The following is a 144179-nucleotide window of genomic DNA, read 5'->3' on the forward strand; positions in this document are numbered from 1 at the left end:
GGGAACTCCGAGCCTCATCATCTCCTCTTGTAACTGAAAATACATGAGCTTTATGACAGTCATGCACTGATGTGATATGTCATATTGTTTAAGTATCAAATTGATTTATTTTATTTATTCAAATTTAAAAGTACTTATTGTACTGTTGCCTAGTTGCCTCCATTCTTTTGAAATGAAATGATTATATAGAAAATTATATGTAAACTAAATAAAGTATAAAATACAATGTTTATGTAAAAACATGGTACATATTCATTACCGTAGGTAAATGAGTCATATTGTCTTTGACTTACCTGTATAATCACAAGCTCTTTAATCTGAGACTCTGATAAATTTTCTAGGCTTGTAACTTCTACTCGCATTCCCATCACTGATCAATTATTTAAAAAATGAAGAAAGAAAAGACGGAACAGGTCAGGTGTTAAAATGAACAATTATTATACCCACACTGTAAAAGGTTTTAGAGGTCAAAACTGATTTAGTCTCAGTTAAATCATGTAAACATAAAACTTCCTAAATCCAAGACTTCCAAAATCTTTTACAATGCATTAATGTACTGAAAACAGAAGAAACAAATAGAACACATATATACTAAAACATACCATACTCATCTGAATAGATTGATGTGATGGTCATCAGGTTCAGCAAAAAACAAACAGAAGTCTTACATTAGCAAAACTTTAAAAGTTACATTCATTATACAGACTTTTGTTTCTTTTTATTTTACAGAATCCACATTTACATCCACAATTTTTGTGTGTAACAGCCTGATGTTTATTATTTTATGCCATTATAGTACTGTGGGTATATTTCCTCACCACTGTAACAGAAGAACGGCAAACTGGCAAAGCAGCTCTCATCTGTCCACTGACCAAAGTGTTGTAAAGACACAGCTGTGCAGTGTTGAGATCCAGACAGTCCTGGGACATTTGCACCATTATCTGGTTGTGCAGCAACATTTTGAGTCGATGGCAGCCAATATGTGAAGCTAGAGCTGCTCTGATCTGACCACAGTCTTTTTCTGTGCAGACCAATCCATATAGTATATCCATAATAATATCCATAACTACGTGCAATGCTCAGTATCTGTTGACGCTCTGTCTCATTCCTCACACTGGCCAGGCCTGTGTGTTTCTCTCTGCAGTAGCTTTGAGCTCCAGTCCAGGTCCTTCCCTGAGATACCCAGACATATTTCTGAGTGGCGTTTTCTCTACCTAAAATAAAAACATAAAATTAATAAGTCTGTTCATTGCTTAATTCATCTGGTTATACATCTTTTATATGCATACATTTATATCTACAATACACTGACATTTATAATTATTTTTAAGTTTACAATTTGAACATTAAACATCTTTATTTTGCTACAGGTGTCTTTTGGGTAGTACATCAGGTTTTTGATTCAGGCCAACTAAACCAAGACACGTTCCAGAGATTTTAATAAAATGTCAACAAATACAACTAGTGTTTTACCAAAAGGAAACTCAAAATGCACACACACACACACACACACACACACACACACATATATATATATATACATTTTCAAATTGAATGTCTTACCATCATAGCAGACAAATGAGAAATAATTGTCACATGAATAATCAAACCAGTTTCCGTCATAATTCATGTAAACACAAAGTTCATTCCCAGCATTGTTGTCTGGTTCATGATACCAGTTCCTGAACTCTCTCTCTCCTTCCTGATAGAAATCATTGTCTTCCAGTGACCATCTCCAGCTGTTCACATCATCATACAGTCCAATCCAGGCTGAACCATTGTAACTCCCATTAACTGTGTTAATCAGTCTGTTCATTTCCTCCATGTTATCAATGGTGACCAGATCAGTGTAATTCTGTCTGCAGTATCTCTGAGCTTCAGTCCAGCTCTTAGACTCATTCACAAAGTGATACTGACGGGATGATGCTGATGCTATCAGGGTGGTGAAAAATGTAATTATACAAAACGTTTAATCACATCACACTTTTATTTCATCAGTCCCTTTATTTTATGATGTTATAATACATCTTATTCTTATTTGTTACTTTGTCTCACTGTTCAAAAATGGCACAGTTTTTTTTTTCTTTTCTTTCATTCTAAAGATCTACTCACCACTGTAGCAAATGAAAGGTAATGCAGTGTTGCAGTTTTCATCTGTCCAGCTTCCAGAGTCACTGAATGACGCTGCAGTGCAGTATTCACTGTTTCCAGCATTATCTGGCTGTCCTGTCCTCCAGTTACTGAATGAAGAGTTGCTCTGATCGGACCAAGATCTGGTTCTGTACAGTCCAATCCAAGCAACTGAATAATATGCAATTAATGACTGAACCCTGTAGTTTTCAATCTCATTCCTGATACTGACGAGGTCTGTGTGATGTTCTCTGCAGTAACTCTGAGCTTCAGTCCAGGTTTTGGACTGGTAAACATACACATAACTTGTACTAGCATTCACTCTTCCTGTGTGGAAACAATTCAAATATGTCATATATCATGTAATCATAAATATTTTATTCTAATTCTTTAAGAGTCCAACAGCATGTCTCACCATCATAGCAAACAAAGGGATATCTATAGGAGCAAAAGGCTTCACTCCATGTTCCCTGATAATATGACATGTACACACACAGACTCTGTCCACCTGAATTCACTTGTTGCTGAACAAACCAGCTTTTAAAATCTCCCCCTAATGCTGTATTATCCAGAGACCATCTCCAGCTGCTCATATCATTATACAGACCAATCCAAGTTGATCCATAGTAAGTGACACGGACTGTTTTAATCAGCCTTTTCATTTCCTCCATGTTATCAATGGTGGCCAGATCAGTGTAATTCTGTCTGCAGTATCTCTGAGCTTCAGTCCAGGTTTTAGACTCAGACACAAAGTGATACTGACGAGTGCATGAAGATTGTGTGCAGGTTCCTGTGAATTGTTTTACAGCACAGAAAAAAAAAAAATTGTTGCCATGAGCTGGTCACTGATGTACCAATAAATCATAATATTGTGAACAATTTGACATTATACAAATTAGTAGTTAATTATTTTCCTGTCACGACTGCATACCAAATACAATGGATTCTAAAACAGATTAAATTTGTTTTATATCTGCATGGACAAATTAAATGTTTCATGTTGGAGAAAAGTGATTAAAGTCTTTCTCATTCTTGCCATATAATGGCAACTGAACTTACTGCTGTAGCAGAAGAAAGGCATGCTGGATACACAGATCTCATCTGTCCATCGGCCTGAATATCTGAATGATACTGCAGTGCAGTGCTGATATCCATGTTCATAAGCATGGTTAACGCCGTTATCTGGTTGTGCCTGTAACCCAGGAATTTGTGGCCTCCAGTTTTGATATGTAGTATTCTGACTGTTTGACCAAATTCTGTTTCTGTACAGTCCGATCCAGACTCCTCCACCTGCTGTCTCAAGGATCCTCTGGTTCTCAGTCTGATTTCTCACATTGACAAGATCTGTGTAATGATCTCTGCAGTATCTACGAGCCTCTGACCAGGTTTTCCAGTTATAGATAAAGATGTAACTCTGTGTAGCAGTCTCTCTACCTGAGATATAAAATATGACAAATGTATATGCGCATTAGCTCTCACTGAAAAAAAATCTAATTTATAAAAAAATTAAATGTCCTTACCATCATAGCAAACAAATGGCAGTGTGTTGTCACATGAAAGATCATACCATTTTCCATCATAATTCATGTACACACACAGCTGGTTCCCCCCATTATTGTCCGGTTCATGATACCACTTCCTGAAATCTCTCTCTCCTTCCTGATAGAAATCATTGTCTTCCAGTGACCATCTCCAGCTGTTCACATCATCATACAGTCCAATCCAGGCTGAACCATAGTAACTCCCATTAACTGTGTTAATCAGTCTGTTCATTTCCTCCATGTTATCAATGGTGGCCAGATCAGTGTAATTCTGTCTGCAGAATCTCTGAGCTTCAGTCCAGCTCTTAGACTCATTCACAAAGTGATACTGACGGGATGATACTGATGCTGCCAATAGAGGAAACAAATTAAGTTTCATGTGTGTGTGTGTGTGTGTGTGTTTTTAACATATCAAAGTATCCTAAATATTTCTGTTGAATTCAGTGGTGTACAAATGTCTGAGACTGCAACCAAAAATGTAGAATTTTTTACATTTAATGAAATCTTTACTATTTTAAGTTATGTGATCAGCACCGAGTGAAAAGTTGGATTAAAAATGCAAATATCAAAATACATATATATATTTTTTTACTTTTACTTTAATGACATCAGCCCTCAAACTGTATGAACTTATGTTTGTGTCAAACCTTATGATAATGTTCTCAAACATGATTTGAGATCCAATAAGCATGAAGCATAGAAGACAGAAATGCATACAGATTTGGAATGACGTGAGGGTGAATAAATGATGAATTTAGGGCCGTTCACACCAAGAATGATAACTATGGTAACTACATTAGTGTCCACGCCAATGCACAATACAATTCTGTTTTTAAGCATACTGCAGTTATGTTGTCTGCCACTTTAAATGCTCAAGTGAATTCTGATTGGCTATAATTGTAAAAGTTTTATCACCCATAAGCTGGGAAAATCATTGTAAAAGAGATTCCGAGAGTGATATCATTCCTTATCATTATTATAGGTGTGCAGTGTATTTTTATTGCTATTGTTAGTTATTGTCTTTGGTCTGAGCGACCTTTGAGATCTACTCACCATTGTGGCAAAAGAAAGGAAATGCATAATTGCAGTTTTCATCAGTCCATTTCCCAGAGTCACTAAATGACACTGCAGTGCAGGATCCTGCAGTATCTGGTTGCCATGTGCTCCAGTAAGTAAATGAAGAGTTGCTCTGATCTGACCAAGATCTGGTTTTGTACAGTCCAATCCAAACAGTTTGATAATAATAATAATTAGTTCGTAATAAATACTGGATCTTCTGGTTTTCAACCTCATTTCTGATACTGATGAGGTCTGTGTGATGTTCTCTGCAGTAACTCTGAGCTTCACTCCAGGTCTTGTACTGGTAAATGAAAACATAAGTAGCACTGGCATTCTGTCTTCCTGAAAAAAAAATATGAATATCAAATTTAGTTTAGAGAAAGGATGCTTTAATTGTTTTCAATTTTGTTCACCATCTTATTCATTTAAAAGGAACAGCTCACCATCATAGCAGACCGTAAGATAAAATGTATTGGAGCAGCTTGCTGCATACCATATCCCATTGTATATATAAACACACAGGCTTTGTCCTCCAGAATTTCCTGGTCCTTGGTTATACCAGTTCCTGAATTTTTTCTCTTCATCCTTGAAGAAATCACTGTCCTCTAGAGTCCATTTCCAACTGTTCAGATCATCGTAGAGTCCAATCCAGGCCAAATCATTGGAATAATCATTCACTTTGTCAATCAACTGGATCGTCTGTTGTTCATTTTCAGTGGTGGCCAGATCAGTGTATTTATCTCTACAGTATCTCTGAGCTTCTGCCCAAGTCTTGGATTCATTCACAAAGACATACTGAGGGGCACACAGTGTGAGGGTAAAGAAACCTGTTGAAAATACAAAAGCTGTCTTATGTTGAGATCACATGATACTATCTCAGTTACGTATGTGCATTATCAGATACTAGAGGCCCTGTCCCACTTTCATGATGCAATGGCACTTTGACTGTCAGATAGAAGTCTGCTGTGGAGCTCGCCTTAGTGTGGGCTCGGCAGAAGTGCACATCGAGGGCGCATAGTGGCCGGGGTCTTTGCGTGCACCCTTCTGAAAGCTAACATGACGAATGGGACACCGACCTACGGTCTTGTGGACTTAATGGTCATGCGCACACAGCAGCCACTGGAAGTCTCCAAGAAAATCCATTTCTATAATGGCAGTGAAAATTGGCCATTAATTATCCTGATAGGTGTCAGTATAAGGTCCAAACCACAAACCCCCATAAACCAAAAATATTTATCTATAAGATACACACTGTAACTCTCAAAATGACCTGTACGTTCAAAAGAAGACAAGAAAGAAAAATATCTTTCTATAATGTGAAAAGGTATCCAAATATGAGGTCAAAACTCCCCACTTGTTTTCATTCCTTCCTTGGCCGTAAGAAGTGTTTTTGTTTAGATCTACAACCACACATTAACATTTTATGTCATAATAGATAATATTTTTCATAAGAAAGCTTGACAGCCCTAACATGAAAGTTTCATGTCTTTTAGTTCATGTGTTATCTTTGATCCCATTTATGTGCTAATGTCTCCAAATGTTGACAAAATTAACTTTTAGAAAAAAACAAAAAACAAAAAAAACATTTAACATATACAGACCAGTGGTGTATTGTAACGAAGTAATAATACTTCGTTACAGTACTTAAGTATTTTTTGGGAGCAAACATGTGCACGCACAACCACGGATGATTAATTTTCCACTCAAGTCGAGTCTGGCCTGGGGTGTGCGGTATACAGTGTATCTTCTGCGATAATAATATGTTAAGTGTTGTTGTAATAGGGTGACCATACGTGCCATTTTTCCCGGACGCATCCTGGCCAGGATTTCTATATTGCCTAAAATATCTATAGGATTTGGCTTTGTTTGCGTGTGCAGACCAATCGGTGTATGACATCGGTTCCTTATGTTTTCGAAATGCTCTCGAGGTACTTTGAATCAAAGCAATATAGAAATCCAGGCCAGGACGCGTCCCGGAAAAATGGCACGTATGGTTGTAATGATATGCGATCTGACATTATCAAGTAGGCTAGGCTATATCACCAAACCACACACAGAGTGCACGCACGTTGATTTATTAGTCTATTAAAACTCAACATTCCAGGCATTTTAAATTGTAGACCGCAAAAATGCTTCTGTATGCTTTTTATATTTATATAATTTAATATAGTTAACTTAATCTATATCACACAAAGAGTACCGTTTTTCTGCAGATATAAGCATGATAACACATTTAATAATCATTTTATTCAAGTTCAGTAAAGTAATAAGTGACTTACATTTTAGACATAATATTACTTGTTTATGCTCAATTTTGCCAATGAAAATAGTTCCAAACAAAGATCACAGCACTGTTTTGGTCTCTGAGCAATGGACGGTGTTTACTCATTGAATGAATTAGCTTTTTGAACAAATCGGTTGAATAAATGATTCATTGATTCACTCATTAACACAGTCAAATCAATGCTTTGTTCCTGAATGAATCAGTCGTTTGAATGAATCGGTTGAATCTCAATGACTCACTCATTAACAGTCACTTGCTGCCACCTACTGGCGGTTTTCATTTCCCATTTCGACTATTTTTTTTTTCATGTCTAAATATTTCAAATATCAGTATTCAACGTTTTATGTTAAAAACAAAACATTAGGCCTATTTATGCATCTGTAACTGCACTTTAAAAGCATCCATGTCCCCTCTGAGCTACATTGAACTGTGTAAATACATCTAAATGCTATTTCAGATGCAGATTCCAGAAATGTTTTCTTATGTTGGAATGAAAGACACTAAGTACCAGGTGAAGTGCTTCATATTCATACCCAAAAATACAAACTGGAAGAAAGAGTTAAAACTAAACACAAGCTGTGTATGAACATTTTTTATATATATTTATTTGCTTCTTTTCCATTTTGCATTCACTTGTACTTTTACTTTCAATATTTAAGTACGTTTAAGATTTAAAAAATACTTTTCATACTTAAGTACAATAAATATCACGTACTTTAAGACTTTTACTCAAGTAATATTCTAAACGGTGACTTCAACTTCTACCAAAGTCATTTTCTGGTAAGATATCTGTACTTTTACTTGAGTATGGCTTTCAGGTACTTTATACACCACTGATACAGACACTCTTAAAAGAAATACTGAAAATATCATTGACTCCCAGTGGTTGCTTTTACACTAAATTGTAGCAGAGATTTTTTTTTACATTAAACAAGCCAAATGGTTGTAACACATTAACAAGGAAGAGCAGAGTAGTTCCGATGAAAGATTTACAATGGTGAAATTACAAACAAGAAATGCACATTCTGAAGACAATAAATTAATGACTGGGAATTTTATAAAGCTGACTCATCTCAAACCGCACTGATTTTTATTCAACAAAATGCTCTCTAGAATGAGAATGTACCTTCCTTAATACCTCCTGCCACCAACTAGTAAATCATGTTTATGGCTGACTTAAGCTATTTGTTTTTTTTAAGAGATGATATGATATGTCCAATTCCAACTTGTGTTTCAGTATGTCACAGAAAAGAAAACTGCGCTCATCAAGCCAAGAATAACCTGCACATTCTTGACCATCTTTTCCCTGAACAACCGATGGGTGCCACCATGATTGCTGGCTACTGTTTTCCATGTCCAGGTATAAATTAAGCTGGTAAAATGTGAAACAATGATCACTATCTAAAAATTGTTACCTGTTTTTTTCAAGCACCAATGCATGCTAGGAACTTGTTGTTCAACATAAAGTTGGAACATTTGGACACATTTTCAAAAGGTCGACAAAACAACTTTTGCTTTCGCATGACTAGAATATTCTTGCTCAGTTTAGTCAAAACAACAAACTGACTATTATTATTGAGGCACAAATAAATAAATTATTGTAAAAAAAAAAAAAAAATCATCAACAAATTAGTGGTCAATGTTTGTACAATCAAACCCCCACCTTCCCCAAATAATATTTGAAATAACCAAGATTAGACTAAAATAACAAAAAAAATTTCCATACCTGAGAACAGTAGAAGTGAAAACATGGCTGTGGAGAAAAACTACGCCTGTTCTAATGTTAAAAAAAAAAAAATTAAATAATAACAATTATTCATTAATTAAGTATTTTTGTCAAAATTGTTTGTTAAAACTGTTACTTACTGTTAGGATTCAATACTTCAAGTCGCCTGTCTCACTAGCCCATTTTGTTGCCCAAGCTCTCTTTATAGCAAAATTCATAATGTGGGTGTGACTCATTTCTTTAACATCACAAAACCTGTTGGGTGGCCTAATCAACTTACCAACTTTTTTTTAAGCAGAACTTAACATTAACAAACTTGTCAAGATTACTTTATTATAAGCATAAAGTGAAAGTCTTGCTGTATACGGAAGAATATATGAATGATTTTTTTTTTTTCAGCAGCTTTCCATTCAAATTCAACACTAGATTTTTATTAAAAAGCATCATTTTTTATCATTGTTGATGGTGATTTAAATTATGACTTATACATTTTACATTTCAACAGCTTCATTCTCCAATACAAGAAACTAAAACAGAAGTATTTTGCAGTGGTCAACTGCCAGACACCCTCCCCCCACATACATTTTTAAATAATCAAGATAAGGATTCGACATAAGTAAAAAGGTTCCATACTTGAGAATAATACCAGTGAAAACATGACTCTGGAGGAAAATTATGCCCGTTTTATTGTAATAGATAATTTGTACATGAGTTAAAAAGTAATTAAGCACCAGTTCTGTCAAAATTGTTGTTGACTTCAAGTCCCCTGTCTTGCTCATCAGTTTATGTTTTAGGTTGTATTTATATTCATTTCAAAATGTGGGTAGAATCTTCTTTAAAATCACAAAACCTATTGGGTTGCCTAAGCTACCAGCATGAGTTTGTTCAGCAGAAATGTACAAAATATAGATGTGATCTGTATGTTAGCACGATATCAACAAACCTGTTAGACCTTAGTAAAAGCATAAAGTAAGAGACATGCAGTAAATTAAAGAATACATGAATGAATTTCTGTTCATCAGCTTTCCATTCAATTTCTACAGTAGCTTTTCATACAAAAAAGGCATTGGATCTTCAAGAAATATGAATCCAGAACTTGATATCATGAAAAAAGGGAATTGTGTACCAAAGTCAAGACCTGACAAAGCACAAGACAAACCACAATTTGAGGTAGGCTACTGAAAAAAAAAAAATCAAGTAAACAGAAATGATAAATCAAAGCAAATCAATGTAACACACCCACATGAAAACTTGCAAGATACAATAGACCGGTACAACAGGAACTAAATTTCTTTTCAAAAGATTTTTTGGTCACACTTTATATTAGGTGGCCTTAACTACTATGTACTTACATAAAAAAAATAAGTACAATGTACTTGTGTGTAACTGTGTTCATACTGTACTGCAAAACACTATTGCTGCTACTGAGGTGGGATACGGATAAGGTTAGGGACAGGTTTGGTGGTATGGGTAGGTTTAAGGGTGGGTTAAGGTGTAAGGGATGGGTCAACAGTGTATTTATAAATGTAATTACAGAAATTAATTACAGATGTAATTAAATATAGGTATTTTTAAAAATATAAGTACAATGTAAAAACATGTATGTACACAATAAGTGCATTGTACCAAATTATTAATTTAAATTTAAGTGCATAGTAGTTAAGGCCACCTAATATAAAGTGGGACCCAATAATAATAATACTGTTTATGTCCAAGAAGGAATTTAAGTATCAGATGTCTGTGTGTCATGGTTATGTCTCTAAACAAATAAAGAAATATGATATACCGGTTTGAATGTAGACTATAGTTTGCACAGTTTCAGTGAAAGAAACCATAGAAACATATTATGCACAGATTGTTTCAGAATGTGAACTGTTTACCTGAATTTATTGGCAACATTTATCTAACCTACACTACTAAAATGGACCAGCATTTATATTTATTTTTTTATCATAAATCATTATTTTTTTGCCAGACCCATTCATATTTTTTTGTAATTATTTATTTATTTTTGCTTAAATCAACAACATTGCTGTGTAATTCATCACTATCCTTTACATTGTTTTCACAGCTGTTTTTGACTGGTCTGTAAATTCTTATTGCATTAATGCTGATTGTACTAAATAGACATGATCGGGCTGAATGTGTTTTAAAAGAGAAAGCAACTGTCTGTACTTGTATAATGCAAAGCCAGACAAACAAGTTGCTAGAGAGTTAAAACAAACCCTGTACGTTCACATTTTACTGGCTATATGAAAACTGAAAGTGAGAAACCATATAGAAAACCTTTGATTATCTCAGTCCTTAATCAAAAACACCAGTATATGCATGACATTTCCTTCATCCACCTGAAATTTTTTTGTTTGTTTTTGTCCTGCTTGTATGGCAGAACTAGAGACAAAATTGTCCCAGCTAGAGATCCAGGTTTTAACATTATGTGAACCAATAAAACATATTGTGCTATATGATCTTGCAGGTAAGCAAGTTTGCAGGTTTCGTGTCTGCTGAGATAATAGACTCAAAGATCATGCTTTTAAAGTAATGTTGTGGTTTCAGATCAAGTAAAGCTCTACTAACAGCATTTGTGACATGCTTTTGATTGCCACAGACATATCGGACAAATCTTGACCTATCTCTGTTTTAAAAACAAACAGAAGTCAAGCACTAACATTGTAAGTTATGCATTATGGCAGGTTAAAAAAACGTAAAAAATTGTAAAGTTGTGCAAACCATCCTTTATAAAATGTTTCCTGAATAAAGTTAGACTGTTGTTTACAACATGCAAGGACACTGTAACAAGACAAAGAGTAATCCTAGGGCAAGTGTGGGTCTACGATCAGCGAACAATATCCAATGGGGCAAGGCAGAGAGATAATCCAGGTACACAAGCTATATTTCAAGATTGGTGAGTGAATGGAAGTTCACAGACCGGATTCGTGACAGACACACTAGATTTTTTTTTCATTAACTAACACGATTAAAAACATTTATATTCATTAGAATCAAAGCTGAAATACAAACCTCAGATTAATATTAAATAATTATAGTTATATTATATAGCTATAATTGGAATTTAATTAGATTATAAACAGGTTTAAATCTAAAGAGCTTGCTTAGGTCATCTTATAATCAACAGTTCTCTTTTGTATGAAAAACAGTAATTACATCTTTGTTTCACACTGCCTGTTTCTTAAAGTGCCTCTATTATGGGATATGAAAGGTTAATATTTTGGTTTTGGAAGTCCCCAACAAGGTTGACATGCATGCAAGGTCAAAAAACACTTTTATTGTCTTATATGCATTTATTTTTACCTTATTTGCTCAACGACTCCCAAACGATTCGCTCAACGATTCATTTTTTCCAAATCCCTCCTTTGCGTGACGCTAATCTGCGGTGATTGGTCGATTTGTCTGTGTTTGTGAGCGCAGTGCTGCTTTGTGTACAGCGTTACCGGGAAACCGCGCTTTACCGCTTCAAAAGCGACACCTAGTGGCAAATAATGAATTTGCATTTTCATTCAGACCAACGCAAAAATCGACTGATGGTTTTATGCCACGATTGTTTCAGGATGCCAATCTTTTCTCTGGGACAGCCGAAAATCGTGCAGTGTGTCTTGGGCTTAAGTCTGTGGGAAACACTGTAGCAGTCTTAAGTAAAATGAAGGGGACACAACACAATGTTGTGGCTATACTGCTGTGGTATAGGGGTTATGCGCAACACACTTCCGTATTCTGCTAACCAGGTCTCCTTGCTTCCGGTTCACGCGTTTTGCAAATGCCCGTTAAATATGAAGCTGTTTTACTCAAGATGCCTTCAAAGTAGACACTAAAGATAATCATTACCAATGTCCATCACATATGTGGATTGATATATAAAAGTTTTTTATTTTTATTATTTTCAGTAACATTTATATATGAAAGTCGAATAAAATGTCAACAATAAAAACATCTAGCTAATTTAACTGATTACCTTAAAAGTCCATTGATATTGCCATTATTTAATACTGCTATTAATATGTTCTCCGACAAGCGGAAGCGATGAGACCTGTTTTCCGGGTTTGGTCAGGTGACATTCAACATATACCCTATTGCTGTAAAAATGAACTTTAATAATTGATTCTTCACAGCCTCGTCCTTTGGCTGTAAAAAATAAATAAATAAATAAAAACGGATCCAACCCCAGCATAATTTTGGACAAATGTGCAAAGTAACCCATCCCAGCCGGCACATGACCGACCTTCAACGTTGAAATATGGTTGAAATAAGGTCAGTTCTTATTTCAATGTTGAAACAATGTTTAATGCTTAACAGTTGAAAACCAACCGGTACATGACCAACCTTCAACGTTGAAATATGGTTGAAATAATGACAGTTGTTGTTTCAATGTTGAAACTACGTTGAAATAATGTTTAATGCTAAATGGTTGAAAAAGGGTAATAAAAACACTTATAAATCAACTTTGTTTTTTATTGGTTTTTTTAAAGATCTGTATGTTGAATCACTTAATGTATGTACAGAATAAATAATTTCTGCCTTTTAAATTATTATTAAGATCGTTATTATTATTCTATTATCATTTTACATTTTTATCATGAAACCTTCTGGTACAACTATTATCAACAACAATAAAACTAAACAAATTGCGCTGTCTTACCACGCTGAAACAATTCCTATTGGTTATTTAACCTTATTTGCTTTGATCATGATTGGTTAATCTGGCTGTCATTCATGAAACTGGCCAATGAAACTGTGCGCGCCATTTTCAATTTGAAAATATGACCGTTATCCTGACCGTCTTTCTGAGTGAGGTCGCTGTGAGTGAGAGAGCTGCTGCGCAATAAAACTGCTAGGTCCCGAATTATTGTATAATTATTGTATAAAAAACGTTTACCATTAAAGCTATTATTATATTATAGATCCTATATTCTCATTCAATTTAGGTCTACTATCCACTTAAACAATATGTCAGTTTCTAATTTTATGTACCGGTACTATTTATGTAAACGCTGCGTTACTTTATAGCTTTGTAAATGTTTTGCTGGCAATTTGTTAATGGATGAATTGAAATAAGCTAATTAATTTAACCTAAAATGATGCACTGTACTGTTAATCAACTTAAAGTTACATGAACTAAAATGGGCTGAAGCTAACGTTATTTCAAACACATTTTTAACTTTCATTGTAGACAAATATTGATAAAAATTGTACTGTGATTTTAGGAGTGTCAGAAAAATCCCTCGAATGCTGCTGATAGAGATATTGGAAACATAGGCGATCTGAGAAAGCATATTAAATAACTTCATATGCATTTTCCCCAATATATTTCACCTATATCATCATGCATCTTTAAAACCTAAAAACGTAAATCTTTGTTTCTTAAGATTTTTTTGTATGTTCTGTACATTATTCTCTCTCATTTCTGCATTTCACCCCTGCCGTAGTTTATTTATAATAAACCTGACATTGTATAGCTTACTATTGTTGGCTCTGTGACAGATTGTTTATGTTCCTATAGTCTTCCATGCTGATGGCCGTGCAGCAGAGTTGGAGGGGACCTCTTGTCGAAGAACATCTCCAAGACACTATGAGCATCTGACTAGTAAGTAAAACCTCAAACATTCAAAAGTTTATCAGATATTAAAATAAAATATCAAATAAATATAAAATATTTTTGGAGTCCTGTATGTCTTCAGGGCTTGCAAAATGTCAAAATCCCTGGTAGCCCTTCGGGCAGGTACTCTTCAGATTTTGGTAGCCCGAAAATTAATTTAACTAGCCCAAATTAAAAAAAATACCTTTTTTTTTTTTTTTTTTTTTTTTAAATATAGAAAATCAGATAGGAGTTTAAATGTCAAATCAAAAATATTTTCAATACACAAATATGAAGGAAGGAATTTTATTTCACTATTTACAGGGTATCTGCAGAATTTTAAAAAATAAATTTAAGGCAATTTATGACCCATTTTTAAAAGCTGCACGAGGAAAATGAACACAGAATGAGCGGGGTTGGACAGTGTCTATGGTAACATACAGTATTGAGCCATAAAATTACATGATTTACAGTTCAGATACAGGTTTTCACAAAAACAAAAATCTTATACAACAGCATTTCAGGCTATAGACCATTTTTATGAAAAGGGATAAATCAAGCATATAAATTATGTTAATTTAAAATGTATAAATATTACTGTCTTAATTGTTTACATTTTTTGAAGGCATATTAACTTCTTTCTCATTTACAACTCTATGTGTTTGCTGTGTAAAAAGTTGATATTTGCATTGATCTGACCATAAACAATAAGAAAGGCTTATTGGAAATGCAAATTCATTCTCTGCCACGAGGTGGCGCTTTAGGAGCGCTGAAATATTGCGGTTTCCCCGGAAACGCTGTACACAAAGCAGCTCTGCGCTCATAAACGCTGCTTTATCAGGAATTATAGTTTAGATGAAATTAAAATGCCAATGACACATTTCTGAGGACAGTCGGTTCCCTTCAGATACATTCACATAAAGACATCCGCGCCGCGTTTTGACTTGAAACGTGCCGCGCTCATATTTATTCAATGACATCATTGCCTTTTGCAGTTTAATCCTGCCTTATCACGACTCATGTCTTTCCGTCCCCAACTGTAAGACCTCTTGAAATTATAATTAAGACATTTCTTATACCATTTAACGTATTTAAAACTTTTTATGGCCTTAAGTTTGATACAACTCACTTTAAGAGTTTATAAGGACCCGCGAGAGATCTGTATTTAAGGAGCCCGACGGGCAGGCAGTGATACATTTTGGCAACCTGACTGGAAAACACAATAGCCCCGGGACTTCGGGCTAGCGATTTTGCGAGCCCTGGTCTTACAAGGCCATCTCGTTCAACACTGCATGAAGACACTACAACCAGAGAGGTACAACATAATTCAAAACGAGACACAGATGATAATAAAAAAAGTGCTTTGAAATTAAAATTCATAATGGTAAGACAGAACGAAGTACCGTGACTGTGCCTCACTTCAAAGTGAAACAGTCTGTAATGGTCATCTGGAATGATAAGTTTGATTTTCTAAACTAAAAGTGTTTGTTCAAGTAGACTTTGTTGCTTGTGGAAACCTCACACAAGCCTGAAAGGTACTTAACTCTAGAACCGCCAGAGGTCGCTGTATACCTAAAAGCGCCAGCGGGTAAATTTTACCCACACACATGGCAACTGTTTTTATATGGCTCAAGAACATATTATTTCACTGTATTATGCCACTGTCTTCACAAAGAAGTGTCTAGAGTCATGAAATGATTATGTCTAGTCGTCAGCTATATTTTTACCCTGTTGTTTTATGTTCAAGACTTTTTAATGCAGCCTACACTAATCCATAATGGTCAGTAAGCTAAAAAAAAAAAGCCTGCACTGACAACGAAAATTGGAAGGTAGTAAATATTTGGGTGGTGTAATATTATAATACATTGTCATTAATCAATATATTAGGATAACCCACGTTATTTAAATTACTAAATTAGCCAATAGACAATAATGAGCAATAATAATTCACCACACTGCATAGGATGATGCTATGACAAATTCAAGTGCACAGCTTCACCTAGGCCCAATTATTAATTTGTTTAGTTATATCATTCATAATTTGAATAATAGAACACCGCCAATAAACTTTGGGTAATCAAAAAAAATGTTTTATTCATTACATCATAGATGTAATAGATTTTTTTGATTTTTTTTCTTCAGGAAACAGCCAGACTAGAATTATAGCAACACAGTAGCGGACAATAAACGATATGGCAAGACAAAAATTAAATAATAAAACCAAAGTTTGACCAATTATGAGTAAAGTTAGGCTAAAACATCTAAATGTGATGTCTGGATCACTGTCAGATGAGCCGTCAGATGCTGAGCCGACCCAGGACGCATAACTTACCATCAGACTCTCCATCACTCACGGCATTTAGTGTTTCTAATACCTACCTTCCATAAATCACCTTCTTTTAGTCATTTTGACATTATTTTTTAAACTGATAACCAGTAAATCGGTGAGTGAAAGGCATTGCCTAGAAATGTACGATGTTAAAACACAAGCGTCAAGAAAATGACAGCGTGAAAATACATGCATTATACAGTATAGAGGGTAAATTTGATCCGTGCAGCGCTTATAGGTCTAAAAGCTCTGTTTTTTTTAAATCTGGTTTTATCTAAATAATTTTTAACAACATTGGATTGTAAATTACATAATTTTAGTAAAAGCCAATGACTGGGAGACTTGAATGTTTTGTTGAAAATCTGTTATGTACATTTGAAAAACAGCCACAGGTCAAATTTACCCCGTGGCGGTTCTAGTGTTAAAACTTAAAATCTTAATTGCACTCTTGAAAACTGTTCACCAAAGACTAAATTTCAGTCCAGCAGAATTTTCTGCACACTTCACCACCAAGATCAAAATGAGCGTTGTGAATGTAAAAGCTTCACATTACATTTATAACAATCATTGTTAATGTTTGACTTGTGTTTCAGGGCTGTTTGTGAAGACAGAAAATCAAGAGATGTTGTGACAACCTGGACAGAATTCAGCTCCAGATCCACCCTCCACACCAGACTTCTCACGCACAAGGACTGCTGTCTACTAGCATATTATGTGTTCTCTTCAGAGTTAGGTGCATGCAGATATTACCTGATTTTTAGATGTAATGAAAACTATATTATATATATATACAGCATATGAAGAGTTCAGATGCAAAAGCCTCTAAATGCCATCTGAAATTTTCTTCTAAAATGAGCATTTTTCTCAAGCTCCTATATTTATGTTCAGCTATTTCATTTTAATTGCATAGAAAAGGACCTATATATTGCCATTAGAGTAAAATAACTGAACCTAAACATAGCAGCCTGATAAAAATGCTAATTTTAGATGGCACTTAGAGGCTTTTGCATCTGAACTCTTCATATATATATATATATATATATATATATATATATACACTATATTGCCAAAAGTATTGGGTCACCCCCTTCTAATGAACAGGTTTGACTACTTTAGTAATTTCCATGAGTACAAATCTTAATGTTTAAGCATATAATGATTGAGCATGATAATGATCATTTTAAAGCAACAGTTTGGACAGGACCCTTTTCTATTCTAACATGACGATGCCTCTGTGTATAAGGCAAGGTTCAAAAAGAAATGATTGATTTAGTCAGTGTTGAAGAACTTGACTGGTCTGCAGAAAGCCAAGTCCTAATCTCAGCTGAACACCTCTGGTGTGACTTTAAATGCAGACTTTGAGCCAAAAACTCTTTACCAAACACCAATTTGATTGGTTGAATAGAGGAGAATGTGATTAGTTGAGAAATTGTACAGTTAATGATGGATCTTAAATATTTAAATATTTCAGTGTGCCTACTAAGACTTAAATATTTGTGCATAATATTTTGACCCTGGATGCTTACAGAAGGATGATCTTTCATTTATGTGCCAGAAACATCATTCATAATTTTGTTGGTTCATGCTGAACTGGTGTTGATAAATGTACTCTTTATATTAATAAGTCAGTTTATATTGTCGCTGTTTTTAAGTTACATTGTCTGGAGAGTTTTCCAGTTTTTCAGTGTCCAAATGTTGTTTGTATTCTATTTATTATGAAGGGGCAAATTATAATCTCGATAATGAAAACATTTACATGTGTGGAGATTTAATTTATTTACATAAAGTTTGAGTAAACGGGAATATATTCTATGAAACATGTTTAAGTTTATTTAGCTGAATATTTTAATGCTTTAAAATATATTTGCATTTATAGAAATCTAATATATTTACATGTAAAGAAATGTAATATGTTAACAAATATTAGAAATTAATATATGGACAAATATTGCAAATTAATATATTTACATAGTCTGATATCTAAATGTATTTACATATAAAGGAAATAAATATATGTAAATATTTCCGATAAAAATTTTTATTGAATATATGTGAAAAATATTAAAAGCGGCGAAATCAAATATTTAAATATATTTTTAATATATATTTCAAAATATATTTACATATATTGTATAAAATATATTTTCTTCTATTTGAATTTAAGAAACACTGTAGCAGTCTTAAGTAAAATGAAGGGGACACAACACAATGTTGTGGCTATACTGCTGTGGTATTGCTGTAAAAATGAACTTTAATCATTGATTCTTCACAGCCTCGTCCTTTAGCAGTAAAAAATAAATAAATAAATAAAAACGGATCCAACCCCAGCATAGTTTTGGACAAATGTGCAAAGTAACCCATTTTATGTTTAAATGTTGACATCAACATGAAATGGCTTGGGATTTTTTTTAATCCTTAAAAAGTCTTAAAATGTATTAAATAAAGTTTTGCTTAAAAAAGGCCTTAAAATGTCTTAAATTCAGATTCAGTGGGTCTTAAATATCTTCGGTCTCATTACCGCAAAAGTTTCACCAGTCTGACGGACCCAGGCAGTGGCGGTTTTAGGCATGGGCGAACGGGGCAGCCGCCCGGGGCGGCATTTTTTCATGACACGTGGGGGGCGGCACAAGCACTTGGAAAAAAAAAATCATCTGCGACGCTAAGCGGTTTTCTATTATCTATCATATTATCTATCATATAACTGTGCGGGGAATTGGCAAATTGGCGCCCCTGCTTGTTGAGAAGCTACCGAGCACAGAAGCTGTGTGAGAAGTGGAAAGGGGAGGGGGGTGCGGCCGCGGGGGACAGTTGACCTCTCCCAAATTAGCAGTAGCCCCTCACTGCAGAACAAAAGATCCAGGGGGCGGAGTTGGATCCACATCCAGGGGGTGGAGATTGGTAGGTTTAGGGGTGGAGATGGGTAGGTTTAGGGGTGGGGATGGGTGGGTTTATGGATCAGGGGGTGGAGACGGGTAGGTTTAGGTCTATGTAAGGTGGGAGGAGTTGGATCTAGATCCAACTCCACCCCCTGGACCTTGTGTTCTGCAGTGAGGACCATCTCCAAATTAGTGGGACAAGTGGGCTAAAGTCAGTCACACCCAGGGGCGCGGGAAGTGTTTTTTTTATGTGGGCAACTGTTTAATTGTTGGGAATATTAAAAAAAAAAAAATTGGAGTGTCTATTTAAGTGCAAATAGCTATGTTGCTGGCAGAGGCTATTTACATTAACTCCACCCACAAATGTATGATTGAGATAGTCAAATATGCAAAAGACGGTTACTAGCTGTCAGATTCAGTGGTGCAGATGGTAAAATTTACGTTACACTTCTTTCGACACGATCGACCAGGGTTTGAATCTGGCTTTTGGCTAACTTTTTTTCTCCCTTTTTAAATTTCAAATCACATCACATCAGAAAAGCATTTATTTTTTAATAAAAATGAAGGAAATAATCAAAGAGTTGAACATAAAGTATCGGGTAGGGTTAGGGTAGGTGTAGAGAGGGCTTTTGTCCCAATAAGGTGGCATCCATTTAATAATTAGAAATAAAATTTAAAAATTACACTCAATAAGTTATTGCATACTATTTTAGAATGTATTACAATGCAGAAGTGCAGATAATTACCACTATTTTTGCAATAAGTAATGTTTTTCGCCATGTTTTTATTTTATTTTAACATAGAATAAATAGAATCTAAAGCTATTTGCACTGTGTAAATAACATATCACTAAAGAATACTGCTATTTTCACTTTGTGGTTTAGTCTTGACTTCTGGTCGTGAGTGACAGTGCTGGGGGATGGGAAATCTGTTGATTGTCGAGTGCCAAATAAACACAGAGTGTTTATTATGTATATAGAGTATATTTATTTAAGTTCTGATAACTTATACTGTTTTGTGCAGAATTGTGTTTTTCACGTTGAAGGATTTGTGCAATTGAGAAATGTAAGCTTGTCTTACACTTATATTTTTATAGTAAAACTGTTTGTGCAAAATTTTTTAGCAAAAAAACCTAAAAAAAAAATTTCTGGAATGGGGGCTGTGGATGGGCGCTCAGAGGGGGTCTCGCCCGGGGAGTAATTCAATGTAGAACCGCCACTGGACCCAGGGACTGTTTACAATCATTAGACAGACGGAAAATTCTCAGCGCTGTAGTTACTGCGAATACCACCAGCTCGCTGACAAGCCTCCTAGCTGCTTTAAATGGGTTAATGCAAGTTTACTGAAAAATTGCTCGAGGATTTTACTTGCCCGACGGGACAAATAGCTTGATTAAAACTTAAGTGACATTTTATTACATTCAGCGTAAACAGCGATTGATAATGGATCGTGTATTTCTGGTATCAATGTTGCGCTGTTGAGGCTAATGCTGCCTGTCTCTGTGAGAGACTTGTATGGAGAAATCAAATCAAATGAGCATAACGGCAAACATAAAGAAACTCACAGAACAAACATACTGAGGTAAAAATTCAAAATGTTTAGTTTATTTATAACATGATGATGATGATAACGTACCATGATAAGGGGACTATTTTGCTAAATATGTTACATTGATTTTGGCTCAAGAAACAAGTAGTTAAGTAGTTACTTACATTTCAGACAGAATATTGACTGTTTTGTTCTATTTCACCAACGAAAATAGTTCCAAACAAAGATCAGAAGTATTGCACATTCTCCAAGCATTTTTGTTCCTGAATGATTCAGTGTTTTGAATGAATCGGTTGAATGAATAAGTGATTACCGCCACCTACTGGTGGTTTAGTTAGTTTAAAAGTATGCATTTTTCCACCAACATTTCTTATTTGTATATTCAAAAAAAATTATTTAAAACTATTAATCTCATAACATTATTTATTGCGGTTGTAAATTTGTAGTGCAAATTATTTAATTTGATTGCTAACAGCCCTGTTGTGTATATTAAATTTCCTCATCAGTTGTAAGAATTTGACATGAAAGATGACGCATACATTTAATAAGGTTAAAAAATATTGGACTTTATGGAGGCAAATAACAACCTGGGGTAAATATTAAAAACATGCAGATTTAAATATGTAAATGCTGAATAGAAAACTGATGAAAATATTGCTTCATTTACACCACCAAAAATATTGCTGATGTGGAGCTTTTGAGGGATATTTTATATGGGATATTGTCTTCAGATATGAAAAGTTCTCTGTATATCGTAATGATAAATATCATTTTTGACAGCGATGATATTTTGTTTTCTTTTTAAATTTAAAAACACATTAAATATTACATTTACATATGTAATATAATGTGTAGTTCCTTCACAGGTTTGGTCTTAAATTTTACATATGGTGGTATTAAAAAGGTCTTAAAAAGTCTTAAATCTAACTTGTTCATATCTGTAGACACCCTGTTAATGACTCGTTTAAATGATTCAGAGTCGACTCTTTCATTTGAGAGACAATAACTTTATATACGGTGCACTTTCAGATTTAAAACTTTGCAGGATGTTTTCATTTCATTAAACACTGCATGAAAGGTGATTTTCAAAAATCCATAATAGGGCAGTTTAATTTAGCTGTAGATTAAAATAGAGATTAATGATAACTAAACCGTGTGTGTGCGTTTGTGTGTGTGTGATTTCTCTTTTGCCTTTTCTTTGGGCAAATATCCACCCCTAGCATAATTTTGAACAAATGTGCAAACCTATAACCCATTCTAGTATAGTTTTATGTTTAAATTATATATTTATTATTGATGTTTATTTCCTGAAAATTGTTTATTGCTAGAAATAGCGCACATCAGGGTTTAAGCTGTATTTCAGTGTGTCCCACATTGGCTACTGGTAACAGTATTGCAAAAATGGCAAACCCCACTAAAAATTAATAGAAAATAAAACATCTCATATAAAATTTAGTTTGAGATGCTGCTTCTTTTTTGATGAATGTTAACTGATTCTCTGACTTTGTTTCTGTGTTCAGTCAAGTTTACAGCGTGGGTCAAATCTGCGCTATCATTTTCATTTTCACTTTGAGGTTTTCGTCTCGAATATGACTGGTGTATATCTTTCCTATGTATATGCATACCTAAACTGTTTAAATATTGTAAAAGCTCACATATTATATTCAAATATATTGTTTACGAATTAAAACAGCAGCACCGCGTTCAGTTTCACGAAACACAGTGCAACGAATCTGCGACTCCGAAACGCAACATTCTTCAACACGCCATATTTGTTTCAGTGTGTGTTGCTATGTGTTGGAGCAATTGTTAGCAGACATATTTTATCCCACTTTTCCCAACTTTAAAGAAATGGTTATACATTTCTAGCAGTTTATCGCATATTTCTCGTGTCTTGCCGATATTATCAGGAATGTATCGACGCGGGGGAAGCAAGACGGACCATAATAAAGCGACTAAGGAGCAGAGCGACAGCAGCAAGTATGCGGAGCTGCTGGTGTTCGGCTACGCCTGCAAGATGTTCCGGGACGATGAGAGGGCCATCTACCACGATCAGGGCAAACACCTTATCCCATGGATGGGGGACAAGAACATCATGATCGATAGGTCGGTTAAACAAACCTAATGGGAATTATTACTTAACCAACTTAATGTCTTCCAAAGGGACCTTGGATGTATTTGTTGTTTTGCAGCACGGGAGGAGCTGATGGCATTGTGTGATGTTTACATGGCCAAACGTGAATAAAAGAAACTTTAAATTGACAGATCTAAGATAACTTGCTTGGGTTGTGATTATTTGTAAGCTCAATGCACTGACAAAGCTGACAAATGTTTCAACAGAAAGATCAGCCTAAGACGGTTTGCTGGTCTTAGCTGGTTTAAGTTAGTCTCCCAGGCTGACAGGCTGAAAAAGTGCCCAGACCCCTCTAAAACCATCCAGGAGACCAGCAAACCAGCATAGGCCGGTTTAAGAGTTTTATTTTTATTTTTTTTGCGCAGGGTTAGGGGATGTTTTAAATCCAAAGCAGAGTCCTTGCTCACTTGGTCCTCACTTATATAATTTAAAATATAGGTAAAAAAAATAAATAAATATGAATGACAAATTTATTGAATGATAAGTGAATATGAATCCACGGTCATGTGAGGCCTCTGCTTCTTAGCACTTTAGGAATTTGCTTTGGTCCCATGCATTTATTTGATTGAATGTGACCACAAAACCAGTCATAAGGGTCATTTCTTTTTAATTGAGTATTTCCTGGTTTGTTAGGATAGGACAATATTGGGACGAGATCATCAAAATATTAAAATGTTGAGAAAATCGCCTTTAAAGTTGAAATGAAGTTCAATTTGCAATGCATATTGCAAAAAAAAAAAAAAAAAATGATATTTATGATAGGAAATTCACTAAATATCTAAATGTAACATGATCTTTACTTAATATCCTAATGACTTTTGGCATAAAAGAAAAATCTATCATTTTGACCCATACAATGTATTGCAACAAATATACCCATGCTACTTATGACTGGTTTTGTGGTCCAGGGTCACAAATGCAAACCATGGCAAATTCACGTTAGATTAACCTGCTACTGTAAATTAGTCCGTGCATTAAGGTGGTTCTCATATATGAAGTAATATATGATTCAAATCCCATTATATGAATTCTGTCTTTGTGCATAGATCCGAAGTCTAACATTGTTCTTTTGCAGGAAGTACTTTTAACACATAGTCAGTCGAATATTGCATTCTTTATCTGTTTTGTCTTTTCCTCCACACTTTTTCCAGTTCAGCTGCAGTCCTTTTAAAAAATGTGAAAATTGGGGTGTGTTGAAAAGCAGCGGGTTGCATTGAGCCACCTTAATCTGCATGGATCTGTTTTCTTGTTTCCAATGTGTATGTGTGTGTCTCTCTATCACGTAATACAGAACTTATTTCCTCAGCAATTAAGGCTAAGGGGTCCCGCCAGGCCCCGATTGCCACCTCATCGCCCACTTCTCTCTTTTGCCGAAGAAACTGGAACTGAGAAGTGGAGTACAGGAGCGAGCGCAGGAAAATTTCCTCCATATGGGTTCTTACGGATAGGTATTTATGTGCTCGGGCTTGTGTGGATGTACTTCTTTTACAGTATATTTAGGAATGATGATGGCAGTTGTCTCAAAAAGTTGGAATGGTTTGTTGAACCATGTAAGGTAAGAGGAGAGTTGTTTGCGTTTTTTTTGTTTTTTGTTTTTATTCGTTCTTTACTCAGGCCTGTTGCGTCTTTTTATGGTTTTAGTGAAGAATTAGATGGATTTAGTAAGTTTATCACGCAAGTGCACTCATCTGTTGACCCGTATACCATCTGGAGTGCATCACATAGGCCGTCTTTTTTTGCATCTCCTCATGCAAACCTTGTAAGTGAAGTAGCATTTCGAAAGAAAGCTTATACGTGAATATAAAAACGGCTTTACTTTTAGGGTTCTTCATTGTGGTGAGTATTTCTTGTATGTAATCCAATGTTAATTTCCCCTCGCCTTTAACCACGTGATTCATATTGCAGGTACGATGGCCGCGGTCATTTACACGATCTTTCGGAATATGACGCAGGCTCGTGGAATCACGATTACCAGCTGTCTGAGGAGGAGGCGAGGATAGAGGCTCTGTGTGATGAGGAGAGGTACCTGGCCATGCACACTGATCTTCTGGAGGAGGAGGCCAGGCAAGGTGAATGAACATTGATCTATCAGCTCAGTCAATTTTCATACATTATTCTAGCGGTTTTCAATCCTGTTCCTCGGGACCCACTGCTCTGCACGTTTTGCATGTCTCCCTTATCTGACACACTCATTTGAGTTCATGGAGCTCTTTCCTAACAAGCTGATGATCTGAATCAGATGTGGGTCCCCAGGAACAAGTTTGAAAACCACTGCATTATTCAAATGTGTGAAGTTAATGTCAGCTCGGGTGCAGCGTTCATTTTTACATTTTATCTTTAGTCCAAGTTTTTTACTTTTTTTTTTTTTTTTGTTATTTTTACTCTTGACTCAAGCAGCGTTTTTTTCTGGTTTAGGATACATTTGGGTGCAGCATTATTTATTTACTATGCTTTGTTTGAAACAATCACCTTTTTTGTATTTTTCAAATTTTTCAGAAATATTTTCATAAAAATAGTTTTTATATATATTAAATATTTTTTTGTTAACTGATTTTTACATTTTAATTTATAATTATTTTTTTTTTGTCATGACGCACATTTTTCATTTTGTTTTTGTTGACAAAAGCATTTTTTGGCATTAATATCTGTGCACATGCAAATTAATATCTAAAGTGCACATTGTCATTAGGCAAATACTTTACCTAGCCTATTGCTAAGAGATTTCGAAATCTTCTGTATATGTAATTTCTTCATAATTAAAAAAAAATATATATTCTAAAAATATATATAAAATTAACTAAAATACTGATAACATGATGTCAAAAAAAACTAAATGCAAAAATAGAATCTTTTTCACCTGCAGTTTCAGACTTTTGGACTTAACCCATTTAAAGTTCAAATGGTTTTTTTGTTTTTGTTTTTTTTACGTTTTCTATAAATTCATGAACTATGAACATTTTTCTGTTAATGTTCTGTTAACATCTGCTAACCTATTCAATTAGAAAAATGCAAAATAGAAGCATTTTCATTAGCCAATTCAGACTTTTGTACCCCACTTAACTCAAGGTTTACTTTTTTGTTTATTTATATAAACTCATGAACTAGTATTAACTTTTCTCTTAACTTTCTGTTAAGTTAATCAATTCGAAAAATGCAAAGTAGAAGCATTTTCACTAGCCGTTTCAGACTTTTGAAACCCCCTGAACCCATTCCAAAATACCAATTTTCTATACACTCATAAACTATAAACTTCTTTTATTAATCATGGAAAACGTTCTGAAACCACAACATGTCTTTCTTGTCCCTGTGTGAGATTCTTTCATTGGGAGGTGTATATATATATATTTATAAAAGTAGAAATGCATGAAGAGAACCCTTTCATAGTGGCAGTGGGAGAAAAAACTGACCTTTTCAATCTGAAATAATGAATCTAGCTTGTTTTGCTTAGGTGGACAACCAGAGCTCTTCAGTGCAGTTTTTCATGGTTATAGACTTTAGACTGGTGCGGTCAGGCTTTAAGTGCTTTCCTCTAATATCTTTTTGATTGTATTATATTTCCAGAATAGTGAAAGGTACTTGTGCTTGTTTTGTATACTGTGAAGAGCGTAAAACTGACATGGCTGTTTGTTTTGAAATAAATCAAATAAGTTTAGTCCATTGAATGTGAAAGTGTTGTTGCTGTTGGTTACCATGTTAGATGTTGTTATTGATGTAGATGTGACGGTTAAAACTTGTTCTGAAATGTTTGTTCAAGAATGCGGTTCAGAATGAAGTTTGTCCCTTGACTACACCCAGCAATTTAACTGTTTAATTCATTGAGGCATGACGCTTGGCCTGATTAACACAAGATATTATCAAATATGTATTCTAAGAAAGCAATAAGTGATGTATTGTTTTGGATGCACTGAAATATCATTCAAAAATATTGTTTGTGTGTATGAAATATTTCATACACACATAAGGGCATCAATCATGGCTCATCCAAATCACTTTTTAGAGCCGGGAACTATTGGGTTTTAACTTTTGTTGCAATGTTTTTAAACATTTTCAGAATGTTGTTTCGCGACTTCTTAATCTTAGAACTATTCTGATTTATCAAATTGAGATAAATCAGTATGGCACATTCTTATAACTCCGTAGATGCATCAACAGGTTAAAAAGTCCAAAATTACGCTCATCGGCTCAATTTGCAGGTTAACAATCTTTAAACAGAGGTGCGCAGTGAGTGGTAATGAATTATGATGTCCTCTGCTGATAGTGTCAGTACGCCATAGTCATTATCTCTGTAGTCATCATGTGGATTCGCCCTTCGGGGGAGACCTAACCTCATTAAACTTTTATCAATCTGTCTACATTAACATCCTATAAACTGTAATAAAGCATTGTGATTGTTTAATATTGGACTGTCCTTGTGCTCTATTGCAGTTTTAGTAGTTTTGATTTTGTAGTGAGATCATTAAATATGAGAACTCACTGTGGCTGCTTGGATGTGTGGATTGGTGTGAATATATGAGGTTTTAAGTTTTAGTGTGGAATTAATACAGCTTTTGTGCAGCATTTTTGCTATAAGTGGAGAGAAAGAAAAATCTAAATATTATAGTTACTAAAGATGTCTATTTCAAACAAATGCTGTTCTTCTGAACACTGTAAACATCAAAGAATCCTGAAAAAACTGTTATGAGAAAAATGTTACTTGACCACCAAATCAACATATGTGACCCTGGACCACAAAACAAGTAGCAGCACTGGTATATTTGTAGCAATAGCCAACAATTATATTGTATGGGTCAAAATTATGATTTTTCTTTTATGCCAAAAATCATTAGGATATTAAGTACAGATCATGTTCCATGAAGATATTTTTACAATTTTTAGATTTTTTTTTTTTGCACCCTCAGATTCCAGATTTTCATATAGTTGTATCTTGGCCAGATATTGTCCTAACAAACTATACATCAATGGAAAGCTTTAAGCTTATTTATTCAGCTTTCAGATGATGTATACATTTCAATAATAATAATAAAAAAAGACCCTTATGAATGGTTTTGTGGTCCAGGGTGACATATTAGAATGATTTCTGAAGAATCATGTGACACTGAAGACTGGAGTAATGGCTGCTGAAAATTCAGCTTTGTCATCACAGGAATAAATTGCTTTTTAAAATATGCTTAAATAGAAAACATTTATTTTCAATTTTAATAATTTTTCACAATATTACAGTTTTTTTAATGTGTTTTTGATCAAATAAATGCAGCCTTGCTGAATGTAAGAGACTTTCAAATACATAAAAAATCTGAGCAAATATTTGAATGGTGTATGCAATACGAAAATAGAAACCTCACCTAACGATAGAAAATCTGGTAACACTTTAGTATAGGGACCAATTCTCACTGTTAATTAGTTGCTTATTAGCATGTCTATTATTAACACATTGGCTGTTTATTAGTACTTATAAAGCACATATTTTGCATTACCAAATTCTACATTCCTAATACCTAAACTTAACTACCTTACTAACTATTAATAAGCAGCAAACTAGGAGTTTTCTGAGGCAACAGTAATAGTTAATGGTTTGTTAATAGCAAGAATTGGACCTTAAAATAAAGTGTGACCGAAAAGCTTCTTTTTTTTTTTTTGTGTAGCATTTCTATTTGAATTAAACTGGTTCAGTAATGATTTGTTTAATCCAACTTTACAGTGTTTGAAACTTGTGAATCAGCTGTGGATAAGAATAGAAAGAGAATGTTTGAGGATGATGAGCACTGTAGTTAATTCAGAAGTGAATTTTTTTTCATGTGAATTTTTCCAGTGAATCTTTCTTTCTGTTTTCAGAGGAGGAGTATAAAAGGCTGAGCGAAGCCTTGGCTGATGAAGGCACCTACAACGCAGTGGCCTTCCGTTACAGCGCTGACTACTATGACCCCTCCCAGCCCACTGAGGAAGAAGAGGCCAGCAAAGAAGCAGGTGGGATCCGTACAAGTCTAGAAAACACACAACTTCAAAAACCACATGCTTGCTTTGAAATGCTGCTTGTAAGTCTGAGCCTGAGGAGATTCAGTTTCTGAGACAGGTTTCTCTGCATACTTTAGCCTACGAACTTCAAAATGCTCCGGGATGAAAAGAGACCATTTCCCTTAGGTCAAATAAGTATCGTTTTTGAGCCTCAAGGCACTGAAAAGCTCAAAGTTTTTTAAAGACTGAGCAAGGTAGGCTGTGGATATGCAGGGACTGTTAATGACAAGCAAGGTCCAGCGGTTAACCACTACAGGGTTTTAGCAAAAACATCACACTCCATGGCTGATTGCTTTATAAATACAGGAGCCTGGAATAAGTTTGAGTCCTCAGAGCTCGTCTCAAGCAGAAATTCGGTGACAAATGAGTTTCTAAAACAAACAGTAATCACCCTCAATGCTTTTGTGCTCCTCATTCACACCTGCTCGCACCAGCACTCTACAGAGAACAAGACTTGGCCCATGGCGCATAGTCTTTATCCACCCACTCACCGCACACACACACACACACATTCAACTAGTGGCATTGATGTCTTTTTCTTACAGTGACTGTGATGAAGTCATAAATTTTGTAGCTGCTGAACTGGAATCCAGACACCAGACACCTCAGCATTTGCAATCATCAGCCTCGGACGTCATGCCCCAAAGTTCTTTCACTTGCCATCTGATATTGCCCACAAAATTGGAAAGCACTTTCTGGATGTGGCGAGCTCTGAGCTGATTGGCTGGCTTTAGATGACTTTCAAGAATAAGGGCACACAGGTTCTTTTTTTTTTCTTTTCTTTTTTTAATCATTCCACCTGGAAATAAAGTCATGATGACAAGGTACCAGTGCCTAGTTGCAAGAAACCCCTAAAGTTAAGAAAACCCATAGTTGTAAGTGTAATATTACTAAACAATTTCTTAACTTAAGGGATTTTATGAAATTGGGTGTGAGTTTGTAGAACGAGATCTTTTGAAGATGCAATAATTACCTGATTTGCTGGTTTAATGCCGTTTAAGATATTAGGAGTTCACTGTGTTTTCAGTAGGGAGGGATATGCTGATACTGGGCTCCTGTACTCTTTAAAATGCTCCTGTACCAAAAGCTGATACCACACAGCATGTAAACAGTGCACCAGACAAAGAAACACTGACAAGAGAAAGCAGAATGTAGTTATTCGAGATTAAGGATGTCTATGAAGTACTTGTATGTGTAGTACTCTCTTAATAATAAATGAGAGAGACAGAGACAAGAGTTAGTGGTTGGCCAAGCGGTCCTCTTTGTTGTCTTTAATATACATTGTATTTCATTAAGACACTTTGAATCACAGTAGTCATCAACACATATAAATACTTAAATCAAATCACAGTAAACAAATAAATAGATAATAATATATACAGAAATGTTGCAGATCTTCCACACATCTGGATTTACTCATAAATATCTCAGATCAACTACTCCGGTAAGTATTAAAGGTAGTATGCAAACGACTCATATAAACTTCTCTATGAAACGGGTATGAAAATTACACAATTACACAAATGATCAATTTAAACAAATTATTAACACATTAAATCATGTAAACTGTAGTTTGGCATTACATTTTAATAACTTTAACTAACCTTAATAATAAATGAGAGAGACAGAGACAAGAGTTAGTGGTTGGCCAAGCGGTCCTCTTTGTTGTCTGAGGATGCGCTGCAGTTGTCACGGTAACTCTACTCTCTCTCAACTGCCACCAGGAATTCGGAAAATGCAGCTGGACTGTCCAGTGCAAACTCATTATAACACATTAAAGTAATTTTAATTTAACTTATATACACATGTAAATAGAAATAGACATACCTAAATACATAACAAAATATATACAAATAATTTAATATTGTTATGACACAAACTCCATGCAGCAGGGTGGTCACATATGTAATCAATATAATGTTAAACATTCAGTATTCATGTCTGTATAGCTGATGTACACGAGTTGATAAGAAAATAGTGTGAGAGCTTGTCAAGAGAATATCCCTTTCTCACAAACATCACTGGAAAGTATGTAGTTCGGTCGGATATGTCAAAAAGTAAAACAATGCAGAAGTCACTAAAGTTACTTGAGGGTAAAGAGAGGGAGAGAATCAAGCAAGAGAGAGAGTGAACGCACTTCTGTTGTATGATCTTTATTGATGTTCAATCTATTAGCAGATGCATCATTTGGATTAAAACTAAATTGCAAATATAAAACAAACAAAAATTATAGGGGCATTCACTGTAAACAACATTTATTTTAAACGTCAAGCATACACAACTTTGTTTAAAGCGAAAGTGAAACTAGAAACTTAATTGCATTATGTGAGTTGCTTTGGAATATAAGTGGCAGCAGGTTTCAGATGATCAAAAGCCAACTTATATTTCAAAAAATGTTAATCGCTGTTACAAGATTTACATATAACGAGTGGTTCGCCACATTATTACAGGATAACGTCTTGTGATTACACTACTGAGCTGCTGCAATGGAGCAGCTCTAATGCTCTATTAAATTAAAGATGAAATACCATAATGTAATAAAATGAACAGTGAAAGTAACAAAGACTTGTACAATAAATTTTAACGGGCATAATTAAAGCTGCGGTTTGTAACTTTTGGCGCTTTAGTGGTTAATAAACAGAACTGTGTGCGTCTTGGGGAAGAATATTGTAGCCGGAGCTACTTCTCTCTGTTTATGTCTTTGACGAATCACTGGGCTACTCTGTAGCGGTACCTACCCGAACCAGTCTAAAATTGTCCGAATATAAACACTTATTATAGGTGTACTGTAGTGATTCAGGACAAGCCAAAAACACGGTTTGGAAAATGGATTCATGGTGTACTCGCTTATTATGTAAATTTTGAACACAAAAAAAGTTACGAACTGCAGCTTTAAATGTGTGAAATTAACTCAAGGAAATATCTGTTTGGTAAATAAAGCCAGCTAATATGATTTATTTAATTTATTTTTTTTATTACAAATGCAATGAAAATACAGGTATCTGTATTGGCAAGTACCAAGAATAAAAGTATCGTATCTGACTCGTTCTGGGAAAAGTGGTATCGGTGTATCCCTAGTTTTCAGCATCTGCCATCTCAATATATGAGGACACGAGCACGCTTTTCACCATTCCATAAAAAAATAAAGACATTCAAATACACATTGAAACTCAAAAATCTTCAAGACAGACCGTAAAATTTTAGTTTAACTTGAAGAAATTATAACAGAAATATATTACTGTTGTTTACTAAATTGTACTTCTCAGAGCAGTAATATTAATAGTAATATTTTAAGGAATGTCATGCAACAAAGATATTTCTAATTCATGTAGTATTTACACAGTTCTGTTTTGCAGCATCTTATTTACAAAAAAACTGTTTTGTTGTAAATTGTTATATTTTCAAATTATTACATTTTAAAATATCAATTAAATTGTTAAAGTTAATTGTGAACAAGTTGTTTACATTCATTCTCAAGGTCTAATAAATGTGGAAAGCATTTCCATCCCCCTTAATCATAAAGGATTATGATGTTCAAGGGACATTCTTGAACAAACATTTCTATTTTATAATGGGAAAAAAGCATTGTGATAATTATTTTTGCCCATATTGCCCAGCCCTATTTCTGTGAAATATTCTATGCTTGTTACTTTTGAAAATAACTGAATGATATTTTTAATGCCAGTCTATTATTGTGGTATGATCTAAACGTAGAAAAACAAAACAAACAGTGCTCAGTCATTTTCATGTCATTCTGATGGTGTGTTTCTAAGTGGCTGGCTCTTGGCCAAAATAATCTGCAGTGTAGACCAGACCTTATGCCATTTACACAAAGCTTTGTGAGATGATTTGATTGTGACCAAAAATGTTGAGCGAGATTATTTGATTGTAACCATCAGCGTAAAAAAAAAATTGATCATGTGACATCTTACTATTTGTTGGATGGGTTTAGAAGAGCTGTTTGATTTATTAGAGCAACTAATGTGGCACTTTGGAACTACTGGATTTGATTATTTTCTCCATTAATGCACCAGCAGTGTGTTTCCATCTTCTGGCCCCATTTCCCTTCACACTGTATTCAGCATCAAATTTTAATTTGGTTTTTACCTGTCTTGGCCAATTCGTGGAGGCAGAGGGTAGAAGAGTGCATAGAGGCAGCAGCAGTAAACCGAGCTGACGGGGCTTGTGGTCTCTCAGAAAGTTGTAGTAACTCAAAATGAAACTTAAAGTGCCTCCGGTTCTTTTAAAGTGGCCTTGGTTAACGAAAGCTTCATAGTTGCATAGTGTGTGTGTGTGTGTTTCTCATCCTGCTCCTGAAACTCTGATTCTTTGTGATTCTTTTGCCTTGCCAATCTAATTTTGTCTCTTCGTTCTGTTTTTCCCACCTTTTGCCCTTCTCTCAGATCAAGAGCAGCAAGAGGAAGAGAGTGAGGAGCCGTTTGTGGCGCCCCCTGGCCTCCTCATCCCTCCGGATGTAGAGCTGGTGAGCAGATAATGAAGTATACCCATTTTACACAGTTTCACTTAAGGATGCACCAGTAGTAAAATTCTGGTCGATTCCCATAAGACAGTAATTATTTTCATGTTACGGCCTTTAAAAGATTCAATACTATTTTGTCTAAATAAATTAAAATAATGCACTAAACTAAAATCAATCATTTTTAAATTCTGCAAGTGAATTAGGCATCACAACATATAACGTAATGTATAGCATACAAATTGATATTAATTTGGAGATTTACTGAAGATTATATATAACCGTTTTTAAAGCTAAATCATTCATTATAAATACTACAAGTGAATTTAGGCTTCACAGCATTATATTGAACAGCACGAAAATGGATATTTATTTGGAGATTTGCTAAAGATTGCATATAACACTAATTAGTGAGTTAGATGGCGATTCAAAATCTGGGAAATGAACACACACTATTGAATATGCAGATCAATTAAAGGGGTGGTTCACTCAAAAATGAAAATGTTGTCGTCATTTACCCTCCCTCAAGTTCTTTTTTTCCCCAACATTCTTCAAAATATCATCTTCTGTGTTCAGCAGAAGAAAGAAATCTAAAGAGATTTGAAACAGCTTGAGGATAAGTAAATGATGACAGATTTTTCGTTTTTAGGTGAACCTCTAATAAGTGAAATGAAAGTCTCTAATATTTGCAGATTAATATGGAACAAATATATTGTGCATCCCTACTTGTAATCACCATTACCTACATATTTTAATTAAATAATATGTGCTTGATTTGCATTTCTGTTGTTGGATGTCTGATAACTATACCGAAAGACTGTTGATTTGGACTCTGCAAGAGGCCATTTATGACTCCGTGGAAAGTAAAGACTCTATTCTCTGTTCTTTTCTGTTCAGAAGTTTCAGATTTTGATTGAGCTATAAAGATCTTCCTTTGTATAACCAGCATACACACGGTGGGATGCAAACGTCAATCTGCACAAACCAGACATGGGCTTTTATCGCCGCAGGATCCCTCGTTTGGGAGCCACACAATCACAGATTTTTTTTTTTTTTTTTTACTGTGCCTGTAGCTGAAAGCAGGTTGATCCCACCAAATTATACTTTTCTAAAAGCTCAGGAGTCTCGATGCCCCTCCTTTATCTTCTTAAACCGGGGATTTGTCAGCGCTTTTCCACAAAAGCCTACTGGAAACATAGAAACATAAATACTTCACCATCCAGTGAGACACTTGCAACAGCATACCCCAACCAGCACTTTTTTTGCTGGAGGGAGTGATATTCGTCACAAGGTTGGAGGATTAGTCGAAACCTTCAGTTTCTAAGGCTTGAAAACCCCAATTAGTTTCAAATTTGTGAGGTTCTTTGAAAGTGCCTTTTGAATTATTAATCTTCAGCTGCTCTGATTACCTTGCTTATTGTACAGCACATAGCTTGAAGCAACAAAAGAATCCGATTTTAAAGACAAACGTTGGGTTGTTTATCTTCAAATTAGCAAGTCATTATTTGACTCTCTGGGGCTTCGAATACAATAGATTCTCTGTTTACCTGGACATTGGAGCTAAAGTGCAGCCCTTCGAAAAGTTCTTCTCATGCAATATTCATGCTTCCTTCTAATGAAGGATATGTGTCATTTGGAGCACTATTGGTGCCATTTGTCATTTAAAATATAGCATCGCCATAAATCAGCTCAGCACATGAATATGATTTTGTCTGCAGCTTGAAAGATGTGTGACTATTTTAAATCTGCATGTGTAGCTGGAAATGAATTAATGATGTCCCTGGTTAGATTTATGGAATGCATAAATTGTTTGTGTGTGAACTGCAGTAGCTAGAAAGTCCTGCGCCCGAAGTCATTGATGATAAATGTTCTATACGCATTTTTCCCTATACAAATTTTCTAATGAATCTTTATTTTTTTTTAAATGGCATATTCTCTTATAAGCTTAATCAGAATTTCAGTCTTGTTTACCCCATTTCTTTGGCATCTATTTCAGCCTGCGACCACCAAGACGCACGCTATTATTGAGCGCACCGCCAACTTTGTATGCAAGCAGGGGGCCCAATTTGAAATTGTGCTGAAGGCGAAGCAGTCTGGGAACTCCCAGTTTGATTTCCTGCGGTTCGACCACTACCTGAACCCTTACTACAAACACATTTTACGAGCTATGAAGGAGGGGAGGTACACACCGGCATCAGAGGGCAAACAGGACCAGCAACAGGGTAAGTTTTTCATGTGTACAGTTTATTAGGTTGACATGAAATTGAAACCTCCTTTATTTCCCCATACTTCTATGCACTTTATTTCAAACAAAAAAAGTTGGTTTTGGGGCAAAGGCTATTCTAGAAAAGATTTAAAGATTCTAAAAATTCTAGAAAAGATGACGTAATATATATTTGTAATATTTCGTCAAATATATAGTGATTTGCTCTGGTATTGAACACCCGCTTTTCATAATTCAGTTCACTAGATAAAATGAAATGTCCATTTTTGCTTCAAAATACACTATCTTCCAAAAGTTTTGGGTCTGTAAGATTTTTTAAGAAGTAAAGACCTAAAACTAATTCAAATAAGTATTATATATAAACTAAATATTAAACAGCTCAATTGTTTTTAAAACTGTAATAATAAGACATGTTGTTGAGCACCAAATCAGCATATTAGAATGATTTCTGCAGGATCATATGACACTGGAGTACTGATGCTGAATATTCAGCTTTGCATGACAGGAATAAATGACATTTTAAAATAGAAAACAGTCATTTTAAATTGTAATATTATTTCAAATTGTTAGTGGTTTTACTGCATTTTTGATCAAATAAATGCAACTTTTGGGACTTCTCAAAAAAAAAAAAGTAAAATATATTATCAACCTCAAACATTTTAATGGTTGTATATATTGTATCACTTTGTCAGTCATTTTGTAGTATATATTGTACATTTAAGAAGTTGAATTGAGTCAATTGTTTTTGGAATAATGAACAAATGTGACATTTCTGAAGTCAGTTAACAATCCAATCGATTGGCTCTTTTGAAACAGAATCAAAGTCAGACGATTCTGACAATGACGATGATGATGACGATGGAGATGGAAACTACCTGCACCCGAGTTTGTTTGCATCCAAGAAGAGCTCTCGTCTGGAGGAAATAATGAAGGTACAGCTTCAAACATACCCCATGCTGTTTAGGAATATTAATGCACTCTTTTGACGGTTTTCAGACTGTGATTATGTACCGTGTAGCCTGGATCTCATTTTTTACACGTGTCCATAACTAAAACAGCAATGACATGTAATTTACCCCACTGCTATACACACAAAACCCAACTTAATGGACTGTTGCTATTATTTTCTAATTCGATGGATAAGTGTTCAAAGCAGTGCATTTCAAAATGAATGTCAAATTGCTCTTAAGTTGTTATATTTCTTGGCAGAACTGGGCCTGAAATGAAAGCATCTGACATCAAAGTGTTCCCTTTTTATGTATTTGTTCAAATAAGGATATGAAGTTCTCATCAGATGCTTATATCTTTGATTTCTTCATCTAATATTCTGTATGTTTAATCTGAGTTGCTCTGTCATTTTTTTGGAGACTGGCACAGAGAGACATTAGAGATAAAAGCCTGTAAAATAAACTAATGTTATCTGATTTGGTTTCCTAATAGATGTCTTCTGCTCTCGCCTTGACAGTATAAAGTTTGCGTTTCAATCATGAACTTTATAGAAACTATTTTTTTTCTCTCTTTTTCAAGACTCATCTAATTTATTTAAAGGAGCTAACTCCTGGTTATTACAGTCAAGTACTGCCAGAATTGTCAGAAATTATTAAACTAAGTTTTGTGATGCTAAAGGAAGAGTGACTGTTGAACATTCATCTCAGGTCTTACGCTTGAGATCCCTCTGCGTGTCATGTTTTTCTGTGGATTAGTCAACCTGTGTGTTCTGGTTCTTCCAGAAAACGGGATTTATGCCACCCACATGTTATGCTTGATTGATAACTTAATAGCAGCTCAAGTAACCAGTCATGCATTCATAATGACACAAGCAGCTTTATCAAGTTTGCAGTTTGCAGGGCATGTGAATGTAATTTGAATCAATGTAAAAACATAAAAGATAAGATTGGTCTAGTCAGGGAAGTATTTTAGATTTTAACTTACCCTGCTAAATATAATTTAAATATAATTTTCAGAAAAAAAAAACAATGATTCAATGCCATATATATGAATGTTTTTCATAACATTGTCAGATTTATGTAGCATTGATTTTTTTTTTTTTTTCTCAGAAAAGTATATATTTTTTTTTAATTAAATGTGAAATAAAGTAATATAAACACATGTAATGAAATTACATTTATAATATAGAAGTTGTATCATAATGTTATATAATGCAATTACAGGATCTACATTTATTAGGTTTATTAGGGTTTAAATTACCAAGAAATTATGCAGTTCTAATGAAATTCCTGGACAGCTATAAATTCATAAACAGACTTGCTGGAAAAATAATGGCTTATGGTGGTTTGTTTATCATTTTCAACCCATTTTAAATTATGCTTCGAGGACTATCACAAATCATTTTTGCAATTTCCACAAGACCTCATTTATGTCAGCCAGCTAAATGACTTCCTTGACATATTTAAATCATCAGAGATCACAATGTGTATGTTTAATATATCACAGAAAACCAGATGTTTAGGTATGTAAAGCACAAAAACTTTGCTCTTTTTTTTTTTTTAGTGATTTCTAGCTTGTTCCTATAGACATTTTCTTTTGCATACTTCTGTCGTTTCTCATACATTTTCTTTAGTCTGAATGGAAATGTAAAGAATGAAGACAATTTCATACCCATAGGGTAGAACCTTTTTCCCAAAGAGTTCATTCATTTATAAGCTTGAAATATGAGCCTTTGAGGAATGATTTCTGCTGATGTGATGAATATTAAAAGCTCATACTTGTAATATTGCACCTCTGGTGGTGAAAAACAGTACTTCAGCTTCAGCTGCATAAGCTTGTCACCTAAAAATGAAAATTCTGTCATTATTTCCTCACTCCTATGTTGTATCTTAAAATATAAGTTTGTTATTCAGTGAGCAACAGGCCAGAAAATTGGATTTTGAAGGCATAGTGTCATAGTAGCATGTAGACATTTGTAGAGAGTAGACAGAAAATGCACTGGAAGACAGAAAAAGCTGCATCTGGTGAACGGTACTTAAAAGGTCACCTCCTTAGGAGACAGAAGGGAATCCAGTAAAGTGCGTGTTCAGCACGTCGTCTAAAAAGAAGTGGTCTCACTGGGTTGAGAAAGAAACCGTTCGACTGCAACAAGCAGAAGTGATGACAGCATGCAAAAGTCTATAAAGCATGGAGTGACATCCAGTGGCAGAAAGTACTGAGGAGAGTTGAGTGCAGACTTCAAATCTTTGGTTCATAGTGACGTCCCAATATGTCTTATTCTTATACAATGTTATACTGGCTACCTTATACATAATTGGAGCTCTGTCTGATCACATGGACAGGGAAAATCCTAAAGTGCAGCCAAACTCTGTGAGAAACCTGGAAGGCGCTGCCACAAAGCCACCTGAGAAAACTACAAACCAATGTGCTATTGTGAATTGCTTCCAAGGGGCCTCACAAAACACTAGCTAGATTTAAAACCTGATTTATTCCATTCATGTGGTGTTTTTACATTTCTGTTATGTTTAAACAGCTTTACACACATTTTGTGGGTGGGATATATATACTGTATATGCTGAGGGAAATGTTGCACACCCTGTTGACCTTATGTTTTCATGTGTTCTAGCCTCTGCACGTCATTGATCCAGATCACCCGTTGGCTGCGCTTGTTCGAAGAGCCCAACAGGAGAATAATGGCGCTGCAGCGATGGCAACCAAAGCAGAGGAAGAGCATCAGTCGTCGGCAGTAGCCACACAGGCAGAATACACATCTGAGCGTGAGTATAATGGCAAATCAACATGTGATCTATATGATTGACAAAAGGTCCTCAAACAGCTTTTTAGAAGTTAAAAGACCTTAGGTCTGCACAATTAATAAGAACTAAAATCAAAAATTGTCTTTAACGCCCCTTATGACGTTTAAAATTTTATTTTTTAATTAACAGATTGAACTCAAACAAAACACAAACGAATATTTAAACATAATAATATAAAATAAAAACACATTTTCTTAAATGGATACAACAATTATTATTATTATTATTATTATTGTAGTTTTGTATCAATAATAATAATGCAGTTTAATAATGCCAATTGCATGCATATCATGATTTTTATTTTATTTCCAGTAATTACAGCTCTATGCAAATTCTTATTCTTATTCATTAATAATAATAATGATCACATTAATAAAGCAGTTCTAAAATTCCAAAAGCGTGCATATCATATGATTGTGCAGCCCTGTGCATAATAATAGTAGTAGTAGTAATTATTATTATTAATTAATTAATTATTTAGTAGCATGCATATTATGGGTTCGATTTGGATGGATGGATGGATGGATGGATGGATGGATGGATAGATAGACAGACAGACAGACAGACAGACAGACAGACAGTAATGATAATAACACATATTTTACGAGTGTAATTAACAAGACTGTGCCCCAAAAAGAAAGAACATTTTTTTTTTTCAAGTTCATATTCAATGTGCATGCTAAGACAACTTTTTTTTAAATTCAGCTAACTTATTCATGAAAATTTCTGTATGCATTTTTTATGACATGCTTTAAAATATTTGCCGGCATTGCATATACACAACCATTTTGGTTGCTCTACTGAAAGAACAGATTTGTTTTTACACATGGTGACCATAAATGGGCTTGACATTTGCAGTGTGCTGAGACTTAAATTGCACCATAAAGCTTGACACAAACTGAAACTGCAGCATGATAGAGTTATGTTCTTTTTTTCTTTTTTTTTTGGATGAGGTTGGTTGTTCTTGTCTCTTGCTGATGAACAAAGACAAACGTCCTGTTAAAAAGAGCCTTTTAATGGAAGTGGGTGAGGACTACAATGCCAGCTCTTTAAAGACTGTGGCAAATCATTAACATCTTGAATTATTTTTAGGATGATTGATTGTAAGGGCGTCCTTGAGTGAACATGGCAATGAAGCTGACCCTTCAATGCGAGCAAAGTTCATTAAATTAAGTACTAAAATGGGCAGACTGCCCATCGTGACCTCCTTATCTTCAATCAGTTCTAATTCAACAACTTTACGATGTTAAAGGCAGTTTTTCTTTCACCACTTGAATTGATTCTCACTACACCCTCTGAGTTTTGCAGCTGTTGAGTACCATAGCCAATCACAGACATGTTCGATGTGTTCGTGAATTCAATGGCGAATTGGAGGTGCTCAAAATAGTCCATAAGTCTTATAAGTAACAACATCTGCTCCTAAAGAGTGAGTTTCAAGCAGTCTGATCCACAGATGTTTTGCTTACTGTCGTTGGTGCCAAAATGAGTGCACCTGATTCTCAAAAAGCAGCTTTAGAATCAAAGCAAAAAGTTATCTGTGGTAATTTGGAATAATATTGAATTTGCTTGATATTGCAGCACTTGCTTGCAGTGTAGTACCCGATATACACTGCAACTAGAACAGTCCTATTATAATCAACAGCGCAAATAAGAGATTCCTGCAATAACAGATTTGCTGATTATAATGGGAAGGGAAAATTCTGCTTTTGTGTAGATCTATAAAAAAAATTGTTTTTGCTGCTGCTAAAAGGACAGATGTGAAGTTGAAGTTTTGATTTACTGGTAAAATGGCAATGAATTAATTTAGGAACGTTCTCAGCTTGTTTTGAACGTGTAGCTATAGATGTAAAAAAGTATATTAATGTAAATTCGAAAAATCAGCATTGTAAAAACAGTTAGTGTTTTATCACTTTAAAATAGCTTTTTTATTCTTTATTTTCAGTTTTAAATTTAGCTTACATTTTATTAAGGTTATGATGTACTTTGTTTATTATTTGCTCTATTTACTATTTGGCTTTAATATATTTTTAGCTTTAGAGTAATTGCTGTGCTTCAAAATATGTTTTATTTCAGGATATATAAAAATACTTAATACTTGACTTAAAACCATTTTTTTATCTGGTCAAAATACTAATGTTCTAATAATTTTGGCCACCACTCTGTGTTTGTAAATAACTAAATAAATATATATATATATATATATATATATATATATATAAAATATTAGGGCTGTCAGAGTTAGCAAATTCGCAAAAACATAAATTCATTTTAACGGCACTAATTTTATTAACGCATGATTAATGCAGCGCTCATTTTCTGTTTGACCCGTGGCTTAGCCCGTAGTTGGAGAAATGGAGATGCACAGTGTTGCCAACTTAGCTATTTTGCAGACCCCTTTAGCGAAACCTTATTTAGTTTCTGAGACTCGCTGGTACTGCCGTGCGAGTGCGATGTCTTGCTGTCCCAGCGCGCGCACACATCATTCTCTCTCTGCGTCTGCATTGTTCAGCGAGTGGCGGACAGGAGTAGCGCTTTCATTTAAAAACAGATATTATGTTGCTTCTCTAATTTTACATGCGAGTATAGCCGAAATCACAGCACAGCTATTGTCATTATCTTGTGTATTTGATTTCATCAGACGACGGCTTGATTATCAGGATTTTTGTTCAGATTAACATATTGGAAGGGAGAGCTGGTTATGTAGTCTTAATGGGTCGCGTTTCAATCACTATTTCATATTCATTCCCTTGTCTGACATCTGAAACAGTAAAATATATAAATGAAAACAGTAGGGATGCACCGAAATTAAAATTCTTGCCCGAAGCCGAAGCCGAACAAAATGGAACACTGGGCCGAAGGCCGAAGGCCGAATACCGAACACGGTTTTTCACATTCTTTTTCCCCAGGCCTGTTTTTCCATTTTTTTTATTTATTTTTTTTGTCACCACTGCATAAATTAAATATCCAAAATGTGCTTTTTACTGTTTTGTCCTGCTTTTAAAAAAAAATAAAAATAAATAAATTACAAAACAACAATTTAAAAATATTTACTTAACACTGAACATTTTTTTTAACATTCTATCAGACATTATACCAACAAAGCAAAATTTAACTAAAAATTAATAAGTTACTAAAATAATATTTTTGGGCCATTTTTGAGACCTCCTTCTTGAATCAGGCATGTATTTTTTTTACTGTACAAATAAATGCAGCCTTGCTGAGCAGAAGAGAATTCTTTTAAAACATACTACAGATCCCAATTTGAACACTATTGTGAATGTTATAATAAATGTATAGAGCTGTTGTAGGGTAATTATTATTATTTTTATTTTACTTTACAGAACAACAGTAAAATTACAATACTAACATTTATGAATGTTGATGGAGTTGTTGCTTTTTCTTAGACTTTATTTTGGCAGAAACCCGCAGGAAGATTTTAGTGCTTCTTTTTGTTGACAACAGCATGCAGATATTTAAATGATTCTCATTACGAATTTGGGAAGATGTTTGTAGCACTTATCACATTGTCATGTGTCTTAAAAAAAATGTTACTGAGCAAAAGACGAGTAGGCTACAGTGTTTTAACGCAGATGTTCCTCGCGCTTTGGACTTTGAACCCTGGCACCGCGAGCTCGTGCAGCGCTGTTTGAATACATGCAATCCCTTGCTTGTATTAGAAAACATAACATTCTGCAGTTTATTTACTAATCAGTTGAGGCTATTTCGCGATTTCAATCATCATAGTAACCAGCATCAACCACCTCTTCCTCTTCTCATCGGAGACATGAGATGCAGCGCTAAGCATCTAACTGTCGGTGCTTCGTGCTTGGAATTATTTCTGCGTCTTTCTCTGACAGTTTTAAATACTTTCACACTGCAGACGTGTTTGCTGCATTAGTGCGCGCCTCTATTTGATCGCGTCACGTCATTGTTCGGTACAATTTATTCGGTCTTTTCGCTTATTCGGCCGAACACCGAAAGAGATTTTTTTGCTATTTTCGGCCGAACAATTTCGGTTGCTGAACATTCGGTGCATCCCTAGAAAACAGTTTTATTGTGAATTTAGCTGCATCGAAATACAGTATGTGGGCACAGAGAGGCAAACAAATCTAATAATAAATAAGAAATGTACATTTTGCATGTTCAGAAGAAGTGAGCTGCCCTGTCCTGCAAAAATGTAAACAGGTTTGTGTAAGGAAATTGGTCGGTGCAAAGAAAGAGAAGTAATGGGAACCTGGTATTTCTTTTTTCATGTGTCTAATAGACATGTGTCTAATAGTTCTTTGAAAAACATCTATGACCTTTGAAACAATGTCTAGTCTTCATGCTCTATGTTGACTATGGTTTCAATAATAATAAACATACATTTGCATAAAACATCCATATTTATCCATGCCCATGTTGATTAGAGTATTAAAACATGTAAAAGTATTAATTTAATTAATTTAAAGGTCCCCTGCTCGGGCCAGAGCCGTTGAGCTCAGTAAAGCTGCATTTGACAGCCACGGTCTAATAGATTACGCCCTATAAGCCCTATTCGGACGGGACTAGTTTTCTAAACTACGTTTGAGTTTCGATTCTTATCACCTGATGTCTGCGATTTTCATGTACCAATTCGGACGGGACTAACATCTCTGTGTTTATTACAGAGGTGGGAGGGGCTGTTTTGTACATCTGGGCGTTTCAGAGGTCACATGCTCTGTATGCGTGTCATTCGGATTGATTACCATTAGTATAACAGTTTTACTACAAATACCATGGTGAAGCATATCAAAACCATGTTAATGTGTGGTTGCTTTAGTTATTTATTTGTAGTAAACCCGTGTTTAATTTTCATAAAGGTGCATATGTAATTAAAACATTATGTAATTGAGTGCAGAAATGAACGCGAGTAATTTTACCTGACGCTGATATTACAATAGCCAGTCTGAATGGTTTACGTGATCTGACTCTTGATTTTATTATTGTTTTTAATGTATTTACTTATTTTTTCTTTGCCGGGAGGCAAATATATCAAACATGAGCGCGGTAAGAGCGTCTACGGTAATTCACGTTGGCCAAAACACACAAGGAAACGCATTGTGAAAAGAAATCTCACCGGCAATCACAGACATCGCATTCGGACGGGATTAGTTTTCTCAGAGGATCACTGAGTTTGCTGAAAAACAGTAGGTAATTTGCTCTGGAATTATTACAGAGGTTGTGTGAGAAAAACACAGACATGGCAGATTCAGACGGGATTAAAATCACCAAGAACGTCTGTGAAACACACATTTCTCTAACGACCCCCTGTAAAACTAGTCCCGTCCGAATAGGGCTTTAGTAAAACAAAATAGTGATCATAATCATGCTGAGGCTGTGTAGTTTTAAAAGTGTTATGCCGAATTGCGCATATGATTCGCTCCGTGCGATCGTGTCTCTGGACTGGAGCCAAAGTCCGGATCAGACAGTGCGCGCTGCCGCGGTTCGCATGAAACCAGACCTCATTTGCCCCAATCGAAAGCATATTTACACTGTCTGAATCGTTCCCTGTCGCCTACATTGAGCACTACGTGCCATTCACTGTACAGGAAATACTACACTGTGAACAAGTGACTGATCTCAGCAGCAGCTTCAGCATCTATTTATAGTTTAGGGGGCGGGCGCTTTGGATGCTAGAGAGCATTTGATTGGACAGAAACTTTGATGAGAAGCTGAAGTGCAGGGTGATGTCATAAAAATCGTTGATCCATTTTGGCGGAAGTGACGAACTGTAAGCTTTGAATGCTTATATCTTCTAAAAGTGAATTGTGTTATTGTTTTGGAGTAGACTAGCTTATAGGTAAACTTCAGGCTAACATATTCAAACTACAAAACAAAAAAACTTCAATATTGATTTCGTTGGGACTTTAAGGTTTATTTAGAACAAATAAAAATGTGCGATTAAGTTGCGATTAATCACGAGTTAACTCATGACAACCATGCGATTAATCACGATTAAATATTTTAATTGATTGACATCCCTATGTAATATACATGCATACATACACACACACACACACACACACATATACATACATGTATGTATATGTATATGTGTGTGTGAATGTATGTATTTATTTAGAGAAAAACTATTTTTAATGCAATACAACTGTCTTTTTAGTAAAATAAATCTGCTGGTGCTTGCCATCATTTAGCTTGCCAGTTCCAAATGTTAAACTTATCATTGGTAATAGAACTGTAGGTCGATTATGACAAAATTATTTATGACATAATTATTGTTATATCGATTGCCCTACTACATACTCAGAGCTTTATCCTTGAACCTGAAACAGAAGTTTTTTTTCCTTTAGTATCCCATGGTTTTAAAACTTTTTTAAACCATTTGCCGTTAGCTGGTCGTCTTACTTTAATTCACAAGGATTTAAGGTACTGTGGGGAACGAACAATTCGCCTTTTCAGCTGGTGAAACACTCAAGCTGGGACCGCTGATTTGTCTCAATTAGCCTGACTGAAGGAGCTCTACTGGTTTCTTGAGGGAAGTGCCACAGGATTACAGTGCCCGAAGGCGCTTGAGTGGGCCAGTTTCTCAAAAGAAAAGCTACTTTGACTGCAAATGTGTATTTTCTAGGATTAACAGCATGACAAAGAGGTTCTGTAGGCTTAACCACAGTCATCCTATAATCTCTGTCCAAATGTGAGGGTTATTTTTCCAAGGCTTTGGCCTGTATCTGAGGTTTGCTGTGTATTTGTCTTTGAGGGACGCCTGGCACTAAATTCGAAGTTCGGTTAAACATTGTTCGCTCTCTGCCCAAATCAAGTTTGAATTAGTTCCACTTCTTGATATATTTAAAATGGTTGCTATCAACTCCAGCCCAAGTTCCAGCCATGTGGTGCGACGAAAGCACAGAAATGCTTTATGAAAACAGATTCCTTTGGTTAACTGGCAGCAGGATGTCATGGGGCTCATGTAAGTGCACACTCAGCAGGCTTGAGAGACTCGCATGGCTCAAGCCTTCTTGGATATCCTCGTTTAAGCAGACTGCAGATTTATTACGTCACACACACTGTTCTGCTCATTCATCCCAGAATGCTCTGCTCATTGCCCGTGAGTCACCCTGGCGCCACACGCCATGCCAACCTCGCCCTCCCCATAAAACATCGCTCTTCTGCGGAAAAGAGTGGGCCGTTTTGTCCGTTTCACATCAGGACAATTGCTCTATCATTTCATCAGGGTTCAGTAGACCTTGGTGATCCGCGTTCATTCAGCACACATGATTAATGCAGTTTATTAAATATGTTGACAGTGGGGAGGTGTGACCTTTGAACCGCTCAGTTACTGGACTAAGCTGCTGCCAAAACTGCAAGCCCAGTAGAACAAGTTGTCTGTTTTTATTTAATGAGTCATGATGGTGGTTAGAACAGTGTCTGTAGGAACTGCATAATTGGGTTAATGTGTTATTGTTATAGAAGACCATACTGAACTACTCTGACAGTGTTTACTGTACGGCAAAGAAATTGTTTTGGCTGGGTTGTGATCTTACAGTTGAATGACTCTTCTGAGCCAGTTCTTTTAAATGAATCAAACCACTCACGAATGAGTCACAGATGAACTCTCTGGTCCAAAACGGATTACTCTCTCATTGAATTAGTTGAAATAGGTTTTGAATGAACTTACTCACTGCCATACTGTTTGTATACACTACTGTCTAAAACGTTTGGAGTCTGTAAGATTTGTTTTTGAAGGGAATGTTGGTAAGAAGTGTCTTCTACTCAACAAGGCTGCATTTATTTGATCAAAAACAGTAATCTTGTGAAATAATAATATGTGACCCTGGACCACAAAACCAGTCTTAAGTGTCAATTTTTCAAAATTGAGTTTTATAAATCATCTGAAAGCTGAATAAATAAGCTTTCCATTGATGCATGGTTTGTTAGGATCGGACAATATTTGGCCGAGATACAACTATTTGAAAGTCCGTAATCCGAGTGTGCAAAAAAATCTAAATATTGAGAAAATTGCCTTTAAAGTTGTCCAAATGAATTTTTAGCAATGCATATTACTAATCAAAAACGACGTTTTGATATATTTACAGTAGTAAATTTACAAAATATCTTCATGGAACATGATCTTTACTTAATATCCTAATGATTTGTGGCATAAAAGAAAAATCTATAATTTTGACCCATACAGTGTATTTTTGGCTATTGCTACAAATATACCCCAGCGACTTAAGACTGGTTTTGTGGTCCAGGGTCACATATTACAATTTTATTTAAATTGTTACTGTTTCTTATTTAAATATGTTTCAAATGTAATTTATTCCTGTGACTGCAAAGCGACTCTTCAGTCTTCAGTGTCACATGATCCTTCAGAAATCATTCTAATATGCTGATTTAATGCTCAAGAACATTTATTATTATTATCAATAATATTTGAATAGACGTTCAGAATAACATTTATTTCAGACATAACTTTTTACTGTCACTTTTGATCAATTCAATTTATTCAAGAACCAAAATTGGTTCATTTCTTGTGATTTCCATTCCATCCTATTAGGACTTGTCCATTAACCTCTGAATGGCATTTCACGCTCAGTTCCGGTCTCCGTATTATTTTGGGTTACAGCCAGCTGAGGTGTCTTGTGAGTTTCAAGAGAAGTAACTCACAGACTTGTTTGCCAGAGTAAGCATAAATTTGTTTGCGTTTGAGGCATGCTCCCTCAGGCATCGAGGATTGTCTGTTGATTCTTCAGGCTAATCTTTCTCAAATAGCGCTCGACTCAAATCCAGCAGCACACGCTCGACTCCACAGCTCTCTGCCTCTTTATCTCCACAGGGAGACGTCATAAACGATTAGATCCCATCATTGAAAATGAAGCCTGCTAAGCTGGAGGTGGAGTAAGGACCCATTTGTTATGAGATACGTGAATTCTGCTGTGGTTTTTAATGGAGCTGGGATGTCATTCAGTAATATGGTTATGATGGAAGCAGACCTGTCAAAATGATTTCATAATCATCCGTTTGTGATTATTAGATCTAATTGCAGGTATCTGATGAAACGGCGACTTCCACTTACAAACATAAATTGCAATAAAAAAAATTTTTTATTTGAATTTCTTAAATATATTTGATGTACTATTATATTTAAATAAACATTGTAGTTAAATGTTAATATGTTTTAATATTTTTTTCTAATATTATTTTTATTTATAATTTGTTTATATTCATATTTACCATATTGTGTGCTCAAGGGGTTTATTTTGCAATAATGATTATCTGTGCTTCATCCCACTTATTACAGTCTGCCATATAAATAAATAAATAGAGGTGAAATATTGTTGCATAATATTATTCTGTATGTAGTTTATTCAAAATGTCATAATTGTGAGTCACAGCCCTAGTTCTGCCACATCTTTCATAAAATGTGGAGATACACATGCCACACACGTCTCTCGCTCTCTCCTTCTTTCCATTCCTTTTCTCCCAGAATCTCTTTGTGTCTCTCTCTATTTTTCTTTCCCTTTTCTCATTTCTTTTTGGCTCTTGCCCTCTTGTGCTTAGTTCCACTCTCTCTCTCTCTTTTCTCCCCACACTCACATGTGCGTTCACACATCCCAGTCAGTCATGAAGTAAATGTATCCAGATCCCTGCCGCCCCTCTCCTCCCTCTCCTCTTCCTCTTTCAGCTCTCTTTGATGTGTGGCTGGAGTCAGACAGAATGCTAAACTCGCTTAAATGAGCAGGACTATTGGTCTCTTCTAGGTCTTGAACAGCCCTGACTTCAGGAGTACCCGGGAGATGGCGTTGCTTTAATCCCTCTAGCTTTTAAATTTCTTTATTGTTTCTTTTGTAGTGTTTCGTCATTGTCAGAGTGCTGCAGGTTCATCTGTTTACCTTTGTGAAATCTAAACACCTTTATGCTCACTTAAAGGGACAGTTCATCTGAAAATGTACATTTTGTCATTTACTCACCCTCATGTTGTTCTAAAATGATGACAATTTTATTCTTGAGTGAACTAAACCCTAACGACTTTGCACGTAACAGATATTTTCTGTATTTGCCTAATAGCACAGATTTGGTTGTGTTGGTCTTAATAGAGCTCGAACTCACAGCTCTGTTTTCTTTGGGTTCTTATTAAACTGCTTTGTTTAATGGTTCTTTTTGCTGTTGTAACAGTTGACTGAAGGGAAGGAGCAGCGCTTGACTATAATTAGGCTTTATTAAGTGTTTTTCAAGAACTGTATGTCTTTACATGCCTGCCATCTCAACATGAGGACAGTTTGATCCTAATTATTTGTGGTAGAGCAGAACAAACAAATGCGATTTTTCTCTTCCGCTAGCTTTTTATCTTCTACTTGAAAAGGAAATTTAATTATGCGGACAGTGATCCAAACGTAGATTATTTTAATTCTTAATTTGCATCAACAGTTCCCTCAGTGTACTTTCCTGGGTATGTAAAAAAAAGCAGAAGTGCTATTGATGACTAATGTTTAATGCAGGGCTCGACAAATATCACCAAAAAATATTCAGACAAGTAGAACTTCGAATGAAGCTCTGCCTTTACATTTCAAGTGAGGCAGGAAAAAAATGGGTTTGATTCAGAATTATTAAATGAGACAGGCATACAATAATTATATGTAAAAATTTGTTATATAAATTCGCTACCATTCTGTATTTTTTTTGTTTGTTTGTTTAAAGAAATTAATACTTTTTATTAAGCAAAAATGCATTAATCAGAAGTAACAGTGAAAATATACCGTAATGTTACAAAAGACTTCTACTTCAAATAAATTCAGCTCTTTTCAACTTTTTATTCATGAACGAACCCAGAAAAAAGTCATGTTTTCCTCAAAAATATTAAGCAGCACAACTGTTTTCAACTTTGAAATGTTTGTTAGAATGATTTCTAAAGAATCATGTGACACTGAAGACTGGAGTAATGGCTGCTGAAAATTCTGCTTTGCCATTGCAAAAATAAATTACATTTTAAAATATATTAAAATAGAAACCAGTTATTTTAAATTGTAATAACATTTCACAATATTATTGGGTTTTTTTTCTTTATTTTTAAATAAATAAGAGCAGCCTTGGTGACCATGAGTTCTTTCAAAAAAATCGTACTGAAAAAGTTATATTATTATACAGTTTGCGTTGGATGTGCATCTGATTTAGTGTGCGTGTGTGTGTTTGTTTGTGTGTGTTTGTGTGTGTGTATTTCGCACAGCTAATGTGGCAGCAATGTACTATGGGTACTGTATTCTGCCTGATGGAACATACTGCCTTGCCCCGCCGCCTCCTGGGGTTGATGCCAGCCCTTATTACACCTCGCTGCCCACTGGCATGATGCCGGCTCCTCCTGCATCTGGTCCTCCTCCTCCCCCTGGCACTACACCTTTGTTGGATCCTGTGGTTCCAATCCCATCAGCCCCTGCTGCAGGTCCAGTCACGGTGTCAGCTCCTGCGTCTGCTCCGCTCTCACACTCTGCTCCGGCCGCCCCTCCAGCTTCCAGGTGTGCACCCTACTTGCTTTTCTTACCTTGCTTTCTACAGAGCTTGACATATTTCAAAAATCCTAAATTTGGCTTTATTTTTCTTTTCATCCATCAGTTCTCGACCTCCTCAAACCACCGTTGTACCCACGGTGCCTGCGGCTGCCGCCCCTGTCGCAGCAATCATCCCTCCTCCTCCCGACATCCAGCCTGTCATTGACAAACTAGCTGAGTATGTGGCCAGAAACGGGGTGAAATTTGAGAGCAGCGTGCGTGCCAAGAATGACCCGCGGTAAGCAATTATGCTCCTGCTCGTTACAGCCAGCCTTTAGATACGAAGGTCTCACTGCTCCTATTAGATTACTGTAATATGTAATAACTATAAACCTCTCTCTGTGTGTATGTGTGCATCTTCTACACCCTAAAGGTTTGACTTCCTGCAGTCCTGGCACCAGTACAACTCCTATTATGAGTTCAAAAAGCACTACTTCATGCAGAAAGAAGGCCTGAGCATGCAGGAGGTAGTGTATGCTTTGTTGTCTTTCTTTTTACTTTCTCCTTTCTTTCCTCTCTCACACACTGGTTTTTGTTTCTTTTAAATTCACTACTAATTACAATTAACAGGGCTCTAGAGTGCGACCTAATTTCTCAATGGTGCGACTAAAAAAAATCTGAGGTCGCACCGGTCGTTCGAGCGAAAAAAAAAAAAGTCTCCTTGACTCTGAAAGTCTCCCTGTCGTTCAACGCAACAACAGACACACATTAGTCCCATATCGTGGTCTTCTAAACCAATCAGAGATAGTGAAGGGCGGACCCCCCCTCTGATTGGCCAAGGTCCAGATATTCCTGTACGTGTGTGTATGTTTGAAAATGCGTATGCTGCAGTCAGACAGAGAGAGGTGAGTAGCCTAGGCCCGACAGATAAACAGAGTGGATGTAGCCGCGGATGATGAGAGAAGATGAAAAAAACAATTGACAGCTTTTTCGTTAAGAATGTTAAGTTAAGGCCTGATACGTCCGAAAATCATAACCAATGCTCTGACACGGAGCCATCAACCTCCCAGGTTATGTCAAGCCCTGGTCCGGAGATAAAGAACTTTGTTGACCAGATTGTTAGTTAATCATTTACAAGTCAATATTGCCTATATGGACAGCGATTAAAAAAAAAAAAAAAAGAGTGAACTTGTAAAACTGCAGTGTTAAATGCGATGCGGTCGAAAATTTGGGTGCACCTAACTTTTGTGCTGGTGCACCTAAGAAAAAAAGTTATGCGCACCAGTGCAAAACGTTAGTCTAAAGCCCTGATTAAGTATATTTATTGAGCAAATGCTGTTATCTAAGGTGACTTAAGGGAATAGTTCACCCAAAAACAAAATTTAGCTCAAATGTACTCATAATCAGGTAATCCAAGGTGTATATGAGTTTGTTTCTTTATCTGAACAGATTTGGAGAAATTTAGCATTACATCACTTGATCACCAATGCAGTGAATGGGTGCCGTCAGAATGAGAGACCAGACAGCTGATAAAAACATCACAAGAAATCCACACGACTCCAGTCCATCAATTAATTTCTTGTGAAGTGAAAAGCTGCATGTTTGTTTTAAAAAAATATATATATATTCACAAAGGTGTTTCTAACTTCAAACTACTACTTCAGGCTAAAATACAAGTCTTCTATCCATAATATTACTTTCTGCAGTGAAAAAGCCATCTCATCAGGAGAGAAATATGCACAGATGAAACACTGTTTAAAGGTAAAAAGATTCCAAAACGTGTCAAAACACACATCACATACTGGAGGAAGCGTTGTTATGGATTATGCTGTCAGATTTTGGCCAGAAGCAATGGTTTAAATTTGAAATGCCTCACTGATGGAGTTGCTTCCTACAAACACACAGCTTTTCACTTTACAAGATGTTAATCGATGAACTGGAGTCACTTGTGGATTACTTGTGAATTACTGTGATGTGTTTAACAGCTGTTTGAACTCTCATTCTGACGGCACCCATTCACAGTAGAGGATCCAATGGTGAGCAAGTGATGTAATGCTAAATTTCTCCAAATCTGTTCAGATAAAGAAAATGCTCATCTACATTTTGGCTGAGTCAAATTTCAGCAAAATTAAATTTTTAGACAAACTGTTCTTTTAAAGTACAATTATTACTGGAACAGCTCCTCAGTGTGCATAGGACCATGTCTTTTTGATACCGACAAACAGTTTTGCATGTTTATAGGATGCTAATAAAACAATATGGCATTGATAAACATATCTAGCATCTCATTAACTACTCATTTGGTTTGAGAAATTGATGTTTACCAACTTAAATAATCATGTTTCATAACCTTCAAGGTTTTTAATACTTGGTGGCTCTTCTCCAAGGCCACTACTGCTGGTTCTGCATTACTGATTCTGCCCTGTATATTTCTGTTTATTAATTTCACACATTTTCAGTGAGAGAGCCTTGATTTGACATTGCTGAATGACTTGCATCAGTAGAAATATTCAAAATCATCTGTATTTAAAATTCAGTATATGGATTTTGAGAGAAATGTAGTGTTTTACCAACCGCTCAAGATGGTAACTTCTGTGACTGATGGCTTCTGGTGTATAAAACAATTGTAATATACATGCAAAGCCCAAAATATCATTTTTCAAGACAAAAACCTAGCTTAATGTAGACAAATTATAAGTCAGTGCAGTAGGCAGATAAGTGCCTTATGGTCCTCTTTAGTAATGTAGAAACAGTGCAATACAATACAGGAATGCCATTCAGTGTAATGGTAATTCAATAAGGCAATTCAGGACAGTTTAAAGAGTGTAATATAAGGGCAATTAGTAAACAGTAGAGGTAGTCTTTGTGTAGTCAATACAAAATAGTTTATGCTGATTCTTGCTCTAGTTTAACACTGATGTACTATAGAGAGAGATTCGGCTGCTGTTTTCAGCAGATGTAAAATAGGATGATTCTCATCAGTTAAAGAAAATTTGTTTGCTGAATTTGAATTTTGAAGAATTTTAATTAGTCAGCTTTTTTATGTTTTGTATGATCTTAATTATTAATTCTAATAAAATTAGTAGGGATCCACGATATTGGATTTTTGCCAATATTTTTCAACTCATTTTGGCCAATAACCGATGCCAATACTGATATATTTCCTTTTGTTTTTTTTTGTTTTTTTGTTTTTTTCAGAAAGATGCAGTGGTAACCTTAACATTTTATTTTAAGTATTTATACTGAAAGCCTTTTAAAGCTCATAATTTGTTTAAAATATAACAAAGTACACATTAATGAATAAATCAGTATATATAAAATTATTTAATTTAAGTGGCATGTTTTTTTTTTTCTTCATGTAAGCTAGCTTCTGAACTTTAAATCAAAACATACTCATGATTTTATAGCATCAATTACTGCATTGTTTAATCAGAAACACAGTATAAATATTATTTGTGTATTTTGCTTTCATTTTTATTAGAAGTAGGCCAACAGTGCCCCCTACGGAATTAAAACTCCTTACTGAACGAGAGCATTAGGACCCGTGGGACGCTGCTGCTGCACATGCTATTACTGTTTAACGGCTCATTCCGTTCGTGCATTCTCAGTTTAAATGTAGCGACCCAAAACACTAAATCGAATCACCATTCAGGCAAAATTTTGCTTCAAGAATGAGCCACACTGTTGACATGATCTAATCGCTAGCACACCCTGAGCACATGTGAGTTAATGTATTCCTCTTATCGGCATAATTTTTCATATCGGGCCGATGCCGATATTTACATTTAAAGCCATCATCGGCCAATTCCGATATTGGTCCGATAATATCGTGTATCCCTAAAAATTTGTATTAAATTAAGCTTATGTTTAAAAAATAAATAAATAAAATAATTCTTTCAATTAAATAATTAACATTGAATCAATCAATGGTTAATCATTAAAAGACATATATAAAAAATTAAAAAAAGATACCAAAAGAGATATCAGTGATAGCGATATCAGTTAAAGTAATTATTTCAATATTAAAACTCTCTCCTCTACCTGTATCTGTTTAATTTGACTGGATTTTCAGGATTTTGACTAAATGATTAGTTGATAATTCTTAATAATTATTTGTTAATTTATCACTAGTATTTGAATAGAAATGTTAAATAATTTATTAGTATTCTCCTCATAACATGTCATGTTTTCAGACAGTGTGTTTGTGTTATTAAAAATGTTTATTTAATATTGATTTTATTACCATTAATACTTACGTGGTTACACTTTATTTTAAGGTCTCCTTGTTACGGTGTGATTATACATTTAAGTACTGAGTAATATTAATTAACTACATGTACTTACTATATGGTTAGGGTTAGGATTAGGGTTCAGTTTAGGGATATGTAATGTTATGCATGTAATTGTGCATAATTAATTTATTTAATTAATAGTAAGTACATGTAACGTGTAACAGGGACACCTTAAAATAAAGTGTTACCAATTATGTTCACAGAAAATAAGTATCTTTCTCCAGTAAAAACTTTATAAACTTAATCAATTCAATTAACATTGATGAATAAGTCATTGATTAATTGGTCAAACTGAAGTATGTAATTATTAAAATTTTTAATTAGTCTCTCCTATCCCTATTTCATGTGCAACCTGCTAAATTGTACACTCAGCCAGTTGTATTAGTTTGGGGCAGGATTGTTTGTTTTTTGACTAGTAGAAACTTATTTACCAGGTTATTTTTGGAAACCCATTTGGTAAAGCCAATAGCACAATTCAGCTTTAACATCACTGTGTGTACTCAGGCTAATCCAAGTTTATTAGCAACTGATCTCAGACTGTGAACAGCAAATGTCTTGACCGCTGTCTGCCAGAAAATGACATCTTGATATATTTACCAGTCAATTAGTCATGTTGACTTGAAAAAGATGTCAAGAATAACAGGAATAATTATAGCTGTTAATTCCCATCTTGATTTTTTTTTTTTTGGCATTTATTTATTTATTTATTTTTAAGTTTATTTGTTGTCATGCGTATTCTGCCTCTAATGGTGTGTGTGATGCTGTAAATCCATTATGCTAAAACTACTTGTTGTTTTCCCTGTCATTACTGCTTATTAACTCACTGGTCATCCTTAATGGATTGAGAGGCAAGATCGACTAACTGTGCAGCTGTGCATTATTGAATATAAGGAACGTTCCAGTGAATTGAATTAGAGTAAGAGGGTTTTTATGGATGCATCTGCCTGTAAGTGCTCAGAGTGGCCTTTCTGTATTTCTCCCACGCATAGCACTAGCTAATACAAATTTTGTAAGCAAGTGATAGACTGATATTATGTTTATAGTAGAAAGGAGGTGGGATTCATCATAATATCTGTATGGTAGAACACATACATGCTTTAAGCGATCATTGACCTGTGATCTGCGTAAATCAATCTTATGCTAATGGACCCATTCTCAGCTTTAAATTGATATTGCATGCAGTTCAACGTTTAAGTGATCTAAATTCAGAGTTGCCATAATCAGACTGTTTTCAGGTTTAGTAATGTGGCTTTATTTTTAAGGAGCACATTTAGCCTGTAAATCAAACTGTAGAGCACGGCGCTTGCAACACTGAGGTCATGGGTTGGATTCCCAGGGAATGCATGAACTAATAAAATGTAGACCTTGAATGTAATCCAAGCCTCTTTAGATAAAAGCATCTGCCAAATGCATAAATGTAAATGTAAAGACCATAACAGTAATATGTGCTTCTGAATATTAATTATGCTTGCCTAGGGGAATTACCTGACTGGCTATTAGGAAGACATTAAGTATGTGCTAATCAACTGGTGAATTAAAAATACCCTATTATTGTAAAGGTGTCTTTCATGAATATTTATTAAGTTACTTGACTGGACGCTCATTGGAATGTTGCCAAGTAACTTATGCATGGTCTAATTAATATTCACTGTACCTTAAATTCACTGGGTGCACATACATAACAAGGTTACATGTTCAGAAACAGTTAGATGAAGCATGACATAATGAAATAGGAAAAAGTAGATGGAACTAAAGACGTACCTGCATATATTAGGTAGAAAGTAACAAAAAGCAGCCAATCACAGTGTGAAATGTAATTTGCATAGGTTAACGAGTTTTTATGATGGTATTATAAGATTTGGTATCAGATGTCACTTGCACAAGTTTACATACATTGAGTTGAGTCTGTAGCTGCTGTTTTTCCACAGTGTGTGATTATGATCAACAGTTTGTCTGAAGATCCTCCTTTCCTTAATGAGACCGCCGGCTGCGAGCTTTGGCTGTGTGCCTCTGTTGGTGTGTGTTTAGGTCAGAAATGTGAGGATCAGGCTCTGATGTGCGGTTTTGTGTGCGCTGCACTGCTTTCATCCAGGGCTAAGAAGAGACTTTGGGAGCTCAGATGATATTGATTCCTTTTCCGGTTGCCATGGCGTAGTCATCCCTGCAAACTCTGGCTCTTTGATACCTCAGTGTGTTTTTGAGGGTAGAGTTTCTGGTTTGGTCAGTTCACTCATTCATACCTTTAATGTTCTTGGATATCAGTTGAATGTGTTAATTTAGTGATGAATTATTTAAAAAGTAACATGTTTAAAAAATTTAAGCAATTAATCATGCCCCCTGATCTATATTTATTTATATTTAAATGTATTTTTCACAATTCAAGCCTGATTTCATTTGATTAATTAATCCGGCATATGTAATTAATTACATTTTAAACATTTAGGTATTGGCAGCCCTTGTTCTGAACGAACTTCAAATTAGGAATGTGTGATATTTATCATCTACAATAATTTCATAATTGTTGTTTTAATGATGTGGGAGCTGACATCATCGTGTCACTCACTTTGAACGAATCATTTGAATGAATGATTCAGTGAACCTCTCATTAAGACAGGGCCTTGCTGACACCTTCTGATGGTTTTACTGTCATACATATTTATACTTGACAGGCCCAAACCAGCCAAGGTACCTGCAGAACACACTCAAAATTTTGTTAAAAAATAAAAATGTCCAAAAATTAATTATTTTATGGTCAGACATATTTACTTGCATGGGTTGTTTTACATGTAGTTGCAGAAAGAAAAATATGAAATAAGAATATACACACTTTTTTATGCCATAAAAGAACCATTTTTGCTTGAAACATATTTTTTCTTAGTGTGAAGAACATCTTAAAAATCTAAAGAACTTTTTGTGGAATGGAAAGGTTCCATGGATGTCAAAGTTTTTTTCGTGAAACTGTAGATGCCAATAAAGAACCTATTTTTAAGACTGTTCTATCATCACTGTGTGAGAAGAGATGCTAGATCTTCTGCCTACATTTGTCTAAATATGGAGCTCGGAACTAATAAGGAATGAAAGGAAATAAGAGCTTAGAAAATTGAGGAAAAAGAGGAAGGAAAGTGTTTTAGTGGGAAAATTAGATGAAATGTTCCATTGTTGCAATCAACGCAACAACGCTGTGCTCACAGCAGGATCTTATGTTATTTGCTTGCCCTGCCAATAATATTGTCTCCAGAGACTGAGCTGGGCTACGGCTTTAGCTAATTTCCTTGCTTCTTCAGAACTTTTTGCATTATAAGCTGTGCAATTTTTTGTTGTTTATTCATTTTGAATGTCTTCCACTCTTATTTGTACTTCCAACTGGGTGGCAATCATTCCAGCTGCCTGATATGCTGAATGCTTCCCAACCTCTTAAAGCTTTGGCTTTACTTTGGGTGCACAAAATTCGACATGCATTCCCCAAATTAACTGGGTAGAGAGTTCTGGAGATCCCTTGAGCTCATTTTTGGACCGCTGCTAAGCATTGTCTGAAAGAGCGATCAAGTTATATACAGTGGTCCCAAGAAGTATTTGGACTCTCTTGGAAGCTTAAAGGAGTAGTTCATCCAAAAATGAAAGTTTTGTCATCATTTACTCACCCCATGTTCCTTCCAAATGTCTATGACTTTGTTTCTTTCATGGAACACAAAGGAAGGTATTTATTTATTTTAAATGTCTTTTGCAGTCAAAGTAATCAAGGTTCAATATTGTTTGAACCCCAGTTTTCTTCACAGTCTGTTTGTAACAGCTTTAGGGTGACTAAAATTTCATTTTTAGATATAACTGACCCTTTAAATCACTCTTAAAACATCTGAATATCATTACATAAGACCAAGCAATGTATCAAATCAAGTGGCAAATGCAAACAAATAATGTTGAGACTACTACACTTTTCTTTAAAGTTTTTTTTTCTTTTCTCCCCATTTTATATGTATGTGGCTTAAGGCTGTAGTTTCTTTTATGCGAAAAACAAGATTATGCAAAATACCGTTTCATGGCCAGTAAATTTTCTTAGTTCAAGGCTGGCATCGTAAAAAAAATTTAAATTATGCCTTTCCTGCATGAGTATTTTGTTTAATATCTTCTTAAATTGCGCGTTTTATCACATCATTAGAGTGAATAAGTGAACTGATAGAAAAACTGAACCATGTCTAAGCACTGTCAGATGAAGCGAGTTTGCAGTGCATCTGCATTCATGCACACTTCAGTGCTTTTTCATTTAAGTAATTTTGGAGGGGTTTTATTTGCGCGGTCAGGGTAGAAATCCGGAGGTTCAGAGGAAGGACAGAGGAAGCCCCAAGCCTGTGAAAATCAATTTATTCTTGTAACTTGTGTGCATACCTCAAGGACACCATCCCACAACCTAGTTCTTTGAGTATCATACTACGCGATGGAAGTTTATGTGGTTAGTCATATTTCACCAACACCCGCTGCCTCATTAAAACCAGTGTCCCACCAAGTGCCTGAAAGCCCTTTTTCTGCTTATGGCTGAATAAAAGTTGTATCAAATTAATAATAAGTGCAGAATATCCCAAACGCACACGCAGAAGAACCACAATCTAATATCTCAACATGAATGTTTTTTTGCATTGCATGATGTTCCTTTGTTCCTCCTCACTTATTCAGGATCCACCGAAAATGCTTGGCTTGATTCGCAAAGTTCAGCATCCCTGTAAATTCGTCGGTCTCAGCCAGCATTTATACTCGATGTTCTGGGATCTTCTTCAAAGCGAGTGACATTTGGTTCAGATTTCTCCATCTCCGCAACGTCTGACTGCTTTAAGTCAGCTATATTTAACCACATTTCATATGTTTTCACCCCCTTAGTATAATTTTTTTTGGAAGTATGTGAGGGAACTTGTGCTGTAAAAAGCTTTTACAAGGCAGAATTGTGTCAGGAGACTCTCAGGGACTGCTGTGGCTTGACTTTTAGAGGAAAATGTATTGTCCTCTATGGTTCAAGCTCTTTGAATTATTTTTAAGGTCAGGTGAGGAGTTTGACCTTAAAGCTGGCAGGTTCTTAAAGTCACGATTCTTGTAATTGCGATCCAGTCTCGCATTAAAAACCATCTGCTTCAGCCATCATCACAGTTCTTGAGGTGTTCTCTTTGAAGAACATGTACTTATGTTTAATAAGGTCTTTTTAAACATGGTAATGGTTGTTCCGGATCCCATTGCCCTGTTTTATTTCTCCTTAGCAGACCTTTCTCAGACAAAGTTATAGTCTAGTATGGCACTTAATGTGTTTATCAAAGAAAAACAGGGTCTGGTGAGTATGTAAGATGATAGCATAATGTTGTTTTTTCTGTGCTCTCGTTAATGGTCTAATTATTTGATATTTCAGTCTTTTAAAACTGCAAAGATCCTCCAAGTTAATTTGAATGAAATCGACTAAGTTTTGTTCTTGTTTGGCATTCTAGAAACCTGAATGGGGAGTATATTTTTGCTTGATTTGGTGAGGTCCTTGTTAATATTTTCTTGTGTAATAATGAAGGCTTTTGGCTAGTCCCTCAACTTCATAAATCATCAATATTGTTTTTGTGCTGCAGCTTTTCAGCTTCTCCATAAGATATAAATTCTGCACCGCTGACGTTTCCAGCTCTGAGGTTTTGGCACGCACTCATGTTTAAATGAAAAAGTCGGCCTTTTAGCTGCTTTTAATGAAAAGTGGAAACATTTCTCTGCTGTTCCAGACCTCTGTGTAACTGAGCTTTTCATTTGATGTTTTTTTTTTCATTTGTCTTTCTTTTTATTGCACGTAATGGAAAGGAGCGGGTTGATATTTCATTTGTCGTACGTGTCTATACCACCAACAACTATGTATATACCCATTTCCTCACAAACATTATAACATGTTATTAAAAATTTGATCAAGAACGACCCTCCATCCTCCACTCTTGAGCAACTATTTTTATACATTAGAAGGATTTTTTGAGCTGCACAGAGCTTATTACATAGCTCTCTAGAATACTTGATTCTTATTGGCTGATCGCAGTATCCTGCTGATATTTTAGTATAATGGCTACTGAACTAGATATGTGAATGTTGTCCCTGGCAGCCAATTTCCTAGATAGCTAGTTTCATCCCTCTCGTAACACAGTGCATTATTTTTTTGTTAAAATAATTTCAACTTAGATCAATATTTCATGTCCTCTTTATTTATTTATTTGGTTTTATTATTTATTTATAAGCAGCTATCTAAGCAACATAATAATGAACTGTCGTTTGGCCATTATTGCAAAGTAAACCCCTTCAAGGTTTTACAAAGCCGATCCACTTTGCATTGGGATCCAGATCAGCCTTTTGAGGTTTAATTTGCGATAATGAATGGCGTTATCCCTGACATATATATATTTTTTTTTTTAATAATTTAAAAAATCCTCTCTACTCTCTTTTTTCAAGTTTTTGCCTCTGCCAATATGTCATGTTTTTTTCTTAAATTAAAGTAAATTAAAGCTTTCGTTTTTAGAAGTGTTTATTTTTTTACCCTCTGGCATGGTTTCTGCATTCCCTTTCATATCCAACAGACTGCTTTAAAAACATGAAAAGTGAAAGACAGGAATTATCTTTGTTGTGGTTTTTGAGGGCGGTAGGAAGTGAAAGACATGTCCTCTGTACATATAATATTTTCCAAATATTACTCTGAATTTATTTTTAATTTTTTAATTACACTTGTTTTGTTTAATCAAAAGAATTATGAATATTTATCGATGATTAGTGGTGTTACCTTGAGGCGGTTAAAAAAAAAAATAGAGGGCTGCTAATAATCATGTTTTACTTTGGCAGATGGATGTGCACCACACTTGTCAGTGACTTTGAGAAATGCCTTCGGGCACCAGTATCTCAGCTACGACAGTGGCGCTTAAAAGCTGTCTGCACATTTCTAGCAGTGTGCCACTTTACAGCCCTCTCTAGGGCACTTTTACCTCAACTAAACCATTTTTGATCATGTGTCCTTCTCTCTTTTTTATGTACATCCAAGGCTGCAGCTTCCCTTTGGTTTCTGGTGATTACAATGCTTGAAAAAGTGAATGAAATCCACAGGGTCTTGAATATAGACTACAGGCAGCATGTGGAGGAGGAGACTGACCACTTGTAGAAAAATGAATCATGAATTGCTGTGCTCAACATAGTGGTTATAGAAAAGGATGTGATTCTTTTGAGGAAAGAAAGTATTTATTTTTATTTTTTTTAATGTAAAGCAGTCAGTTAGCTTGTTGGTAAAGGCTTATTCTGGTCTATTGCTGGTCTATAAGTGGATTATCTTGAATTTGAGGTAAAGAGTTGAATTTTAATACCATAGATGTCAGATTTTTGGTTATTTGACCAAATATCGTGTTTTTGTACACTGGCATTCAAAAGTTTGGAATCAAGATATTTAAAGTTTTTGAATAAAGTCTCTAATGCTAGGCTGCATTTATTTTAAGAAAAAAAAAAAAATGTGAGGAAAACACATGCTGCGTCCCAATTCGCATACTATCTGTCCTAAATAGTATTCGAAAATAGAATTAGTATGTCCCGAATCATAGTATGTTTAAAAAAGTATGCCAAAGATTCCCGGATGGTCTACTACTTCCGGCTAGAATTCGAAGTGCAGATCGATGCACACTCTAACGGCTAATATTGCCCACAACACATTGCACGGTGGACAAGGAATCGATCAGAACTACAAACACGCATAAAACGTGTTAAAAAAAACTACAAACATGGCGGATATGCGAGACCAACGGACAGGTAGAGAAAGTGATTTGAGTGATAAATAATCAATGTCTAACCTGATTAAAAAATATGAATTTAATGTTATCCACCTTATATTTCACCTGCAGCAACACTGTGAACTTTTATAATGATACGTTTGGTCATTAACTTTTAAATGCATCATTATGCAAACACATGAGCAGAGTTCTCGTGAAAGACCATGATGTGCTTCTTTATTTCTCTCCAGTAGGGTAGGAAATCAAATTAAAGGAAATGTGGATGATGTTAACCGTGATAAGATGATTAACAGGGCAGTTTAAACAGTGACAGGATGCACATAACTAAGCAACAGAGCGTCCGTTAAAGAAGCAGCTATGACGAAGTAGTATGTCCCAAAGCCTGCCTACTATTCTGCTACATACTCAAAAGTATGTACTTTTTCTTCACAAAAAGAGTACATACTTTTAGGGCATAGTATAAGTAGGCGAATTGGGACGCAGCAATAGTAATGTTATGAAATATTTTAAAATGCAAAATAACTGTTTTCTGATTGAATTTATTTCAAAATATAATTTTTCATGTGATGCCAAAGCTGAATTTTCAGCCGACATTACTGCAGTCTTCAGTATCACGTGATTCTTCAGGTTCTTCTTTAATTTTTGTTTGTGTCTCCCCTCGCACTCTTTTGCAACATGTTTGCTTCTCATCTTGTCCTGTCTCACGTCTCACATAGTTCACTTAAGGACCAACTGAGGTGCCAGGGTATCTGTTTTCCGTCAAGTCACAAGACTACCGTATTCTCTCGTACCTACTTTAAAAGCACAGTTTGTAATTACTGCAACTGGCAGGCCATTAGCAGCGGTGCAAGAACAAACAGAAGCTCTTCCTGTTCACTTCTGTGGTGATTAAGCAGGCATATTTGCAAACCCCAACCTCTGTTTTAAACCTACGGCTGAGTCTTTGTCTTTGACCGTCTGCTTCATCAATTATAGATTGTATCTGTAATTAGAATCTCTCTGTCAATCCTAGCATTTTGTGCTCCTTAGCGTCCTTTATGTCTGTTCTAATTGTAAAGAAAATTATCCAGTGTGTTTAATCGAAGCCTTGATGATTACAGTCTTACAGTATGAACGTCCCAGTGTTTCTGTGGTTATTTTTGAAATAATTATTTAGTTTCATCCTTCAGTTTGTAAAAATTACAGATGGGTCACAATGGATTACTCTTATTTAAATATATATTTTTTTTTTTACACTTTCAAATGCACCAGCTTTCTTAAGTTTTTACAGCTTTTATTAAGATTAATGTTAATTTTTAAATACACTTGTCCATTACTAATCTGTTTATTCAATACATTTTGATTCATATAACTTGAAACATTAAAAATGTATTACATGTAGAAATTAACATTGGTTTACAAATGCTATAAAAGTATTGTTTGCTTCTAGTTTCCTTATATGCAATACATTTTCTAATGTTAACAGATTTACCAATGGAACTTTATTGTAACATTTTGTTTTTGTTTATTCATTTTCATTTTTTAGAAGTGTTGCTCTTAACATGCCATGCTTTAGCAGTACAGTAATGCAAATCACTGTTATGTTATAGTTAACTTTTCTAAAGTTTATCCACCAAACTCTACATGTGTTAACATCAGCAGTGAGAGTGCTAATATTATCTGTGCATATCTAATCTTTGTCTTTGTAGCTTTGTCTTGACCTTCCGCCTACAAAAATAGTCCTACCACTAAAAGGATGTTTTAATGGACAAATACAATTTGCAGAAGTGCTTTAGCAAAAACATTTTTTTCTGCCTTAAATCCTCCCTTGACCCATAGACTTCCATTGAAAATGTCTTGTCCCATAGACTTCTATTAGCCGCTTTTCCACTGTTGGGCCAGTGCAAGCCCGTGCTTTAAACAGGCCGGGTGGGCCTAATAGCCTCGGACCTGTAGCACCGAGCCAAAAATCACGATGCGTTTCCACCATTGGGCCAGAAGCTCCGCTGCGCTTCACTAAAACCCACCCTTTACACAACTCTCAGGAACAACGTCACGCAACCCCGTCATTTCACTGACAAAGAGAAGTTATTAGAAAACTAATAAGAAATCACAAAACGAACATGATAAAAGCAGCTGTTTGCTTGCATGTTTTGTTAAAGATTTAAATCCAAAAGCATCGATGTTATACAATGATAAGTGATACATTGATCATAATGAATTAATTTATCAGGATTGAAAATGTAGTCACACAGAAATAAAGCGGTGTGAACCGTTATTTCACAATAGAAAGAGGACACATAACCTACTTATTCAGTCGAATCTGTTTCTGATTATTATTAGTCACAGTATACACCACATTTAAAAAGTGATGGTTTCTATATTTTTTTTTTTTTTTTTCCATCTAAAATACGACCCGAGTAGTAGAGAGAGCTCCCGAACAAAAAACATTATTATATTTTTTGACATGCGCAGAGCGTAGACGAGATGAGACTTATCTAGGGTTCCAAAGGGGTGGAAAATTTCCGGAAACTTTCCAAAAATCACTGGAATATTCCAAAAAATCCTGGAAAGTTTCCAAAATTTCTGGAATATTTCTGAAATTTACTGGAAATTTCCCACCTTTTTGCAACCTTACTTATGACCGATAAAATACGTTACTAAATGAATAACGTTAACGTTACATGATTGTGATGGAGAATGAGAAGCTGACATCTGATTTCTTCAAGCGGTCGTAACTTATTTATCATGTTTACTATGGTAACGTTAATGGCTAGCGTGCATAGTCTTTTGCATCGCTTATAAATATTTCTGCCTTGTATGGTGATCATAATCCACATTGGATCTCAAACAGAAGTTATTTCAAACACTCGCTGCTGTCTGAAAGTGAGTTTTGAGCTAAAGTTATTTTAAAAGTCTTTAATGCTGGTGTTATAGCTGTTAACTTTATGAAATTATCCTTGGCGCTGGCACTCTCCCGATGCGGAGAAACTCCGCCTTTGTTCATAACCACTCCTCTAGCCCCAGCTGGCCCGCTTCAGCTCAAGGTTTTCATGGGGCCAAAAAACCCTGGCCGTTGGCCCCGAGGAAGCACCGATGAGGCACAATCAAGCCCAGGAAGTGACAGTGGAAACGCGCAACTGGCCCTGGCATGCACTAGCACGCCAGCTTTTGGCCCAACAGTGGAAACGCAGCTATTGTAAATGCCTTGCCCTGTAGACTTCCACTGCAAATGCCTTGCCCTGTGGACTTTCATTCTAAATGTATTGCCCCTAGACTTCCATTTTGAATGCTTTGTCACATTGGCTTTCATTGTAAATGCCTTGCCTCATAGATGTCCATTGTGAATGCTTTGATCCATTGATATCCACTGTAAATGCCTTGCCTCATAGACTTCAGCTGTAATTGCATGGCTGTAGATGGTTTTTTGTTTAATATACAAGTTGAGGGATGTGTAGTATCTTTCTTTCTCCCTTTTTCCTTCCCTCTCTTATCCCTCACTCTCCCCAGTCCTCCTGTTCATTGTCGTCCTTACCATATCTCCATGTATTTTATCTAGCTTTCTAGTCCAGTTAGCTCTGCGCTTGCAGCTTGAAAACCATTGTTCTTGATTTGTCTCTTTACTCGGTCTGCAGTACTTCAGCTCGCCTTTGAAGAGGTGAAAGAGCCAAAGAGTGCTTCAGTCACCCTGCTTTCTTTGTTTGCCGCCTTTCATTGTATTCTCCTCTGGGAAAATGAACCACATTTGCACCTCTCTCCTCCCTCACCCTTCCATCCCTTGTTATTCCAATTTGTTTTGTCGCTTTTTTATCCATTGTTGTAGTGCCCTGCTTTTCTGTGAGCAGGAAGGGAACGCTGTGACAGGGCGGCAGTGGATTCGTCAGATAGCCCAACCGTCCTCGGGCTAGTGCGTTGATGGCTTGATTAGTGGAAATAATCAAACTGTACACAAGACCTCCAACAGCTCATTTAAACTGAATAATTAAGAGAACAGGGGCAGCATCAATAAATAAGTCACTAGTTTCTTTAAAGCAGTATTTTTGATTTGTTGTGGAATGCACTTTTGTTTTACTTCTGACTTTCTGGAATAAGAAACCTACTTTTGTTGTCACTTTCTGTGCTTTCTGCCACCTGAACTTTTAGAGAATCCTTGCATGTTGTTACAAAAGTGGTTTTGCCACTGCTCAGAAGAAAGTCTGTTTTGTGAACATTGTACTTTCAGTATAAGATATGCTAGAGTTTTCAGTCTGTTTGACATCAAAGTTCTATTCGGTTTGAGTTAGGATGTGAGGAACCTCGCTGAGGAAGAGTCTGGGATTCGATTTGGAGAACATTCTGGTTTAATTTGCCCAAGTGAACTGATATTGATGATGTGCTGATGACAACAGCACTTGCATGGCATCGGTCCCACAGCACCAAAGCATTTCCTGTTGCTGCTTGTCTCTGCAGAAAAAAGCCTTAGGTGAACAGCTAACGTTCTTCATATCTTTGATGCAAGGCAGATGCAATAAGCATGTAATACGGATCACAACCATTTGCTTTTGTAAATGTACATTTCTTACAACATGACAGGTTTTAACACATAATTGTGTCATGTTTGGTATGACTTTTCAGCTTATGATGTGGACTGAAATGTTATGCGGTCAGTTGAAATATTGAAGCATCTTCAAATAAGAGGAGATACAACAATACTGTTGTGCGAACATTTATCAACATTGTGTTCTTGCAGTTGATGGCGTTTCAATGGCAGCATGTAACCTAATGTGAAAGGTTTTAACCAACATTTTTTTGGTGTGGTTTTATCTTTTGTTGTTTTTATCTTTACTTGTGTAATAAATAATTAACATTTTATGCCCAACTTTTTTAAAAGCTTCACCTTCTTTCTTTTATTGCAGTAATAAGATAATAAACTACACTAAAAGACTCCTAGACTGTTTAGTTTATCACTGTGTAAAAACATTTTCCCCTTGTTAACCTTTCCTGTTGTTTAACGACTTTATTTTAAGATTAAAAAACACATGTGCCATCCTTTAGCTGCTTTTTGTTCAGACTTTTGCTTTAGCATAGCACATGTAGGTTTCAGTACTGCACCAAATGGACAAAGACATGTTTAAAAAAAAAAAAAACTTTTTTGATGCCTTCCCTTCACATTTGTTACCTAGCTACAGAGCTAAACAGCTGTTGCTATTCATGGTTGAACTGTACTAATGACGCAACTTTGCCGCTGTTCGGAACCAATTAATACAATGTGAAAATAAATCTTTGGCATCAAGGGAATAGGGCTGAAATGTGAACTCAGAAATGTGAAAATATTCTGAAATGTACATTGTGTGAAGTGAGCAATTTTGTTAGTGAGTAGTCTGATTTAACAAGATCACTAAAGACTGAATTTGATAATGGGCAGATCATTATTTTTTGAGAAATGTTGGCAGAATCATAATTTCCGTGACATTACATCTCTTCGTATGCCTTCATGAGTGACGCCTACCATCATACTCTAAAATTACAGCATGCTAACTCTCCCATAGTCACATTGCTTATCCGTGTTTTGCTTTTATAGAACTACTTCCACATGCCATGGTCCATCAGCATGCGTTTCTTCTGCTGACTTTACCCATAAACCGGATTATGGGATTACCGCCTTTATATGAGAGGATGAAGACATTCTGTATGGCACCATCTCTACATGGAAGAATGTGTTTAAGGAAGCCCAAGGCTGAAGAAGTAATGTTGCTCACAGGGGGAGACTTTAGAACAACCCTTGATTTGTTATTAATGTTCATTTGATATTAATTCAGTGATGTATGTGGACAGCAGAGGTCTTTAACGAAGGATTCTCTGAGAACCAAAGCACACTGAAGTTCTCATTTTTAAAGAAGAGCAATCAGACGGAAACAAATGGACTGCTCAGGAGAGCGTTTGGAATTCATAGCAGTTTTCTTCTTTATGTAGGAGTAGTGATGGGAGTCGTAAGAATTTGAATGATTTGGATTCTGATTTTAAATATACATTTATATTTAAATCAGAGTGGGATAACCTTTTTCCTTTTTACTAATTAATTAAAGAATTGGCTCCATTCTTTATTTTTGTTATTTAAAAAAACTGAATCTGAATAGGACTCATCAAATGTGAATGAAAACCAGTTCTTAATTCTCAACAACACTAGGTTGGAGTACAGGCTACACTGAAACATTCACTCTCCCCACAGTGTCTCTCTTCATTTTTTTTTATCAAAGGTCTGGTCACAGATCCAATCTCCCGCTTTAATTCCTTCATCCTGTCTTTCATTTTTGGGCGAGAGATTTCTAACTGGGTTTAATGTCCTCCTGACCCTTCATCTTACCCAGGGCTACAGTGAGGATCTACAGACACTTCTTTAATAGAGTTGTAAAATATTGAAAACTTCCATTAGGGACACTAAACTTTCAGAATCTCTCTCTTTCGTCCTCTCACTCTGTCATTTTTTTTTCTTGTTACATAACCCGGCAGTGAGATTATGTAGGATTATCACAGCGTGTGTGATTCTCTTTATTATTAGTGGCTATGCCCATTAGCGTACAGCAGTGTAGAATATTCATTTGTACACTTCCGCTGACTCAAACAAAAGAATAAAACACAAAGATTTGGGTCAGTAAAAGGAAAACAACATCTCATTAGTGTGGAAACACTGTAGCTCATTAATACGTTTTTCACCACCCCACAGTATGGAGTCCAGTCCTTCCACATGTATTGAGGTGGAGTCAGACATTTTTGAGCATGCAATCTGCAGGCAGATGGTTGATAAATGAGCATGAGTCCTGCATTGCTCTCACGCTGCATGACCGTGAAGGATCTTGTCGTGATTTTCTCCGCTGCAGAACGTTTCTGAGATTATACTCGTCCATCAGTGTAGCTCCCTGAGTGATACTCAAGCCTGCATCTCATCCTAATAGAGCTCAGACCAAAGCGCATATAGCAAGTTGGAAATGCTCTTTTTGTTTTTCTTTTTTTAAAGATAGTCATTTCTGTGGCATAAAACATAATTGCAAAAATAATCATTGTTTCCAAACAAAGCTTACTTACAATGTTTCTACACATTAATCAGAGAGTGAAAAGTTTTTTTTTTTTTTTTTTTTCCCTGTAGTATAGATTTTAGGAAGGAAGGAAGGATAGAAAGTAAGGAATTTTAAATGGATAGAGGGAATGAAGGAAGGAAGAAAGGAAGGAATGTAAAATTGAAGAAAGGAAGGTAAAATGGAAGGAAGGAATGCAAAATGGAAGGAAGAAGGAAGGAAGGAGGAACAGAAGGGGATGACAGTAGGAAGGAAAAAAGAAAAAGTAAGGGAGAAAAGCAGGAGGGAAGAAAGGAAAAAAGGCAGGAAGAAAGTAAGGTGAAAACTTGAAATGAGTAAACAAGCAGTAAGGAAAGAGAGGGAAGAAAAAGAAAGAAAGGGCACATAGAAAGAACTTGTACATCAAAATATTACACACGTGGCCTTTAAAGGATGAGATGGATTCTCTCTCAGGGTCTTCCTGTAGCCTGAACTCCTTCCATTTCCCTCTTTGCCTCCTCTTCTTCACCTGTGAACAGTATAGAGGAATTACTGGCTCAGAATAACCACATATTCAGTACAAAGAAAGTCCTTTAAAATACTGCCAAGCTCTTGAGAGAGCCTTTGTCTGAAAACTGAGAGCTCAGGATTTTCATCCATAACCTGTGTCTGCAAAGTAAAGTAACTTTGTGTCTCTCTTCCCTGTCTCTCTCTGTTCCTGCCATCCTGGCCTCACAGGATTCGCTGCTTTACAGCAGTGGGGGGGACAGCACAGCAAACTGCTCTTCTGACAAGCAGCAGAACGAGGGCAAGCTCATTAAAGGTAAGACAGCTCTACGCTCCATGAACGAGTCCCCCACCACCTGACCTCAGAACATCCTTGTCAGCCATACTGACATTTCAGAATGTCCTCATGCACCATCCCATGTCTCTCCATCTGTTAATTGCTGTTGTTGTGCTCAAGTTGTTTCACTTAGAGGTCAAAAATGGCGCGCTGACCCCTGTCTCTCTGCTGATGTAAATACAGATGAGCTGTTTGGGCTTGACTGTAATAATCACATCTTTGACCGCAATGACAGTACTTATGCAGCAGATTTGTGCTAAGTGAGGAAGGTTAACGACAGTTACTAAATAAAAGTGTGTCTTTCATTGTCCACTTCCCAGCCTCCTTTGCGCCCATCTGCTTCGCTATAAAGTCAAAAGAAAACGACCTTCTGCCTCTGGAGAAGAACCGTGTGAGACTGGATGATGACTCGGATGAGGATGGGATTAAGGGGGAGGTGCAAGAGGGAACGGAGTTAGCGATAGGATTGGTCGAAGCAGCCACCAGAGAGCCACCTCAACCTCCATTGGCTGAGGAGAAGAAACCGGTACTGTCCCAGGAAGAGCTAGAGGCCAAACAAGGTACACTTCACTAAAGAATTCTTTCGCTCAAAATTAAACATTCTGTCAGCATTTGCTCACCCGCTTGTTGATCCAAACTCTGTGGAGTTGTGTGCTAAAGTCTAAAGTCACTGTAGCTTTAAATGACAAATTAACCAAGATTTAAATCTGCAGAAGGAAGGAGGGATGAACAAAGGACAGGAAAAAAGGGAGTATGGTAGGTACAGTTGGTAGGACGGACATAAGAGAAGAAATGAATTAAGGAAGATGAGAAGAATAGAAGAAGGAAGGAAGGAGAAATAACAGGAAGAGGAAAGGAACGTAGGAAAAAGGAATTAACAAAGAAAGGAAAGGAAGGTTGAAGAGAAGAAAGGATGAAGGAAAGAGAAATGGAAGATATGAAGAATGCAAAGAAACAGAAATGAAGGATGGAAGGATGAAGAAACAGAACAGGAATTGAGGAGGGAGGAAGGAAGAATGAATGAATTACAGAAAGAGGGAAAATAGGAGGAATGGAAATAAAGGAGAAATGAAAGAACAGGAAGAAGAAAAAAGGTAGGATGAAAGAGAATGAAGCACGGGAAGAAGGAAGGGAAATGGAGACAAGAAAGATGGGAAGGAAAAGAAAAATTAAGAAACCAAGAGCAGTAGAAGGTCGGTCAGGAAGAAAGAGGGAAGAATGGTAAGGGGGAATATAGAAAGTAGGGATGCAACGATACCATTTTTTCAGAACCGATCCGATCCGAAAATTGTGAGTATTTGCCGATACCGATCCAATCCAATACCAGCGCAGTTTTTTTTTATCGATACAGAATTTCTATACTTCTGTGTTGACCTGATCGTCACTCTTTTGTGTTAAACACAATCTATTACATATAGATAACTTCATTTTAATGAAAAAAATATATAATCATAATCTATGACACAAATACTATTATAAACTAGGTTAGTGGATAATTCAGCAGCAAAAGATACTCTAGAAAAATCATGGGTGCACAATTTTATAAAACCTAGTGAAACATTTTTTTTTCAAATAAAAGTGAATAAGTGTACAACTAAATCTGGTAAAATGGTACACATTGCTCTTTGTATTGTTGTAAAATACATTCATGAAAAAACAAACAAATGCATTTATATATAAATATATACTATACAATTAAAAGACATTTCTTTTAAATCTATAGCACAGTAATGAAGGCAGCGACATATGATAGATAGGACAGAACAAGAAAGACTATTAATAATCTTTCATTGCGCAAAAGCATTATAAAACGAAAGGCTCCAATACAGAGCGGCACAAAGCGCTTATGCACATCCCGAGCGCAGAATGATGCGCTTAAAGCAACATTTCTATGCAATTCCGCATAGAAAAGTACAAAGGGATAAGATATTGATGCATAGTGTATTAAATCTGTGCGTTAGTTTATTAAGCCTTTTCTTTTAACAGTTTTAAACCTCAGTTACTGTGCGCTCTTGAAAAGAGTTTGACTGTAGTAACCGAACGTGACACGCAGTTTGACGCTGAATGGAGGATGACAGACAGACGCAGTGGAGAGAAGAGTTTACCTGAACTTGAATTTAACGAATTAAATATTCATCTGCACCTCAGATTAAACCATGGAACAGCTTCAGAACACTTGAAATATAGTGCACGAAAACTTGATGGTGCTTTATAATGTTTTTGTGCCTTTCGTGGGGCTCAACAATAACACAGAATAGTAAACGCACAATATCAGATTTGGATCGGTCTCTTCTGACCGATACCCGATCCGCAGAAAATGACCGTATCGGAGCCGATACCGATCCTGAGTATCGGATCGATGCATCCCTAATAGAAAGAATATGAAGAAAGGAATGGTGGTTAGGAAGAAGAAAGGATGGGTCAAGTAACAAAGCACAGGAAGAAGGTATGGAGAAAAAGAACGAAGAATAGTAAGAGGGAAGACGAATGGGATGGGAACAGAAAAGGAAGGACAAGGAACAGGAAGGAAGGAAGAAAGAAAGAAGAATAATGGAAGGTATTTGGATGAGATTAAGGGCAGGACGAGGGAAAAAATGAAGAATGAACAAAGGGCAGGAAAAAAGGACGCATAAAAAGGAATAAAGGCAGGAACGAATAAGTAAGTAAAGAAAGAAAGAAAGAAGGAAGGATTATTTAAATTTGATGGAGCTCTTTTGAATATTTTTGAGTTTCAAAGTCTCACTTTCATTATGTGTAAAAAGTGGCCGGAGTATTTCTCAAAATGAAGAAGTCAAAGGAGGTTGGAAAACATTAAATCAGTTGTTCATTTTTGAACTCTTTTCAGGACCATTGTCCACCTTTTTAAATGCCAAGCGTATTAGCATGTTTTAGACTTGAATCCCCGTCTGTAGAGTTCAGAAGCTAAGTTTCGTAAGTGTGTCATAATTGAAATAATTCCTTGTCTGCTGTTTTCAAGGCAGTTCTTTTGTAAATGTTCTGAAAAAAACTGTTTAAACAGAAGAGATGAGTCAGTTTGTGGATTATTACAGAAATAACTCATGCTGATTTCCGTCACCGTAATTGTTGCAGCCCAAATGTAAATTCTCACTGGCCAGAAGCTTAGAAGCCAGACTTTTACTGTAACAAGATAAGAAATATTGAGAAACAAACTGTAGTTTATCATGATCGCATTAGGCCAAGAGTTACGGATTTTGCTGCAGTTCTAGATCTTCTTCATTGTTCTTTTGACCCTCAGAGCTGATCTGATTGCTGTCACATCACAATGACTGGCAGCACATTAAATTACTCCGGCGAGGGCCAGGGATCTAATATAATAGATCTGTCCATATGGACCACGCTTAACAGCGGCAGTAACTGTCCCCTGTAATTAAGCTGGAGTGTTTCACACAGATAAAAACGAGGAGGACACCTCTCAATCAAAGATACCGACAGCGTCTACACTGGAAATGAGATCTGCAGAAGTGCGTGAGAGATTTTAAATGTGTTTTTGCCTAAAAACACAACATTTTCGGTCCAACTATGCTACTATTCAAACATTTGGGGTCAGTACGTTTTTTTTAAACAAGTCTGCATTTATTTGATCAAAATACAGTAAAAATAGCCTTTCTATTTTAATGTTTTTTCATTTTTACTTTTCATTCCTGTAATGACACATCTGAATTTTCATCAGCCATTACAATCTAAAATGCTGATTTGCTGCTCAAGAAACATTTCTTATCATTACCAATAGTGAAGAGTTGTGCTTCTTAAATTTTTTGGAAACTGTTACTTTTTTTTTTTTTTTTCATCATTTTTTGATGAATGAAAAGTTGAAAAGAACCATTTTTATGTAATAGATATTTTTTGTAAGGTTTTTTTTTTTATTTATAAAGTCTTTACTGATACTTTTATCAGTTAAAAGTACAATTCACTCAAAAAAAAAAAAAATCTTATTGTTCACTCACCCTCAATTTTTTCCAACCCTGTGTGAGTTGCTTTCTTTTGTTAAACACAAAGGAAGATATTATGAAGAATGTCTCCATTGACTTCCATAGTCTGGAGAAAAAAAAAAGTATGGAAGTCATGGGGACCATATGGGTACCATAAAATTATCCCTTTAAAGACACTGATTAAAAATATAATGTATTAAATATGTCAATATTAAAAAAAATAAAAAATAAAAAATCAATATTCATTTCTTAAGAAAAAAAAATGCCAAACCTAAACTTTTGAATGGTAGTGTATGTTTTTGCTATAATAATTCATTAGTATATTTTGAATAGTTCATCCAAAAATGAAGCTCTGCATCCTTTATTCACTCTCATAGCATTCCAAAATCATATGACTGACTTTCTTTCTTGTAACAGTAAAGGATTTTTTTTAATTAAATTGATGAACTGGCTGCTGATTTCAGTATAATGAAGGTCAGTAGGGATCCATCTCCAAAATGACTGAAAATCACGTCTGAAGTCGTATTATTTAATACGATGGTCTAATTTTGTGTGAGACTCATTCATCTTAAAATCTTGCCTTTTGCCATCAGCATCTATTAAAATTTGACAGTTTTTAGATGTACAACATCACGTTTGATTTCTCTGATTTGACATTGCGTCAAATCATTGTCAGCTAGGAGGAAGATTAAGTGCATAAGTATACAGATACTGTATGGACTACTTTTATGGTACTACTTTTTTTTTTTTTTTTTTTTTTTTTGGAATGTTTGAGCTTGACAGCTCCAGTCCTCATTTACTTTCATTATATGGAAAAGGGTTGAGCCAGGATATTGTTCAATATTTAATTTTCCATGGAAGACAGAAAGTCATAGAGTTTGGAACGACACGAGGGAGAGGAAATTATGACCGATGTTAGCTTTGGGTGAACTATTCGTTTAACAAGAGATGCACCTTTCATTATAACATGCAGACTTTGCATTGGTTTTCTTGTTCCTCATTAAAAATGAATTTATTTAAATCTCATCACTGACACTGGACTGCACAGGGCAGACACTGCGGCCGAGCGCTGAGCAATAATGCTTCTGGAATGCAGGGGTAATTACAGTAATAAGACCAGATGCCCGGAGGAAGTTTACTGCACGAAGAAGTGAAATAAATGGCACTGCAGCAAAGAAGGCCTCACTCAGTAGCAAACTAGCTTAGATTGCATGACTATCGACCCATCCGGAGAAACATAATCTGTATTGATGAGCTGTTAAAGAATCACAGATGCACGATTCAGCAAATGCTCATGTGTCCATCTATTACCTTTAGTTTATTTACTGAATGGAGTAAGTTTGCGTGATCATGAGTGGGAGTTTTATTGGGTCGACTCTCCCCTGTTGCTTGTGGTTGCTAAAGCAATGATGCAAAGTATCTACACTCCTTGTGTATTTACGAGAGCTTACCTGTTTATATTGCAAATTGTAGTTTCAAAAGCAAACCTCAAAAGGTAGCCTTATTGGATTTTGTCAAAATGTTATTTGCTGCCTCAATTGCAGATTGACTTCTGAAGTGTGCAGATGAGAAATTATGCGAAATTTGCTGGAAAATGCTGGAAATTACTAGAGTCATTGCTTTTAGAAATGCCACAAGCAAATTACATGTGTTAAGTGCTGTGGGTTGCATTGAAAAGGCTTGTCACACAATGTTATTGCAGTCCTTTTTCTAGGGATGAGCACAGGCGCTTTGAAAAGACAATAATGATCAATAATATAAAAACAAATTAATTACACGTGACTTAATTTGTTTGCAACTTCAATGCATTTTAAGCCAATCGAATTCTTGTCAAAATGGCTAATCTTTTTTTTTTTTTTTTTTTTTTTATCTTTTGGGGCCATTTTATGTAAAACCTTGTGGAATAGAATAGATGAACAGTCATTATTTACTCACCTGTATGAATTTCCTTCTTCAATGGAACATTATCTGTCTGTCTGTCTATCTATCTATCTATCTATCTATCTGTCTATCTATCTATCTATCTATCTATCTTATCTATCTATCATATATAAGTGAGAAAATGTTGTTCAGTGAGTCATTGTTTTTTTAGTTCCATTATTTATAAACTACTATTATATTATGTTATATTATATTGTATTGTATTGTATTATATTTAATCATTTAATATAATTTCATAATTTGAATTAGCTCTTTTTAGAATTTTACATTTGAATTTTAACGTTTTTGTTATCTCCTTTCATCATTTGTATTTGTTTTTTATATTTATATTAGCTATAGCTTTAATTTTAGAAATGCTTCAACTTAAACTTTAACATTTTTCATCCAGTATTTATTATTTTATATTTTATTATAATTTATACGATTCAATATATAGGATTCATAAGTTGGACTGATCTGATTCTCCATGGTTTAGTTAAAGATATATATCATAATATTGTGCAAGTAATATGTACAATACTTTCCTTTCTTTTACCTTCCAGGAACACATCTGAAATTATTTAAGAGTAGTTGCTCTTCATTTTATTGCGGTTTGTCTCTGAGCTCTCTCATTGAGGCGAGGACACAATGCCTTGCACTAACAGAGGATTAGGTTAAATTGTAACAGGACGGCAAGCCTTCAAGATTGGTTTTGTTTCAAGGCAGTGCAAATAACTTGTGACTGTTGAAATACTTGTGGGAAGGAGCTTTGCTGGTTGAGGGACATCTCAAACAAGTTTCTTTCCCAACTCCTCTTTCTTTGTCACTGCCACACATAGTATTATCTCACTCGCAGTGACGTAATGAAGGAGAAGCCTCTGTTCTCTCTCCAGTTGCATTTGTTCCCGAGTTATATGTGATTGTCTGTGGCAGGGGGCCTATTTTTAGTGCGGACACTGACAGGGCCCTCTTCTTGTTCTTGTATAATATAATGACTTGTTTTTTTCCCCCGTTTTTCTTTTGTTATTACTGTTCCCATGAACAAAACCTGAAAAATTATACATGAGTACATAGCCTGAACTGAGACACCATTGACCGTTATACAATCCGCAGCCAGGCAGCATTTAACACCTAAGCAGAGTTAATGTCAGAAAGGATAATTCTATCGCGGTAGATGCGAAACATTAAAATGCAACGCATTGTAATCTTGTAGCTTTTTAAGCTCCATGCAGTTTTTATGAGGCGCGCTGGCTTACAAAACCAGGTAAGTCACGAGCAGACTCATCTAGAAACGTTTTACATTTGCTTAGCAGCAGAAACAGAATGCACTTATGCACACAAGCTCCCATGCTTTTAGTTGTCAGAGCATATGTTGTGTATCAGGACAGATGTGTGTGTGTGTCTGACCTTTCTTCCCTTTTCTCTTCCAGCCAAACAGAAGCTGGAGGACCGGTTAGCAGCCGCAGCGAGAGAGAAACTGGCCCAGGCCTCCAAAGAGTCCAAAGAGAGGCAGATACAGGCTGAGCGCAAGAGGAAAGCCGCCCTCTTCCTGCAGACTCTGCGAGGGCCAGAGGCTGAGGTCAAGCGTACTGAGGAAACTTCTGTTGTGCCTGAGGTTTGTTTGTGTGTGTGTGTGTGTGTGTGCGCGCGTTTTCCAGCATTGTCCCTCTACCACCACATACACCTAGGCTTCCTTTGAATTCCTAGTAATAGTAGGAACTGAATTTGAAATACGATCAGATACTTGATGAACTTTGACGTTTAAATGAACAGTTTCTTGTTACTATAGTGCTTACGCTTGCAAAGAGCCGCTCACTCTTCGTTTTCGCTTCCATTGCATTGCTTGACATGCTCGCCCTGACAAAAAATTCTCTGTTTTTGCTGTGCGCTTCAGAATCATGCTCAGTGCCGTTACGGGTGTAGATTTTGGTGTTTTTATTTCATCAGTCAGCATCACGTCAGGATTCCTACTCGATAATGCTGCTCTGGTTTCCTTGTGGTTTGTTTAATCAAGTTCTCCTGTAAGAATAAGCAACATAGTTTATCTATCCATCAAGAATCTTGGGGAAATGCTCATTACTGCAAAATGATTCCTGACAACCATTTTTTCAGCAATCTCTGGGGGTCAAATGTGATTTTGCGTGCTGACAGACTGGATGAGATGAAATGAGAACGTATAGATGCTGTTAATTCTATCCCAGTTGTATTTTTATGGACTTGCAAGAGGAGTTGTTCCTAATTAGTTGTGCTGACAAAGCTGGTGTCTCCCAGGAAAAACGTCTGTTTGTACTTGTGAGTTTATTTGGGTTTGTTTATCTTGTGTCAGCGTTTAGCCATTGAAGCAGCCCTGATGATTTCTAAATCCATCGAAGCTTCAACTGAATGTGTCAGAATCTCCTCTTTTACTTCACCAGTTTGTTTATCTTGTGTCAGCGTTTAGCCATTGAAGCAGCCCTGATGAACTTGTAATAATTTCACAATATTACTTTCACTGTATTTCCACAACTCTTGCTATAATGGCCAGCGCTGCCTGTGTGCAGCTCATATTTCCCCTGACCTTCTCCGCAGGCTGCAAACACAGTTTCTCCTCCAGAAAGTTTGCTCCATGGTGTCCACGGAGGGAGAACGAGAAAGGCAAAAGTGTGAGAGTGAGAGAGAGACGCCATTAGGAAAAGCGAGAGAGACTAGGAGTAGGAGAGTGGCGAAGACTAATCTCGCCGTTTGTCTCCACAGGCGTGCGGTTCAGCTCCACATTAATGAGGCCAATGAAGCGTGAAATCAGAAGAAGCAGCTGGTGGATGCAGGACTGCTTCCTCTGGGCTTTTACCTGAGTCTCTCGCTCACATATACACAACACTACTTGTACGTTCCTAACCAACTAATCCATTATGAATGTCTCTTCTGCTTCTTATTCTTGGACCCCCAATTACTTGTGCGGGACGCCTTATTTAGTTTCCAACTTATTCCTTTACTTTACTCTAAGGCCTGATTTAAGATGCACCTTCCAATAGCTTACGGCGGTTCTGTCATTCACCCTTAGGAAAGAAACAAAGATGGTTTGGCTACCCAGGCAAGACGCAAAAAAAAAATGATATGCGCAAAAAACTTTCTCTTGCATCTAAATCGTTTTTGTCTTAACTAGCTTGTCTGACAGGATATTTTGGAATTATTCAAAAATCATAATTGTTTTTTGCCCAAATCTGTTTGAATCTATGTAGGTTTTTTGCAGTCTAATCAGGAATTAAAACTACTTAAAATGTCATTTTTATTTTGTAAAAATTTTAATTAGGATTAAAATCGGGCTTTTGTTGAGGCATCTTAGTCTCAATTATTATTTTAGTATTTTTTCAGGGTTTTTTGTCGTTTGAACTTTCGCTAATTTGCCTTTAGTAAACTATTTGTTGATCGCTTCCAGCTCATTGTGAAATCTCATTGGTCCAAATACTGCTTCTCACAACTGTATGTTAAACATGTAGTATATTCTGATTGGCTGCCTGTGATTGCGTCTTGTCTTGTGCAATAGTTTCACGTTGAGTGTAAATAGATGAATTGTTTGTTGCTGGGAACTTTGCATCGCCCTTGTTGTTCCTGTCTGAATGCTTGAAGTCCAAGAGCTGTGAAGTCCTAAAGGCCTGATTTATGTTTATGCATGCTTATTTGCCGGCTTGTAAATATGGATGCGTTCTGCCTTTATATGCTGACTGGATTCTGTTGAACCCACTTTAAGGCTTCACGGCTTCAAGGACTTTTGCTTCAATGCAAATTGGTGCGATTGGTCATCGCTCATGACTGCTGTATCATCCTTTGCATTGTCTCGCCATTATCTTTTTCCATCTGTTTCCGGTGACTCAGTAGTGGTAATGATTTCAGTCAATTTAAGCTTAATGCCAGCTGTGATCTTTGATGGAGCCGATTGCCAGCATTGATTTTAGCTTCCCTTGCCTTTTTTAGAAGTAGTGATGCACCAAAGTGAAAAGCTGAAAATTCTAGGCACACTGGGTTGAAAATTGAAAATGAGTGGTTTAAGTTAGCCTTTGCTTGGAAAAACTATGCAAATTCTTTTAATATAATAGTTTTTACATATCTATGGGTGTCTTAACTGTTGGATTGTCATTACAGTAATACAGTATGTAGGCTCCAACAAATATTTATATTCATATTACTTACCTCAATTCATCTAGATTCATTTAAAATTGCATTTAATATTTAAAATATTTTATATATTTCTAATAAAATATTTACATATTTTATAACTATAAATGTTGTTTTTTTAATTCCTTTGTACCTTTCTTGTGTTGCATTTTTAAAGAGAGCATGTCCTGGTTGAAAATAGTGTTTGTTTTTGTTTGTTTTTTTAACTTTAATAATGTTTGTAACTGCATTCTGCATTGTTATACTCCAGTGCATTGTTTATATATATATATATATATATATATATATATATATATATATATATATATATATATATATATATATAGAAAGGATTTACATGTGTATATATTTATATTCATATAATTTATATTTCATATATAAACATAACACTTTTTTTCCTAAACATTTACATGCGTGTGTGTGTATATATATATATCTTCTTCCGTCATCACAGTGCGGAAGGTTATCTATCATTGTGTGATGAGGGTACAGCACCAGTGTTGCCAGGGTAACGATAGCGGCACAAGTGGTTTAGTTTGAAAATACAGTCGCGGGAAAAATTACAGAGCCGTGGCGGGTTGCGTTTTGGGCTACTTTTATAATGTACCGCAGCCGCCCAAAGTGTATATAGACAAATTAAAATTAAAATAGATCCTTTAACTAATGTGTATTATACTTGGAATGTATACCTGGCAACTTAAGAACGGAGAGGCAGTAACATCACAAAAAAAAAAAAAAAAAAAAATATATATATATATATATATATATATATATATATATATATATATATATATATATATATATATATATATATATATATATATATATATATATTTATTTATTTATATTTATATTATTATTTTAACACAAGAACATGTATATTTATTTTATTGTTTTAATCTTGTCCAGCTCATTCCAATTTCTTATTTTATTTTTTTCTTTGTCTTGTTCTTAATATATAATGAAACAGGAGCTTGAATTGAGAAAAACATTTAATGATTTACGTCAGTAAGTAGTATAATACTTAATGAAAAATAATGTTGATTAATTTAAAACAAATAAGCTATATAAGTAGTAAATAGATTATAATTTTTCATTATTATTATTTTTTTTAATTATAATAATAAAAACTACTTTTATTTTATTACCTTTCTTTTGTTACACTTTCAAAATAGCATGTCCTGGTTAAAAATTAGTGTTTTTTCATGGTGGTGGTTGTTGTTGTTGTTTTTGTTTTTTTTACTTTATTAACACTTTTAACTGCATTCTGTGTCATTTGTTCAATTGTGATATACTCCTTCCAGCTTTTTTTTTTTTTAATTGAACACAAGAACATGCGTTTTCAGAACCCCCTTTTACAAATGTGTCGCATCGGGATTATGTCAACTGGAACCAGTGTAATAATTATAAGTCTTCTTGAAAACTGATTAGTTCAGGCATTCCACTGACTAGTCGATTTTGAAAATAGGTATGTGCTGCAAAATATAAACAAGTTCTGTGCACCCCTCATTCCTTTCTAGATCTTTCCGCAGGTGAGAAAACAGCACAGCTGAGAGACACATTCAGAATGCACAGAGCTCCCATTGTGTTTGCAGCTCCCACCACCCAGATATACAGCCTTTGGGGCTTTACTGATTGCTATGGCAACAAAAATCAAATCTAGCCAATTCAGCATGCATCAGGTCATGTTCCCTAGCTTTTACCAAACCAAGGACGTGCTACAATGTCTATAGATACATTTAATAACTGCAAATAGCTGCGTTTTACAGAGAACTCTGCAGAGGCCAGGGTGGTCATACATTTTCACCGTGTTGAACCAACAACCATCTCGTTCCATCACAGCCGGCCGTGACTGCAGCCCTGTTTGTTCAATGAGAGTTTTCTGTTTCTTCTGGAGATAGCATAGAGTGCTTCTGGCAGAGCTTGTATTTGTAGTATTTCATCTCTTGTTTGCTAGAGAACATGATTGTGCCTCAAGATCACAGAAAAAACCTGCGAGAAAATAAAATAGGCTTGATCTGCACTGCTGTCGCAGGGCTTAGTAAGATAGATTTGTTGTGACAGACAGGAGCGCTTTAAAGTGGAAATAAGACCCTGCTAATTGTTTGATGTTTAGCTACAACCTTTCGTCATGCTAAATGCTGTTTGGCAGGTCTCTCTCAGAAAAAGCCAAGTTTGAAACAGGAAATGTGGACAGTCATCTGTGCAGCCAGGTGGCACTTTGCACGAAGCCCAGTAGAGTTTCTCTCTGCTTCCATCAGCAACTTCCATATTGCCTCAATGGTTTTTAGCTCTTTTGTTTAAATTATTTAGCTCATTGTTTTATGTATTGTCTTGTTTTTATTTTTTTTTTTTATTATTTATTGAGAATTCAATTTATTTTGTTTTAGTTTATCTTATTCAGCTTATTCTAATTTCTTATTTTTATATTTTTATTTATTTAATTTTCTTTGTCTTTTTTTCCTCATCATTAATATATAATGAAACAGGAGCTTGAATTGAGGGCGGGAAAAATTTATAATTTACATCAGTAAGTAGGCATGTATAATACTTATTGGAAAATAATATTTTATCAAAAATAAATAAGCTATATGTGACCCTGGACCACAAAACCAGTCTTAAGTGTCAATCTTTTGAAATTGAGATTTATACATCTTGATTTATACAAGCTTTCCATTGATGTATGGTTTGTTAGGATCGGACAATATTTGGCCGAGATACAACTCTTTGAAAATCTAGAATCTGAGGGTGCAAAAAAATCTAAATATTGAGAAAATTGCCTTTAAAGTTGTCCAAATTAAGTTCTTAGCAATGCATATTACTAATCAAAAATTAAGTTTTTACGGTACGAAATTTACAAAATATCTTCATGGAACATGATCTTTACTTAATATCCTAATGATTTTTGGCATAAAAGAAAAATTTATAATTTTGACCCATACAGTGTATTTTTGGCTATTGCTACAAATATACCACAGCGACTTAAGACTGGTTTTGTGGTCCAGGGTTACATATAAATAGTAAATAGATTATTTACTATTGTGACATATTATTTTATTTTTAAATTATTATAATAAAAACTACTTTTATGTTTTTACCTTTTAACTTGGTCACTTTCTAATACTTTTAATTATTTTCAGATTCTGTGCTCCTGCTGGTTCTTGAATAAAAAAAATTAAATAAAATATGTAATAATTTAATAAACTGCATTATAAAGTAAGCAAGTATAATACATAATGGAAATTAAAATGGATTAATTAAAAACAAATAAGTTGAAAAAATGGGCAAAGAACATCTGCTAAAGTGCAGTTTATGTCCAAAGCTTTAGCTGGCTGTAGTGAAAATATGTGTATCTGAATCAATAAAAGCTGATACGGGTATACAGTTGTCCAGTTTCAGCATTTTCTGCAATTGATTTCAATCATTAAAAGCAGCCAAAGACACATTTATTGAATGCAGGATAGGAGAGGGAATGAGATCAGGACATTCAAACTTGCATCTTTTTTTTGCTGCGACCACCATAACGTTGTGATGGAAGTCAATATTTATTCATGTTTGTTCATGATCATTGTGTTATTTTGTTCACGGCTTCAGACACGCTGTGATTTGAAACACCGCTTTCTCCTGATGGCATTGGTTTTGTCAAATAGTCTACTGTGATTTTGCATCTGGTTGAGTGAAGTGATAGATAATGTTTTAGCTTCTGTACAGCTGAATTGAAATGACGGACCACTTTTTGAAAATGGGAACTAGGATTCAATATTCAGGAGCGTTGTTGTTGTTTTTTATTCTTTCCCCATTTTGGGTTAGTCCCTATACACAGTACTATTTTTTTATTTTTTATTAACCACAGAATTTAGACATAGAATGTTGTCTAGCAAAACACGATGAGAAATAATATTAAATAGCATTTCGTGTATTATGTTATATCAAGGATCTCAAACTGAAACCCCCTGAAGTGTTAATATTTTATCCTTAAATCCAGCCTACAAATTTAATTCACTTTCTGCAGTTTGCTTTGTGCTGTAGTTCTGGATTTTGTACTGTAGGTTAATATATATTTTGTCCATAGGCCTAAGAAAATAAATATAACCGGTTCTAGTCTTGGTAACAACAACAAAACAAGCCTATGTTTTTGAAACTGTCAAAAAAAAAGTTTGGATCTGTTTGTGCGCTGACAGTTGCTGTGTCCGCAATCTCTCGCTTGTTTGCTTGTTTACAATTCGCTATATAGTGGATTCCATGTAGAGGCTGATATTCAAGGAAAAAATGGCAGTTCTCAAGGAATCCAATCGTTAGTCCACAAAACATATTTATTTATTTTTTTGTAATGGGCAACTTGAGTTTGAAGCTTAAAGCACTGCCGTCATGAAAGAATTATGATATTAACTTGAGCAATTCTGTGTTCAAGATCTAAAATGAGACTAAAGACAGAACCTGTGAGTCAGTTTGCATCTTCAGAAAGAACATGGCAGGCCTCAGAAGACTTGGTGAAGAAGGAGACAAAGGGAGCTCCTTTGTCAGTGTCTGCAGTTTTTTTTAACGCTGCTATTTGCAGCATTATAGAAATGCACCTTCTGTGAAACAAGAAAATCAGTTTGTTCCTGCTTTTTTGTGAGTATGTGTATCCAGAGGGTTTGAAAATCGTGACAAAGTGAGCTTGCCATGTATCTCAAAAGAATCCTTTTATGTTATTTTATTTACTTCAATCCAATTTATTGTAATTGTTTAATTTCATATAATTAAGAAAACAAGTATATTACATAATGGAAATTAAAACCAATTCATTTAAAAATAAGTTAGCTGAGTTGAAACAATGGACAAAGAACATCTGCCAAAATGCAGTTTATATACGACTCAGTCTGTCCAAAGCTTTGGCAGGATTTAGTGAATTTTTTTTAATATTATTGTTATTTTTATAATCCTACTTCATTGGTTTCTGTGTAGTGTAGTCCAAAATCAGTTTATTTGTGTTTCCCCTCAGACAAGAACAAAATACTCCAAATTAGCACTTTGGAAAAACTGCTAAATCAGTGCAGTGCTTTTCTGTGCTTCATTGCCATTGGATGTTCTGCCAATAGCAGCACAGTTTTGGGAGGGCTGGCTTGCCAACATATGGTCTGGAGTAAGTGTCCTCTGACCACTGTTCCGGTGTCAGACATTGGCATGGGTACTGGCAAAACCCAGCGGTCGATCAAGCACACCTCAAAACTATTGGATTTGTGCTTATGGATCTGTCTGTCACTATGAGACGGTATCAGGACAGCTTATCCTGTAACCGCTTTCTGTAGTGTCCGTGTGCATCCTCACGCCTCTGTGCTCTTTTCCTTTAAACAAATAGTTTGCTCCCCAGTGTAATCCTCCACTTAACACCCAGAGCCAAACGCTAGCTTAGCATTGATCGATGGGCTCCGACAGATTACAGTTTTAAAGAACGCTATTCTGACTAGAACCGACTAACCTTAATCACAGCTCTCTGGATTTCATCTGAAGTAAGTCTTAATGGGCTGTTGCCATGCAGCCGATTGAATTAATTGAAAATCTAGTTTAAATAGCTGTGATTACTGATGGACACTTGGCTTAGTGGTTCGCCCTGTTGGTTTAAGTCTGAAATTATGTTTTTAAATAAAAATAACCATGGTTGCTGCACAGCATTCTTAAAAAAATTGTTTTTGTTTTATTATGTGGCGCTTTTGAGAAGTCAACCTTTATTATAGGCTGGCAACTGATGAAAACAAGCTGTGATGAATTAAAAACCAACCATCAAATGGAGAGCCTGTTTTCGGTTAAGGCAAATATTTTACTGGAGCCATCCTTTTTCCTGCTCATAGTCACAAGACGGAATTAAAAAGGGGAATGGAATCGATAGACCCTGAGGAAATGAGGCGATCTGAAACTGTTGAGGCTCTCCGCCACTGTGCCTGTGCTTGCTCTAATTAGTTTATACATAAATCCATAGCAAAGATTTAAGAGCCCACTATAACTTTTATCCTGACCTAAATGGAGTAAATTGGCTACGGATTAGCTCTCAGCGAAAAGAAGAATTTTTACCTCAACAAAGACCTTGTTTTCACTGGTGGACCATTTGTCACAAATCCCAAATGTCATTCAGAAGACAGAAACAACTTCTTAAATGGGTTAGTTCACCCATAAATGAAAAGTCTGTCATTTTTTTATGCCTCCCTCATGTCTTTTGAAACCTAAAACCTGTTTTTAAATGAGTTATACATTCTTAAAAAAAAAAAATGGCGCAGATGACTCGGTGAAAAACTTTGAACATCAACAGAAACTTTTCATTGCACAAAAGGTTCTTTTTAGAAGAAAGGGTTAGATTATTAATGTTGTTACACTAAGAATACTGAGAACTGTTCCATGAAAGCTTCTTTGGGGAAAGCTAATTCAGTTGCATTGGTGTGAAAAACCCCTTTTTGGTATCTAAAGAGTGTAGTACAATATTTGAGATGCTTTTTTCCAATAGAATGAAAATGAATTGTGACCACGACTGTTTTTAAGGTAAGATTTCCAATGAATAACAACATAAATTTCCATCTGTTCTTTATACAAAGACTTCAGAAAACTCGGAATATTGCGCAAGAATATTGTGATCATTTTGTGGTCATTTTTTGGCCTTTGGTCTCCATCCACTTACATTATATGAGAAAGAGTAGCTCAGAAAGAAAGAAAGTCACACAGCTTTGGAATGACATGAGTAAATACCCATTTTTATATGAAATTTAATTTAATAGTAGTGGTCTACTGCTTTTTAGTGTTTTTACTCCTCCTCTCTCTTTTTCCCTCTGCCATTCTTGTATGTTTTATCACAGGGCTCAAAGCATGCATGTGCAGATGATGTGAAAGAGGTTAGAAGAGGTTGCCTCAGTCCCTGGTGTGCTGGCATTTTAACACAGAGCTTTTACAGCTCTGACAGCAGTATCGGAGTGACTGCATTTGTGTTTGCATTTGTCAATGCTTTTGTATGTGTTCATCTGAAAAACTGTATGTTGGCTGTGCAGTCTTCAAAATGGCATATTTTTGGCATTTCCACCTCCTGGCTCACCGGCTGGGAAAATTTAGATGCGTTGCAGGCTTTGACTCAGTATGTTGTCGAGAATTATTCTGGGTGCTAAATAAACAGCCGGCGTGTAATCATTAAAGCCATATTTTTCACCTTGAGTGTATTCGGATTAATTAGGAAATGTTCCGGCCTGCAGAAAATCTTTGTGCCAGCTGGTCGTTCCGCCGTCTTTGGTTTGACGAATGCGCCGTAAATTGTTCACAATGGACTGCCGAATCTCCAGCGACACTTGTGTCATCAGTCTTAGATTGACTGCTTTATTACTATGGCTTTTACTTTAATCCTGTTTCTTATTATTGACCTTTCATTATTAAGTGGAACACACAGTGGAGCTTACAGGATGCCTAATCGTTGCCGTTCTTTTTTAAGGAGAAGAATATCAGATGTGACAATATGGCCACCTTGTTGACCTTCACTTTTGGTTTAGTGTTTTCGCTTAGGACTATGCCCATTGTTCAAGTCAACCGCAAACTGTCACAGTTTAAGAAAGAACAATACCCAGAAGCCACTGCAAATCTTACAATGGCTGAAATAGAAATCAGGCCAGTTCCCACTTCCCACCTCCCTTATTCTTGTATTTCCCGTCTGTTTTTATTTTAAGATTACAATTTATTTTATTTTCAGCATTGCTGCCTTTTCTTTTTGAAGAGCAGGTTGTGTGGTTGGTGTGACTCTGTCATTCCTAATAGACCAAGGGTTTTCAACCTGGTGTCCGTGATGTGTACAGTATATATACAGTATAAATCATAGAATTCGTCAGTAATTTTTAATGTAGGTTATTTAAATATTTAAAACAACCAACAACATGCTTCACGTGCTATTTATGAGTGTGTTTATCTTCAAATACCAAAAAAAAAAACAAATCCTGTGAATATCTTTATATGATTTGATTCCACTTACCTGGCAAGCGTTGGCAAATTTCACCCTCAAACGTGTTGTTATATCAGCCCAGTCCCTTGTTAACATGACTTAAAAAAAAAAATCCTTGTGTGCTCTTACAATACTTGCCAAAGCAGCCAATCAGAGTAGAGTTTACCAGGTGGATAAAGTGTTTTTCCTTTATTTAAGCAGTATTTATCAGACTGAATAGGGCAGCAGACATCTGACGCTAAGACTAAGGTCTCCCTAGTGCCACATTTACATTGTCTTTCATGTGTGATAGTTTTTACCCTTGATGTGATGTTGTCGGGACCTCTTTGATGTGCCCTTAGTGTGCGTCTGTGTATTTGAGCTTGTTCACACTCCCAGTTGCACACACTCCTGCCCCAGGGCTGTGGCGTTTCTCTTTCTCTGATTTGTGATTTACCATTTAATTGATTGGGCTCTTTGTATCTGAGCTGCTCTTTTTAAAAGAAACTCTCATGGGAGAGGTGTTTCTAGCAGGTACTGCTTTAACAAGACAGTCAGCACTCAGGAGGGAACACGCTCCTGATTAGTGACAAAAGCAGGGGTGCAGAGGTGAGACTCGGTGCCGTTGCACCTCTCTTTTATCCGTGTTAAACGAGAATGCAGGGATTGGCGGTGTCACTGAAGCGTTTTGTGTGTATCGTGGCCGGGATAGAGATTTCTGAAGCTGGTGTTGAACTCTCTGCTTATTTGACATGCAGAAATTGTGTAGGCCGTGCCTCATTTGCCTTAAAAGTTCCGCCGTAAAAAAAAAAAAAATTCATAGGTTGATTTCATCAAAGAGTAAACACTGTGTCTCAGCGGTGCTTTCAAAACATAGCTTTGTTTGTTTGAGAACAGTGAGTCAACCAATGGTGTGAGTTTGGGGTGGGGCTAACTGTTTTTTTCTGACCAATGGCAGATGGGCTGGGTTTGTTTAAAAAATAAATAAATAAATCATCATTTACTTCCTATTGTCATTCCAAACCTGCATGACATTCATTCTTGTGTGGAACACAAAAGTACTGAATTGAGTTTGCAAATTTATTGCACTTAAACAGTTTCAAAATGTTCAAAGGCAATATTAGTTGCTGTGGTATCAAAATGTGGTATGTCGCACCCCTTATAGACCCAATGTATAGAAAGAAGAGTTTAAGCATTCTTCAAAAAAAAATTTTTTTAAATTACACAGAACTAAGTCATACAGGTTTGAAACAACATGAGGGCATAAATAATGAATTATTAAAGTTATTATCAACTATCCCTTTAAAAACTTGTTTTATGTTAGTTTGTTTGACTCATTTGAGAATGGCTGATTATTTTGTTTTCTTCCATATAATTTCATGTAATTGCACTTTACAGATTTTGAATTGCAACAAGTCGGCAGGTCATCGTTTTTCTAGCAAATGTGTTATTCAGTGAAGCCATTGTTATAATGGTTCCCTTCATGATTGCCCGACAGTTAAATAATCAGTGTGTTTCTTTTATAGTTCACTTCCCTGGTGGGAACCTTCCAGAACGTCAGTAAGAACCCGTTGTGTTGCTGTTACTTTGCCAAGCAGCTCCTGACAGATGCCCATTCATCATATTGGCATACTGCAGAAAAACAAGCTAATTATTTTGACTTAAAAGCATTATTTCTACCCCTCTGAAGATGAGAGCTCCACCAGCATTGAAACATTCATGGATTGTTCATAATGATTAGCCAGTTTTTAGATTATTCATTGTTCGCTTGATTAATGTGAACATCCATCGTTCACTGCTCATCCAGCAGTACTGACCACAAGAGAGGACTGAATTCAGACATCTTGACTCGTTGAACTGCAGCCATTTCCATTTAAAATTGTAACTTGCAATCTCTCAGGTTTAAAACTTTTTTTTAATTAAAGGCTATTATAAGATGAAGACTTGATATTGTACATTTACTAGGAAAAGTATGTGCACCCTTTAAATTTATCTGCATGAATTATATGTAATAGCCAACCACAGTCTATTACAAGTAACAGAAATACAGGGTGGAATAAATGCAAACCCTTATATTTACTCGTAAACCCTCCTTTAGAAGCAATTACCACTTGATATTTGTCAATTTTGCAGTATTTCTCTTTACAGACTTTTCAGTGTAGAAAATTCTTAGATTATCTTATGGAAATTAATCTCTTATAGAAATGAGGTCAGGACTTTTCTGTTGAAGCCTTTCTGTTGTTGGTATGTGCTTTGTGACATTGTCCTTCAGTTGGCAGTCAAATGACCTTACATTCTCTAAAAATATGTCCTGATAAATTTGGGAATTCATTTTTTCATTGATTATAGCAAGTGATTCAGACCCTGAGGCATAAAAGCTGCTGAAATCCATGATGGCTCCTCCACTGCTATGCCTTTTGTATATATACTGTATAGTGTCTCCCCCCACCTCCCCAACCAACTCAACTTGGGTTTTATCTGTTCACAGAATATTTTTCACAGTAGAGCGATGGTAAACCCAGGTGCTCTCTTGCAAACTTGCAAGTGTTGTTTTGGAAAGACAATTTGTCTTACCAAGGACTGTTGAACAACAAGGCTTTTGAGACCCCTTTCCGTTTTCTGCAGGTCAGCAGTTCTCAATCTCAGATGTTCTTAGCACTCTTTTGCTTGAGGTTTTGTACACATCAGGTAATGCTTGTTGTGATTAGCAAACCCAAAATTTTAGGGCATCGCTGACCAACACCACCAATCTTGCCTCTCTTACTGAACTCAAGGTTAGTTGAACCCAAGATTACCAAGAGTAGCCATTAGCCTACGTGTTCACATAGTTTTTTTTTCTCCTTGCAATGTTAGTATTTTCACACTGTTCAATAGACACAGGAAAATATGTCTTTGTGTTATTTGTTTAAACAGACTCTGTTGAAAGTTAGATCAAAATTTATAACAAATCAAGTTTAGATGGATTAATTCACCCAAAAATGAAAATTTTGTCATCATTTACTGCCCCTCATTTCATTCCAAACCTGTATAAGTTTGTTTTTTATGTTGAACACAAAAGATATTTTGAAGAATTTTGAAGAACCAAACAGTTGTTGATCCCCGTTGACTTTCATAAAGAAAGAAATTCTATGGATGTCAATGGGGACCATCAACTGTTTGATTACCAGCATTCTTCAGAATATCTTCTTTAAATGTTCAACATAAGAAAGGAACTTTTGGGTGAACTATCCCTTTAGTCGAAAGAGTTCACATAGTTTTTCCATGTATCACTATTATTAAAGACAGGATATGCTGTATCACTCAGATGATTGAACGCAAAAATGTGACCAGCTTGCATTGTTTGCATGGACTTAGGGAATTTACTCTAAACTAGCCTCTCAGTAATTTTTTTTCCCCCATAATCCCTTGCTCGCCATCCAGCATGATGCAGTGGCTTTACCGCTTCCTTTCAATTGCTTACTACATCTCTCCCCTTCCAACTCTCAGAAATCAACAAATCATTCTTCACCCTACAGCACTTACTTAGTTTTGCATTTTCACTGTCCAGCAGATGCCAAGGCGATTTGGCAGGTACCTAACCATGTGTACAGAGTAGTGCTATTGCACACAGCAGCTTTCAGAATCTCTAAAATCCCTTCATCGACCTCAATCAGAGGTCCTGTGGGAAGGAAAGTGTCCTAATGTTTCATGCAAATGTCGGGTGAGAATAAAGCTTCCCTGTGGTCCCTAACACCACTACAGTGCTCCTTTTAAGAGTAGTGTGAAAAGTGCTTCAGACGTTCACTACCATGATTTGGAGATCAAAAGCGTGTTGTTGAATTTGTGTTTGAGTAGAAAACATTTTTCTTGTGGCAAAGAAAATTCGAGAAGTAAATATGAAGCCCATTCCTCTGTAATTACGAAGATAATAGCTTTTTAGACTCCCATTAGATGTGACATATTGTGTGTGTGGAGAAAAATCGTCAAATGAATTCAACTCCTGTTTCCCTGAAGTACCTTTGGAACGATTGTCCTAAACTCCAAGCTCACCAGGTGCTCCTCCAGAATTAGAGATACAATAGCCTTTCGTTTAGAGAAGCTAAAGACAATCATAAATAATGGTTAGTTTCAGGAAGCCCAAGCTAATTAGCGTAGCGCTGAGTGTCAACGCGTTGTCTCTGCCAAAGTCGCTGCGCCTCAGTATCTGAGGAATCCTAGGAAAGCGAAGTAAACTGTGGCAAAGATCAAAGAGACTCATTCTAGGTGTCGTTATTTGAATGAAAAAGGGTGTCTGCATTTTTGCTTGCTATAGAAGAGAGAGAGATGTCGACTATCTAAAATGTTGTGTTGCTGCTCATGCATTTAAATGCCTTTCATAACACACTGAATCTGCCTTGTGCAGTCAATGTTTGGGGAAAATCTGAGGAGATTGAGGTGATCGTGTCAAAAGTTGAGGAAGACGGATCTGCTGACTCGTCTCTGATGATACTTTCCCGCCCTTTGTGACCTGGAGTGTGTATTTACTGTGAGAAATGTATACAAGGAAAAGGCTGCTGGCTGTAATTGCGCACTTCAACCTGAGGCACTTCCTCCTTGACTTTTTCTCTAAGCTGTCAGTCCAAACACTTTCAATCCAGTGGAGCTGGTTTAAAAAATAACAAAACTACTGTGGTAAAAACTTCGGATTCTGCCAGTGTCTCCAGAGAATGTGAACTAAATAGCAGCAATTTACCTCACTTACGTTTATTTTTCTCTGCAAGTATGAAAAACAGATGGATTAAATATGCTGCGCACTTTTCACTGCAGACGGAGCAGATTAATTTAGCACCAGGGTTTTAATAACTCCATTTGTTCTTCTGATGTTCTAGGTACCACTTCTGTACTTGTCACGACCCCTGAGGAGCTTTGTCTGTGTACTCTGTTGGAATGTCTCATTGTCTCAGAATATTTATTTTATAGTAGTTACATACATATAGATGTATGTACTGTATGTAGATAGGTCGGTATTTACCTACATATGTTTGTACTGTATGTGTGTGTGTGAGTGTGTGTGTATAATTAAAAAAAAAAAAAAAAAAAAAGTTAATTTATAATATCAATGTAGTTTTATAGTTTTCCTTTTCTCCCTTTAAGAAGCTGTGAATATTCTAATAATAATCATAGTTGTTGTTTTTTGTTGTTGTTGTTTTTTTAATATTTCATTTGGGGCAAGCCATAAATATAATCAGTGAATTAATCAAAATATTGTATAATTAATTTGATTATTTATTTATTTAGTAACTTGATGAGAGCAAATTAGATGCTCTAAATTGCTCTTATTTAGGCAAACCTCTTAAGTGGTAGAATTTAACCCATTATCAACTAATACACTTCTAAAAGATAAGACGGGCCTGTTTTGCACTCATATTCCCAAGTGTCTTTATTGAGCAAGTAAAGCTGTGATTAACCCCTAAAGCTGTCGGAGCGAACTACCACTCACAGACTGTCTCTTTACTCAGGCTGATTTGCTTTAGTCACAGTCTCAGGTTGAACAAACACAGTGTTTGAAATATTTATAGATCGATAGATGACAAATACAATCTTCAGATTGCGATTTGAACCATGTTTGTGCGTGAAGGACCAAATAAAACGTTTATGAAAGAAATGAAAGGTTAGACCTTGCCGTTTGTCTCCTACTAGCACTCCCACCTTTCTCTCACACTCAATCTTCCTCGCTCTCTCCCTTTCACTTGGATTTCTTAGAGTTCCAATAGCGGAACACCAGCTGGTTTTTATACTGTAGGGATTTGGACGAACACTTTCTCCTTAATATGTGCAGTGACTAAGCTCTCTAACTTTGCTGACCTGGCATTCTCAGCTCTTCTCTGAAGGTGTATACTTAGTGGTACTTAAAAGGCAAAGCATCACTATTGCTCAAACCTTGGGTTATGGATTTGAACAAACCCTAAGTATTAAACTTCTCAAATCATCCTGCACAGTTTGTCCTACAAAGTTTGTGCTCAAATCATGTGGTATGTTGCGCTATTCCAATAAAACTGTTCAGAAAATCTAAAAATCCATGTTAAAGGTGGCACCCAAGCCATAACTAGTGACCAAAACATCATAGAGACTTGAGGCTGTCCTTGTGTGACTTTGCCCAGTAATCAACATGCTAGAAACTGCATAGCAATGCTCTGGCAACCTTTTTTTATAGAAAATGTAAAAATATACACATGCCCGATTACATGGGCTCTAACAGGCTTGATATTTCAGAGGGCACTTTGTCCCTATCTCTCGAAAACAGACGTGAGAGACCGGACACTTGTGCCACGCTCTCCTTTGGGGTTTATCTAGCCAAATGTCAACCCAAAACCCCTGAACTCAAACCCAACCCTGCGTCCCATTATGTAACTCCAGCTAGAGAGTTATCAAATTGAATGCACTTTTCTAATCTTCCATCTACAGCACCTACTCCAACACCCTCTTGCCCTGAGCAGCACTATCTTTTACATAAGAGACGTTCCCATGCTAGATAGAGAGAGAAAAACACTATTTCTAGATTAATTGGGACACGTTTAAAAATACTTCAGGATGATATTGTGTCCTGGTTCTGTTTAAGCTCTCCAGAGCTGTATTATATGACCTGTAGCCCTTAGATTTCGAGCCTGACTTTGAGTTCATCGCCTTTTCTGCCTCGTGATAAAATAGACTTTTTATTTCCTCGCGTGTGATGAACCGAGACCCGCAGATGTGGTTTCGACGGCATGAGCTGCAGCGTTGATTGATGAAATTCCATTTCTGATGTGAATCCAACAGCAGAGGGGATCTCATTTAACCAGACAGACACATATTGAAGTGATTACGACGGAAGAGAATGGCCAATTATGTTTCTGCCAGACCCATATTATGCTGCGAAACAACCAGTATTTTTAATTAGCGCTATTTCTGGGGTGGAAGGAGCGAAGTGGAGTTATTAAGACCAGGGATAAAAAAGACACAGGCACTGCTCTGGGGAGCCGTCCACATTCATAGTAACATTGCTTCCTTTCACATGGAGACTGATGGCAAAAACCTTTCTAAATTGGATACGGTCCCCAAGACCGCTCAAAGCCAGTTGTGGCTCTATTGATTGGGGCAGATGCGCAAATTTAGAAAGCCAATGGGACCACCTTTCATCTCATATGTGTTGTAATATTGTCCAGAGAAAGCAGCCTGATTGGATTTTGCTCATTAAAATGGCAGTTTTCTTTCATGTGTGCATCTGAGTTGCGCTTCAGGTCTCGTGTGTCTAATCCCTCTTTCTTTGTTGTGTCTCTCCAGCCATTGGTGTCCGCCCTTCCCATGAGCGGCATCCCTCAACACATGTCTCGTATACCAGGCTTTGACTACCAGCCTTTGGAAAGCGCACTAACAAGGAGTTTGAACGCCCCTGCTTCTCATGTGACCACTTCTTCCGCCTCGTCTTCTTCCCGTGGGCCTGAAAGGGATCGGGATAGGGATCGGGATCGAGAACGGGACAAGAGGAAGAAGAAACATAAGAGAAGGTCTCGGTCCAGGTCCCGCTCGCGCTCCAGATCCAAATCCAAAACCAAGCACTCTTTGCCCAGTGCCTACCGCACCTTCAGGAGATCCAGGTAATGGCTTGGGAGTTGTAACATATTTCCAGGAACGATTTAAACCGTTAAGAAAGAGCTTGTTAATTGCTAATGGCATGTACCTAGGGCTACATTTACTGAAATGTAATTATGTTTTTAAACTGCCTTTTCCTCCTTATCCATCCAAAAATGTGTTAATCTAAATGGCCTTTTAAGTTAAATGTAAAATGTGGTTTTAGGGCTTCAAAGTTGGAATTAATCATTTGAAAATTTCACTTCTTAAACTTAGTTGCAGAAAAAAAGTATGTGAACCCTTGGGTTAACTTTGGATTTCTGTATAAATTTGTTATAAAATGTGATCTGATCTTCAACAAAGTCAGAACTTTAGATCTGCTTAAATAAAACACAAACAATGAAATGCTTTTATTGAACACGCAGTGTAAACATTCAGTGCAGGGTGGAAAGAGCAGGTGGAAACTTCAATTTAAAGGGACAGTTCACCCAAAAAGTTTCTCATTTACTCATCCTCATGTCGTTCTAAGCCTGTCTGACTTTTTCTTCTGCACAAAAGAAGATATTTTGAAGAATGTTGATAATGAAGCGTTGACCTTCATTATATGGCCAAAAAAATGACACAGACATTTCTCAAAATATCTTTTTTTATGTTCCTATGCAGCTTTGGAACAATATGAGGGTTGGAAAATGGTAATAGCATTTAATGTTTGGGTGAATTTAGGGTCTCAGTGTGCACCAAATGATTCCTGTAATTTCAGCTCATTTTCAGATAGGAATATCTGGAAGAATTTAGGAATAATTGTGACTTTAAAACTTTAATGACCAGTATATGCAGAAATCAGTAGTAATAGTCCAAGGGTTCACATACTCTTTTTCCTGCATCTATATCAATAAATACATGTGGAGAGAGTGGCTTATCAAAAGTTTTACTCCCAGAAGCTTGAGGCAAGGATGCAATAACCCACCTCTAAACTTTTGTTCACCCCTCCACCGCCCTCGTTTTTTTTATTCGTCCTCTTTATTGGAAATCAAGGCCGATTTGTCATTATCCGCTGCTGAAGTTGCAGTAATTACAGTGCCCTCATCATGCCTGTCCTGACGTTCTGTAATATAATTTCTGGAGATTAAATCATTTTGGCCCCAGAATTTAAATCACTTACAGTGTGTAAAGGGCCTTGCTTTCTTCTTTCTCTCTCTCCATCTTTCACAATCTCTGGCTCTTTTCCTTGGTTATATTTCCATGCAAACTTGCCAAACAAGGGCAAAAAGTGTGGCTATAACTCAGATGAACTTGCGAGGTGAAATATCGAAAGAAGTAAAACTTCCTCTAATACGAGATAAGGAATTGCCTCGTTCTCTCTCTCTCTTTATGTGTATATATATATATATTTATATATATATATATATATATATTTTTTTAGAAAGAGAATTTTATATATATATTTATATATATAATATATTTATTTAGAAAGAGAATTTTATATATATATTTATATATATAATATATTTATTTAGAAAGAGAATTTTATATATATATTTATATAGATTTGTAGAATAAATCTTGTGTCTGTGAAAGAGAAAGATTGAGATGAGTTTTGGGCAGAAGCTCTTCTTAGACTACTAATCTAGTTTGGCTGAGCCCCTGTGGGGCTCTGTAGATATCGCCTTGGCTTTAGCCATGTTCTCCAGCTAAGAGCTATATGAGAAATCTTTCTATCCCTGGTGGTTTTCTTATTCCTCTGTTATTGAACTGCAGTTCATCCGCTTACTTCATAGGCTTTGCACCACTGCGCAGACTGCAGCGTCTGCATTAAGATGACAATCCCATCTCCGTCTAATCCAGATCGTCTCACTTCCGAGTTAATTTCTCATCGGGGAAAGCCCCATCATGGCCTTCCAGTGTTGCCCTTTCCCATTAGTCCTCAGATGACCTGAGATAATGAGTATCTGGAGTGGCACTACACCTTTGTCCACACTCACCCTATCTGTCATGTCCTTCCACAACCGTGTCATTAACTGGCATGGACATGTACGTTTCTCAAGCCAGACACATGACCTTGTGGTTCTGACCTTGTTCCCTGATTGCTGTCGAGTGGCGGAGGGCCTTTAGACCACGAGTGTTTGTTTTACAGCAGGTCAGCTCGTGTTTGGGCCGAGTCCTGGTCAAGGATGTCTGAGTATCGCCACTTCAGTAGAGGAAATGAGTGTCAAAGTGTTCAGATGTCACCTTTTGTACTTTTCCCCAGTAATTGCCATTTTTTGTGAGCTGATTTTGAATTTAAGAGGAATTTAATAAACTATTTGTGTCATGTAGTCTTGAGAATATTGAGGTAAAGAGCTAAAGTGCATGTCAAGCTTTCAAATACTAGGAAGCAGGTTTTTAAAGAGGGTGGTTTTAGATTTAGATCTGATTTTTACTTGCAACCTTTTTGACTTTTTGACTTAACTTTGACTTGGCTTAAATTGATAGAATATTTAACATTTTTCAAATCTAATCAACATTATTTGCATACTGAATCTCCTATACTTACCTTGGTGAAAAGAGTAATATTGTGAAATATTATTACAGTTGATAGCAGCTGTTTTTTTTTTTTTTCTAATTATATTTTAAAATGTAATTTATTCATGTGATGACGAAGCTGAATTTTAGTAGCCATTAATCCAATTTTCAGTGTCACACGATCCTTCAGAAATCTTTCTAATATGCTGATTTGGTGCTCAAGAGGCATTTCTTATTATTATCTATGCAGTTGTTGTACTTTCAATTGAAAACAGTTGTGCCGATTAATCTTTTCATGGAAACCATAATACAAAAGAACTGCTTTTAATTGAAATAGAAATGTAATGCATCTTTGCTGAATAAAAGTTTTCATTTATATTTGAATGGGAGTGTATGTTGACTGATATTGGAATTAATTTTTTACTTTATTTGGACAGATTAGTATAGAATTTTTGTATAAAATGTATTATTTATCGAGTATAAAAGCAGTAGCATTTAAATAATGCAACCCAAAGCCTAAAACCTGATTCCAGTCTGTAATTCTAGTAAAATTACAGTAAAATCGTTGTTTTATCTCCAATATTTTACCATATTATACCAATATACCAATTATCTACTTTTTATTTCATCAATAATTATAATACAACACCATCAAGGAAACTAGAAAACGGTTCATTTGACTAGATAACTTTTTATATATAATGTTAGTAAATGGTATAAATCAAACATCACCACAAACCATGAGCCTGTTGTTTTTTATTATAGCCTTCATAAATAACAAGCCCATATCTCAGTCGGTGACTCCGACAGTGAGCATGGGCATTTAATTGGCAATCCTAGGGCCACAAGTAATTATAAAGCAGCTGTTTTCTGACATCAAACATGACCAGTGTTATAACTCTAATTTTGTTACCGCTAATAATACCGGTGTCAGTATTTAAAGCTACTCACTCATTTTTATTTGCTGCCTCCTGACATCTCTTCTCCAACCGGTGCGTCAACACTAGGAACCAGCCACACATTTATCCTTAATGAGTATATCTGTCCAGTGTAGCGGAAAAAGAAAAGAAAAATGAAATTCACACTGGACACAATTATAATAAATGGATGCAAATGTATTACAGTGGGGGGGGGGAAATACTTTCCTCTTCATCAAATAATATCTGCAGTACACCCCTGCAGTAGATTATTAATGATTAGATTTAATGTCTGTTTTACTTTCTTCTTCCTGTCTGTATAAATATATATTTCTCTCTCTCTCTCTCTCTGCCTGTTCCTGACCCCCACATTTTCATCGCTCTACTTGTTTAAAGTGTACGTGCATATGAGATATTTATTTTAATTCACATTATCCTTCTGTGTGGGTATATACACGTATGATTACATTTCAACCTACGCACAACTCTTAATAACATCCCATCCGTTTTGTTACTGAAATGTGTTCGTCAACATTACGAGCATTTTCCAGGATCAGTGAGGCTCATTTTGTACTATTATTGAACATTAAAATTATGACGTGGCTGTGCCCTGCAATGAATTAAATACATAATTCTTATTAAACCTGAATGGAATTGATATTTTATAGAATTTTCAGAGATGTTTCACAAGGTGTTTGTTTTTTTACTCTGAGTTTTGTCAAATTCACAGCACAAATCTGCTATAAATGTGCCAATTGCTGCTTCATTTACAACTGTAAACTGTAACTACCGTCATTCTTGACATTTATGATTCGCCATTTGAGATCCACTCAGGTCTAGTGACAGTCCCAGACAGCTTGCACTGGAGAACAATGCTCACTGATTTGCCCAAATTTTTCAGGTCCATGACATTTCTTCAGTGTCTTTGCAGTGTTTACATTGATGTCTGCTGTGCATGGCACATAAGTCTAGGACTGTCAAAGATAAAAATGTGACAGCTATTTGAGTGGTTTATGTCAGATATTAACAGGACATTTTATGTGTGTGGTTTTCCCAAAAAATTGTAATAGCTTGCAGCATATTTTAATTGTCATCAAAAATTAACAATGAAATCGCACAAGCAAGACATATTAACCGTATCATATTTATTTCATGGTTTTAATGTCATCCACAAAAAAATTTGCTTTATTTCAGTTTTTTTTTTTTAATTAAAATTCATTTAAAATTTTACGTTATCTAATAGTTTTTGTTTGCAATAATAACCTTTCTTCAATGTTCAAGACTTCAACTCCTCATTACTTATTTTTAGAACTTTCTCCATCTGTCAAAAATGTTTTAAAGAGGTAATAGCGAGCAATGAACCATCATCAGCTGACAATTAATTTAACAGCATCAAGAAGTCAAACCTGTGGGTTGATTTCTTGAGCAAGACTTCTAAGTTGACTGTGTTTCTTTCCATTCAATCTCTTTTTCTCTTTCTCCACTCTCAGGTCTCAGTCTCGTTCCCCCAGCCGCAGAGACAGACGAGCTCGCTCTTCAGACAGAAAGCGTGATGAGAGAAAGAAGGAGAGCTATGGCCCAAGCACCTACCGCCTTGGCAGCAACCCAGCACTGGGCAGGAAGCGCTCCAGATCAAGGTGGGGTGGCACTTAGGCCACATCAGGGCTCAAAAAGACAATTTTGGTGTTGTTTGGGGTTTTTTTGGTTTTGTTCTGTGACTAAAACAAAACAAAACATTTTTTTTTAGATTTTTATACACTGTTGGGGTTTTTATTCAGTAAGAAATTAATACTTTAGCAAGGATGCATTAAATTGAAATGTAACATTAAAGACATGTATAATATTATATTTTGATTTTTTTATTTCAAATAAATACTGTTCTTTTGAACTTTCTATTCATGAAAAAAAATCCTGAAAAAAAAAAATGTATCATGGTTTCCACTGAAATATTAAGGAGCACAACTGTTTTCAACATGGATAATACAATGATATAAGAATAATAGTATAATAATAAGAATAACAATAATAAGAAGAAATGTTTCTTAAGCACCAAATTAGAATATTAGCATGATTTCTGAAGACTGGAGTAATGGCTCCTGAAAATTCACTTTTGAAACACAGGAATAAATTAGTGTGACATACTGAAATAGAAAAAAAGTTATTTTGAATTGTAATTATATTTAACAATATTCCTGTTTTTACTGTTTTTGGTCAAATAAAAGCAGTTATTGTGAGCATAGGAGACTAAAAATACATTTTAGAAAAATGTACCAACCACAAACTTTTGAACAGTAATGTACATATACAAAAATGTGGCCTATATATCAGTGTTAATTTCGTTGATGCATAATTTTCGTAGACAACATATTTTTCACTGACGACAATGAGACAATAACTAACGAAAACTCTTTTTGAATGACAAAAATTATGACGTAAATCTATTGACATTTACGTCAACGAATAAAAATGAGATGAAAATGTTAGGGAGAGACGATTTGGGAAGAGACTCATTCAGAACGAATCTGCTGCATAGGAGGTTAGATGCGAACATATGAACTGCAGGGCTCGCAAAATCGCTAGCCCGACGTCCCGGGGCTATTGTGTTTTCCAGTCAGGTTGCCAAAATGTATCACTGCCTGCCCGACGGGCTCCTTAAATACAGATCTCCCGTGGGTCCTTAAAAACTCTTAAAGTGAGTTGTATCAAACTTAAGGCCATAAAAAGTTTTAAATACGTTAAATGGTATAAGAAATGTCTTAATTATAATTTCAAGAGGTCTTACAGTTGGGGACAGAAAGACAAGAGTCGCGATAAGGCAGGATTAAACTTCAAAAGGCAACAATGTCATTGAATAAATATGAGCGCGGCACGTTTCAAGTCGAAACGCGGCGCGGATGTCTTTATGTGAATGTATCTGAAGGGAACCGACTGTCCTCAGAAACGTGTCGTTGGCATTTTAATTTCATTTTACCTATAATTCCTGATAAAGCAGCGTTTATGAGCGCGGAGCTGCTTTGTGTACAGCGTTTCCGGGGAAACCGCAGTATTTCAGCGCTCCTAAAGCGCCACCTCATGGCAGAGAATGAATTTGCATTTCCAAATAGCCTTTCTTATTGCTTATGGTCAGATCAATGCAAATATCAACTCATGTTTTTACGCAGAAAACACATAGAGTTGTAAATGAGAAAGAAGTTAATGTGCCTTCTAAAAATCTAAACAATTAAGACAGTAATATGTATACGTTTTAAATTAACATAATTTATATGCTTGATTTATCCCTTTTCATAAAAATGATCTATAGCTTGAAACGCTGTTGTATAAGGTTTTTGTGAAAACCTGTATCTGAACTGTAAATCATGTAATTTTATGACTTGCGCAGCACTTAAAATTGGTCATAAATTGCCTTAAATATATTTGTAAAAATTCTGTAGATACCCTGTAAATAGTGAAATAAAATTCCTTCCTTCATATTTGTTGATATTTGTGTATTGAAAATATTTTTGATTGACATTTAAACTCCTATCTGATTTTCTATATTTAAAAAAAAAAAAAAAGGTAATTTTTTTTAATTTGGGCTAGTTAAATTAATTTTCGGGCTACCAAAATCTGAAGAGCACCTGCCCGAAGGGCTACCAGGGATTTTTAAATTTTGCGAGCCCTGAACCGGCCAGACATAAGCTAAAATACACTTACTGCACGGCGCACAAAACGTTCAAAAATGTAAATATGTGGGAGTAAGAGAAGAGCAGGCATATGGATTAATCTGACGACGCAAGAGAGAACTCAATTCGGTCTGGTTTTCTGAGCGCAGACATTGAAACATACACACAGAAAGCATCTCACAGTGCGCGAGCACTCTTTCACGTCGCATCAATGGAGAAATACACACAGAATGATGTCGAAATGTCCGTTTTGATGAGTATTCATGTAAACACATTTGATTACGTCTTAAGTGAACGTAAACAGTAAGGAGAATGTGTATCAGTACATTGCATCCATTGCATCTGTGCATTCGGTTTTATAGGGACAGCAGCCTAATTTAGTCACTATTGTCCGAGTCATTGATGTAATCAAGCAACAAAAGAAAGACAGAAAATCACTCACTGCTCTTGACTGAATCACTTTAGTAGCCCTAAAGATTAATCTAAATTTATTCATAGAAATAAATGTCTGCTTGAAAGAATGAAGAATATGGTAAACAAGTTGTTATAAAGAATGCATAATTAGCCTATATAACCATTGGTATTTCATTACAAAGAAGACCATGTTCTTGTTCTTTATTAGAAGTGGTTTTATTTAATTTTAACAAAGGCATGTTGTGTGTCACCGCAGTTAAATCGCAGTCTACACCAGTTAAATCGCAGTCTATCATGATAAAACCTTAATATCAAACCTATATAATGAGTTTGGAAATGTTAGAGAAATGCTTAATAAATGCGATGTAACTAAACCAATAATTAGATTTTAGCAGACTAAATTTACTGTAGATTTAGTCGACTATAATCTTTTGATATTTAGTCGATTAAAACTAGACTAAAACTAAAAACAATTCAGATAACTAAAATATGACTAAAACTAAATGGCATTTTAGTCAAAAGACTATGACTAAAACTAAATCAAAATTTGCTGTCAAAAGTAACGCTACTATAAATCTAACCTTTCATTGGAGAATAAGAATTTAAAATTGGGGGAAATATCATTATGAAATAAATGTTTTTCTCTAATGCACATTGCGCACAATTAACGGCACCCTTTTATTCAGTACATTTTGAAACCTCCATTTGCTGGTTTAACAGCTCTAAATTTTCTCCTATAATGCCTGATGAGGTTAGAGAACACCTGACAAGAGATCAGAGACCATTCCTTCATCCAGAATCACTCCAGACCCTTTAGATTCCCAGCTCCATGATGGTGCTTCTTCTCTTCAGTTTACCCCACTCATTTTCTATAGGGTTCAGGTCAGAGGACTGGAATGGCCATAGCAGAAGCTTGGTTTTGTGTTCAGTGACCCGTTTTTGAGGTTTGTGTTTAGATTATTGTACGGTTGGAAGATCCGAACATGGCTCATTATAAGATTTCTAACAGTCATTCACTTATTGATATTTTATCTGTTGGTATTTGATAGAATCCATGATGCCATATGTCTAAACAAGATGTCCAGGACCTCCAACATCAAAAATACAGCAGTATATTTAATTGTACACATGGGGTACTTTTTATCCCTGTGTTCACCAAACCCATCTTGTTTGCTGCTAAAAAGCTCATTTTTTTAGTTTCATCTGACCATAGAAGCCAGTCCCATTTGAAGTTCCAGTTGTGTCTGATAACTGAATATGCTGGAGTTTGTTTTTGGATGAGCTAGGAGAATTTTTCTTGAAACCCTCCCAAACAACCAATGTGGTGATGTAGATGCTGTTTGACAATTTGTTTTTAAGGTTTTCTGACCCCGAGACTCAACTATTTTCTGCAATTCTCCAGCTGTAGTCCTTGGAGAGTCTTTAGCCACTCAAACTCTCCTTCTCACCGGGCATTAGGACGATATAGACACACATCCTCTTCCAGGCAGTTTCGTAACATTTTCTGTTGATTGGAAATTCTTAATTATTGCCCTGATGGTGGAAATGGGAATTTTCACTGCTCTAGCTCTTTTCTTAAAGCCACTTCACTAATTTGTGAAGCTCAATTATTTTTTGCTGCGTATCAGAAATATGTTCTTTGTTTTTTCTCATTGTGATGGATGATTAAGGGAATTTGGGCTTTGTTTTCCCTCCTATTTATATTTCTGTGAAACAGGAAGCCATGGCTGGATAATTTCATGTTCATAATCACCCTGGAGTGCTCAAAATTGTGAATATGAATGGGAATATACTTCAGAGATATTTTACTCATAATAATTTCTAGGGGTGCCAATAATTGTGACCAACGTGTATTTAAGAAAAACATTTATTTCATAATGACATTTCCCCCATTTTAAATTCTTATTATCCAATGAAAGGTTCGATTTTTGGGAAGTTTTTTAAATAAAAGATCAAAAGGATTAACATTTGATCATATTTACCAAGGGTCAAGATATTTTTGGCCATGACTGTACACATACATACATACACACATACTTTTTTTTAAATTTACAGGTTTACAGTGGCACACTGCTGTTAATTCCAAATATAATGACAGTAGGAAGAACATGTTTATATTAATGGCATGTTTTATTTAAATATCATCACAAGGAGCAGTTTGGCTGATTGTCAGCATACATACTGCTGTTCACAGTGGGTAAAAAGGGCTTTCCTGGTGTTTCCTCAGAGTCTGTAGCAGGCATGATCTTTTCATTCACTATAATCCTTCTATTGAAGAGTCCTCTGAGACTCCACTCCATGACACCGCTATCATCACCCTACCCTCTCACTCATTTCCTCTACCTTCCCATTATTTTCTTACCGACACCTATAAGGTGCTAAAGCACCACAGAAAGAGACGGTCATGGTGACTTCTCAGATCTCACCCAGCTTTTATGTCATTGGTTTTTATCTGGGCAGCCCACTCTCTCCAGTGCTCTTTAAAGCTTAGCTGAGACGTTTCTTCATGTTCTGCTGCTGAGGAGGTTGCAAAGACAAGCTTTTTACACATCTCCTACAAAAGAAAAAAAGTTCAGCATCTTTCATTACACCCTCGACCCTTTTTGGTTTGAACTGAAGGAAGAATTGAGAGGGAGAGATGGATGGTTGGATCACTTACAGGGTTTTAGTGAGGTTTGGTTTGTTAGAGTGATGATAGAAGTGTCTCAGATGCAGAACCTTCCTTACATGCAAGCAGAGGAAGATTGAGTGCCTGTCTTGGACCAGGCAGCAGCTGTTGTCTTGAAAATATAGCATAACGGTTGGGTTACGGAAGTAAAATATAATTTATTCTCTCCATAGGAAAGTATATTTTTACAAAATATCTTAATCTTTCAAGACAGACCAGCCACAAGCTCTGAGGTTAAGCGATGGTATATGCTTCTGTAGAAACCATAAGTCACAGTGAGTCACTGCTTCACATTTAAAAAAAGAAATGATGTATAGCCTAATTCTTTGTAAATAACTACACTACCCTTGATTTTAAAGATTCATTATTCAGAAAAATCATAATCCTATCCATTTGTATATTCATTTGCATGTTATACTTTTAATACATAAGTAATACATACATGTACGTTTTTTAAATTTGAATAAAATGAGAACTAAAAGACTTTAAAATCACGAGCCAATATTTTATTCACAATAGAACATAGATAACATCGTAAATGTTTAAACTGAGAAATTTGACACTTTTCTCCACTAAATGAGCTCATTTCAAATTTGATGCCTGCTACAGGTCTCAAAAAAGTTGGCATGGGGGCAACAAAGGGCTGAAAAAGCAAGAAATTTTGAAAATATTCAGCTGGGAGAACATCTAGCAACTAATTAAGTTAATTGACATCAGGTCTGTAACATAAAAGGGATGTTTTAGAGAGGCAGAGTCTCTCAGAAGTAAAGATGGACAGAGGCTCTCCAATCTGTGAAAGAGTGCATAAAAAGATTGTGGAATACTTTAAAAACAACGTTCCTCAACGACAGGGACGTGCACAGAGTTCCTCAGGGGTGTATATATATATATATATGTATGTGTGTGTGTGTGTGTGTGTGTGTATAAGCATTTATTTAAAATATAACTTTTGCCTATACGTTGAAAAGCCTGAGGTCAGTTTTTGTTTTTTTGAAAGATATTAGATTTCATTCAGCAAAGATTTGCTAAATTGATAGAAACAGTGATAGTAAAGATTGATATTGCTAGAAAACATCTCTATTTTGCTGTTCTTTTTAATTTATCTATCAATGAACCCCAAAAAGTATCACAGGTTCCGAAAATAAATAAATAAATAAATAAATAATTTTAAAAAAGAAAGCAGCACAGCTGTTTCCAATACTGATAATAAATCAGCATATTAGAATGATTTCTGAAGGATCATGCACTGAAGACTGGACTAATGATGCTGAAAATTCAGCTTTGCATCACAGAAATAAATTATATTTTACAGTATATTAAAATAGATAAACATTCTTTTAAATTGTAGTAATATTTCACAATATTACAGTTTTTTTCTGTATTTTTGATTTTTAAAATGCAGGCTTGATGAGCATAAGACAAAAATGGTAACATGATAAAGTCCTTTCACGTCACCATTTCGCCAGCCTACACTTCACATAATAGGCCTGTAGGTGGCACTTTGGCTTCATTAACTATGATAGTTTAATCAAATAGTAAACGGTGCATCATACATAAATGTAAGTGAATTGAATACTGATTACCATCATTGCGACTTTTGGCGCTGCACGGTTTTGTGCAGTGCTTTTGTAGTCATTTAGCATCTATTTTCTCAGCGATGTAATTTGATTTATAAAATGAGACAAACCACAGATCCAGATCGCTCCACAATTAAGCTATTCTCTCCCATGTAATTTTCAACCGATTTTTGAATAAGAATGGAAAATGACTGCTCCGCTTCACATTATTGTCCAATGAAATTTGAACCTGAGCCAGATCATGATTGGTTGGTGTATTATACATGATAAACGGGCATTGATGAATTATGTAATATTCTAAAATATATAATATATGGATTTTTAATTAAATCGACACACTAGCTTTTATTATTTATGAAAAAAAGTTTAAAATATTGTTTGGTTTATCTTTTTCCTTCTGTCAACCCACTCACTGAAAGAACCATATATGGCTTGAGAGCCTATAGTTTCCGAACAGACTGTGGAATATCAGTCAGTCGAGCAAAACGCACGCAACCCATAGCAATACCTCAGATTGACAGATAAAATAAACAGGAATTTTCCGACTTTTGAGCGATTAATTACCATTTTGTACACATTGTCATGTTAATTATAATTCAAATGCATTTTATTTTATTGACTACAATATCATTGCTATTTGTCTGAGAGGGACACTTTTGAATAATTTTGAAACAGGGCAGGGGCTTGAGCCCCCAAAGCCCCCCCTTCTGCACGTGCATGCTCAACTTCAAATTGCAAAGGCTTTGCAAATCTCATCATCTACAGTGCATAACATCATAAAAAATTTCAGAGAAACTGGAGAAATCTCTGTGCGTAAGGTACAAGGCCGAAGACATTTGTTGTATGCCCATGGACGACACTGCATCACTCATCAGCATGATTCTGTCATTGACATTACTAAATGGGCCCAGGAATACTTCCAGAAACCACTGTCGGTAAACACAATTCGCCGTGCCATCTGCAGATGCTAACTAAAGCTCTATCATACAAAAAGGATGCCATATGTGAACATGGTCCAGAAGTGCCATCATGTCTTGCGGGCCAAGGCTCATTTAAAATGGACTGTTTCTAAGTGGAAAAGTGTTCTATGGTCAGACGAGTCCAAATTCAACATTCTTGTTGGAAATCACGGACGCCGTGTCCTCCGGGCTCAGCGTTCAGTTCAAAAGCCAGCATCTCTGATGGTATGGGGGTGCATAAGTGCATACGGTATGGGCAGCTTGCATGTTTTGGAAGGCACTATGAATGCTGGAAGGTATATAAAGGTTTTAGAGCAACATATGCTCCCCTCCAGATGATGTCTATTTCAGGGAAGGCCTTGAGAATTTCAGCAGGACAATGCAAAACCCATACTGCAGCTATTACAGCATGGCTTTGTAGTAGAAGAGCCTGGGTGCTGATGTGGCCTGCCTGCAGTCCAGATCTTTCACCTATAGAGAACATTTGGCGCATCATTAACCGAAAAATACGTCAAAGACGACCACGAACTCTTCAGCATCTGGAAACCTATATCAGGCAAGAATGGGACCAAATTCCAACACCAAAACTCCAGAAACTCATAACCTTGATGCCCAGACGTCTTAAAGCTGTTTTGAAAAGAAGAGGAGATGCTACACCATGGTAAACATGCCCCCGTCCCAACTATTTTGAGACCTGTAGCAGGCATCAAATTTGAATGAGCTCATTTTGTGCATAAAATTATTACATTTCTTAGTTTAACCATTTATGTTATCTATGTTCTATTGTGAATAAAATATTGGCTCATGTGATTTGAAAGTCTTTTAGTTTTCATTTTATTCAAATTGAAAAAATGTCCCAACATTTCCGGAATTCGGGTGGTGTGTGTATGTATATGTATGTATGTATATATATGTGTGTGTATATATATATATATAAGGGATGTAACGATTCCCTCAACTCACGATTTTGATCACATGATTCGATTCACGATTTTTTTATTTTATTTTTTTTAACAAAATGAGATTTGACAAATTATCAATTAAATGTGTCCTTTTATTATTGCTTGGACAAAATGCTGCACATTTCTTTGTGAAATTGAAATATAGCACTATAATATTATACTAATATAGCACTTGCATATATTGCTCTTTTGTTGGTTTTGATTGCTTCTATTGTCCTCATTTGTAAGTCGCTTTGGATAAAAGCGTCTGCTAAATAACAAAATTTAAAATTAATGTAAATGTAAATAACAAAACTAAATTGAAATTTTAAAACAAGTCCCAAATCAAATAAATAACACAAATAAAAGAAATATCTTCATATAAACAATATAAGGTTTTGTCTGTGCTCTTTCCATTTAAAATTAGAGGCAACCACTGCATTTTAATCATGATCCAAACAAAGATGCTGCATACATGCAACATGAGCAGTTTTTAATCTAAATTAGACTGCATAATTTGGGTATAAGATAAGCTTAATCATGCCAATCATATAGGGTAAGTGAGAGGCCTCATGTGTTTCTGTCTTTTTGGATAAACTAAGATCTATTTTCCTGAACTGATTCAATTAGTCATAATAGTTTATGCCTCGGGTGGAATTCTTGGCACGTCTGCAGCAGCGCATTTTTAACCTCATTGTGTCTCCTAGAACTGCTTTGATCCACTCTCCAAACATGTCTTGTCATTTTGCTACAGTGCCACAGGTAATGAGAGGTCACTATGCCCATTAACTGAAGTTGGGTGCTCCTTTAAAAATGTATTTTTCCAACTAAAGGATATGCCTAAGGTATTCAAATAAAATATTCACAAAGAACAGCCTGGGAGATAAAGGCCCCTTGATATGCACTGTGTGTGTTTTTTCTCTGGAGAGAGCACACACGCTGTGACTGTTATGTGTGAATGGCCTATTCCAGTCCCCTTGCTGATGCAGTGCTGGATCAGGGGTCTTGCTGAAGGGTTGTGTGCATGTTTTAAGACTCCACAGTGTTACCTCCTGTCAAACAGTAACTCTCACTTCACTGCTCTGTCCACAGAGCCGCATGAATCAATGCTTTATTAGCTCTTATCATGAAAAGTGAAATACTTTATATTTTGCATTGTTTATGTATTGTTATTCTAAACCTATGACTTTCCATCTTCTGTGGATCAAAGAAAGAAGAATTTTGTGAATGTTAGTGAATTCAAAAGAGAAGGAATTTTTCCAATCCAACAAAAGTATATAGTGGCATCAAAAATTCAAAAAAGCTTTTTGCAAAATTCCAGTATGTGTGCAATATTCCAAATCTTCTAAAGCTATACAATAACTTACTGTGAAAAACAAAGTCAAGGCAATTTTATTTATATAGTAAATTTGATACACAGTGGTAATTCGCATAAAAATATATTTTTTTTAAATAGTAAACAAAAAAATGTTCGAAGAAGTAATTGCATAAGTAATTGAAGTAAATAATAGACTTATTAAAAAATAAAGGCAAACATGCTGTTATTAACCTAAAATGTTTCCCCCTCCAATTTTATTTGTCTTTTGATGCAAAACATGCATTAAATAAAAATGAATGCCAGTGGCTCTTGTAACAAACAGTGCTGCAGAATATGTTTGTTTTGAGCTAATCTATTAGTTTAATAACTTTTTTTAATATCTCTTTTCAGATCACCTCATGAAAAGAAGAAAAAGAAGGGTTCAAAGTCATCGCACCAATTTAAGGGTTCCTCCTGTTCGCCCTCAGCATCCCCTGACAGAGGTGGAGCCATGGCCAGAGTCTCTGCAAGCCCCTCCCCTGCCACAAGCCCCACCTCCAGCCTGGGGAGGTCCAGGTAAAGGGCATCTTGCTTTGGTCCCATTACTAACCAATCAGTCAGCGTGAACCTCGCGAGAGAGCTGCCCACCCTCTGAAGCTCAGTCTGCTTCAATCAGAATCATAGATTTCAAGCATATTTTTTCCCCCCACTTTGTTGCAATATTAAAGCTTTGCCAAGAGCACTGCGTGTGAGACACAAAGACGGTCTACGCTGTAGCTTTTTGATTTACAAGTTATAATGGATTTAGGTATGATTTGACAACTTGACTAATTACCTGTTGAACAAAGCATGAAAGCTTCAGATGCTCAAAATCAGCCATGATGACATTTTGATAAAACACAGCATTAAATGCATGAATTTTACAAGATATTTGTACATTATGGAGAGGTTTTGATTCAAAAACCTGAGGAAACACCACACTGTGTAGGGTTATTGGGTACAGGGACTGACTTTTTTCTTCTCAAGTTTCATCAAAAAGTTGCTCTAAACTCCCTCGGCCTTCAGTTGTTTTTGCTGCTGCTTCTTTACCTCCCACTGTGTGTCTCTCTCTAGACTTTGTTTTATTTGTGCAGTTGTTGTGTCTCTTCCGGCATTGGGTGAATATTTCATGACCTTCTTCTGGTCGCTCAGTTTCAGCTCGAGATGTCTGTGGTGGTTACGTAGTCACCAGTCATCATGAATACTGTATTAAGGTGTTTTTCACAAACTGTGCCAATTGGCAGACCTCTGTCTGTCTGTCACTGTCTCACTCTCTCTTTCTTTTTGCTTGTTAAATAGGGATGGCTCTCAGGAGAAAGACAAGCAAGTGTCCTCCACTATTGTCTCTTCAGTGCAAAGCAAAATCACTCAGGTATGTCATTAAGCAACAAAGCTTTTGTGTAAACTAGGGCGTTCACTTGATTAAAATGTGTAAATGAATTAATTACAGTATGTCGCCTAATTAAATTTTATCAATTTTATTTATGTCTATATTTGCAGAGAAATATCATCAAATGAAGATAGTAATGAAGACATTGCATTTTTTTATTATATTTTATTTATTCACTCTTTATGATCTAGGACACTGGAGATTTATCATGACTGCTTTCTGTGCCACACTTTGACCAAAAACATAGTTTTTTTTGGTTTTTCTATTTAAAAATGCTAGACAGCTATAATTGACCAGTGTGTCATAATTTATATAATATATGGGCCCATAAACCCTCAAACTTCAGGGATTTTTTTTATGTTCAAAAATGTTCAAAACAGGCTTTTGAGTCTTGACAAACTTTGCTTTTCTAGTTAAAAATTATATGTATATAAATTTCAGTTCATTTTAATTCTACTTCTTTAAATTCACATTTTAATTGGAATTCTACATCAGCATTAAAGCATATATTTATAAAATTTTCTCTTTTGATAATATAGGACATTGAAGGTTAATCACAACCTGTTTTTTCTACGTAAAAGTGCTAGATAGCTGTAATTGACCATTATATCGTATCTTGCTGCTTTTTCAGTGTCTCGCCATATTGAAAGTTAAAATAATTTTGTTTTTAAGAATGTGTTTTGACATCCTGCATTCTTTTCCATTCTTTGGAGCAGCACCTTCCATTTTAATGCAACACGTTCTATGCGAATGCCCACTTGGACTGATGTTTTCAAATGAAATTTTGATCAAATTTTGTACGTTAAGCAGTTTTGGGCTGAATTAATTTGTAAGGTTGAGGGTTTAGAATAAACTTAACGAGAATGCTTGAGAAATATCAATACAGTGCTGCCTTGCAAACACTGTAATACACTAAAAAAACACAAAACTTTTGCTAACTCTCTCGTTTTAATTCAGCGCCTAAGGGGAAAACAGACCGAAATTGTGTAGCAGAGCTGATGAGACACTTAGTATAGCTTTAATATATGTAATTTAGAGCCAGACGGTCTCAGTGGTCTCTGTTTGCAGAGCCTTACGTGCTGAAACTGAGAAATACAGTGATTTGGTTGCATGACCCTGTCGCCAGGGGTGGGTATGTAGGTGTATATATGTTTATGGGAGAAAGAGAGCTTGTCGCTATCGCATGCTGATTCAATGCAGCTGTCAGTCCCTGCAGCTCTGTTATGATCTCTGGCCTTGTGCGGCAAGGATGAAATGCAGAGTGCACTCGCTTTCCTTCCCTTTTGCTTATTATTATACAAAGCAGACGAAAGGTAGCTACTATATGTATTAAAAAAAATGCAGTTGTGTCAGAGAGAAGAGGATGCAAAAAATGCAGAATGTAAGAAGATAAACACTTGCTTGCAGACATCTGGTATTCAGCAAAAAGAGAAGTCAGCAGGATTACAGCCTTTTATTCGCTCTCTTTGTACTAAAAAAAGTCCACAGTCTTGACATGGTTTCAGATCTTTTGGAAACCTAATTCACTTCCCTTTTCTCCCAGAGCATGAAATCACTTCTGACACCTCAGAACTGGGGCAGGACTTCCAGGGGGCAGCGTCTTGCAAAAACGAGTTGGCTCTTATTAAAACCAGCAACTGCTGCTTGAATCAATAGAAGCGCGGTTCATCTTGACAAATAACTACCGGCAGAAACTTCTGCAGGCCTGTGCATGCTTGCATTTCGGTTGCGTGAGGAAGTCCCTTTCGTCCCCATTTCCCCCTCTATCCCAGGGAACGAAAGCTCTGGGCTGCACAGACCACCCGTAGATCCTGCAGTAGAGAAGCGGGTTTCAGCTTGGTTCAGTTTGATCCTTTGCCCGTAGCCCTACCTCACGCAACTATATCGGATCCTCCAGAGGAGAATGTTCCAGCTCTGACATGCACATCCCGACTATTGATAGAGGAAGAAGTGCTCTCATGAGGCGCACCGGTAGAGACTGGTGGGGTTTTTACAACTGGCAAATGAAAAAGCAGTAACATTAAAGGCTGGGGAAGCGTGTTCTCGATCTTAGCACTACTCCCCTGGGATTTTACGAACCCTCTATCTGCCTGTCAGACGAACAACAAGGGAGGCTGGTTTATGATTCTCCCTGAGGAACACAATAGTCTCTTTTTCTTTTCTATTGCTCTGTGCTGTCCTCCCCATGCTTAAAATGTTGGTGCTCCTTTCTTATTTTCCTCTCTTTAGAATGGGCTGTGTGTTAAGGGTGGCAGGTGACTGATTGTTTGATTAGGAGTCTTTTATGGGTTGCAAAATGCACCTTGGCAGGTTATGAGCACATTACTGTTGCTGTGTGCAAGATAAGAAACCGAAATGTATTGTGTTCCCGAGTACCCCCCACTGTGACTCTGGGGAAAAAGGCATTTCTCGTACTAACTGATGTGAACAACATGTGAAGGTCCTCACAGCATAGTAACAACACTAAAATGAGACCGTATCAGAGCTGTGTTCTTTCCACTTTACCTAAGGCTCTGAATGTTGGAAAATGACATTAACACACTTTAAGGAACCTTTAAAGAATTATTGAAATCTCCTAGCCCAAAACCATCTCTAACCAACAACTACACATGCAGTGCTAGCAAGAAAATATGGACACCATCATCATGAGAACTTGATTGGAGCTGAAAGAGCATCACTTGGATTGGCCTGTTCTGGAACCCAGAGGGGAAACGAAAGAGAGAAACTGAACAGTGCAAGCAGAATTGAAGCTTCTAAACCTCACCTGGGACACCATTATGAAGCTGGCCTAAAACAGACAGGAGTGAAAGGCCATGAAGAAGACGACTAAATGAGTCAGAATGTTTTCAGAAACGTGGAGTGAGTTCAGAGAGATATTGGATGTGAGATTTCAAAATTGTTTTTAAATGGCCTGGGCCTGTGAAGTGCAGCCTCTTTGAACTGAAAGTGGGGTGATCCTCTGAGCTCTGAAAATGTAGGTACAAATGTGGGTTATCTGTCAGATTGGTTGGAGGTCTGGACCCAAATAACTACAGAGAAACCAGCCAACTGCAAAAAGCAGTTCTCAGTCCCAATTACGACTAGCTCTTGTTTGGTCATGTGATGTCAGAAAGCAACATCTCTTAAGTTTCCATCGAGCAAGAGTAGACTTAGGTAGCCATATTTTCAGATGTCCTCAGACTTCTGCCAGCTGTGGTCTTGTAATGAGCTCTAATCGTACTGAAGATATCCTCCTTTCATTGCAGTAATCTGCTCGGGTCAGCTGGATGCTTTGAAAGCCCTTTATCCCAGCTTAGTCCTGTCACTCTAATGTACTGGATCAACACACTATGATCAGAGAAACATATTCTCACTGGTTCTTCGCCTTTTAGCAATGTATATGCGTTCGGATAGTGGTGTATGTGTGGGAATTTGAATTGAATTAGTCACAATACAGGGAGCTGATGTGGAATTTGGATTGGAATGACAAGAAAACTAATTTTATCCATCCATCCATTTTTAGGTTTATTATGAATTGTGCACAAACCTGGTGGGTGGTGATATGCAAGATTCCCCAAGTCATAGTCTCTGTACACTATTTAATGCAATCCATGTAATATTGTGCTTTCACTTCCCCAAAACGACTTTAATAATGATTTCACCCCATGAAGTACAACAGCAGACCCTTCTCTCTAGAGGCACGTTCGTCCTTGCCTGCGTTGTTTGTGCTTTTCTTGACCACTTGTTTGTTTAATGATTAATTCTGCAGGGGCTTTATTGGAAATTCAGGGTTAATAACTTTCCTTCGACTGGACGAGGGGGTGGAAGGCAGCGGTGACTTTAATTCTGCAAACGTCAATGAGCAAACCTTGCTCCTATGACAACCGTTCAGCCACCTGTTTCGAAAGATTATTTTACTGATTTGATATGTAATGCCAAGTTGAGCTGCTTTCAAATTTAAAAGCAGTAAAGAACCTTGAAGTGATTTTACGCTGGTGGCAGAGAAAGGCGTCATTATTAGGGAACAGAACGAAATTTATCTTAACTGTAGTTTAACTGATATGTTCTTGCACATTTTATTAGTATTTTAAAGTAATATTCCTTTTTTTTTTTTTTTTTTTATGTAATCAACATTATAGAGCTTAACTTCTGCTAAACCCGCAATATTTCATTAAGTACTTTTTTGTTTCCTCGATGCAAATTCCATTCCTATGAAATCAGTGACACCAGTTAATGTGCATATTCATTAAGCTAATGTTTATTCAAGTGCCAAGCTGTGAGTTCTCTGGTGTCACATTCTCCCTATGGGCTCTTAGCATGCAACCGGCTTTGGGTAAGGTAACCTGAGCCACATAGAATGAGGGGAGGCATTTGAAGAGCAGGAATCCAGCTCTATTTGCCCATGGCCTTCTCTTCTATAGGATGCCACTAGACATCAGTATGCATATTTAGCACGTTGGATTCTCATACATACAAAACCAGAAGCCAATCTGAATTTCAAATGGCAAAAAGTTGTCCGCAAGCTTATGAATTTGTGTTTCTGTTTTCTTGTCCTGTGTGTTTAATACTATGATTAGTTTCTCTCCCAGCTCTGCTCCCCTACGAATACTGTACTAACTTTTCCTCCATTTCTCCTTGCTTGTAGGACCTCATGGCGAAAGTGCGAGCAATGCTTGCTGCCTCCAAAGGCCTTCAGCCGAACCCCTCCTGAGTGAGTTCCACCTCATCCAGACAGGATCAATCTCCAGCTACATCTCGCAAGGCAGCAACAGCCTTCTAGCTAACTACTGGACTGCTGTTCGCCTGACAAGCTGCACAATGCTGGACGCTTTTATCCCTTTATGTATGCCTGTTTGGACCTTGCGTTAGATGTTTGTATTTTGCCTCCAGATTAGCATTAGGCATGGAGATCTCCTTTATTTTGAAGGTGCAGGTGGAACCCGAGCAGGTGTTGAAAACACGGAAGCAGCAGCAGATGGTGGAGCCTCAGTCCTGCTGTGTGTTTTAGCTGTAAAACAACAACAAGAAAGTATTAAAGGCGTAATTCCTTGGATGCAACTAAAAACGTTTTTTTCCTTTGTAATATCGTGTCTACCAGAAGGACGCCGTTATATCCTTCTGTGAAGGATAATGCTGTTTATTTCTCTCCTATCTCCTTTTTTCCCTCTGAGCTCTTTTCGATATGAAGTCTACGGCTTTCTTGGTTTTTTTTTTTTTTTTTTTTTTTGGAATATGTGGCCTTCAGTTTTTCATTTCTAAGTTTGTATGGGCCTAATTTTGAAGCTACTTTGTAAAACCATCAATAAAGTTTGAATTATGGAACACGAGTGTGGTTGCCTTACTTTCCGCAAGCGACATCTCATCATGTTCGTCTCTTGCTCCGTCTGTTTTTCATTTCCTGCACCTGCGAGCTCTGGCCTTTCGACCGTCAGCGCATGTACTGCATCGCAGCATGCACTCTGCATGATAATTAGGCCCCATGATCTGCTGAAGGGTCCATATGAGTGGGGTTCTCAAGAGAGGGAGAGAGCGAGAGCGAACGGTGGGAATCCGTTTTAAGTGAGCCTTTAATCTCGTGGCAGTTCAGCCCGCAGAGGCGATGCAGTGAGTCTCATTTGGACGTGTAAAATGGACTGGTAAGAGATCCCCGGAGCAGGTCTGTCCCATCCAAACCCATATTTACACTCGCTCCCAAACTCTCTTGATATGGGGAACTTAACGCTTTCCCATGTTCAAATTATGTTGAGTCGATTTGTCCCGTATGTTCAGCTAAACCTGCACAATTTAATCAAGGCACTTAATTTACTCAAGTCATTTTTGATTTGCATTTTATCCAAAAATGTTCTCGTTTCTAATTTGATGCTTAATGTTCCATAATTGCACCAATCACGATAATCATAATGCTACGTGCTTTTGAAAAGGGCAGCTTTGAACTAGACTTAATAGTAGACCCTGCATTTTTATTGCTCTCTCATTTGAATTTTAACAATTTAAAATGCACAATTGTTTTGATCTCATGCTTTTTTTTTTTTTTTTGGTCAGTTACATGAAGCACATGAAATTACGAAAAAATATATTAAAATATGATTTTAATTATTAAATTACTATGTGGAACAAATTCTATAATTATATTCTTTTTAGTGCTGGGACAACAATTAATCGCATCCAAAATAAATGTTTTTGTGTACAAAATATGTGTGTGTACTGTGTATATTTATTATGTATATAAAAAACACACACACATACAGTATACATTTAGAAAATATTTACATGTATATATTTATATTCATATAATTTATTATATATAAATATATTTAATATATAAACAACATTTTTCTTAAATATATACATGTGTGTGTGTGTGTGTATTTATATAAATATACACCGTGTACACATATATTATGTACACAAAAACTTTTATTATGGATGCCATTAATCATTGCCCAGCACTAATTACTTTTAATATTTTGTGTATTATTTTAATTTATATATTTAATTATTTGTAGTAATAGTAGTAGCAGTATGTGTCCATTTACTTGCAGAACTTACAAGAGCCAAGTGTTTCTAAAATGAAATTCATGCTTTACAAATGCTTTGTTGTGAACTGAGCCTGTGTTAAGTGAGCCATTCACTTTGAAGCAGACCTGAATGTCTATTCCTGATGGCCTTCTTCCCTTCTAGTTTTCCATTATTCTATTTATTATTTTTATCCTTTTATCGAATTCACTACATACCGAGTCTTGGAAATAAAAGGCTTTGCTAGTGGCAGTTTAGTTTGTCGCTGTTTGCTGGAGTAGAATATTTCATTGTGACACGGTTGTTAAGGGCAATTTTCAGGCCAAGTCTTTATAGCCAATTAACTAATTATAATCATTAAATGGAACCATATTAGCTGGATTGAAACCGAAGGCGCCATCTCTGGAGGGTTGTTTTTGGCGTCGACATTGACCTGTTGTCAGAGCTTGTAGATAGAAGATGAGTCGAGTATGAGGCTTCTTGCAGGCCGGGACGTCTTTTTTCTTTCTCGCCGGAGAGCCTGTGTTCATCATTACACACCAGCAATCTGCTCAGCCAGCGAGTAAACACATAGCTCATTTTTGGCCAAAGCTTCACTCATTCCAGGCTCGTAATGGCCGCAATATTCCCTCCAATAACTGGATTGCCTCGTATAGCATTAAATAATGGATTTATATGCAATTAAATGCACCTCATAACATCATTGATTTCATTCCGAAGGGCGGCATTCAAGGTTTCGCCCACTCGCGCTGTCTGAGTTTTTGTGCATGACAAATAAAATAGCTGTGGTATCCAAGAAGTCACTTACAGGGCAGAATGAGGAGGCCGTTAAGGTGATTTGTTAACTTTATGAGATTTGAGAAATACCGGCTTCAGTCTGGTCCAGTGAAATGCTGAAACGAATAGCTTTCTGTAGACAGAAGGTTTGGTGATTTGTCAATTGATCTTTGGGTGGCTTGCACTTTTTGGAAAATTCAAAATTCAAATGAATTTGGGTTGGGTTGGTAATGACGTTTCATGGCCTGTTCTTAAGTTTTATTTCCCTTTGCTTCCCATCGCAGTGGAAACCCTGCTAGAATGAAAGCAGTCATGCGGCGACACGTTGGAAATCCAAGCTGGACCCAACTGAGTATGTAAAATTAAAAATCCAGAAGCATGTGTCTGAGAGCTTTTGATTCTCTTGATGTGGTTATTCAGCGGAGGGTTGTTGCGCTTTCAAAGTTGTGGCCTGAACTCCTTTAGCAGCTTTGCTGAATTTCCCACAAGGGAAAAACAAATCTCAGCCAGCTGTGAAATATCCTGAATATTACGAAATACAAAGGCCTTTTTTGGAAGTGCAGAAAATATTTTCTGAACGGAAAAAGAATATACATGAAAACCCTAATCCCCAAAGGCATAATTTTATGGGATGGAGGTGCTGTGCTTCTGTTAAAGGCTTTAATGTGGTACTTGAGATGTTTTCTCTCTCTATATGCCCTCCTACAAAAGTAGAAGGGAGGGATTTGTGATGCACAGAACCCAAATGAAATGGACCATTGGTATGAGTAGTTTGTGAAGATCAACTGACCAAATCCGTATTTATTCAGCGCTCTTTTAATCCAGTGCCACTGTTGGTCTTTATCGCTGTCTACTGTTTACCATATCCAAGGTGTCCTGATTAAAGTGTTGCAGACTGTCTTAAATCTCACACTTGTCCTTCAAGTATCAATTCTATCCCACACAGCCTCAGGAAATGGGTTGCGTTATCTCTCCTGTGGCGATACCATGTGATCACTCTAGCTGGGCTGTCTGCAGATTTATCCAGCAGATGTGAGAGATTTGTGAGATGATATCACTGGCTTCGAGTATAAGGTTACAATTTCATTTAGTTTTTGTTGCATTAGTTTTTGTTTTACCCACACACATTGCTTACTGAGACAATTCTAATAAAGTGTAACGTCGTATCTGTCTTCAGTGAAAAACAATTAACTTGTTAACGTGGATGCATAATTAAAAAATGAAATTTTCTCACCCTCATGCTCAGTCTGACATGGTCTGTCATATTAGAAAAAATTATATAATTGTATAATCAATATAGCAATTTTTAACTATGACTGATAATTAATCAGGTTAGACACCATATTGAGTTTAACGTGGATGAAAACGAAACTGTGAGGTAGCCTTTTTCCTAACAATGCATTGTAAATTACGGGAGGGACTTCCGGTTTTAATCCTTATCAGTCATTTTGACTGAATGGGCTGTAAATTTTAATTTATTTTCTATTTTCAGATGTCAGGAGAATAATGTTATATTAATGTGACGTGATATAACAACAATATCTATAGAATAGCTCTTTTCATCCTGCTGAATCATTTTCCTCCTGATTATTTTCATGTTTCCTTCCGCTGCAAGTAAATGAAAAAAGACAACATACTGTACATTTGTGGTCTGCTCTCCCGATTTAATTTACGATATAAACCATGAATAATTCATTTTGTAAAATTAATCAATTTTACATATTAATGATATTTAACACCTCTGTATATTGCTGCGGATAGAAGGAGGATCTTTTAATCATTCATGGTATGTTGAAGTTTTTGAAAATGCTTATTATTGCATTCATAGAATGAACCTTTTGCTCATTGTTTACAGTGTAAACAGAAGTTACTCCCATAATTTGCACAAAGCGTCATGGGGCGTAGGAAAAAGTTCTGATTGACTGGTCTTTTAAAATGGCGTGCACTTTATAAACGTCCTAGATCACGTAATTTTCTCATAATTTATCTTTGGCTGCATTATGGTTGATTTACTAATTCAGATTGTGATTAGAAATTATAGACGTGTTCAGGGAATTAGGGTCAAATAAGCAATGATTAAGGACTTTTGGGCGAAGGCAAACAAAAGTCATTCAAATCGTTCATGAACGAAACATCATTACGAATGGCATTGTGCTTCTAAATCGCAACAGGTGTAGTTCTCGCGTGAAGCCGTTAGCACGTTAGTTAGTTCGTTAGTACTATAGGAGTGCTAGTATGTGGCTCGATAAGATGCCGAAGTGCGGCATTATTAAAAATGAATATGCCTATGCCTGTCTTTCTACATTATGGTGGGTTTTTGAAAATCTGAGATGCATTGCAGCTGTTAATAATGCCCACTGAGATGCTGTTCGCTGCATTTTCTTAGTACCATCTCAACTTCTCTACCACAGTCTTTCTTGGGGCCATCTTAAGGGCTCCCCGTAACCTGCAAGTCAAGCCAGCTTGTCTTTTGTGGTGTCAAGACAGTGGTTGGTAGGGTCGAGGGAGAAAAAAGGGAATATTCTATCAAAGCCATTGACTGAAATGTTTCAGTGGACATTTGCAAGTCAAATAGTCTGTGGGATCAAGGGGCTTGACTAGAGCAGGAATCCTGGGAAATGTTTAACTGCTTTATTCTGAAGCTTTATACCTCTGCCTCATGTTATATCAAAAAATTTGGTTTGATGCGTCAATTAGAGAGTGTTTATGAAAAGCAGAAATGAAGCCTTGAGTCTCACACATGCAGAGACATGGCACTGTGTTTGAGCAAGTGTGTCCCCAAGGTCCTTCACCTCATAAAGGCTTGATTCAAGTGGGGAGGCTGCATAAATCCTTGTAAATCCATTCCTGGCGCTGAGACTGTCCTCTCATTTTTTTTAAACACCTGAAATGTTGTTATTTTAGCTGCTGGATGAAGTTGCTCTCCTCTAAGTGCTCTATTTCCCTCTGTCTCCCCCTCTCTCCTGTCTTGTTTATACAAGTGCTATTAGTCTGTAGCTAGTCCATGTCCAGAAAGCAACATTTCTCCAATGCTAATCTTGAGGAGGGAGATTTTGTTGAGGAATTATGGACTTATTATACAGCTCAAGGACTCTGGCTGTACAGTTTCAACAGAATATTTAGGCCTACAGTACATTTAAGATTTATGTATTTGCATGTAAATATTACATCAGTTTGGATTACACAGTTTTAACACAAACTTAATGTGATGCATATTTGTAAGTCAAACATAAATAAAACGGGTAATATTTCTGTCCTCAATATGTCATGGGCGTAGTTTATTTTATCTATTTATCAGTCTTATCAGGGGGCAATTGTGGCCTAATGGATAGAGAGTCAGACTTGTAACCTGAAGGTTGCGGGTTCGAGTCTCAGGTCCAGCAGGAATTGTCAGTGGGGGGAGTGTATATCCACCCTCAATACCACGATGGACAAATATTTTTTGAGTGCGCTTCACATCCACAGCAGGGGAGAAAATGAAAATTTGGCCATCATTTACCCTCAAGTTGTTCCAAATATGAATGTTTTTTTATTATTATTATTCTGCAAAACATAAAATGAATTGAATTTAATCAATGCGAGCAATGGCGACTGTCACTATTTGTTCTGTAAAGTGACTTAAATATCAGATTGTTTTTCACTAAAACCAATCAGAACACTTAGGTAATGACTTTTTGCTTACACTTTTGGGTGCATTACTAAGCATTAAAATAATTTATGATGCACTGCCATTGTATTGAATTGAAACTGTTTCAGCTTTTTTTGTTTTTGGGTGAACTGTCCCTTTAAACATGGACGCCTGCTAGAGTGAAGGTTAATTATGGCTGCTGGCACTGCCCACCTCACTAGATTGAGGACTCAATCAAATGCCCCCCTCCAAACGCCACACTCATAAATTCTCCTACCCAGTGTGCTGCTAAATGTCATTTTAACTTATGACCTTGCGGTAGAGGACCATGTAACGTGAGAGGGGAGAACTCAAGGCTCCAGACACCTGTGGAACAAGCCGTCTGGTCGCCCTGTGAAAAAATCGCAATCAAAACAAATAAGCTTCAGTTTGCGCCTGTCTAATTATCCTCTTATGAATTGGAACGGGCGCTTGCCTCCACGGGGTGTGCAGAATCGCAGCGAGGTGGAATATCTACTCGCTTTTCTTTTGATTTCTTTGTTTCTGTCATTAACTTCCCACAGCGTCCTGAGAGGATGTTTTCAATCTTGTACTCTTTGTGTTTCTTGTGTAATGAGAGAAAAGAGCGTTTAACAGGGTTCGATCACTTTCTTGAGCTTGGGTTGCTGCGCTCTGATTTCACTCTCTTCAGAGCTGTATGTTCAGACTGATTGAACTCGGAGAGAGTGAACGAGCGCCTCAAGCTTTGTTGCGCCTTCTTTCACAGCCCTACAGGCGGATGCTCACTGGAGAAGGTGACCCATGAGATTTCATAGGCTTTTTTCATTCTGTGTAATAGAGCTGACTGGATGAGGAGGACTTTTAAAAAGTAATATCACTCTCCATTTCTCACATGTCTTCCACTTTGGAGTTTGCAGTGCAGTGTATGTAAAAAGGGAGGCTCTCTTCCAAATGGCATACTTAATGTGGGCTTGTTGTCTTGTGGCTTTTCTGCAGTCGTGGGACTGCAGGGTGATGTAAAAATCAGATCTGTTGAGTCCAAGTTTAAAGTCAAGTCCCAAGTTTTTTTGCTTTTTAGAATAGTTTTTTATGATGGATTCACCGATATTACACTTTAGGCCAATATTGATAAGCTGACAGTTGATTTTATGTTGGCTGATAACTTATAAATGTCTAATAAAACAGTAAAAACTATAAGGGCATAATAGAAATAGGTTGGTAATGATGGATTCCCAAAAAGCGCCTCTTCCGAAGCGCTTCACGAGACCAGAAACGGCATGTAACGTTAATCCGCCCCATCTGAAAAGAGCAACATTTCACCGTGGCTTGTTGTTAGTCGTTTAATGTCATTTTTTTACTTCACGGGACAATTGCAAAAGTTTACACACGCAAAAACCCATTCAACATGCCCATGTTAACTTAAAATGAGCGCATTAATGTGGTTTACATTAAGTTACACGTTTCATAGATTTCGGTTAATGTTAGTTGTATTATGTATAAGGCTTATAATGAGAGAAAGACCACCTGCTAAAAAAAACAACAATAGAAGCCCAATAGAAACCATCACAGAAATTCTAATGGTTTCCATTAAAATACCATTATAAACCATTAGCTTTTTTCAGTAAAACCATTACAAAATTCCTTGTTGTAGTGTCTTTTGGGCATTTTTCCAATAGGATTTAATATCCCACCAATAGAATCCATCACATACCAGTAGACACCATTATAGTTTCCATTAAAACCAATACAATTCCCATTATAACCATTAAAACCATTATATTTTCTATTGTGTTTTGGGCAGGGTTCTATTGGTTTTTTCAGCTGGGCACGCAATCTCTTCATATCTTTTCACGGCACAGAAACACAAAAATATCATACAACACGCCAAAATGAGCTAAAATTCATTATAGTAACACAGCTTTTGATATTAAGTGTTTTATGGATTAAGCAAGGTGAAAGCTAGACAACATTCCCTTCACTTAAATTTCCCTCAGACATATATAATGCTTATTCGATGTTATATGTTGTACATTTGTGTAAATATACATACGTTTTAATAAAACATTTACACCTTTTAAATATACATTTTGATCAATTCAGTCTAATGTTAAATACAAATATGTATTCATTATTCGTTATTCACATTTATTCATATTTATGCCACTTGACTTAACTTTACCTGACGCCTGAACTTGACGTAGGCTACATTGTCTTATATCCACTTTTCTTCAGATATACAACTCATAAAACACTTTCTAAATGTCCACTCAAAAAAATGGAATATGTTGCATGATTTTTTGTTAAATTTAGTCTAAAAAAATAACATTTATTAGTGCAACTTACATGACGCGTGAGCTTGACAAGGCGCTGTTTCTCCCGCGAAGTCACTCATGCGCATGCATGTGCGGAATGATCTCAGTGTTGGCTGGATTATTAACATTTTTTTTTTAGTTTAGTCAACATTTAGCATTCTGAATGTTGACTGGATTTGAAAATAACCATTCATTTAATGTTTTTAATATATATTTTTGCAGACTTAATATGTCTTCTTAACTAAGCCCAAGCTATAAAATTAGCTCAATTGAAATATTTTTGCCCTTCCAACATTTTGTTAATAGGATTTTTTACAGTGTAGAGAGCATCTCTTCGGGGTGACCACAGGCCAACATAACAAACAAAAGGGATCTAGAACGAAAAAGTAGAAATTAAATAACCTGATAACATTGTAAAATAAAATACAGCCAGCTTGCCTAACTACCTAACCAAGAAACAAAACCCAAACAAATTCACCCAAAATAAAAGGGCAGGACACCCCTCCGCTCTGTTTCACAAAGTGTGCTGTATCTTTAACAAAAATGAGATTTAAGCTTTAGCCACAAAACATTTGTTAGACATTAGTTTGGCTGCCAACCGGAGGAGGAATCCAGGAGCTCCGAACCCGTTCGTGTTCGCACCAACAAAGAGCTCCCTGACTGCTGGCAAGCAGCGTTCTTAAAAGGCTCCACCTTAATAGAGCGACCAATTATGCACCACAGCGTCATGCAAGCTATAAGAGAGCAGACCAAAGAGGAGAGCAAGAGGGAAAGAACGAAACCGAGCAATACAATGCAACAAAAATATTTACCAAAATAAACTGTCATAACAATAAAAATAACTGATATCTGTGTATGAAAAAATGTCTGACAAGTCACTATACACTACTGTTCAAATGTTTGGGGTTGGTAGAAGTCTCTTATGCACACCAAGTCTCCATTTAATTTGATTATAAATACTATAAAAACAGTAAAAAAAAAAAGTTTTGCTAAGAATGAGAGGGATCATTCCTGCACAGAGGTGATCAGTTTCAGCTCCACTGAGAATGACACTGAAGGCACAAAACCTTTGTAAAATACAAATGCTCTTGTTTTATTTCCCAGGACAATGAGATTAGTGCATTGCATTTTATATGAGCTTAGCTTGCTAGGTTTTTATGTCGAGTAAGAAACATAGCTGAGGTCATGAGTAAAGCCTTGACATTTTAACCTCAGAGCGTCTGGTTCTGATTTTGCAACAACTCTGTGTTTTCACACGGTCTGATGAAGATCTCAGACTTGGATAACAGTTCACTCTCATCGACCACTTTTTACAAATTATCTGGTGTTAACAGATAGCAAACCTGCTTATAAAACGATGAAAAACTGAAGTAAGCCAGTTGATCATGGGGGCAAAGTGATCTCTCAAGCGAACTGCAGTTTTAGAGACGTGATTGCAACATGATTACAATGCAGCGAGGAGCGTAATTTACCTGCGGAGTGTGGCATTGTGTTTGTCCTGTGGCATACACCCACCCTTTATCAGGGAGAATAATGGCCTCATCAGTTCTCGTCTTTCTTGCCTCTGCACAAGCGTGAATGTGCCTTACTCTATGGGGTGGATAGCCGGGGAAGATACGGTATCATTTCACTCAGAGAGAGGCTTTTTGTTAGGGCATGTGATGAGGCATCTCGAAATCATGCATCTCCTCCACAAGATTGCGTTGAGCTCACCTTCGGGCGCTGCCACTATCAAAAATTGTTTTCCTTTATCTTCGTAACATAGGGAAGCTGATGTATCCACGTTCCAAACTGAATATAACAGCTTCATACTCCTCCTAATTGGCTTCCACATTTACGCTGAAGGGCACTTAGATACATAACAATTTTCGGTGCGAGTAATGTTTCCGATTACGTCTGGCCTTTTATTTTCTGCTTCTCTTACACCCTGTCAAATTTCTCTCCCGACTCGTCTAGGTATCTTTTTCTCACTCACAGTCAGATTTCAGATGTTCTCTGCATCCCCCGTGGACTTTGGTGTCCATATGGCCGATCTCTGCAGACGCCTGAGAAAAAAGGAACTGGAGTGGTCAGAATCCACTTCATTTAATTGCTCATTGTTTTGATTCGTAGTGTTCAAGTGTTTATTCGAGAGAATATTCCCTGTAGGACTCAGCTGGACTCGTGGCTTTTTGTTTGAAATGTTTTAGTCATTTATTTATATATATTTTTTTATTTTAAAGCATCGGAAGAGGAGGACCGTAGGGGCTTAGCCTGATTACGCGTAACGGGCCGTATTTGATCATGCCTTTGCAGCTGTGTGCTAGCTGTGGAGAGAAAAGTGGCTTCAAAAGAGTAAGTTTTCAGTGGGGAATCACATAATGCAGGTTTTGGCCTCCTGTGGCTCTGTAAACAGACACTGCTAAGTGCTTTGATTCTTTATACCCCACTTTTTGTGCTCGAGACCAAGACTTTCACCGCTATAAATGTGGTAGGTCTCATATGCATAAATGCAGCTTTCTTATTTGAGTGTGGATTGGAGGGAATGAAATGAAGGGATTTGTAGGGAAAGATCGAGCTACATTCTCTGCGCAGACAGATCAACAGAATCCAGCCACACTTAAGTGGATTACTGTGGCTGAATTTAATTGCGACATTAGTAAAGAAGGGACACTATCTGATCATTTTATGGTCTGTCTGAAGCTATATGGTCTAATTTTGTCTAATTACATTGTAGCTCTGACCTTATGGGTGTCTGGGGAGTCTAGGACATATTGCTACTTTGACCTTACTGGTTTATAGTTTCTATTTATGTAAAAAGCAGAGTATTGCTCTATGAGGTTTTCTTTTTAAAGGGATAGGCCACCAAAAAATTACATTTATGTAATTGTTTGCTCACCCTGCTATTGTATTGTTAGTTTTAGAACTGTTCTTTAGGGCTATCAAAGATAATGCACTAGCTGGGATCATTTCATTAATGTTTAATTGCATTACATTTCTCAGCACAGTCTGGAAACATTGCTTGCAGTGTATTAATCTTATATATATACATTAAAAATGTCCTTTCAAATTTACAGTAACAACAACAGGCACATATGGATGCCAGATATTCTGTCAAAGTTCATCATAAGTGGACTGTTCATAAAACATTACTTGTATGTACAGTGGGGCAAAAAAGTATTTAGTCAGCCACCAATTGTGCAAGTTCTCCCACTTAAAAAGATGAGAGAGGCCTGTCATTTTCATCATAGGTATACCTCAACTATGAGAGACAAAATGAGAAAAAAAATCCAGAAAAATCACATTGTAGGATTTTTAAAGAATTTATTTTCAAATTATGGTGGAAAATAAGTATTTGGTCAATAACAAAATTTCTTTCAACTCCCTCAAAAGATTTTCGATGGGGTTGAGATCTGGAGACTGGCTAGGCCACTCCAGGACCTTGAAATGCTTCTTACGAAGCCACTCCTTCGTTGCCCGGGCGGTGTGTTTGGGATCATTGTCATGCTGAAAGACCCAGCCACGTTTCATCTTCAATGCCCTTGCTGATGGAAGGAGGTTTTCACTCAAAATCTCACCATTCATTCTTTCGTTTAGACGGATCAGTCGTCCTGGTCCCTTTGCAGAAAAACAGCCCCAAAGCATGATGTTTCCACCCCCATGCTTCACAGTAGGTATGGTGTTCTTTGGATGCAATCTCCTCCAAACACGACAAGTTGAGTTTTTACCAAAAAGTTCTATTTTGGTTTCATCTGACCATATGACATTCTCCCAATCCTCTTCTGGATCATCCAAATGCTCTCTAGCAAACTTCAGACGGGCCGGACATGTACTGGCTTAAGCAGGGGGACACGTCTGGCACTGCAGGATTTGAGTCCCTGGCGGCGCAGTGTGTTACTGATGGTAGCCTTTGTTACTTTGGTCCCAGCTCTCTGCAGGTCATTCTCTAGGTCCCCCCGTGTGGTTCTTGTGATCATTTTGACCCCACGGGGTGAGATCTTGCGTGGAGCCCCAGATCGAGGGAGATTATCAGTGGTCTTGTATGTCTTCCATTTTCTAATAATTGCTCCCACAGTTGATTTCTTCACACCAAGCTGCTTACCTATTGCAGATTCAGTCTTCCCAGCCTGGTGCAGGTCTACAATTTTGTTTCTGGTGTCCTTTGACAGCTCTTTGGTCTTGGCCATGGTGGAGTTTGGAGTTGGACTGTTTGAGGTTGTGGACAGGTGTCTTTTATACTGATAACGAGTTCAAACAGATGCCATTAATACAGGTAACGAGTGGAGGACAGAGGAGCCTCTTAAAGAAGAAGTTACAGGTCTGTGAGAGCCAGAAATCTTGCTTGTTTGTAGGTGACCAAATACTTATTTTACAGAGGAATTTACCAATTAATTCTTTAAAAATCCTACAATGTGATTTTCTGGATTTTTTTTTTCTCATTTTGTCTCTCATAGTTGAGGTATACCTATGATTAAAATTACAGGCCTCTCTCATCTTTTTAAGTGGGAGAACTTGCACAATTGGTGGCTGACTAAATACTTTTTTGCCCCACTGTAGGTGGTGCACAGGGTCATAAAAAAAAACACCAGAGTAACACGCATTAACATTAAAATAATGCAATTATTAACATTAAATAAGATCAAATTTAACACAAAACACCCTACTGTACATTGCTGATAGCAAAAATTATTTACATAAAAATAAATGTAAAGTATATGATAATTCACTTAATTCATTTAATTTGAAAGTATTTTACTGTTACATATGTGACATTACAGCATTTGAAATGTTTCATTGTATGGTAAAGACCAATTAACATGTGTTAACAATTAACTGTAAAAATGACAAATATACAGTGGAGGCAGTTTAAGGTTTCAAGTTTTAAAATTTCACAATTTTTGTTATTATTCTAGTCATGAAATTTTTAGTTCAGTTTTAGTTATGTTGAGCAGGCTTTCATTTTCCTTTTTGGTTTTCATTAAAAATAGCATTTTCATTTTTAACAATTAGCATTTTTTCCCCAATTTTATCTTCTTCCACAGAGGAAAGAAGGCCATGACAGGGTTTGAAACGACATGAGAGTCAGTAAATGATGACAGAATTTTCATTTTTGGTTGAACTAATCCTTTAACAGCATTTCATTCCTGTCAGGAGACTACTCCAGCATACCAAAGCAAATCTCTGCCGAACACGTACATTGACTCTAACCTTCATTTTGTTCTTATATTTCCTCTTGAGCTCATGCCTTACTTTAACTAAATAAATAAATATGAAGGGTCAGGACTTTCCGCTGACTGGCAGGGCTAATCAGCACCACTGCCTCTCTGCCAGTCAACCCTGTATCGGGTTTGTAACAGCATAATCCTTTTACACTAATGCAAAGGATAACAGGGGGAAAAATAGCAGCTCTGTGACACTGAAGCCAGACAGGCTCTTGTTTTCACAGTATTACTGGCATCAAGTCGAGGTTCCATTCATAATGCTTTATTGTGTGACGGCTGTTTTGAAATGTGCCCTCCTAGTGACAGTTAAAAGGGATAGGCCAACGAGAGACATTTCAGGAGCTGTTCATAAGTTACGGAGGGGAACCAGTGAAGCAGAGTGAAACTGAAATTAATGTTTCCCTGCAGAGGGGCCGCCAAGGCCTTATCAGCACAGGAAGGGCCTGTCGTTTAAAAGGCCTCATCTTCGTTAATTAGAATCTGCCCCTCAAAAGTAGCTTGTATTTCTGGCTAAACATACAGCACTGTGCATGAAACTTTGGTCCAGCCTGGACTTTCCTGTGGTGCATGTGTACTCAGAGAGAAGTTTCTCTGGCATGTGCTGTGGACGTTTTTGGAGGCATGCATGTAGACATGTGTGAACAGGGGATTGACTTGAGCTTAAAATGTGCCCCATACAGCACAGGGGCATGAACTTTGACACCTGTCAGTCCGGGCCACTGAAGCCTTTGATCCAGTGTTTTGATTACACAAAGTGTGATGTAGTGGCATATATATGTATATGCATCATGGATGTTCTGATTTGCATCTATTATGTATTTTTTTAGGGATGCGAGATATTAGATTTAATAGATATGCCGATGTTTTTAAAATCTTTTTGGCCAATAGCCGATACCGATATTTATTTTGTTTATTTGTTTTGCAACACCACCAAGTCTCTCCTGTGCTGAAATAATTTTTAATTTTCATTAGTTTTGAGCAAAATCTTATTTGTTAGAACTGAAAAACATTACTAAAGTTCTTTTTTTAAATGAGAGTACATTGAAAGCTTTGAAAATAACTAACAAAATCAATCGTTGCTGGGGTTTTTGTTTGTTTTTCCTGACAGATGCAGTTGAAACCTTAACATTTTATGGATTTAACATCTATAGATGGTCTAAAGCAAAAGAGCTTCTAGAGCTTCTTGTATTTAAGTTTTCATAATCCATTTGAAAAATATATTATATATTAATGAAAAAAATCTGTATATATTAAATTATTTAATTCACAAGTGTCATGTTTGTGATTTTTATTCATGTAAGCTATAGCTTCTGACCTTTAAATCAAAACAGACTGCTTTATTTATTAATAAACACAAGTATCTTAATATAATGAAATGAAAGTAAAATACAAAAATAACAAGTAGGCCTACTGCATCATTGATCTTAACGCTAGCACACCCCGAGCACATGTAAACTATATTCGTCTTGTCGGCAAGGCACATTGGCATTTTTTTTTTTTCCCCAAATCGGCCGATGCCGACGTTTACATTTTAAGCCTTTATCAGCCAATACCAATAATGTTCCGATAATATAGTGCATCCCTAATATTTTTCCCTTTTTTCTATTTTTATTTTTAATGTTATTGTGGTATAATCTTAAGATAAGTAGGTGTAGATGGTTCTTGGTCTTACCTTCGTTACCTCAGTATTTGGGTTTCTGCTCAGGATGATTTTTCTACAAATATTTTGGCACAAGCTCAGCCACTTTTGGTCGCTTCTCATTTTTAAAGTTTGGCACATTGAATGGCATGGACTCCAGTAGGCAGAGAAATTGATCTGCTTTTCTTTCCTCACAAAAGCAGGAGCTTTGAGATGCAATGGGACTCTGGGACTGACCATTGTTTAATGCTTTTTACAGAGTAGCTTGTGAGCGGCTTTGAGGGGTGCACTGCCTGCTGTCTCTCAGCGCCTGACGTCCCACAAACCAACTCCATTGTTCACTGCATTCTAAACCTGTCCATATCCCAAAAGGAAATTGCATTTGGCTCTGTGGATGAAGCATGTGTAGCCATTTGTGACTTTTTTAAACTAGGCTTAGATGGATCAGCTCCCTCTATAAAAAGACCAGTCCAGCTAACAGCGTATTACTCTCCAACACACATGCACAAAGACTCATCTGAAGAGTTGGAAATGATCAAAAATGTTTCCAGACTCTTAAACTTCTTGCTGTACTTGTATCTTACAGAATGTGAGTTTTCAGTGGAAAAATATAATTTCATTCATCTTGGTTTCAATTCGAACAACAAAAGCTCCATCTTTTCGTAGCTCTATGCTGTGTAAATATTTTGTTGCTTGCTGTGTCTAATTAGCGCATAAAGGCTACACTTCTTGTTTTCTGGATTATCTTTGGCTTTGAAATCTAACCCTTAGGTTCTTATTAGATTGAATACAAGACGCCGCATAAATGTTTAGCATCAATGTAGCCACACATTAAATTAAACTGGTTTCAGTCTCTTGGTGAAGCTTTTTCTGAGCTGTGCTCCCCAAATACTTAGGAACTCTCTTTAGGCCTTTCAGGCTTTGAGAGAATCACTGTCTTCTGTTTTACACGCCACACTCGAACGCATTTTGGATCTTTGCTCCCCTAAGAGAGCAAAGGAAGAAATTACTGGGCATAAAGACGCTTCCTCAGTGCTCAAAGAACGGCCCAATTTAAGTGCTCTATCATGGGACTGATGCCTTACGCTCTACTTCCCCAATGACTCAGGTACCCGAAGGCATGAACAGACTTGATATTAGGGCTGTCATCGACTAAGGATTTTTATAGTCGAATCTGAATTTTCGAATCTTGCCGATAGTCGACTGATAGTTGAATCATATGTTTGAGGGCGGGGCAAAATACATTACAAAGAGTCGTGTCAGACATTCAGCAGTCATAATTAGCCTACTGACATTAACATACATGAAAAATGTGTAACGGTCGCCTCGCAGATACAAAAATAATGTTTTATGTTTTGATTAAGAATTAGTTAGCATTAAACGTCAGCTAAACCCTAAGTGCAACAGTGCTCTCATTATAACGTTATATAGCCTATATGACAGTAGTTAATCTGCATTTCTGTTTTGAGCTGCGCGCGCTGAAGATGACCGGTTGAATGAGCATCTGTTAGCAGGTTTTTAATCAATGGGATTTAACTCTTCATTTATCTCATATAGAATACGCTTCGTTATTTATACAACATAACGTAAATATTACAACTTATAGGCTAAATGCCCCGAATGAATGCACATGAACGTGTCTGCGCGGCTCTGAATGAACTCCTTTTGTGGACGAGTTCTTCATGCAACAACGTTTTTACGTGTCCAGTTTTTCACTCTGCCCGTTTCAATTTGAGTCTTGTTAAAGATTTAAATCCCTGCCACCAAGATGCTCCTCTGTCGGTCACGTATTATGGAAAGTGAAACTTAAATCTATAGGGGTGGTTGGATTTATTCACACACGTTAAAATATTTATTTAAAGCTTTCTTATTAGATTCTTATTTACAGCGTTATCCTAATAGGCTGTATATTAACTTATTGGGAGAAACCGGTAGTTCCATGTGAAATCAGACATTGAGCACCCCTATATAGCCAAAATGGCATGATCATAACACCCCGCGAATATTCGACTGTGATATTGGGAGTCGAATCAGGCTCCTCCTATCGAAGCATCGAATCTTCGACTATTTGGGGTCACCCCTACTTGATATTATGCAAAATGTTGCATATGTTACCTGCATCAGATGCTATTTCAATATTAGCGTCATTATAACAATTGGTTTTGATTGCCGGTGAAAAGAGTTGATGTAAAACTGCATGAACTGCATGCATCCATTTGTTATTTTAGTGAACATTTCACCATCTGTGGTGTGAGGAAACATTTCAAAGCTGTATAAGACAGCGGATGACATCCTGTACCTGTCTCCAAGGACGTGTCTGCATTATCCTCCTTCTATTCCTCCTTCAGCAATCTGGTAGTCTCAAGGCATTCATGAAAAGAAAGACATTTCATTTCAAATATTATCTTGAAGAACTTCTTTTGACAGTCACGTGCATGTGCACTTGAAAGTGGGCATTTGCTGTCACCATCTTTTCTAGTGTTAAGCAATGGATTTGTTTTTTCGAGTTTTATTTCTATTTCAATTGCTAATGCAATCAAAACATAATGGGTAGAATGTGAGTATCGGCATGAGCTTATTGCCTCTTTCATTCCTGAGAGAACAGAGGCTATTAAACTGGTCCTGAAAGAGAGCTGATGTGCCAGTAATGCACATCAGTTTTGGTAACGGATAGATGGATATTGGCCACAGGGGGAGAGAGTTGTAGTGATTATTTGTGGCAGCATTATGTGCAATTCTCAAGTCGCTCGATGTATTTCAGCCATGCATTTTATTACGTTTTTAAATGATGGATCAAGATTCAGATGGCAGTCATCGGAGGCTCGGCTGGAATGCGATTAGCTATTGTTAGCCACTATTGTTAGACTTCATACAATTGTATTGAGGCTCAAACCAATGTTTGCATGTTTACGCAGAGATTCACACATTTCATTAGAGAAGTAATCCCATCTTAGGAAGTTGGCAGCTTCTACGAATTCTTGGGAGAAATTATGACAATGATAAGTTATCAATCCTCTCTTTCTCTCTCCCATAATGACAGCCCTCAGATGGATTGGATTTGTGCCAAATCCTCTTATCTGATCCTATTGATTTACCAGACTGCTTTAATTGCAGAGGTAGTTTTAAAATCAGAGAGCAAATAGCTTTTATATTTTATCTTATACAGTGGGGCAAAAAAGTATTTAGTCAGCCACCAATTGTGCAAGTTCTCCCACTTAAAAAGATGAGAGAGGCCTGTAATTTTCATCATAGGTATACTTCAACTATGAGAGACAAAATGAGAAAAAAAATCCAGAAAATCACATTATAGGATTTTTAAAGAATTAATTGGTAAATTCCTTGGTAAAATAAGTATTTGGTCACCTACAAACAAGCAAGATTTCTGGCTCTCACAGACCTGTAACTTCTTCTTTAAGAGGCTCCTCTGTCCTCCACTCGTTACCTGTATTAATGGCATCTGTTTGAACTCGTTATCAGTATAAAAGACACCTGTCCACAACCTCAAACAGTCCAACTCCAAACTCCACCATGGCCAAGACCAAAGAGCTGTCAAAGGACACCAGAAACAAAATTGTAGACCTGCACCAGGCTGGGAAGACTGAATCTGCAATAGGTAAGCAGCTTGGTGTGAAGAAATCAACTGTGGGAGCAATTATTAGAAAATGGAAGACATACAAGACCACTGATAATCTCCCTCGATCTGGGGCTCCACGCAAGATCTCACCCCGTGGGGTCAAAATGATCACAAGAACCACACGGGGGGACCTAGAGAATGACCTGCAGAGAGCTGGGACCAAAGTAACACAGGCCTCAAATCCTGCAGTGCCAGACGTGTCCCCCTGCTTAAGCCAGTACTTGTCCGGGCCCATCTGAAGTTTGCTAGAGAGCATTTGGATGATCCAGAAGAGGATTGGGAGAATGTCATATGGTCAGATGAAACCAAAATATAACTTTTTGGTAAAAACTCAACTTGTCGTGTTTGGAGGAGAAAGAATGCTGAGTTGCATCCAAAGAACACCATACCTACTGTGAAGCATGGGGGTGGAAACATCATCAACGACTGATCCGTCTAAACGAAAGAATGAATGGGGCCATGTATCGTGAGATTTTGAGTGAAAACCTCCTTCCATCAGCAAGGGCATTGAAGATGAAACGTGGCTGGGTCTTTCAGCATGACAATGATCCCAAACACACCGCCTGGGCAACGAAGGAGTGGCTTTGTAAGAAGCATTTCAAGTTCCTGGAGTGGCCTAGCCAGTCTCCAGATCTCAACCCCATCGAAAATCTTTGGAGTGCGTGTTGCCCAGCGACAGCCCCAAAACATTACTGCTCTAGAGGAGATCTGCATGGAGGAATGGGCCAAAATACCAGCAACAGTGTGTGAAAACCTTGTGAAGACTTACAGAAAACGTTTGACCTCTGTCATTGCCAACAAAGGGTATATAACAAAGTATTGAGATGAAATTTTGTTATTGACCAAATACTTATTTTCCACCATAATTTGCAAATAAATTCTTTAAAAATCCTACAATGTGATTTTCTGGATTTTTTTTCCCTCATTTTGTCTCTCATAGTTGAGGTATACCTATGATGAAAATTACAGACCTCTCTCATCTTTTTAAGTGGGAGAACTTGCACAATTGGTGGCTGACTAAATACTTTTTTGCCCCACTGTATATAATCTTTGTTCTTTCTTGAATTTGATTAAAACATCTTATTTTTCCACTTGTGCAATGTATTTTTAGGTTCCACTAACCAAAAAAAACGCTGTGATGACACATTCATAAATTGAAAATATACCCTTCTGCTTTTAAACAGTTTACTCTGGTTTTAGTGTTATGTGATGTTGCAGTGAAATTAGGTTGTTTTTTGTAAGTGTTTACACGTGTTTACTACCGTAGTGATTCTGACTCTGAGTGCTCCTCTCTTAAGTTGATGAATGTGAAGAGCAGCAGGGCTGATGAAGAGCACTACACTTTGACGACCATCGAGCGACATCATTAAATATGCAAAATTAGAAAATATGTTTTCAGTTAATAAAATGTTGGTCGCTTTGCAATTCTGTAATTTAGGAATGTTATTTCCTCTGCCACACCCATGTAATCTTTTGATGTTTTGATGTTTGATTGTGTTTTTGTTCAGCAGGTCATGTCATTTTTCTGTTCTGTTTCTGCTGCGTCACTGTTCTTTAATTTGATGAATAGCTGCTCTTGACAAAGCTGCCAGCGTAATCCTATTCACTGACCACACGGTCCATTCTACAGATTGTTCATCATTAATTTGCTGGATATGGCTCAATGGCCCCTTGCCTTTGGGTGCAGATTAAAAGATATCAGTCCAAGAAAATGTCAGTAGATTCCTTTTTGATTAACGCGGGTGGTTTTCATTCACTTAAAAAGAAGTGCTCCCTGTCCTTTGTGTATGATATTAATGGGTCAATTTGGCCCCTTGGGTCTTTATTACACCTCTGAAATATGAGTATTTTCATAAATCTGATTTTCTGCTTGTTTTCTCTTTTTCTCTTGAATTCCTCATTTTTCTTTATCATCTTTTTTTTTTTTTTAGTTTGTGTGTGTGTAATATTTTGTACAATTACCCAAATATTCTCTTTTTAAGGAGAGGGTGGGGAAAATGGTATTACGTTATTTTGGTATTGTATTTGCCCAAATAATTGTCTCATTTGTGATTATTATATTATATTATATTATATTATATTATATTATATTATATTATATTATATTATATTATATTATATATTATTATACACATTTGTTATTTAAATAACAAAGTGTACATGATTAAATAATGTATCTTATTTAATAACAAATGTAATGTTATACATAAATTTCATTCCATAGAGATTGCATACATTGCTGTTATTAATACTGATTCGTCAAGATTGCAAAAAAAAAATAAAAATAAATAAATAAATAAAAAACAGAACAATAATTATGGCCTCCATACTATTTGAAGGATACTGTCTTGATCTTGTGAATTAATCAGCACTGCATCTTTATGAACATGATTTGTCAAATCTTCGGTTTTGTACTGAAAATCTTTGCACATGCTGCCATACTTTTAGCTCCGATTCAAAAAAGCTTTTCCCTCAAATGTTTTAATCTACTTTTTTCTTATCTGTGCAGGAGCAGCATCAGAAGTGTTCGGCCGGGCAGAGGAACATTGCTCATTTTCAGTACAGTGACGTTTTAAATTGGTCCACTTCTCAAGAAGGCTTGTTTGTGAAACCTCCATTAAATTTGCTTCTGAAGCCATCTGTTTGCGTCCCATGGCGCCCTGGTGAAAATGATCAAATTAGAGATCAGCGAGTAACAATACTGGCATGTGTGAGTCTAGCGGCTGTGCCAGACTCTACCCTTCTCCTTTTGTTGGAGTGTCATGGAAGCCTGTTTGAAGAGAGAAAATGATAAGAGAATACAACGGCAAAAGCCATAAGTCAAACGCAGCTGTCTTGTTAGGCATCTGCCACCAGAATCCCGGCCAGACAGTATGTGTAGATGTGATGTCACAGTGAGATCTGGAAAGAGAAAAGCGTGTGACTTCTACAAATGAGCAGCTTGGATATGCACATTGTTTTACCACCAATCTGGATGAGAGATTCACACTAACGTTTTGGGTTTTGTCACACAGATTTCTTGTCATTCTGAAGTTGTATGATGACTTCTTTGGGATGGGATTACTTAATATCCCATCTTTTATACTCTTCAACATAACATACGGGGAGGAACGCCTCATCTAAAACTAGGCGCCTGGCAAGGGAATATCTGTATCTGCTCTCTCTTTTCATGTGGAAAATTACATGGCATCTCAAATGGTACAGTCGGAGTCTGAGGAAAGCGCTTGCCAAACGTTGACAGATCTTCCGCTTCTCTTCATTTCACATTGGTGTTATCTTGCTACACACAAAATCTGGGGCGGAACCGAGCACCACATGTGGCATGTTTAATTCAGGGCACCATGTTCCTGTATTTGTGTGCTGAGTTAAAGAGCTGTGACTCTGGATCTCATTCACTAATAAGTGCATACAACTTGTGTACTTTTTATGTAAATTTGAAATAAGAGAGTCATATCTTATATATTTTAATAATTTATGCATTTTAATGTTATATATATATATATATATTTACTAATATTTAGTCAGACAAAGGCAATTATTCATCCTGTTACTTATTTTATTAATATTAAACATATATAAAACATTTTGACTCAACAGATTCCATTTTTATTTTATTTTTTTGTGGCATGCATGCTTCAGTTAGTTTGCAGTTTTAACCTTAATTTACAATAAGCTTGAATTTATCAGTGAATCATGATTTTTGTGTGCGCACACAGGTTTATGCACAAAAGCGCACATCAGCACCACTGGAAAACATGAAGGCTTGCTGGAGATAAGACAGACCCAAGGCCCTTTTCCCTTCTCCCGTTTTTTTAATCATAAAAGCGACAGTGACTCAGTAATCAAGGGAAAAGCACCAAGCCCCTTTCCCGAAAAGATCCAGTGGCTAATTAATGGAGTACTTTGAAAGGGTTAGCTGTCAGACCGTAGGGATCCATAAATCAGAATTCCCTTCTGCTCACTTTCCTTATAGATCCAGTGTTAGTATGGATGCAAAGAGGCCGGCACACCCTAAACTTGTCACTCATTCACATGGACACATCTGAGCCCAAGCCTATTAGCAAAATGGATTTAGGGAGAGAAAGAAGGACGACGGTGCACAGAGCCCAGAGGAAGTGGGAAGAATCTAGAGAGGGCATTAATGTTCTCTTAGGCCTCCATTACTCAGTGAAGGTCAGAAAAGTGTTTCCGACACCAAAAGGGGGGAAAGGGAACCAAAAAAAAAAATAAAAATCCAATGTACTGTACAGAGCTGGAGTGGTGGCCCCAGCAAGTCAGTGGAGCAAGAGAGATAATCCAGTTAAAATGAGAAATGTGAATGTCAATGCCTCTCCATTTGTCTACATTAGTCCATCGGTAGATCCATGTGCACTAATGGTTAAAATGATTAGGATTGATATTTTTAAGCTCCACTAAAGCTACCAGATGCACTTGCGATATCGACAGAATGTTTTGTCGCTTTGCCTAAACCAGTAACCCTTTTGAAGCCCCCCTGAAATAGGAAGGGTCATGCGCTGGCTAAGTATAGATGCATATTTCAGACCTCAGAGTGTTGTCCACTGGGTCTTGAATGGGAAGGCTCACTGATATGGCACGGTCACTGGCCTTTGTCAAGTTTCACACAAACCGGGGCATGGCATGTTGAGAGTTTCCCACTGAAGGATCCTTCAATCTTTCAACTAAGTATACCACCCACACTGAGACTCTGTTGCCGTTTTTCCACAACAACAAGAGTCCTAGTCTTCATTCAGTGAACTTCCACCCAGAACTGAATTGAAAATGCCTGTTAAATTACATTTAAACTCCTGAATTTGAAATGAGGTAGCAAACAAGATGCAGAGTTTAATATAAGATGTTAGAATCAAAATAAATTGAAATTCACAAAAAATTAATTTAATTCAAGCCAAATGCAAATTTCAAATGTTGGCATGAAGTATTATTTTTCTTTTTGAAAAATGTAAGTTTTGCACAGCTACTCCAGGCACTTTATTTTACTCAGACATATAAGATTAAAAGTAATCTTAAGTGTCACTGAAGTGAAGTAGTCTTGTGACACTGAAGACTGGAAATTCAGCTTTGTCATCATATGAATAAATTACACTATAAACTATATTAAAATAGAAAGTTATTTTAAATTTAATTTAAAATAAAATTTCTTTTACTCTGTTTTTGATCAACTAAATGTAGACTTTGTGATGCAGAGTTTGTGAAAACTTACCAACCCAATCTTTTGAACATTACTGTAAATAAATTTGAATGTTATTTTCCGCTTCTGTGGCGTATTTATTTATGGACAGGTTATGTGGTAACATAGTCAGAATTATGACAGTGGTAACGTGGGCTTTGAAACCATTACTAAAGCCAAAAACCATTACTATTTCGATGGAAAGGGGGTAACTGAGACCCACATTACCTCAAAAATGGACACGTCCCACAGGCAGAGCTCCGCCTACTAAATTACAGTGTTGTATGGTGGCTTCTGCCATAAGAATAAACCTCAATGAGTGAAAAATAGTGACATTATCGAAGTCAAATCTCCAACTTTAGTGTAGCAGATGTCTCTAAATTGTGGGTGTTGTTTGTGACAAGGTGCGTGATTAGAAACCTAAGATGATTTGCGGGGATATCTGTCTCCTCTTCTGCTGGCTGTGGTTCTGAAAGGGCAGGATGGAGCGTGCCGTAAATCTGCCCCTCTCACTTACACCCCAGCCCTCGCTGGGACATGATCTCCTTTAGAGAAGTGGAAATGGACAGCAGTTGTAACAACACCAAATTCTGATAAATGATTGTTGCAGCCATGTGACTCTCCAAGGATGCCTGGGATAGATTCTTTTTTTTTTTTTTAAGATAGAGTCTTTTTTTCCTTTCAACTCCTTAGGCGTATAATACCTGGCGAAAGTTAACCATTAGTGTTACCATTTATGTCTATGGTGAGTGATATTTTTCTCGAGCCTTTGGTTTGCGAATGTGTAATTTATTTTCTTTTAGTAAAATTTGAATCGCTTTTTGCATCTGTTTTTAATTATGTTACAGATACTGAAAAAGGTTTTGTCCATTAACATTTAATACTACATCGCTGAAGAACTTCAAATAATCAAAGCAATGTGTGTGAGATGAGTAAGAAAGCAGGTTGTAATTTCTAAATGGCTGTCACACTGAGGAGTGAAAAGGTCTTAAATGTGTGTCTCTCAGCCATCTGTTGCATTGCCTTTGACATTTAAACTCAGAAATTGGCTTTGAGTATTTCTGTGAACTTCAAATAGTGTGCTTTCACTCGCTGTCCTCAGAAACACACTCTTATGGTGCCATTTCTTAAGCGTTGAGTTGTTTGGAGAAAGGTTTTGTGGACAGGGCAATGGTGTGTAATTGTTAAAAGAAATTGTGTGTCAAAATGTCCCAAGGCCCAATTCCCAATTGTTGGACAACACAATGTTCCATGTCTTGTGAGTAAGATGGAAGTTTTTTTTTTATGGACAGAGAGTTGTAAAAGGGCATTCAAACTAGATTTGAACTTATGAATGGAGCTTATCCATGCAAAACTCATCGTCATGATGCTAGGGTGTTCCATTTGGTTCCTGTTTTCTCAGGTATTCTGAATGGTGGTGAGTGTATTGCTTTATTGTTTCTTGGAATTTTCAGTGGTTGTTAGGTAGCTGCTTACTAGAACAAGTGTAAAGAGCCCACCCTCAAGTCTATGAAAGTTTTATGCTCATTTTATCATCCGCCAGGCCCTAAAATCTCTAAATCCAATTACTTCGAAAAGTAATAGCAAAACTTTCTACAATAAGCCAGCGCAAACGGTGCAGGGTGAATTGCATGCCAATGTTTTAAACTTGTAAGAACACTGTTCAACGCTTCTATATTGATGTAATTCATTTCAGAGCAGTTTTCCAGATGTGCTGTTGGACACAATGAGGACACACTTGTATACTGAGTCTCAGAGTGGAGCCTAAAAAGGCTCTAGTGGTCTCTGATTGTTTATACATACTCGCCACCAATATGAAGAGTTTGCTGAAAAATGACATCATTATAAACACAGATGATTCCAGACCCAGCTGAGTGACCCACATTTCAAGCCGGTGAATTTCACCCCATTACGTGAGCCAGAATTTTGTTTTTATAATGAGAATCTCTCCGTTTCTCTGCGCTGCTTGATATCTCTAAGCTCCCGCTCACTGACACTGTAATTGTTTTGTTAAACTGCAACAGGAGACTGGCACAAGTCTCCCTTGAAGAAAGCCGTGAAATTCAGTGTCTGAGACCGGGAGCTTTGATCAGACGGCCATTCTACCATGTCTTCAAAGCCTCAGGTTTGCGAAACCTCTCTCTGCAGGAGAGTTTCTGCTATTATAAGCTCATCAGCATATGTAGCCTGGACTGAGACATATCTTCATTTAAGCCCATTTGGGATTCTGCCACCAAAGATAGTGTTGGTGCTTCACTGCTTTTAATGTTTCCAGACTTTGATGGGAAGCTCTTTGGTTCCCAGGAAACATTTGTAGCTGAAGTCTGTTTTGTAGTTCAGACCCTCAGGGAATTAATTCAGAAAGTTT

The 144179-nt window shown here is 36.4% G+C and overlaps 2 protein-coding genes and 1 long non-coding RNA gene across 5 annotated transcripts in view; 2 read left to right on the forward strand and 1 right to left on the reverse strand.

Annotated features, from left to right (window-relative positions):
- LOC131528288 (macrophage mannose receptor 1-like) overlaps nucleotides 1-8906 on the reverse strand; it is a 9264-nt gene extending 358 nt beyond the window's left edge. Inside the window, exons 1-12 of the mRNA XM_058757347.1 lie at nucleotides 8881-8906; nucleotides 8741-8791; nucleotides 5174-5557; nucleotides 4725-5072; nucleotides 3651-4019; nucleotides 3190-3564; nucleotides 2546-2920; nucleotides 2113-2457; nucleotides 1564-1932; nucleotides 819-1214; nucleotides 294-611; nucleotides 1-33 (exon numbers count right to left, since the gene is read on the reverse strand). The exon at nucleotides 1-33 is cut by the window's left edge and continues 358 nt beyond it. Coding sequence (XP_058613330.1) covers nucleotides 592-611; nucleotides 819-1214; nucleotides 1564-1932; nucleotides 2113-2457; nucleotides 2546-2920; nucleotides 3190-3564; nucleotides 3651-4019; nucleotides 4725-5072; nucleotides 5174-5557; nucleotides 8741-8765 — 3006 coding nt within the window. The 5' untranslated portion in view covers nucleotides 8766-8791; nucleotides 8881-8906 and the 3' untranslated portion in view covers nucleotides 1-33; nucleotides 294-591. The remainder of the gene's footprint in view (nucleotides 34-293; nucleotides 612-818; nucleotides 1215-1563; nucleotides 1933-2112; nucleotides 2458-2545; nucleotides 2921-3189; nucleotides 3565-3650; nucleotides 4020-4724; nucleotides 5073-5173; nucleotides 5558-8740; nucleotides 8792-8880) is intronic.
- A 4614-nt stretch (nucleotides 8907-13520) lies between these two features.
- LOC131529362 (uncharacterized) lies at nucleotides 13521-17642 on the forward strand. 2 transcript variants are annotated; one of them, XR_009268077.1, is made up of 4 exons: nucleotides 13534-13590; nucleotides 13960-14101; nucleotides 14256-14339; nucleotides 17253-17642. It is a non-coding gene; the product is annotated as an uncharacterized LOC131529362 (long non-coding RNA). The 2 variants fall into 2 exon arrangements; XR_009268076.1 differs by lacking the exon at nucleotides 13960-14101 and having other exon boundaries at nucleotides 13521-13590.
- Nucleotides 17643-22839: 5197 nt separating this feature from the next.
- Nucleotides 22840-118161, forward strand: sfswap (splicing factor SWAP). 2 transcript variants are annotated; one of them, XM_058757420.1, is made up of 18 exons: nucleotides 22840-23189; nucleotides 25123-25286; nucleotides 29050-29181; nucleotides 33633-33712; nucleotides 35703-35928; nucleotides 36747-36862; nucleotides 39505-39655; nucleotides 50901-51186; nucleotides 51284-51457; nucleotides 51593-51686; nucleotides 70957-71041; nucleotides 71383-71622; nucleotides 78363-78547; nucleotides 96287-96600; nucleotides 101484-101630; nucleotides 111923-112087; nucleotides 112850-112922; nucleotides 117565-118161. In XM_058757420.1, exons 1-18 carry the CDS (start codon nucleotides 22996-22998, stop codon nucleotides 117628-117630), a joined length of 2892 nt encoding a protein of 963 aa, XP_058613403.1. In that variant the 5' UTR covers nucleotides 22840-22995; the 3' UTR covers nucleotides 117631-118161. The 2 variants fall into 2 exon arrangements, with proteins under 2 accessions (XP_058613403.1, XP_058613404.1); XM_058757421.1 differs by having other exon boundaries at nucleotides 50913-51186; nucleotides 117565-118159.
- The last annotated feature ends 26018 nt before the right edge of the window (nucleotides 118162-144179 follow it).

This window comes from Onychostoma macrolepis, chromosome 21 (assembly GCF_012432095.1).
Source record: "Onychostoma macrolepis isolate SWU-2019 chromosome 21, ASM1243209v1, whole genome shotgun sequence".
In the NCBI taxonomy this organism is placed as follows: domain Eukaryota; kingdom Metazoa; phylum Chordata; class Actinopteri; order Cypriniformes; family Cyprinidae; genus Onychostoma; species Onychostoma macrolepis.

What these genes read in the sequence shown, in the direction of transcription:
- sfswap (XM_058757420.1), top strand. Translation starts at nt 22,996, where the DNA reads ATGTATCGACGCGGGGGAAGCAAGACGGACCATAATAAAGCGACTAAG. An exon ending in CGAGGGCAAGCTCATTAAAG is followed by an intron (nt 71,042 to 71,382) that starts GTAAGACAGCTC and finishes TCCACTTCCCAG; the next exon opens with CCTCCTTTGCGCCCATCTGC. An exon ending in TCCAGCCTGGGGAGGTCCAG is followed by an intron (nt 112,088 to 112,849) that starts GTAAAGGGCATC and finishes CTTGTTAAATAG; the next exon opens with GGATGGCTCTCAGGAGAAAG.